Here is a 144,179-nt window from a genome sequence, read left to right as displayed (position 1 = left end):
TGTAGCTACTCCTCAATAAAACTCTAAATCAATCTTTAAGTAAACACACATCATGTAGCTGTAAATCCATTACAAGATCCTGTTGCTGCACAACAATTTCTCGGCTGAGGCAGCCACACTTGCCGAGGCCTTGAGAAAAGATTTCCAGAGTCAAGGCCCAGCCAGGGTGTTTTGTAGTGCAGCGCTTTTGATTCTGCAGCCCTCCCATGGGTGCCAGCGGTACGTCAGTGACCTGACGGCTGTAAATAAAGCTAGAGAGTTTTGGGTAACTCCCTCGAGGCTCCCTCTTTTCCTGTGCCACCCGCTTCAGAAGGGCAATATTATTCTGTCCCCAGGTCTGAAGAATGATTCCATTGTACTAGAGGTAGAATGCGGCCTTCCTCCGAGCCCACTTTACTGCCGCCGTTCTTTATTTAAACAGCACCACCTTTATCTGCCCTCCACGGTACGTGCTCATGCTGTCACTCGCCGGGGCTCAGCCGGCGTTGGTAGATAGGCCCCGATAAGGGTGGCGCTCTATGCAAACAGAAATGGGACTGGGTGACCAGCAGGAAGCTCCAACAAAGAACAGGGTATTAAAAGCTCTCGACAAGTTTGATTGTTTCCCATCATGATAATCGTAATTGTACGGTGCTGTAAAATGGCTGATATCTTGTACGTGCCTTTCATTGTTGCATTGTTTGTTGTTTAAGACCACCAGGGAACAACTTATTAATAATAATTAAGAATTATGCATCCATTCTGGATAAACACGGAGTAAATAGAGCAATAGTGTTTAAGTTATTTGAACGCTACGTTGCAGTTTGTCAGCCACGGACAGCGCACAACAACAATGTGTTCCTGAATACCGATGCAATTGTGCCTTGGGGTTGCATTAGGATCTTTTGTTCAGCGTTGGATAGTTTCCTGTATATTACCACACCTGTGTGTGCCCAGAAATCAGCGGAGGGGTCAGACAGCCTGCCTATACATGTTAGCATTTTTCTCTCAATCAGGCCACAGCTTTGGTAATCCTGGAAAAAAAAAAAGACTTTGTAAAGAAGGGATCGGCTTAAATCATAATACACTCCTGTTTTTGGTTTCTATGGAGCATGTGTGACTACTTAAAAGCTCAGATCCTGATAATTTGATTTAAATAACAACACATAAGAACAAAGTGTTTCACATCACCAAGGACATTTGGCCAGTTGCTATGGCCAACTGACACAAAACTGCCAGTGTGTTGAGATACTCACAGCTGTCCTTAAAGGAATAGTTCTCTCCAAAATGAAAAATGTCACCATTTACTCACCCTCATGCTTTTCCAAACATGTATGACCTTATTTTCATCTGCAGAACATAAAATAAGATATTTTTAAGAATGTTTCAGCTGTTTTTGTCCATACAATGAAAACGCTCAAGCTAATTCCACGCTACATTTACACTACCCCAAAAATGCGGGATTTTGTTGTTGTTGTTTTGTTTTCTTTTTTTAAAAGAAATGAATACTTAACATAATATTAAATAATACTGAATTAATAATTCAGGAAGAATGCATTAAATTGAACAAATGCGAAAGTAAAGACAATGTCACAAAAGGTTTCTATTTCAAATAAATGCTCTTCTTAAAGCTGCAGTCTGTGAGTTTTGAGTTAAAACTACTCCTTTAAGAAACTAATGCCAGGCCCATATATTGTACCAGTCGAAACCGGCATTTGAAGTGGAGTCGGCTTCCTCTCAGGGGAGCTTTGATTCCACCTATTCTGCTGACTGATATTGAAGTGGTATATACTGTATACCATAGTTCAATTCACCTATTTATTTTCTCCTTTCTTTATGTTTAATTGCCTCCCCTGATGACAACAATCTCTTATATCGCTGCATTGTACTTTAGGAAGATAGTGTTACAGCAGAGATCATATTCCTGCTCAGCCTAAGCTCAATTATAATGTCCTCCTACTCTCTCCAGGATCTATTGGCTTTACTGGAAATGGTGTTTGGCTTAAGTCTCAGTTCCTCCAACCATGACAGTCTGAGAGAAGGTGTATGATAAGCAGGACTTAAGCTGTCATATGACAGAACTTGTTTAGGCTTTGCCCGAGCAGTCCGGAGGAAGCCTAGCTATATTGAATAATGATTATGCAGAGAATGGAGAAGTGTGCGGCTGGTGTTTGGAGGCTACAGAACATATGAATAGAGAAGAATTTGCCTTCTGAGTGCCATTGTTTGGGGGTGCACTGGAGGTGGTGTGCAGCTGGTTTATCCATGAGGAGAAGAGCGAGCGTAGGCGGCTAATGGGATGTGTTTCCTCATGTCAGTCCTGCTGCAAGAGAGAAGGAGGGAGGGCGGCAGGCGCACAGTTTGCTGTAGAGCGGAACTCTTTTTCAGGAGGGATTATCTTAAGGGCGCAAACAGGCCTATATAGGCTACCGTGGCACGTTCCGAGAACTATTATTATTAGCTCATGGAAGTACAGCAATAGAAACATGGAATAATCATTTTAACAAACCCATGTGTCAATCACAACAATGCATCGAGGTGGAAAATAGGTGGAAAGCTACTGGGGAAGGTTATTTGAAGTGCCTTATGAAAATCCCACTTATATGGCAATGGTTTTCAAAATTTGTGTTGCCAAGGAAGGACCCCCACATAAAACGATCCCCTTACAAAAAAACAAACGGCCTAAATTATTAAGGCAGCTAATATATTTGGGGGAAAATAGAGTTTTAAAGGTGGCACACATACATACATAAAGTATTGTATGATTCTAAATATTTACAATTAACATTTACCTGACCAGTTATTAGAAAGGTCTGAACAGGTAAATCAAATGTCCTAAAACGTTTTCTGAACTCTAGTTCAACAAAACAGGGCTGTATGGGCTCTAAAAAATACATCATATATCAAATACAAGTATTTAACATGGGGGGGGGGGGGGGGGGGGGGGGGGGGGGGCGGACTAAATGATAAGATTAACCTGATATATATGGCTTTTGTGTGTTGGGGCATTCATTTTACTGATTATATAGAGGAAGATGGGGTGATATGACCTCATATATTTGCTTATGCTTTGATGTGAGTTTAGATGAAGCTACTACCTCTGCTATAGGGCAAAAATCCTGTCAGTTTTAAGGTTCACAGTAATAACCACAAATGATTTACAGTTTATGTGCTGTAACACCTGCACAGATGACAGGTTCAGAATTTACACAAAATCACTGAGACAACTTAGAATAAAGCATAGAAAAAAAACATTTTATAAAATAAAGAGAATATATGTCTATATATATGTAAACATAAAATAATTTAGTGTGTAGGCTACCTTAAAAAATAATTATCAACGATTGTCAGTAACATAGACCAGTAAACCGTTAAACTCGCAGCTTTAGTGAAGATTGAGCTCTTGAGTCTGTGTTTTGAAAGCTCATATATTTGAATATACACAGAGAGAATCCAAGGAAAACGCTTGCTCTGCTTCATTTGTTAAAGCTGAAAATGTAAGGAAAGCTTTTATTTGGCAACAGCGCCATCTGGCTGTTCATGTCACTCTCATGTTGTAATTTAATCATTTACTCCCATGTTAGTCTTTATTAGGTTTTATTAATGCCTGGAATGGAACAGCACATTTTGTTAGCCAGCATGTAAAGTTTTCACAATATTCTACCATCTAGATCATAACAATAAGGATTTTTTTCTGCTGGGTTATATTTACATAATTTTTATATTTATATATTTATTTATTTATTACTTAATTATATTTGCATTTGTTATTTAATTACCTAAACTTACAATTTATTTAAAAATATATATAATTATCTATTGTTTATGTATAACTTTAAAGATTAATTTTATTTCTATCAAATGATATGTTTGAAAAGGAATTTTGCAATAGTGGCTAATCCTCATTGTTGAGCCCTGCGCACAGTGGGTACAATGGAAAAAGAAGAAAAAAGCAACAACAATACACACATTAAAATTAGCCAGAAATTCACATCAACGGATTTGATCTGCCATTAAAGAAAAACGTTTTCAAGTCATTCTGGTTCAAACCTAATATCAGACATGGCCAAATAATACAGGTCTGTGATGACACAAAATGCCCTTATATTGGTTTCCCATATCCTTCTACAGGAAGTCACATTAGTATGTATGAGGGCGACTTTCTGTAATGCAGTGCATGAGACTGACCTATCAAATTCCATTAAGTGCATATTTAAACACCCAGTCATAAAACACAAAAACCTCATAGATTTTTACATTTGAAGAATAGTGAGCAGTGCTTGGCCATGCAAACTCGCCATCACAATGTCACAGTATTGTGGGTTCCTGCCTAAGCCTTGCTATGTATTTGCTAAGAGGTTCTGAGTTATTTTAGTGGGTTTAGTGCGTTTCTTGGTGATTTATAGAGCCCAGATCGAAAAATATACAGATTCAGTTTCTTAATGATACAAATAAAATAAAATACGTAACATGACTTGCATGATAAAGTCAGATGCCTGATAGGGTGGTTGTTGGGTTGTTGCTGACTTCAAGCATATCAATGGTATTACTTGGCTGAGCTGAAGCATTCACTCATGTTCACAGGCTGTGTTAAAGAGACATTAATGGACGCCTGATGCTCTCACGCTTCTTTCATGACATCAATAAGAATCAGAGGCCATCTACTGAGCAGCAACTCTTGAATGCAGTAGATGCCTGAGGCTCTTCTATATACCAAGCAGAATAAATGGAATCATGGGAACCCAGTCACACACATCTCCATCATTTTACCAGCATCCCCTTGAGAGTGCACAAAGAAGTGTGCAGATGATTCATAAATATTGTGATATTGGAAGTTGCATTATTATGAATGCAACTTCCAAAAAGAAGTATCATTATTATTAAATTATTAAAATGGTATTTTAAAGAAAGTTAGAATCTACACATTTGAATGCTTAAATTCTTTTCTGTACAATTGCTTGCAACTTTTGCCTGGTTTAAAAAGATACGTAGTATATAGATTAGGCCTATATCCACTGAAATGATTTCTTTCACTGAATAACCAAAATTAAAGTTTTTATTATTCAAAAATGTATTTTTGGGTTATTTACTAATGAATTAATTAACCACATTTATTTATAATCAACACTCCAATAAAAACAAACATTAGGCAGTTTATCAACTTTTTAATTATGTAAAGATGTCTCTCACAATATAAACATTTCAGTGGTGGCTGTAATAAAAACTTACATTAATGAATAAAGACAAACATTTAATAATAAAGAATCACTAACAGGTTAAGAATATTAAAAATATATTGAATATGTAATATTAGTAAATGTGGCTACAGCTGTCATGCCACATTAAAGAGTGAAAAAACATTACTTTTATTGTTTTGATTTTTTACATTTTTATTGTTTTAGACTGTTTTATATCAAAAGTAACAATTGGATGGCAGGCACGCTACAAGTAATGTTTAGTTTTGTTCATGCATCAACAGAAAACAGTATAGACTAAGATCGAGCTTAGAAATTAGGAATCGATATCATGTCAAAAAAACGAAGATTGATTCAAATGAAGAAATCAATATTGTTAGCATTCACACAGCTGACACCTATTGTACTTTTTCCATGTCCCTAAAACGGACACTGACACAATCAAAAAACGTCACCAGAGAAGAGTTAAAAGATGTCCCTGTTTCTGCTAAAATGTAGGGTTTTTTATACACTTTGGTGTAATCTGCCCCGACTGGCCCTGAATGTTATTTCTATACTGTATATTTTGCACTGTTTTTTTAGTGAAAACGTTCCAATTCTGTGGAAATCTGCAGAGCTTTCTTTGGAGCTCAGCAGATGTAGATGTGGGCCTAAAGGATACACCTGGCAGGTTTTTCATGACTGGATGCTACCTGGTCACACGTCTGGAACATGGAAGAACAAGATGTTTTTTTTTGGTTTGACAACATCTTCCAGAGCTGTGTCTCCACAGGAGCACTATAACCCTGAGCTTGTGCACTACCACTGTGACATGGCTCAGACAGGCATGTATTTGATTGACAAAGCCTTTTTTTTTAGAGAGACAGAGAATGTCAGGACCAGCAGGCTCATTGTTATACATCTTATCCACATATCAGTCACAGACCTGAGAAAAAAGGGACACCCACACTTTGTTGTAATTTTACCCAACCACCATCTGCATTCATTTGAAGTGTCACGAGTGAAATAATACACCAGCCTCAACTTCTTTCTGATCCACTGACTCTTTCTTTCTCTCACACTCTTTTTGTGTAGACACTTACAAAGAACTGAAAGGGCAAAAGACTATCTTTCTTAGTGATGCATTTTGCTACTTTGAGAGGGAGGGTATTGCTGTGATTGCAGAGATAACAGACAGAAGTGTAGCTGGATACTACACTTAAGCATTCACGTCTTTAAAAATGAATGCAAACAAGTAATCAGAAAAGCACGGAACACAGCAGGATAGAGTTCTCTTGACAAAAGTGTTCTCTTGTTCACGGTCTATCCTGCAATGCATTGGTCTATGGAAGGGACTCAGGGTTCAAAATGTGCTTTATAGTCAGAAGAAACCAAATCTTCTGAACAGCTTCTGCAAGATAAGTGTGATAAACTAAAAAAAATTACTCCCATTGTTGCTCTAGTGACTTTCAGTGTCTTTTTTAACCCACTATTCACCATTTTCTCAAGCTAGTTTATCTACTTTCACACACAAACCTGATTTCATTGTTATTTATTAACGTGCCCGCTTATAATGGATCTGATCATAACTGGCTACAGAGAAACCATTAAAATGATGAATAGCAGAAGAAAAGTCCTGACTACAGTCATTAACCTAAACCCTACATCTACCAAATGTCATTTCTCCTCATTATCACAAGCACTCCAAAATCCTTATTTTGAACAATTTCTAATTTTGTGCTTGTAATTACACCGCATTAGAAAGGAATAGTTCACTAAAGCAGTGGTTCTCAACCCTTTTGACTCCAAGGCTTCCTGTTGTCCACAACAACATCCTGACTTTTGTATTTTTTGTTCCTAATTTACCAGATAAGAATAATTAGGATAAGTATATTTTAAAATATTTTTTACTCATTTTATTCCTGTCTGATAATATTTTAAAGCTTGGCATAGAAAACTGCACATATTTACATTTAGCAGACACTTTTATCCAAAGCGACTTACATTGCATTCAAGTTACAGTTTTTACATTTTATCAGCTCTTGCTTTCTCTGGGAATCGAACCCATGACCCTGGCGTTGCTAGCACCATGCTCTACTATTTGAGCTACAGGAAAGTATTTAAAATGTTTTTAGTTTTTAAATAAATTTTTATGGCTTTTCCAAATCTAGAATTCACATTTTTAGAATTATTCACAGACAAGTGTTTAGGGAGTAAATTAAAATAATAAATGTCTTATTTTAACATATTTTAATGCTTGTTTAGTTTTAAATCGTTTTAAGTCATTTTGAGGCCCCCTTAGACATTTTTAAAGCCCCCTACTGGCCCCTGACCCCTGGTTTAGAACCACTGCACTAAAGGGGTATTAAAGTGATAGTACACCCTAAAAAAATCAATTGTGTCATCATTTGCTCACCCTCATGTAATTCCAAACCTGTATGCAGAACACAAAGTATCTCGATGAACATGCATTTTTCAAAATATTTTCTTATTCTCAACGTGAGGGTAAAATTATCTTTTATTTTTGGGTTAAATATTTCAAGTCTCCTTCAAGTCTTAAGTCTGCTCAGCAAACACAAATGTGTTACACTTACTCATAAAACCTCTAGGCAGAACTGGATCTTCTGTGTACATGACTTTACAGATGAGGTTAGCTGAATGAAAACATCTAAACGAAGGAGACAAATCTGTGAATTCTGTTGTGCTCACTGACATTTCCTGCATCCCGCCTCTGCATTGGCACCCCAGTGGGGTGTAGTAAAAATAAATGCATTAACCCTTCATCATGCCTGCCCCCTGCCAAACACACACATCTACACTTTGAGGGGCATAATTGATTGCTCGTTAACATGCTGCTCCTTTTCAATCAGCATGATAACGGTCTCCAGCCAAGAGTAAGCAACCTTGAACACTTCGTTAATTAAGGACTTAGCCTTGATTGTATTATTTTGCTCAATTAGGGCCTCTCCAGCACATTCAGATCTGCCTGAAGGACACATGGGCTTATTTTAATGTTTCAGTCTTGCTGATGACCTGAAAAATGAAACTCTTTGAAGTTACTTCTATAAAATATGACTGCTCATGAAGACACGTTCAGTAAATAGCTCTTCGACCTGTTTTACATTTCCTTCTCACAGATGAATCACGTGTTTATATTAATAAGCAGCAGAAGAGCTTGGCTTTCAGCAGTGCTTTGGGCTTTTGAAGGCTTCAGGGTTCAGAGTCTGTTAACGGCAAAAAACGGCCACCTTTACTGTACTTTCTTCTTGTTTTCTTCAATAATATCCTGCAGGTGACTCACAGCTTTATCCCCAATTAAAATCACCACAACTTTCTCTACTAGAACATATTTTTGTGCACTTAAAGGTGCGTTCAGCAATTTACTGTAGCCATATTTGCATACTTCCATGCAGTAGGAATATGGCATAATTTTAATGTTACGATAATGCACTCTTGACATTTGTCATTAAAATAACACCATGAGTAACATCAGTGGCATAAATTTAATATATAACAAAAATTAAATCTATACAATCTACTCCAGTAGTTCTTATCCAGGGGGCTGGGGCCCACTAGCAAATTTTCACATTTCTAAGGGGCCACATGACTTCAACGTATCTGAATTAATAATATATCAAAATAATCTAACTCTAATTAGATTAAAATGCTAAAAAAAAAAAAAAAAAAACCACACACATAAATCATAGCCCTCCCCCCATCCCTCACAAAATAAATAATGGTTCATTACAACAGTTTTTTTTTTAAATTAGGCTACTGATAAGACTGGTGTCTTTAAACCAGAGGTGCCCAAGCTTTTTAATATGAAGGGCCAAAAATCAAACTTGTTTGAGGGCCGTGGCCAAAAGTATATTTTGCATTATATTCAATTCTATTCTATTAAAATACATTCAATATTTTAAACCAAAAATTAAATATATTTTTATTTTTATAAAACCAATTTATTGCTTTTTGATGCAGAAATAAAACAAAAAAATATTAAAACAAAATTAAATTAACTAAATTATAATTGAAGATATGCTTCAATGGCATGTTTCCCCCCCTCTTCTTGTGTTATGGCATGGCATGCAGGCCAAATAGAAGTCTATCATGAGACAGCCTTGGTTTGGGCATCTTGGCTTTAAGAGTACTGTTAATTTCATGTTTACAACTTTTTAAATGAGGAAATAATATTGAGTGCAGCTTTGTAATGTGCACATCATAATATTTTTTCCTGTGTGGATTTTGGAAGGTGTGTGTTTTGTAACTGCAAAGATCCTCAGGGAAGCATGAGTGTAACAGGAAGATTTACCTCAATCAATCCTCGGGGCATAATTATCCTCCAGACCAGCAGAAGATGCTGCAAAACAGCAACAATAAAAACAGATGGACAGTGGTGTAGAAAGAAATACTGTATGATTGATCACACATGCAAAGACACCAGTCCCTCAGTTTAACAAATCATTGTTTGTCACATATAAAACAATGTTTCTGACAAAGTTATGATGTCCCCAGTATTAAATTACAGTACATAAACACTTCACTGTTTAAGAGGAACAAATTCATTGTGACCACAAAGTGGTGCTGTGTCTCTACAGCAAAACGTCGCAGGGGCTAATTTTGTTATATGTACACACTTCCTCAGATGTCAAAAATAAGAGCTTATCTAGGTCAGCAGCTATGAAACCGCAAAAATTATTTGCTTCTGCCATTTTACGGTTTAATTTTCTCATGTCATAAAGCAGTAAGACAATCCCTCAATGGCCATGTCTGAATCCTGAAATGTTAGTATTTTCATAGTGTCAGGTCTGTACGGTACCCCAGAGAAAACGGCTTCTGAGCATTTTAGTGAGAACACTGCAGACTGGACTAACTATATTACTAATCTGTTATTTAACTGACATGACATTTCAATCAAAACAATTTACAGGACAGTTATTATAGCAACAATCCACCAGGAGAAACCCGAGGTGAAGTACCTTGCTCAAGGGCATAATGATAATAGATCATGGATCACCCACACTTTCTGTAAGGCAAATGTGAAAGTTAACAAATCCAACAAATCTGATTTTACCAACTGCCATTATGCTGTTCATGTCAAGCTTTTGCTTCTTTTGATTAAAAAAAGATAAAATGTCAGTATGTGTGGGTGGAATGAATCTACAAAATTATAAAGCTTACATCTGTTCACACACTGTGACATTCTCTAAGTTAGGCTGTTAAAGTGGAGACTGACAGGCCTCTTTAGTGAATGTTTCCTGGCGAGGCAGCCTCACAGTGGGCCGCTGCTGCCTGCCTCTTAGGCCTCCTCCAGCGCTGCGCAGTGGGAGATGGCTCCAGCTGAGAAACAGAGAGCCAGTGCTGCCTTTACAGTTACAGTGCCATTCCTCCCCTCTGCTGTCTGCAAATCACACTGGGATCAGAGATGTCCTATATACAGAGGCAAGGGCCTGTGCTTGCTGCACACGATACTGTACACAGCCGCACTATGACAACACTGACACTATCAGTTGTGCTTCAAGTGCACACTTTCATACTGGAAAACTGCCTGGAATGTTTCTGTTCTCACCACACTGTCATTTCCAACACATCTCAAATCATTTCTTGTGTTTAACGGTATTGGAAATGAAGGAGGTGGAAATTACATTTTAAACATTTTTGGAATAACATTACTTTTTCTTAGTCTTGTTAAGATTAAATACACTCAATTAAATAAACTCAATTAAACATATATTATATATGTATATATATATATATATATATATTAATTTGACAAATTTACAGCATGATTGGCACATACATTTTTATGTTCACAAAAGAGATATACCTTTGTTTTTTCTTCATACGTCTTACATTTCAAGCACCTGTGTGTCCTTGGTAATCAAGTACGTACTACTTTTGATAAAACTTGGTTATTAATTTGGGGATTTTATGATTCATTTAATGGGTAATTAATAGTGTGGGTCTCAAATATGGTTAAAACATCTAAACATTTGAAAAGATGCCCAAAAATCAATAATAAATGTATGATAAAAAGTAAACAACAATAATAACTATTATTATTATGCCACAATCTAATTATGAATTAATAATAATAATAATAACTATTATTATAATTATTATGAAATGACTTAATTTATTATTATTATTATTAAATTCCCCTTAAATATTCAAAAAATGTGGTTAGTACGTTCCTTGTAATTCCACATTTAAAAAACATGATTATTTACTTCAATCATTTATTTATTTATTGCACCTCTAAAACTGCCCTAAAAATCCATGGCGAAGATTTCAGGCAGGCTTTTTAAACAATCATTTTAAAGTGGCAAAATAAAAAAATAAAAGTATAAATTTATATTATATTATTATATTATATAATATATAAAAATATAGACCAATAAAATAAAATAAAATGCCAAAAGTAAATAAAAATGCAGTTGTATATGAGAAAAGAATTAGCATTTGTTCAGTGGAGGGGGAAAGGCAGGCACACACGCATTGGTCAGAGCCTGATCATTTCAGCAAATGGCAATAATTAGAGTCACAGTGTGAGCAAACGGCTCTATACATCGGAGGTCCATGTCTATTCTGGGAAAACACCCTCACACACCACTAAAAGGGGACATGCTTTTTCACCATGGCAGCTTGACAACATAATGACAACACAGTCAACTCGTCAATAGTCAAAGCAAGCTAGACTTACAAAGTGCCATTAAAGTTTGTTCTGTTGGCGTTATTTTTTTTCGATGGGCTGTAATCATGATCTAATCAAAGCAACAACAACGAGCCGCTCTAAAGCATGCAGCCATTCTGGACCTCCACCTTCCATTAAAAGTAAAACTGAAGTCCGAAGATTAAATCTTGTGCTTGATTAAACAATGGAATTAATTAAACTGAAATGCCAGACAAGAGGCTATTGGCATCCGTCAATCATCCTAATTGCACTTGATGCGGTTCTGGTTATTAGCCACTGGAGAACAAGGTGCTTGCAAAATATGTGTGTATGTTTGTGTGAGTGTGTGAGGAATAATGCTTGTGGTTGGTGAGTTTGGTCCGTGACCGCAATTTATTTTGCTCAAGAACTCTTCACAGGAAGTGACATACCATTTTGTTGTTGTTGTTGGAAGATGAATCAGGACATTCTGAAGGACGTGTCATTTTTAAAGTCTTCTTTAAAAAAAGATTAAAATGTTTTCTCTTGGTCTTCTTTTTCCAGACATGCTCCCTCCATCCTATAAAACAAGCACACTCATAAGAGTCTAACAGGCCAGGCCCCCCAGAGAGAAACGCATGGGATTTATTTAGAATTTACTACAGGACTTGTTTGCCGGTAATTGTCACCTTAAACTGGCACAACGACTATAACAAAAATTATAATTGTCCATAATTTCCCCTGACACTCATTTCTAAAATATATTCAAAAAAATACTTGTGGGGGGGGGGGGGGGGGGGGGGGGGGGGGCACTGTGTGGCATATTGTTTACATAACCTTCACACACCAGACAAGTCTCTGAGTGACTTTTCATTAAATTTAAGTTTTAAAATCAACTGAACTAACTTTATTGTTGTATTATCAGTAAAACAACTGAATGATTCAAATTGGTTTAAGGAGGAAAATTATGAAAATTAACATATGTAATTAATTACAGTATCAGAAATAAATGTGCAAAAATGGTACCTTTAAGGGTATATTACATTAGTGCCTTCAAGTAGAATCATGTATCCTTGGGTAGCAATATGTACTCTTATGGTACTATTATGAAACCTTTAGAGGAGAAGAAGGTTAAAAGGTACATTCTGATGAATCTGAACGTAGTGTTTCATGAATGCTTATCTGATCGAACGTTCATTTGGATCAAACTCAGTTGAATCAATTAAGGTGTTTACATGAAGGGTTTTCATTCTGATTGAGCCTTCAATCCGATTATTTAGTTGCATGTAAACGTAGAGAGCGCTGCCACAGTGACAAGCTGTTGTACCCCTAAAGGTACAATTTTTGCACAATATTTCGAGTGTATGATTTTTTTCCCCCAAAAAATGAAAAGAAAAATCACTAAATAATATCACTATATATTCCAAAGTCTTGGCTGCTTAGTTATAATCATTATCATCATCATAGCCAATTCTAATTATTGAAGTGTAAACAGTTTGACTTCTCATAATTAGTTGTGAATTGTGGCGACCACTAATTCATATTACTCCACCTCCTCAATGACCCAGCTATCTGTTTATAGGAGCTGCCAAAACAACTACATCAATTAGAGATGAGTCAACCACTGTCACATGACCATCACTCCTCTCCTGCCGCCAAAGGCTCCTGCTAAGAGACCGATGAAAAATTAATCTCCCACACATTCATAATTCAGCAGCAAAGGCAAACAGCCATAACCAGCCTGCAGATTCAGGCAGTTGACCCTCCTGTCCCAATACCCCCAACATAAAGTATAAAGCAAACTGTATTCCCAGCAGGATTTTAGTATACATGCTCTCGAAAGCCTCTAAAGTACTCTAAAGTGTATGTGTGTGTGTGACTTTATGCTTGCCAATGCTGCTTTTTATCAATAATACAGTAAAAACAGAATTATCTTGAAATATAGCTACAATAAAATAAAAGATTTCTATTTGAACATATTTTAAAATGTAATTTATTTGTGTGAAGGTGAATATTCAGCTTCATTACTCTAGTCTTCAGTGTCACATGATCCTTCAGAAATCATTCTAATATGCTGATTTGCTGCTCAAGAAACATCTCTGATTATTATCTGGTAACACTTTAGTATAGGGACAAATTCTCACTATTACAGTAGTTGCTTATTAGCATGCCTCTTATTAACATATTGGCTGTTTATTAGTACTTATAAAGCACATATTCTGCATGACCGTATTCTACATCCCTGCTCCTACCCAATACCTAAACTTAACAATTACCTTACAATTAATAAGCAAATTAGGAGTTTATTGAGGCAAAAGTCGTAGTCAATGGTTTGTTAATGGCAAGAATTGGACCTTAACATAAAGTGTGACCTTATTGGTATAACAGTTGCACTGCTAAATATTTTTGTGGAATCTGTGATTTTTTTTTTTTTAGGATTTTTTTGATGTAAAGAAAAGTTCAAAAGAATAGCATTTTTTGAAACTTTTTCACTTACCTCTAGACTTAATTTGAGTTGTTTTCACTACTAACCACGTGTGATTGAATCACTCAAAACATACGTTAATATCAGGTGTAAAGACAACTGAACTTGACGTCAGATCACCATAAGCTCCCCAGTAACTCACAACAATAGTTCTATGGTTGATAATGACCTTTCTGTTTTGCATCTGTGCAAATTTATGGCATTTATTAATGTGGGTGTAATAATTAGCTGGAGATCGTTTGTGCTCTGTCTGTGTGCGCTGTATGTACGTACGTCTCCAGGAAGACAACTGTGAATGTTTGGTGCATACATCTTGGGATAATTAGCATTGTTGACATTATTCTCGCCTGCCGTGATAATCTGTCTATGAGGGGCTTATTAGAATGAGTGTTTACAGAGTGTGCCTGCAGACCGGGCCTCTGCTAGCTTGCGTCTATTCCTCCCCTCTCTCCTATTGTCCAGCCTGACGCCTGGCCACAAAGCCAGTCCTCATGTCCTTATTGTTCAAGAACAACCAGCCAAGACAGCCATCAGCAGGCACCGGGCAGATGGCCCTATTCAGGAGCTCTCACAATGGCAATATTGCGGGCCAACAGCACTGTGTCTGCGTCCCGACTGGCCCCCTATACGTCCACAACCACGCACTGATTCACTGAAAACACCAGAAGACATTAATTGCTGCCATGTATCAAGCATGTGCATTTATAAGAATGACTGATGAGTCTCCACTGGGGAGTGGTTAAAATGGCAGACTTTAAAACCAACTAATGGAATGTGACTTTTTTTTTTAGGTCTTTAAATAATGATTTTAAAGTGGCTGGTGGCTCAATGATTTTAAAGTAGGCTACTACTACCAAAACCAAAATAATCGTAAAATTACTTTCTTTTTTTCTTATTATTTACACTGGTTTCCCGGTCTCTGGGACTCTGGGCTATTTTTTTTCCACAGTTCTTGTGCTTATATGTACCTATTTAAATGAGAAAAAAATGATAGTAAGTAGACAAAGTATTTACTATTGTACTACTACATACTAATGAAGTCATAAAATTAACCCTAATAATAATAATAATAATAATAATCTTGCTGTTGGTAGAAATAATGAATAAATAAAATCATCATAAATAAATAAAAACACAATATATTTTTAAAAAATCACTGATTTAATATTACTAAAATAATTAATCATCATAATTATTATAATAATAATTATTACAATCAGATATTATGAATTAATAATAAATAACACATTTTATTTTCCTTTTTTTAAATAATAATAATAATAATAATACATTATTATTAGTAAAATACAGTATTTACTATGTATTGCTGTTTACATTTTACTACATATTTAATAATAATAGTAATGATGATAATAATAATAATAATAATAATAAGTAGTAACAGTAATGCATTACTATTTATGATTTCATTGCTATATACTAGTAAAAAAGTAATACAATTAATCCTAATAAAAATAATAGTAATAATAATAACCTTGCTGTTATAAATAATTAATAAATAAAAACACAATATATTAAATAAAGAAATAAAAACAATGAAAATAAATAAACAACACAATACAATAAAATATTTACAGATTTAGTATTACTAAAGTCATCATTATTATAATTTTTATAATTATATAGTATTAATTGATAGGAAATAACATTTTTCAGTTTAAAATAATAATAATAAATTAGTAGTAGTAGTAAATTATTTACTATTTATTAGTGTTTACATTTTTTTTTGTAAAGTACTAATACATTAATATAATTAATCCTAATAACAACATAACAATAACGGTGTTGTTGTCGTTACTATAAACAATTACTATTAACAATAAAACACAATATATTACAAATATTTACTTATTTATTATTAATAATAATAATAATAATAATACACATATATTGAAGGATAAGTGCAGTTCTGATCACTTGTCATGAATAAAATGTGTAGCCTTTGTTTACAAAAAGAAAAATAGGAAAGAAAATGACAAATAAAACACATATTTTTCATTTGTGTTGTTTGTTTGTTTGTCTATGTAACACTGTTGTAAGCTTTCTGGTAAACTTTTGATGGAGAAATGCCTTCATTATTTCAGTGAGGCACCTGCTCTGATTAAACACACTCAGTGGAGCAAAAGGCCCATCAAATTGAATTAGATATGCTAAATATGTTTTGTTTGGAGGCGACACAGTCAGTTGACCATCAAAGGACGTAATATGTCTATCAGTCTAGACTCTAATCTAATTGTATTTGAACTCACTCATGCAAAATCAAATAAACAATGCAGTGAGTGGGATGTGAAAGAGTTGCTCAGGCTTTTATGTGTGTAGTCAAGCCGTGAAACTATATGAAAGCTGATCAATAACAGCTGACATGACTTAGTCATGGGTGGGGATTCATGAGAGTTAAATATGTATTTATGTGTGTTTAATGTGCTGTGGAATGGTTGTCTTCCAGACTTTTTTCAAACTATTTTCCTAATGTACTTCTTGAACAGCCATTTCTTCACACTTGCAGTTCTTTATGTTCATAAAACAGAAAATAAATGATAAAATAAATAAATAATATAAAAATATATATTTTTACTCTTTATTATAATTTTGGCCTCAGACAAAAAAATATATATCCTGAGCTTTAAAATTGCAAATCAGCTTTTTATATTTTTTACTGATATGCAAATAGGATAAATTCTATTAACATAAAAAGACCATCTTGCCATGGCAGTACTTAGTACTTATTGTTTCTTGGCTGATTATTTCATTATTTACTTCTGTAAATACAGGATAATTGAATGGTGAGTACTGGAAGCTGGTGCGTCTGATGAGAGTTGGTGTGGAATGTGATTGCGTGTCTCTGGTATTCAGAGGAGAGGTAACGGCGATGATAGTTGTTCACAACCTTAAATGAGGCTGATATGATTTCTGAGTCAATTCTGTATAAACGCAGGAAGGTCTTAACAAAAAAGCTTAAAGGTGGTTGTGATAAGGAATGATCAACAGAGATTGTTAGTGAGATCATGCAGTGGGGTCATGAGAGGAAAGAGACAGCTGCTCTTTTAAGTGACGGAATCTGCAAAGAGAGGGGCCAGGGGTGAGGAGAAGCACCTGCCATCTCTCCAATTGCATGCCTCTGGACCCCCTCTTTCTCCTACATTCACAGGACCTGAGTGAAATAAACTCCAGCTCTGTGGGGGCAGCAGCAGGGAGCCAGACAGTATTGCTTCTGGAGTGTGTGTGATGTTTGTGCTGATTGAAATATAAAGGATGCAAATTTTATAACTCATGCTGAATGCAATTTTCACATTCAGGCTTTTTTAAAATGTATTTATTTTTTATTTTTTGCAAAAGCCAAAAAGTTGCGTCATGTCTCAGAAGAAAAAGAAGAATATCAGTATTAGGCCTGTCAATTATGTGAATTTATTTATTCATTTATTTAAAGGGACAGTAAAGACTTTTATATTGGTACAAAAAGATTTCCGTTTCATTCCTGTTCCTGTCCTATTGCCATGTCCCGGCGCAACGACACAAAAACAATAAAACCCATTATAAACGAGGCATTTGTTGCATCCAGTGGGGACATAATTACTGATATTAATGACTTATACTGTCTTTCTTTTTACGCAGCGCGAAACCGTTTTTTATAAAGAATGTCTCTTTGGTTTTGAGACTTTAGTCTTTGCAACTTCAGGGATCTTATCTATGCACAAACAGCTTGTAACACTCTAAAGAGAAAGGAAAACTTGAAATCGCATCATATGACCCCTTTAAAATTGTTTTTAAATAAATTAAATGGCACTTGGCTTCCAAAATAGTTTAATATTTTAAATAATAAATTTTCTTTATGATTATATATTAAAATATAATTTATTGTGAAGCATTTAATTAATCAGCATTTCATTTAAAATATTCATTATGTAAATAATATTTAAATAAATACTATATTAAAGGGGGGGGGGGGGGGGGGGGGCGTTCAATGCTGTTTCATGCATTCAGAGTTGTTTACACTGTTAAAGAGTTGAATTCTCATGCTAAGCATGGACAAAGTTTCAAAAAACATTTTGGACGTATAACAGAGTATTTCTGTGCCAAAAATCTTACTTCCGGATTCGGTTTTATCGTGGCTCTTGATGACGTAAACAAGGGTGGAACTCCTTATATGGGCATTTCTCCCGGAAGACCCCACCTGTGCACACATCGACCATAGCGAGAGCGCGCCCATCAACACGCTTCATCCGGCAGCACTGCACGGGACTCGCTCGGGAAGAATGTCTCTAATGAAGTGTGTTTTTGGTTGTGAGGGAAAGATAACCTTGTTCAGCTTCCCGAAGAACCCAGCGTTACATAAACAGCTTGTTTTTTCAGGGCAGCAACGAAGTTTCTCAAGTGTGTTTGTTGAAAAGCGTTTTATAAACAAGGCCCAGTTCGACGCTGGATTTGGACATCGTTTGATACTGAAAGATCCCAGCTATAAAAGATCCCGGTCGAAACGGCATCAAATGTCTGTGTTTTGTTGGCAATAGGCGCTCAAGTGCTCGTCACTCTTTAGCTCTGCACATGGTGCTTTTTTGGGAAGCTGTATCTTTCTTTTATAAATATGATAAAACTAAAGACTTTTTGCAGATATGATTGAGTACTACTCTAGGTACTCAAAATTAACATGAGATGAGGGTGAAACTGTGTGTGTTATACCCCCTTTAACTTCGGTTTTTCTTTCTTTTATTTTGTGTGTGTGCATCAATTCACCCTTCTCAGAGAATTTGATTGACAGGCGATCTGACCAATCATAATGCAGAATCTGCCATTTTGTTGATTAACGTCAGTTGTCAGTTTCCTCTTTGCTCCGAGATGTATTTTTCACTGCATGAGAACATGACATGAGGCGTGAGAGCACCATGGCTTGTCAGACATAGCAGCAAAAATGAAGGGTTGATTTTTGCGAAGGGTCAATTGTTACCTAGTTTGCATAAACTAGTTGCATAAACTTGACCTATAAACTACAAACTTGAGTAAAAAAGTTGCAAGTTTCTCTTTACTTTACTTTCTATCAAATACTAACCAGAAAACTCTCTCCTTCAAAAGTGTGGTTGTGTCATTTGTGTTCAGTAAGCAGGCATAATTCCTCAGCAGCAGATGAGAAGCTCTGAGTCTGTAATAAGACACCACTCAAAGCAAATAACAGTCACACAGACCTGCTCAGCCACTTCAAAGAGGCCACATTTACTCAGCTCACCAGAGTGAGAGGATACAATCGGACCAGAGCGAGTAAACATTTGTCATGGGCTACTGTGGTCTGTAGTTTAGCATGTCACAACGTCACAACCCAAAGTCTAATTTAAACCTGATGGATTCTCCTATGCTGCAGTGACATTAATTATGCTATTTGATTCCCTTGTTAGTATTCAAAACTGCCTTAATCAGTTTACAATGTAAGCAAGATTGTCCCACACCATCTCACTACTGTCTGATCGTCCATAAGTCTAGTCTTCTCTATAACCAAGTCACATGCGAACCAGACAGAACTACTGGCCTGCTGCAAGGTGAATCCCATGAGAACACAGATAATGTTTTATTCAGTAAGGACACAAATGTGAAAAAGTAGCATGGGAATTGAAGAAAAAAATGCATGTAAGTGACTATTTTATTTTATAGTCCAAATATCTCCATTTATTTCCAGCGATGTTCAAGTTTGTGCCAGTAATGCAGGAGAACCTTTTATGAATTCTATTCTATTCTATTCTATTCTATCCAAGACTCATAGACTGTGAACACTATTGACATGTACTGTAGCAGATATTAGAATGATTAGAGACCCAGTGATAAAGTGAGAGATAAATAAAGTAAAGCTGGAATAATATTGAATTTAGCAGGTGCAAGAAAAGCTATTAAATGTGCCATGAAATTACAACTCTGAAATGTACTGTTAAACACACTAGTTAACTTGGCAACTATAGCAATAGTTTGTTGGCACTTCCTAGCGAAGAAATGCAGCATTTTCCATGCAGACTGTTGCCGGGTGTCTGTGGAACTTTATCACGGTAAACTAGAAATATGAGAATGGTGTAGTAACAAATCAAATTTAACTCCATTTAGAAACACTCAGAGTTGGCCAATGAAAAGTGGCACAATTCAGTTTCACTCTAAATGAACTCATCCTTCAAAGGACGCAGTAAGAAGGCCATAAGGAAACATGGAAACTATGCATTTAAATAAAACTGTAATGTGATAACTCTCAGATCTGAATGTCTGTAAGGTATACTCTGCATAAAAATGTATTTTCAGTTTAATCACGTACTGACAAGTATTTTTGACTTTTTATTTACCTCTAAACAAGATAAATAAAATAATATTTCATTTGTTTTCAGCAAATATGTAAGAATATTATGCCTATGTACTATAAACTTTTTGCACTCGGGGTCGATTTTTTATTGATTGATTTGATTTGATTTTTTTTAGCATAAGCATGCAATTATTTTATAAGTATTCTGTTTTAATAAATATTAAAATTATTCCCGTGATGGCAAAGCTGCTATTACTCCAGTCTTCAGTGTCACATGAAATCATTCTAGTATTTGGTGCTCAAGAAACATTTCTTATTATCAGTGTTGAAAGCAGCTGTGCAGCTTATTTTTGTGAAAACCATGAAACATGTTTTTTCTTCAGTATTTCAGGAAAGAACAGCATTAATTTGAAATAGAAATCTTCTGTAACATTATAAATATCCTTACTGTCACTTTTGATCAGCTTAATGCAACCCTTACTGAAATGAATATTTCTTTCTTTCAATACAAATAAATAAATCTTACTGACACCAAACTTTCAATCATTAGTGTTTACTATAAACTGTATACTATAACTGACAGATAAGTCTGAATAGGACTGTTTGGATTTTATATTTAATAGAGTTGGCACTGAAATTGCCAATAGCCATACAGTGAAAGCTGCATTATAGGCTGCATAGTAGCTCCTTTACACAGATAAAGATGCTGAGTGTTATATCTCTGCATTCAGTCATGCAGTCGGTGTGTGAAGCACAGATATGAGTGTGTTTCTTGGGCAGCTCTCAGGCTACAACAGAGGTTAATGTAGGTGTCCTGGAGTTTATCTGTGACAAAAGAACAGTCTTATCGACCGGTTGCTGCATCTGCAGCCTGTGTTGAGCTCCTGCTTCGGTTCTCATGGTGGTAAATTACCTGCACTGTGTTTCCTGTCTAGCTTCTGTGCCAGCACCACATGCTAATGCAATTAGAGCTGACCATGGGAAATAAACTGAAAGCACTCGAAAGGTGTTTCAGAATAGATGTCAAATGTCCCCATTAAAATATAGAGCAATGCCACAGAACCATTCTGGGTTCCCCAAAGAACCAGTGAACAATTCTTATATTTGCACCAGCAAAACAGTATCCAAAACCCAACATACGCAGGTCTTTTCAACAAGCATAAGTAAGTTTATGAGAAAGAGACAGAGAAGAATGGGATATGAGGATGGAGGAAACTAAAGCAATGAACTCTGACAATTTCCATTAAATCAAAGTTAGATAGGACACCTTCTGAATGCATCATTGCTTTACTAGACTCTGAAAGCAATGAAGGCAGAAAGGCTTTCTATTCCTCGTTTATTGCAATAAGTAATTCAGGGCACATAAACTTCCCTCTCTCTTCCCCATCTTCCCCTTCTCTCTTCACCGTTGACAGATGAGAGCTTTCTCAAAGCACGATGTGTTCCCGAACAGGCCCACTCTCCCTCAGCCTGCTGTCATGCGGCTTCACTTGTTCACTTCCCTCTCACTTCCCTTGTTTTTGATATTCCTCTGCCATCACAACAGTCATCTAAATGCTCCAAATCCTGTGTTCTTCAAAGAGAGACCCTCCTTTCCTGAGCCTCGCTAAACGTGTGCTCCGCAGATCTCAACTCACTCCAGTGTGCCTCTGACAAAGACAGACTGATGAGCCGCCACACACAGAAACAGAGTATCCTGCCACTACAATAACATTCATTGAGAATTAACACTTTCTGGCTGATATTCAATTTCAATGCATCGTACTCATGCAAAAATGCTAATAACCACATGGCCTAATCAGTGCCATAATTATTGCGATAATAAACACAATTCCTTTTCATAATGTTAACTAATTGTCTATTTTTAGAGTGATTGGTCTCTCAGAAGTAACAAAATTATTTCCTGTATATTGTGCTTTCTGCACGTAGTGACTCACAGTGCTCAAAGACTCCATATGGGCTGCCCACGGATGCACAAAAACTGCAATTACCCCTGATTGGGCCGACTACGCACCCATCAATGTCAAAGCCTCCCGCTCTGCTATATTGACAGCACCACACAGGAGAAACAACAGCAGCCAATCATCAGACCCAGGGGAGGCCCTACAACACTCAACAGCCTACAGACCACGAGTATGGCCCATTACACAAGGAATCCTCTCAAACACACCAAGAGGCTTTCACCTGACTACCATTTTGCTCTTTCTGTTTCCTATAGCATCGGCTATGTTTACATGCAAAAGTGTAATGCATTTAGGTTGGAGCTCACATAAACTGTTTAAACTACCAGTAATTTGTGAAGTAATTGTCAGTAATAGTAACAAGGTGGAAGATTTCATGTAAATATCCTTATCCATTAATTCCTTGCCCTGATTATTCCAATAATCAAACTATTGGTGTACATTGTAAACAAAGACACGTTTGAAAAAGGACAAAATGTGCAATGCTGGTAGTCTTCCAAGACCGGGATTAAGAAACACTTCCTTAAAACATCCTTTCTAAAAATATATCACACACAAAAAACATTATGATGTAACTTGGTCATATCAAGTAGGATGAACATGCAGTGAAGATCTTTGTTGTATAAAAAGGAAACTGTTTGTATAGTGTACATTGATACGACCCCCTCCAGAGTAAATGGCATTGTGTACCTACAAGCGCACACAGACAGTGACTCACTCATTCCACATGACTTCATCAGCGGTGGCCTCCCAGGGATGCTGGGAAAAGGCGGATAAAGGGAGTAGGTGGGCGCAGGGAAACAGGCCGCTAGCTGCCCACTGTTACTAAACAGGAAAATGGAAGGACTGATGCCATCCTGCTGAAAACAGGTGCATGTGTTTTGATGTTCCCTGCAGGCATGGAAATAATTGGAGTGCATCATCCCCAGCACCTCTGAACTTGACCTGTTGAGGTCAAAAGCCACTGAATGGATCTATTCATGGAGATTCCTCATGGATCTATTATAACTGTGCAGCAATGGGATATTTATGTGCATATATCACTGAGCTTGTGGCTTTTGGTTCATTTCAATGCAGCATATGTGAACGTGCACTGATTGGCTGCTTATACATTGACTTAACAAGTGGCTTGTTGGCAAGCAGTTCGGTGTGTGGAGGTTGATATTTATGGGCCCATCTGTGCGGGTGGTCACGGGTACCTAAAAGTCTCTCAATGGAACTTCTTTCATGAACTGAATCCGCTGGTGTGTTAACTGTAGAAACATCACCCTTCCCCCACTCCTACAAGACATTTACACAAACATTTCTGTTGGAATATCAGAATATCATACTTAAGAAGCCTGAGTATTTTTTTTTATATTAAAAAAATGAAAAGAATTTGCTTCAATATTTGCTTTTTAAAACAATCCTTTACACAAAAAATAAATACATAACTAAAAAATACAGTGAAAATATAGTATCAGATTGTAATAACTCGGACATTCAAATGCTGGACAATGCTATATATCTACTATAATGACAAAATTATACATATTCTACATATACATATTCATATTCATAAAAAATAAACAGATGAATGAATGAATGAATGAATGAATGAATGAATGGGTGAATGAATGGGTGAATGAATGGGTAAATGAATGACAGAATGAATGAATGACAGAATGAATGAATGACAGAATGAATGAATGACAGAATGAATGAATGAATGAATGAATGAATGAATGAATGAATGAATGAATGAATGAATGAATTAGAATCCCACATTTTGGTACTAGTCTATTTTGATAGTGGTGTAGTGTATAAAACAGGAATGCGCCTATATTTAAAAAATGTTATATTGTGCTACAATAACCGCAAAATTAACTAACTAAAAAACTAAATATGGTACTGTTTTGATAGCGCCATATTATAATAGGGAGCCACCTATATTTAAAATCTACCCAATATTGATAAAATCTATAAAAATAAACAAAAATGAATGAAAACAAAGAAACAAATAAATGTAAGAATTTCACATTTTGATACAATTTTTTTGATACGAGTATATAATATGGAAGCACCTATGTTCAATATCTAGCCAGTATTGATAAAATAAATAAAAATGAACTAATTTGATACAATTTTTTTGATATACAAGTATATAATATGGAAACGTTGATAAAAATAAATAAAAATGAAAACAAACAAATAAATGTAAGAATCTCACATTTTGATCATTTTTTTTATTCTACTATATAATTTGGAAGGCACCTATAGGCCTATTCAAAATCTAGCCAATGCTCATTAATGGCCAAGTTTTATAAATCCATTCTACTATAAAGTAAACTAAAATATACTAAACTAACTAACTAAATAAATAAATACATAAAATCTCACATTTTGGTACTATTTTGTTAGTAGTAATAGAGAAGTACCTATATTGAAAATCTAGCCAATACTGATACTGATGTCAATACAAATCTACACTATTAAAATAAAATGAAATAAATAAATAAATTCTAATATAATTTAAATAAATAATTCTAATAATTGTTGTACTATTTTGTTATGCCTCTAACAGAGGACTAAAGAAAGCATGTGCTGCAAAAATACAAACTGTTATTGTATGTGTTTTTGTGTGTATGAAACAGAAGCGTCTATGTTGTAGCATCTGCTGCAGATGGAGTACAGCACTAGAGTGTGCTTCTGTGATCCCCTGCATCAGCTCAAGAAGCCCAGACCTCAGTAACAGCCCTCCACACACAAACACTGTCCTGCAGATGTGGCTGCACACAACAAAGAGGACCGAGGCTGTGAATGTAATTAAGTAGGGATACTACAAGGCCTTCAAGCTTCTGAGACATCACACAGAAGATCAATGTACCAGTTCAATGCACATCACACACATTAACATCAACTGCGATCTTGTCTTAGTGTCTCTCTTGTTTACTAGCCTCTCTGTATCAAATCAACCGCATATACACAAGGACAGTTGAATTCCTCGAGCAAGTCAGGTTACGCACTTCTCATGAAGACGAACAGCAACACAGTTTCTCATTCCCAGTCCTGTCATCTCCATCTCCCGCTTTCCCTCGTCTCAGTGACTCAGGTATCGTGACTGTGGCTGTTGCTCCAGGGGGGCGGCAGTGTCTTGTGATGGATTGTATAGACACTGGAGTAATGCTGTGCTAGTGACTCACCCGTTCCCAAAACCTCTGTTGCACTATAGCGCTGCGACGGGCTACACACCTCCCACTAAACCACATTGGTAGGGTATAAAGACTCCCAGGAGAGCCATCTATAAAGGCCTACAGCACACAGCCACATGCACATCCAGTTATCCAGGCAGACACACAAACACACACACATACTTGGGAGGTTTAATCCATGGGGTATATTTAACACACGGAAGCTCAGGCAAAACAAAGAGAGCAGGAGAGGGAAAACAAACAGGAGGGGGAAAAGAGGCAAGATAAAACGGCCACGAATCAGCGGGAGATGAGACAAACAAAATGATGGCGCATGGAGATGCTATAAAAATATCTGATTGGAAAAGTAAATAAAAGTCATTCCTACCATAATTTTTTATATGCATGCTATGAACACGCTTTGATTCAATAACCTGCTGAAAACAGCAGTAAACATTAAGCGGTAAACATTAGATATCATAAACTGCAATATAAAACAATCCAATAAACTAAACAGTTGTTTTTTTTTTTTTTTGGTTTTCAAATAAAATATAAACAAATATAATTGTCTTATAAAAGGAATACCAGTGTCACATATTAAGGCTAGTCACAGTGTTTTACCATAAACTGTTTTACCATCTACAGTTTCTGTTTGTTGTTGCACTGTGGGACGAGGAACTAAGGAAAAACTTTTCACTGTATTACATCACATGTATGTAATATGTATGTAACAAATAAAGAAACTTCAACCCTTGATATGTAATATACATTTTCTCTGTAAATTTGAAAGAAATTCAGTAAATACAATAACATTAAATGATTTTATATATACCCAAAAATGAAAATTCTGTCATTATTTACTCACTCTCATCATTTTAAACCCGTAAGACTTTTATTCATCTTAAGAACACAAATTATGATATTTTTGATGGAATCCAAAAGCTTTCTGTCCCTACACAGACAGCAATGCAATAGTGCATGTGACATCAGTGGTTCAACCGTGATGTTATGAAGCTATGAGAATACTTTTTGTGTGCAAAGAAAACAAAAATAATGACTTTATTCAGAAGTGTACCACGACGCATGCGTATGCATTCCTCTGCTTGTGAACAAGTCACAGTGTATGCATGTTCTACGTTAGAATGCTGGCTTCTGCGTCAGCAGCACCACATGTATGCGTCGTGGTACTCTTGTGAATGGCAAAGGACTGCACGGAAAAGAAGAAATCATTTATCATTTAATAAAGTCATTATTTTTGTTTTCTTTGCAGACAAAAAGTATTCTCGTAGTTTCATAAAATTAAGATTGAACCACTGATGTCACATGGACTATTTTAACAATGTCTTTACTACCTTTCTGGGCCTTGAATGTGGTAGTTGAGTTGCTGTTAATGCAGTGTCTGAAAGCTCTCGGATTTCCTCAAAAATATCTTATTTTGTGTTCTAAAGATGAATGAAGGTCTTACGGGTTTGGAACGACATGAGGGTGAGTAATTAATGACAGAATTTTCATTTTTGGGTGAACTATTCCTTCAAGGCCTCAATTTGTGGAAAGACTTTTTAAGACCCACAGAAACCCTGAATAATGTCCATGAGAGAGACCAGACTGAAGATTAAGACTGGTATGAGAAACAGGCCTTTCCCTTTAAACATGGCGTAGACCCGACAGCCCGTGTTGGTTTAGAGACGGGCTGTAGACAGGCTGTAGAGGTGCTCAGATGTCTGCACTTCAGGCCACTTCAACAAATCTTCCTCTTAAATTACAGACCTACTCTTATAAGCCATGTTTGATCAGCTGGTTCAAAGCAAGCCTTAGTCTATTGCGCTCCACCCATTTTATGAGAGAGTAAGAATGTGGTACAGTAGTGAGTGGGATTGAGAGATCCCTATATCCTGGGACATTTGTAATCACATGCCAAAACGCAAATGAGTTTTAAGTCCTAATTTCACATACCACATTGCTGCACTGATGGGGCTTCATTAAAATGGAGGTCCATTAAAATGACTCCCTAATAGCTACTGCATAATTCATCATTTGATTTCAGACACAAGAAAGGTTAATCTCACAGCCCTTAAGGACAATATCTCCTGCATTAGCTTCTATATTAGCATCCTTGTGATGTGGCACCTCTGCAAGCAATCTTAATATTCCCTGGGATCTCAGTGTGCCCGCATTGTGATGCCAGACACCAAAGAGCGCTGCTCTGCTTGCCGAATTCTTTGCCTCTGGGTGGCATATCAAAGAGGTGTCTTTATAAGAGGAGGTTAACTCAGAAATGGACTTCTTACTAGCTAGCGCTTAACCCCAGTAATGAGGCCCCCTCCTTACTGTAGGCACAGGTGGAGTCAGGCCTGTGTACCATCTTCCACAGTGGGATCTGGACTCTGATTTGCCCAGAGGAGCCTGGGGGGACTCTTTGATGACAGTACCTGTTACCTCCTTTTCATTCTCTCTGGCTTTCTCTCTCTTTTTGTCTTTGATTTATTCTAAAGGCCTAGTGTGACTCCAGGTGATAGCTGCAGATGGAGTGCGATTTGATAATGAGAGCGTGACACTATGGATTCTCTCTGGATATCATGGCACAGGTGAATAGCCTGAAGCATCTATTAGGGCACAGAATTACCTTCCTCTACAAACCCTCTGTTCAGAATGAGATACAGATACAATTATAACACTATGTTATAATTAACACTGAGCTGGTATTTCAGTAAATCCAGTATTTATTTATTTATTTGTGAAACTTAAAACAAGATCAATTTACTTGAGAAGTCAAATTTATATTTTTCCTTTCCTAAATTATCACAAGCTAAATATATAATAATTGAACAATACATTACAAGATTATTATTATTATTATTATTATCAAAATGTATCTTACCTTGACAATACCAAGACAAAAGAGGTTAAGAAAAAGACTTTTGTAAAGCAGTGTTGGATCCACCAAAATAAGAGAAAATACGAAAGAATAAGAAAAATCAAGCTGACAGAAAATATTAAAACACTGTACATAATAATTTTTTTAAGCTTTTGAAAAAAAAAGAAAATAAGGCTACATTTATTTAATAAAAATACAGCCAAAACTGTAATATTGTGAAATATTATTAAAAAATATTATAAAATGTAATTAATTCCTGTGATGAAAAGCTGAATTTTCAGTAGCTGTTACTCCAGTCTTCAGTGCATGATTCTTCAGAAATCATTCTAATAGTAATATGCTGATTTGCTGCTTAAGAAACATCTATGAAAAAGTTGTGCTGCTTAATATTTTTGTGAAAACTGTGACTTTTTTCAGGATTCTTTGATGAATAGAAAGTTGAAAAGAACATATAATAGAAGTATTTATAAATGTCTTTACTGTCACTTTTTATCAAATTAAAGCATCCAAATCTTTTGGGCAGTGGTGTATATGGTATAGCAGCTCATACTCAAACTTTCAAAATGAACATGAATGTACAGTATGTCCTATTTTCTGCATATAGCATGCTCTGTTCTTGTCCTTCTGGATCAGCCAGGCCTGTGACTTCATAGCACATTTAACTTTGCTTTCAGGGAAAACACCATCTTTTGTTTCCTCACACATACCCTGAGAAGATAACGTAACCGTAGGCTGGAGATGTTTCTTGGACAGCCCAGATGTCTTTGTAGATAAGTCCTGTGATCTCATTTACCCTTTGTTATATGATCTAGAAAAGTTACTCATGGCTTCAGATCCCTGTCAAGCAGGGGCGTAGAATTGGGGGGGGGGGGGGGGGGGGGTGCTAGGGACGTGTCCCTACCAATACCCAGCCACTACCAAACTGTCCCTAGCAATAATTTTGATCAAACAATTAAATATATGTTTTTGTCATTTCAGATGCATCTGAAATGTCATATCATTGATATTACCAAACAAGTTAAAGTAAATGCGTTAGAAAACTGCACGCTTTCAAGGACGTGCATTTAACGCTGGGGGGTTGTGTCTCCACCAGTGTCGAAAAGCAAACCTACACCCTTGCAGCCTCTCAACTCTGAAGACTGAATGAAATTGTCACTGACAAAGACGAATCCAGACATCTGATGCCATCACAAACTCTTCATATGGTTTTGTTTGACTATGATGGATGGATCATTGGTTGGGATGTGAACATTAACCTTTCTATGAATGACAGTGTTTCACTTACTGAGCTTCAATGATTGTTAAAATCTACCATAAAAATAAAGCAATTGGATTTACGTTTGGAAAATCTCCAATCTAGCTATAATATCAAGATTGATTTTCAGTGGCTGCATGAAAACGTGTACAGAAAAACAACAGCAAGAAACATATTTCTAGTTGTCCTCATGGGCTGCAGAAAAAAAAAACATACTGTACAGCGCAACTAGTGTTTTCTGATTCATTAACAAATGATTCATATGAGCCTGTTCTTTTTAAGCAATCAAAAATGCACAGCACAACCAGTGTACAGTAGTCCAGTTCACACAGTTTTATGAGCAAGTTCTTTTCACCAATAGTTGTACTCACCCTCAGGCAATCCAATATGTAGACAAGTTTTATTTATTTTTTTAATCGGAACGGATTTGTGGAAATTTCTCTATTCAATGAAAGAGTTGTTTCATCTGAATCAAGAGAGAAATATGCACAGATAAACCACTGTTTCTAAGCGAAGACAGTCCAAAACAATTCTAGCCAACTATGTGGTGGATTTTGATGTGAGAGGACAACAATTGAAGGACATTTTTACTGGAGGAAGCATTATTATAGATTACAGACTTATTTTTTGGCCTGAAGCAATGGTTTAAAGTTAAAACTCATTAATCATGGATTTGTTTCTTCACTTTTCAAGATATTAATTGATGGACTGGAGCCATGTGCATTACTTATGGATTACTGTAATGTTTTATCATTAAATTTGGACTCTCATTCTGACGGCACCATTCACTGCAGAGGATCCATTGGTGAGTAAGTGATATAATGCTAGATTTCTCCAAATCTGTTCTTTTTTTGGGTTAATTATTTTTTTTTCAGTAGCTTTAAACATATGTACTTAATTGCATGTGTTACCATTTTGACAAGCGTGGTGTGGTTTTATGGTGTAGATGAACTTACACATTAAAAAAGCATGACCAAATAGTATGTTGCATAGTTGTTAAACTCACAGGCACCTGTATTCCTACGGTTTACTTTATACAATAACACATTAAAACAAAGTATCCACCTTTACTTCTGTCCACCATAGATTTTCACAAATCATGCAAACTGACTCAGGAAAACAGCATTTTTGGTGTAGGTGTCTGCAAAAGCACCCTGATCACATATCAGTGGATGCAGGCGGTAGGAAGACAGAGCTGCGGTGAGGGAGGGAACGCTGAAGGAAACTCATAATCCCTCTCAGTGTGGTGACAGCGAAAGGTGGTATGAAGGTTTCTGCTCAGAAAACAAATTGAGTTTGCTGCCGTCTCCCTGAGCCCGTATTTATGAGTCTGTCAAAGACGGCCGCGCTGCACTGGGCTGTCTGTCTATCTGCGATGATGTGTGGGCAAAACAGAGATGAGACACCCACACGAACGCAAACATTCACTACAGTGTGTGCTGGCATGCGCAGCACACACATAAAATACAACGTAGACACACTCGGCCCGCTGGGTAAGCGGTCTTCTACACTACATGCTCTCGTAAATAGTCTGGACTGAAAAATACACCATGACAAGAATGAGATATTAAATGCATACATCACAGTTGGGTTGCAGCTATTTATCCGTACCTTTGTGATATACACAACCTATGACACAAAAATTTCTGCATCGTGTCGAACCAGGGCATTTGTCTGGATTTGATTGATCCACTCTGCCGAGCTTTCCATTCGGTTTAACCTGCTGAACAGACATTGGTGGACAAACCCTCATAACAGAATGTCACATAACCAGCCTGACATTCAAAGGGCCATACAGGAGTATTTGCCCAAGACAAGCACTGTAATTAGGTAAGAGTTGCTTGGCAGCTCTGAAAAACCCCAGTGGTCAATCTTTCCTTCATAAGCAATGGCTTATGAAGTCAATAAAGATCCAACATAGTTGCCACACAAATGACCTTCTCATGTGATGTTCACATTACAAATTTAATTAGCTATTGAAATTACTTGAATTGTTCATTTTATAGCATTTAAGTGTCTGAACACTTTAGAGTACTATAGAATATATAAAGGACATAATTCACACTATAATATGTAAAATTCATACACTTTTGAGCTTGCAGCACACTTAAAAAGACTAACATTCAGACATTCATACATTTCAGGCACTATAAACATCAGGATACACTTTTAATATGCATTTAAATGATACATTTTCAAAGTGAGGTTCAGGGCTAAAGTAAAAAAAAAAAAAACATTAATAAAAAAAAAAATACTAAAGCTTACTAAAGTAAATTAAAGCTTATTTTATTCAATTGACAACCATTGCTTTTATCAGGAAATGCAATCTGTATACAATTTAAAAAATAAAATAAAATACAACATTATTTTAATATTAAAAACAATAAATAATACATATTTTCCAGTTAATCCACTTCTTTGGATCTTTGTGAAAAGGCAAATTAACAGACAGTTCACAGATGCTATGTTGTCTGAACACAATTAATTATTTTTACTTTATTCACACAGTATAAATATAAAAATATTTTGAGATACGTATTTTTCTATTGCAAAGCAATCATATTCTTGTTTGTACTCAACTCATTGTATTTATTGAAACTGTACTCATTGTAAAAAAATAGAGATATTGTGTTTCTGTATAATGTCAGCTTAGGGCATTTACATTACAGATCTCTCATACAGACCTCACCATAACCATCTCTAAAGCCTAAAAAATCCTGACACAAGCAGCACAAGTCTCAAATATGCAAAGACACCTCAGCACAAGCACATACACACACACACACACACAAGGCAGCTCCAGCATTCTGCTGTCAAAGCAGTCATGTGTATCATTGATCACCTCTCTTCTAAGCATTTGCAATAAGAGGCAATGCATGTGTGAACGCTTCGTGCGTGATTTACCTCTCCTCCGGGCATGTCGCAGCTCTGTTGTTACATAACCTTAGCCAAACAGATTTGGGAGTGCCTGACTGAATGCACACGTTTTTTCACCTACAAAACCTATTTGAAATTCAGACGAGACAGAGTGCAGTCGATAGAAGAGAAGAAAGGCTAAGCTGTGCTTGAATGCGTCACATCACGCTGGGGTAAGCGTATCCTTATAAGCCTGCAATTTCAGCATTTATTTGGAAAATTCCCTAGTGAGGGAAAACCAACTTGAGGTGTAGGAATCACTAGGCTTGGTCAGACACCTGAAGTGTGACCCCTCCTCATCCTGAGTCCATAAACTCAATCCAAACATCCTTTATACTGGAAAATTCAATCCATTCATCCATTTTCCATACTTCTTTATCCTCTACAGGATCATGGGGGGCTGAAGCCTTTTCCAGAGTTTCAGGAAAGGATAAATGAAAAGCCAGTTACTAGAAAAATATAATTTAATTTATGTTCACTACTTACTCTCAGAAAGACACAATAATAATCATTTTAAAAAAGAAAAGAAATGAAGGTAACAAACATGCATTACTAATTCTTATTTACTAAAAAATAAAACACCATAAAAAAAATCTTAAAAGCCAAATCTGGCATCACAACATTATCAAGTCCAGTATATATATATTTATATATATATATATTAATTTTGAGATTTGCTAAAGATTACATTTACCATGTTATTAAATTATTAGTATTTTAGTAATTATTCAGATTTAATAAGTGTTAGATGATGGCAAATGTAACCTAAATGTAGCCAAAAATAGAAGAAATTAGCATAAACAATTACATACCCAATATCTGCAGATAACACTGAAAATTTGATAATCAGTATGGTACTGAAAGATCATGCACCCCTAATAATCCTATTCATATAATAGAATAATAATACATTTAATGTGCAATATGTCCAAATGTCTGACATTTAGCATATATATGGATTTAAAATTAGAATTTTCAAAACTAATCATTGTTTGATTAACAAATTTTGATTAGGATAACCTATAAGACTTTAGACAACTGACTTAAGGTATTCAAGCATTAAATGTATAATACTGTATTTCAAGGACAGCACTGGCAAATGCTCCGACTCCTTTCACACACACTGATACAATGATGATACACTCACAATTGAGATTGATATAATGTGATGTTGATTAATTTGGAAATATATTCAAGCGTACCTACTGTAATTCAGAAAGAGCTTCTTTTTCGCTGAAGATCTACATTTACTTAAACAGTTAGTTAACATGCACATTTATATTTGCTGGCTCCTGTCTACAATAATTAAATTTTGAACATGTCAGACTGACATTTCCATTTTCTTTCCATTTTATCTTAATTCCAGGCTCAATTTGCTGTGTCATAAATTGAAATACAGCCCTCCGAGGGCTGGTATTGAATCATATTTTATAATATTTCACACCATCCAGAACCCAACGGCTTCATTTACAGATAAAATTGCTTTCTGGTCTTTCTGAATGATAGATAACATTTAGGAAAAATGTCATTATGGAGTTAATATACCTTTCTAAATGTGTGCATATGCAGTGTGTGAAAATGTGACATTGCACAAATGTGACTTTGTGGTTATGTGTGTGGGCACATCTGTGGACGACCGTGACCGTGCCAAACCAAACAGCATGCACACCTAGGTCACGGAGAGGATGCTGAAAAGCTGTTCTCAGCAAAATAGTCTTATCCATCCTATCCGTCTATTACATGACAAATCTGTGATGCAGGGTGAGTGAGTGAACCCCTCCTCCCCGCTTTTGACTTCGCATCTGATTTGCTAGAAGTGCTGCTGGAATGTTTTAGTGTAACACGTGACTGACGTGTGTCAGATAGTCAAAAAACCCAAGGATCATTTGTGAAACCAGTAATAAAATTGGTTATAGTAACATGATTTTTTTTCAACTATTTCTATCTTTTCTTGTTGAATTATTATCAGAAATGTTATTTATACAGAAACTGATATAAAAAATGTTGCTCACAATAAAACAGTACTATACAGTGAAAAAATTAAGCATAGAAACTGCAAGTAAATTGCACAGTTACAAAGCAGCAACAAGTAAAACATTGGATTAAACATGAAAGACTGAAATAGTATTTTTGTATAAATGTACTCCTGTCATCTTTGTTTTATTTACAATTTACAAAATCGTTTTTTATTTACAAAATCATGTTTTCTTTTTTGAGAGTGCAGAAGAAACTGGTCATAATTTACCCTTCGCCACACATCATGTTCTTACGCAGTGAAAAATACATTGCAGACAATGCGCCGATGGACAAGACAGAGCAGGTCACTTTAGGAATGAAACAAAGTCTCAGCTTTCAAATGTTGTAATTTTTTTAGACATCAAAACAATAAATTCCATTTTGTAGCTCTTTAAAGTCGTGACAGATCGCTGTAGAGCCTCAGTTCAAGCTCCATATGATCTCTCTTCTTCTTTACCATCACACGAAATAAACATGAATGAACATCAGAAGGTATCTTCTTTCAATTGCAGAAAGACGTCAATATACACCAGTTTTCAAATTCTAGTCTCTCTACGTTAATCTGCTCTCTTGCCTGCTTTGTTTGTCGGATAAAATGGCAGATTTGGCGTTATGATTGGTCAGATCACCTGTCAATCAAACTCCCAGCAAAGGGTCAATTGTGGGCACAACAAAGGCCAGAATCAAACCTGCGTTAGCCACTAGTAGGCCATAGCTCCAATCCATTCATTCTAACCTCTAAAGTCAACAAGAAAAAAAAAATGTTTTGCTATAAAAATGATAACCATGTTATAGCTGTAGTACGGGAAAAAAAATATGGATATGGCTTGATATTGTTGATGACTAGGGTGAAGGAGTTGCATTGAACACCACTGATACAGAGTCAACAGCACTGATTGATGAGGCGGTGTTGCAAGACAGAGAACCAGCTTTGTTAATCTCACACGAGTTGAGCCAAACATCGCTGACAAAACTAATGACGCACCGCGTGGGCTTGGGCTGGACCTCAATCAATCAGCCATTACTGCTGGATAACAGCTCCAAGCCCGCTCGCATGCATCCCTCATTGATCTCAGTTATGGCTACTGTTCAGCTTCAATTTACAGTGTCATTAAGCTTTCCATTGCTCCACCTCAAAAGGGCTCACAGTGAAACTCTAGCAGGGGATGCAGGACATAGTGCATACGAGCCAAACTGTATCCATTACTAGGAAATGTTTGAATGAGCTTATATATGCTCATATTTGAAGGATGTAAAAGTGTTATGGAGAGTTATGGGGAAAGGAAAGGAAAGGAAAGGAAAGGAAAGGAAAGGAAAGGAAAGGAAAGGAAAGGAAAGGAAAGGAAAGGAAAGGAAAGGAAAGGAAAGGAAAGGAAAGGAAAGGAAAGGACAAGGAAAGGACAAGGAAAGGACAAGGAAATGTACTAAATTGCAACTTATGGAGCTTAACACGCTCAAAACGGTGGAGATGATCGTGGACTTCAGGAGAAACCCCCCTGCTCTCCCCCCACTCACCATCATGAACAGCACCGTGACTGCAGTGGAGTCATTCAGATTCCTGGGCACCACCATCTCTCAGGACCTGAAGTGGGATATTCACATTGACTCCATTGTCAGGAAGGCCCAGCAGAGGTTGTACTTTCTTCGCCAGCTGAGGAAGTTCAACCTGCCACAGGACTTACTGAAACAGTTCTACTCTGCCATCATTGAATCCATCCTCTGCACCTCAATAACTGTCTGGTTCAGCTCAGCTACCAAGTCTGACCTCAGAAGACTACGGAGGGTAGTCCGGACTGCTGAGCGAATCATTGGTACAACCCTCCCCACTCTCCAAGAACTGTACTTATCCAGAGTGAGCAAAAAGGCTGGTAAAATCACTCTGGACCCCTCACACCCAGCACGCTCCCTCTTTGAACTTTTACCATCTGGTCGACGCTACAGAGCTCTGAGCACCAGAACGACCAGACACAGGAACAGTTTCTTCCCTCAGTCAATACATCTCATAAACACTCAATAAATAAACGTAGAACACACAACTAATACATTATCCATTCACCACACTCACTTATTTTATTTTCTCATTTCTAATTTGCACATACTTGACCTGTACATACATAGTCGCCTATATTATATATTATATATTATATATTGTGTATTTTTAATTTTTTTTTGCTGCTTTGTACATTGGTCATTGGCTATTTCCTGTTATTTTGTTTCATTACCTGTGTCCTGTCCTGTTACTGTCCTTCTGTTGCACTGTGGAGCTTCTGTCACTATAACAAATTCCTTGTATGTGTAAACATACTTGGCCAATAAAGCTCATTCTGATTCTGATTCTGATTCTTATTAATGACAAATATATTTAAATACATGACATAAAAGTTTCAGAAGAAATTACATTAGCCTATAGTTTCCCATAAATGCTTGGCATTTAGTATTATACTTTAAACATATTTCAAAGACAGTAATTATAACATTACATTTAAAGAAGTACTTAGCACAAATTCAGATTGGTTTTGTGAACAGAATCAACTGATTTATTCAAAAAGAACCTGTCCTTTTGCATTCTCTTTGAAGGATTCAGTCCCTGTTCATTTTAAATGCATGGAAAAAAGCAACCAGCACAGTCTTCCGAATTTCTCCTTCAGCATTCCACAGAAGAAAGAAAGTCACAGAGGTTTTGAACGACATGAGGGTGAGTAAATAATGACATGTATTTTAGGAAACTATCCCTTTAACATCCAGATTTGCACATTAGAACACACATATAGCTTTTCAAGTTGACAGAGCTGATATTCAAATGGCCTGCATGCAGAGGATTTAGAGAGTGATGGAAATGAATTTTGATTCATAATCCTTATGGTTCTCAAGGGACCCAGGTTGACACTGCGCAGCTCCCTAAAAGCAAGCTCCCTAATTGAGGTGGCATGCACGACCAGCTTGATTGGTTCCTAAAGCCCTCAGAGGAGAGGTGGGGGGAGGATATTAGCACTGTTACGGGAATCTCTGCTCGTCAAGCCATAGCTCTGGTTTGGAGGAAAAGTGAGGAAAACTCAGTGCTGATTAGGAGGAAGTGAGCAGAAGTATTTAATTAAAGATGCACATAGCTTATGTCCAGAGAGACACCATTTCCCGTCAGAAGAAGAGTCTGAGTGACAGGAGCACAAGCTAGAGAAAGAGAAAAGAGCAGAACCAGGGTTATACTCAAATCTAGGGTTGGGAAACAGGAATACTGTTTCAAACAGATTCAACTTTTAAAAACCTTTCCTGTGCCACTAATCAAATCAATAATTATGTTATTTAAAACATCAAATAAAATATGTTTTAGCTGAGTGGGTAGATTTGCGTTCAGAAAATAAACAAAGGTCTTTACAGTTTTGGAACAACATGAGGGTGAGTTATTAATGACAGAATTTTCATTTTTGGGTCAACTCTCCCTTTAACATTCACATTTCTACTTAAGAATCCTCCCATGTATGAATGAAAACAGAATAGCCTTTAATAGCTAAAGTAGATCCATTCAGCAACAATTTAATGAGCTTTTAATCAAAGTAACCATGAAATTGCCAATGCATGGGAGAACATGCCGGCCAAATTTTAGATTTCCATAACCTGAAACAACAGAGGACCGCTGCAAAAATCGAAATCTCCAAAGAACTCCAGAAAATACTCCAGAAATCTTCCTCTTTTGCAGGCAATGAAAAGAACAAGGGCACTCTCAAGTGTGCTTGAGTATCACCATCAAACGTGTCTATTGTGTTTCTGTCTCCTAATGAGAGCCATTTGGAAAGGCGTATTCATCTAATATCATCCATAACAAGGGTACTGTTTAATTGCACATCTAATGTATCGTTTATTGCTCATGACTATGACAGCAGAAGCTGGCAGTGTGTGTTTTGGTGGCTCTGTTGTCCCTGCGAGAGAAATCTGTGCTCATTCAAAACCTCTGCCAGGATAAGCCTCCTAAACCCCAGCAAAATGATCTCCCTCCTCCTCCCAAGGGGGAAAGCGAGACAGCTGTATCTCAACAGTGAACAAAGACAGCAGAGGAACACTGAGGCATCTTGAAAGCTCATGAGGAATAATTTGAAATTGCTATCAACCGTTAAATTTTCCTTTAGCATGTTACACCACACATTTGAGGAAAAACAAAAATACCAAGACATTTTACTCTGTAAACCACATTAAGTCTGGTTTACTGTTATTTGCAGAGCAAAATGTGATTTCTTTAGGAAACAACAGTTGCAAAAAATAAATAAGGAAAACAAATAAGAAGGTAAAAACACTGAAATTATCATTTACATTTAAGAGGATGATACATGTACATGTAAAAGTATAAATTAGCATCATTTACCTCAAAACTTCACGTTCAGTATTTTGATAGTAAATATTGATAAATTGTTACATTAGCAATGTGTGTCATGTGACTTGTGTTGTGCGCTGTCCATACATGCTCACTAGCTATTTTTCATGGAAAGACCAAATGAACTTTAACATTATAGCTTGATGAAACATATGGTTATGAATTGCAAACATACACAGGCAGCAAAATACCATCCCAGAAATCTTGAAACGATTTTACAGTCCATTTCTGGCCGCCACAACTGCTTTTTTTTATACCATACATTTAATAGGATTTTGTTTTACAGTGTGGGCCATTTTAGCTGAAGGCTAGTTGAAGGGGGATCAGAGGCAGACGGGATGGACATGTTCACAGATGGGATTACTGGTGCTACAGCAGGGCCAGTGTTGCCAGTGCCAAGTTTTAGTCAGCAAGACCTCTCTCTAATATTCTCATTTACTACCAGGCCATGACAAGAGCCAGCCTGTACCTCTGATACACCTGATTATCAAAGAGCCACATCTAAAAACTAATAGCAAAATGCCTGCCCAGATGCACAAAACAATATGATGTCTGATTTAGAAACACAAACATTTTATTTATACCCAACAACATTTAAAAGCCAGTCATTATACAGGTTGTAAGTTAATTGTGCAGTTGTACTCAGGGTTAAATTAGTAAGGCATGTTAGTAATACATGATTATTGATTCATTTGAATTACAACATATATTCATTCATTTGACATGCATTACCGTTCAAAAGTTTGGGGTTGGTAAGATTTTTAAAATATTTTTTAATGAAGTATCTTATGCTCACCAAAGCTGCATTTATTAAGGCCCCAAACTTTTGAACTGTAATATATAATGATCATTATAATGTTAGCTAATAATAATAATAATAATAATAATATAGGGCCAAAACACTCTTTGAATTTCTCATAAAAACAGTTGATAAAAGTAGTTATATAAATACTTTTCACACAATAAATATTAAAATTGTTTATGATTATTTCACTCTTTGTTTAAATCATCATAGTTTAAAATATACATAATTAATATTTTTATTATACATTTTCTGGATCTGATAAATCAATAAAATCTGTAGGCTACATGAAAGGACTTTGACAAATAATAATAATAATAAATGAAATGAAAGCATGAAAAAACATTTCCTTTACAGTTTTAATGTAATGACATTACAATAATAAAAACATTTTTTAATTATTATATTATATTATATTACATTATATTATTAATGCAAGTTAACCCCAGAAAAGTAAAAGTGCCTACGTTTAAGTGATGCATGTACTGTACCAGGCCTACTATAAGGTATCTACAGTGTTGATGATTCATGGTCTATCCATGATTTAAAGTTGTTTACACTTTCAGATGAATCTGCTGTACAAATAAAAGCGATGATATATGTAATTCACACTCCCATTTCCATGCTATATGTGTCACAGGTTTTGGGGTGTTGAGACTGTTTTTGAACTCAACAGATCCTCACATTGACATCCTCAGATGACATCAGCATCTCTGTCTCATTATTCAGTGTTCCTGCCTCCACTCTGAGCTCACTGTCGCTGCCACAGGTCAGCAACACATGACGAGAGGATTGTGAAGCATGCACATCTCTCCCAAGGGGGGAATAAGATGGCCCACAGTGTTGACGGACGATTGAATATTTCATGCTTTCTCTTGAATGAGCGGCAAAAACCGAAAGGAGCACGTACAGCACACCTGCTATCCATCAAAAGACACGTATAATACACAAATACACACAAAGACTTGATCATTACGATTTCAGCCAATTAAAAAGAAACCCAATAGGGCTGGAACCATTGTCAGGTGTTTGCTCACCTCTAACACGCACATTAACAGCTGTGTGAAGCTGTGCCTCTGAGCCAGGTGTCAGCTTTCACATGGATAAATCAGGGTGTAATGGAGAGAACTTGTCCCATGTAGCACGTAGAGCGAAAAAAGGATGAGGGCCATGCCCAGGGCAGAAGCCATCCGCAACCATAGATCAAAAGCCTGACTCGAACATGTGCCCTCCATCTTTCACAGAGACCATGAACACAGCCACAAGAGTGCAGAACAAAGCACTGCAGATAGGTTTTTGAACATTTTACCTGACTTGAACCTTAATTATTGGCACAATACGCGCACATGATGTCCCTGCAGTATACTGTGCAAATGTTCAATTATACGTGTAAAAAATACCAAAGACCACATTTACACCTGGTATTAAAGGGATAGTTCATCCAAAAATGAAAATTCTGTCATTGATTACTCAACCTCACGACATTCCAAACCCGCAAGACCTACGTTCATCTTCTAACCACAAATTAAGGTATTTTTTAATGAAATCCGTGAGCTCTCCGGGACTCTGCATAGACAGCAACGCAACTTCAACGTTCAAGGCTCAGAAAGGTAAGGACATCGTTAAAACAGCCATGTTATGAGCTACAAGAATACTTTTTGTGCACAAAGAAAACAAAAATAACAAATTTATTCAACAATTTCCTCTCTTGCATGTCAGTCTTCGACACGCGGTCACAACAGTACTACAATGCGTGCGTATGTGTCTTCTTCTGCATGTATTCAAGCCGCAGCACATCCGGGTTCTACGTCAGCACGGCGGCTCCTGTGTCAGCAGCACCACCTGGATGCGTCGTGGTACTGACGTGAATGGACAACAAAGACTGATACAGACAAGACTGACTATTGACAAGAAATTGTTCAATAGTTGTTGAATTGTTGAAGCCGTTATTTTGCTGTTTGAAACCTTTTAAAAGTTTCGTTTTTGTTTGTGTTTTATTTTGTTTCTTGTTATTTTGTTCTTTTTTTCCCTCTAAAAATCTATTCACAAGTGGTCGCGAACCCCCCTCCACCCCACTGAACATGATTTTGAGGGGCCCCATAGCAAATTCAGTGCATAGGGCCCAGAATTCCTAGCGACGGCCCTGGGGATGCGTATCAATACAGATTTCCTTATATGATTCAATTTACGGGGCAGTTGTGGTCTAATGTTTACAGAGTTGGATTTGTAGTCCAAAGGTTGTGGGTTTGATTCCATACCAGCAGGAAATGTAGGTGGTGGAGTGAATGTACACCGCTCTCTTCCACCCTCATTACCCATGACTGAGGTGCCCTTGAGCAAGGCACCAAACCCCCAATTGCTCCCCAGGCACCGCATCAAAAGTGGCTGCCCACTGCTCACTGTATCCACGGTGTGTGTGTGTGTGTGTATTCGTTCATTACTCTCTGCTGTGTGCGCGCACTTGGGTTAATTGCAGAGCACAAATTCCGAGTATGAGTTACCAAACTTGTAATGTTTGGCTGTCATATCACTTTTTTTTTATTAAATTTTTTTGACTTCTTTCAATTTCAATTTACAAGCTCTTGATTCAGTTCCGATTAATTTAGGTATATTTCACTAATAACATTCATTGAGCTCACACATAAAAAGTATGTTCTCTCTAGGTTTATGCAGTAAAATATACAGAGCAGTGATTCAGACTGATTCAGATTGACAAAAAATAAATATTTTCTGCAGCTTGAAACCTTTTGAAAATGTATTTTGTGCTTTTTTTTGGAGTTTATCAACATTCACCCTCCACTAAAAAAATCATCACAAGTGGTCACAGAAAATGCAATTGAGACACACATTAATTAGTTAGTTATAATTTACTATAATATAATATAATACACTACAATATAATATAATATAAATTATAATATTTTAAAAAGGACATGAAGTTAAAGAAACACCCACATCAGGCCTACTGTAAGGTATCTACAATATGTACACAATATAACTTACTTATTTCCAATATATAACTTATGTGTCAAAATGTGTCAAATAATAATATAATATGTCATAAAGTGTAGTGTATTGATGCAGCTTTCATGATTCAATTAAATTCCATGTCACAAACTCATCATTTTATTTATACTGTTTAATTTAGGTATAATTCAGTTATAATGTCCATTTTACTGATATATATATATATATACATATACATATACATATACATATATATATATATATATATATATATATATATATATATATATATATATATATATATATATATATTCTCTCTCTGATAATGCTGTAAATCATACCGGTCGGTGATTCAGACTGATTAAATCTGGTAACTCATTTTTCTTTTTCACATGGAAACCCTATTATAATTCCGATTTTTAAAGTTTAAACAAGCAAATAAAAAAAAAAATACACTGGATGTAATGAGTCATGAGGAGAATTTCAGCATATCTGAGAGTATTTCCAAAATAATTCATTTTCTCACAGCCAGAAGATGCTACTCTATCATTCACACACCACAAACATTTCCCTCCTAATCGACAGAGTAACAAACCATTTGAAGGCTGAATTAATTTGCCTCCTTCACAAAAGAAACATAATAACCACTTCAGTGGACTTTAAATGTGTTTGACACTCTTCGCCTAAAAAGTCAAGATGTTTCTGCTGGCTTTCATTGATCTCAAAATGAGTTCATGCCACAGTCAGTGCACTGGAACCATAGTGTTTCTGTCAGTTTACCAGATATCACTTGGATCAGAAAGCCTTGGTATCCAATATAAATCCAACTAGGCTTGTTCTTGTACAGCCAAATTGAAGGTCAGTCTTGCTTAGCAAAATGACCACTATTCTATAAGTCATCCAGAGATGCCTGGTAAAGGAGTGGCTGCCTATTATTGAAGATTAATATCTCTTCTCAGAGACTGAGATTCAGACTCCATCTGAAGCAGTTAGTCTGGGAGAGACTTCCTGACAATCCTTCCATTTGGCATATTACCACGATCAATGGACAATCTGTCAGGCCTTGTATTTTAAACACACAAGGAAGCTGTTTGAATGATTTATTAAAGATGATGTCTGGAGATTAGTATGTAGAGTATGTCACAGCATTCTTTGCAAAATCTTTTATGGATGACAGCTAAACTTACATTACTCCCTCGTTCAATCTCTTCAACATTCAATACTTTCATTACCATAACAACAATCACAGACATCTCACCGCTGCAACCCGGAAAATACAATGTATTTCCATATAAAAGGTGACCTTATATATTGCTTGTGTCTTGCCATATTAATTGTATATCTAGTGTAGAGTAAACTAAAACTAATTAGAATGTCAACAGCATGTTCAATATTGTTCCTGGTGGTTAACCTTCTGGTAACCTCTATGAATGAAGTCGGGTTGGCTGATGTTTGTGAACGTGGCGGGACTGCAGTTTTCTCCAGTTTGCTGAGGTGGGCTAATGGTGACAGCTCTGACAAATGGGGGAATGTGGCAAGACCCACTGAGACTAGTGTACAAACACCAAATAAGTTAGCAACAAACAACAGTGCTTGAGATTTCTGTTACAGCAAACATATGGAGAAAGCACAACCTCGTGGGTAAGCATAAACTATATCTAAATGTAGAAATGTAGATCTAAAATAAATTAATTTAGTCTCAAGTGTAGTGTCCTCTTGTGACAAACTCATAATAATTAGTACAAGTTAACCTTATAGTTGACTTATATAGCAATTCGCACAACAACCGATCAATCTGTGCACAAGTTCTTTACAAGTGTGCCCGATTTGAATATAATTGACAAACTACAGAGACTAGAGTTTCCTGTCTATTTAGCAGCCTGACAGCCTCAGTTGCTATTAACTTTGTTCTATGGAAAAGAACAGATGAGAAGATGACAGAATTGTCTTTTGTGATCTAACCTAATAGAACATTTTGTTCCCGCTGCTGTTTACATGCTGTGCAGCACATTTCAAACATGAGCTTGTTCACATTAAAGTAATCTATTGTCTCTTTCGAGAATGAATTTTGAATCTCGACAGATTCAAATGAAATTCATGGTTAGATTTAGAAAGAAAATGGACTGCCGACGGAGGTGCCAGTTATTATTGATTTGAAATTGTTTTGTTCTAGCTATTTGTCTCAATTGGAGTATGAGTCATATGTTTCCAAAAGTTCACTCATAAATATTGGATTTTGTCAACTGGTTAACCTTAAAAAAATTATTCCAAGTTTTTGATGAGACCAGATTGAAATATGCAAATTATGATGGATACGACTTTTATACCATGCTAAAGAAGCAGATTAAACCAACCTAAGGTGGTTAGCTGGTCTCCAAGCCTGGCCAAGACATTCCTTTCTGATGTTTTGGCCACTTGTCAGTATGTCAGTCTGGGAGTAGAGCTGACCAACCAGCCAAACCAAGTAAATACACGCTTAAAGAGATGGTTCACCCAAAATTGAAAATCCGGTTTGTCTGAAAATTCTAAAAATTCATTTACTCACCCTCAAGTTAACCATATGTAGGCCAAAAGTAAAGTTCAGCACATTTCTGCAGAAACTAAACACATCTTGTTCATCCATGTGTGTTTGATTATTAATTATTTTGGCTTATTTGCTTATACTTTATGCTGTCAGTAAGCATGAAGTACTTTCAGCTTCGTTTAACACATTTTACCATGGTTAGCTGGTCTCCAATCCTGGCCAACATGTTCCATTCTTATGTTTTTAAATGGGTTTTGGCCACATGTTTGGCTGGCCAACCAGCCAAAAGCAAATACCAGCTTAAAGGGACAGTTCACCCCAAAATTAAAATTCTGTCATCATTTACTCACCCACAAGTTGTTCCAAACCTGTATGAGTTTCTTTCTTCTGTTGAGCACCAAAGAAGATCTTTTGAAGAATGCTGAGAACCAAACAACATGACAAAAAAACACATTTCTCAAAACATCTTTTTTGATGAGAATAAAGACATACAGGTTTGGAACTACATGAGGGTATATAAAAAATGACGGAATGTTCATTGTTGGGTGAACTTTTCCTTTAAAACAAGTTTGGTAAAGTTTGGGGAATAGTTGGACTATCTTAAACCACCTTAGACCAGGTTGTTCCACCTGATCTGATCTTTTCAGCAGGGCAGTGCTAGCAGCATCTTTTTCATGCCCTTCCGAGGGCCATTGTCTTGAATATTTTAACAGATAGTGTCACCAAAGAATCAACGAATCAATCATTAGGTGACAAAGGAAACTGAATATGTCTTCAGTAGACTTCATCATTTTGAAATAATTCACCAATCCCCTCCTTCCTCAGACTCCCTCCCTCTTTTTCGACCATCTGCAGGTGTCCTCATACTGCTGCTCACAGCTGTCAGCTCTCATGGTCGAAGATGAATGAGGTTTTCACCCGTCCCGCTCTCTCTCTCTATCTATGTCTCATTCCTTCTCCCTCACAAACATTTCGGAGGGGTATGTGTGTGGGTGACTGTCATTGTGCTGCAGTGGGTATGATTCACAGAGCTCTCCCACGTCTCCTGATGCAGTAAAATGATCATAAAAGAGATTTAAAGAAGAGGGCAAAAGACAAACAGTTGCTCTGAAAAGGCACAGCTCCTCACAGTACGTCTAAGAGAGGATCCACAGCCTTCTGGGACACGGTTTATGTCATATATGATTGTGTTTGTTTCTAATTTATGATGTCGCTTCCATATTTCACCCTAACAGTCACATCCTCTGATCTATCTTGAGGTCTCTGTCATGTCACAGTACTTCTTGTCAGGTTTTAACCTCCTCCAAGGAAGCAGACACATACAGTTCAGTAGTAAATTAGTTCAGGACTTTTTGCTGTTTACTTGGAGTAAACAGCAGGACTTTTTCTCCATTTTCTCCTCTGATTTTAATGGAAAAATCTGCCAAATTGATTTAAACATGGTGAAATGTGTCAAACGAAGCTGAAAGTACTACACACTTACTGACAGCTGAAATCATAAGCAAATAAAGCAAAAATATTTAATAAACATACACAACTTTACTTTGAAACTACTTTTGGCCTACAAATGGCTAAATGGTGGCCAGTTGTGGTTATATGTTTAGGATCGTGTTCCTCTCTCTTTGTCATTGTCTACTGTCCTATCTATAAAATAAAACTTTTGCATGTCCTGTATTGTGATTTGCTATAATCCATCAAAAAAAAAAATTCAAAAAAGGGATAGTTCAAAAATTCTGATATCATTTACTGACCCTCATTTCATTCCAAATCTAGGACTTTTTTTCCCCTCTGTGGAACATAAAATAAGATTTTTTGACAATTTATGAAACAATGAAAGTCAGTGCTTACCAATGTCATTTGGTTCCTAACATTGTTAATTACATGCTATTTCCAAGAAAGTAAAACAGGTTTGGATGACAAGATGGTGAGTAAAGGAGTGGCTGCCTATTATTGAAGATTAATATCTCTTCTCAGAGACTGAGATTCAGTCTCTGACAGAAATTCACACATTTTTCCATGAACCATCCCTTTATTCTAAACTCTTGATTTGGATTCAGAAGTCAGCCAGCCATATACAAAACATTTTGAGTTCAGTAAAAAAAAGTTTGAAAGAAATTAATACTTTCATCCAACAAGAATGCATTAAATAGACCAAAAGTGACAGTAAAGACATTTAAAATGTTACAAAGATTCCCATTTCAAATAAACTGTTCTATTCATCAATAAGAATACTGGAAATAATGTATCATACTGTAGTTTCCACAAAAATATTAAGCAGTACACCTGTTTTCAAACGTTTCTGGAGCAGAAAATCAGCATATTAAAATAATTTCTGAAGGATTGAGTGACACTTAAGACTGGAGTAATGCTGAAAATTCAGCTGTACATCTTGAAATATATTTAAATAGAAAACAGTTATTTAATTTGCAATAATATGTCCCAATTTTAAAAAAAAATCTGTATGTTTGATCAAATAAATGCAGCCTTGTTGAGCATAAGAGGCTTCATTCAAACACATTAAAAAAAATCATACTGACTTACCAACTTTTGAATGGTACATATTCACAAACACACTTACAAACAAAAACATCATGAATAGGATCTATATATAACATACGGACGGCCCGCAAGCAGTTTATCAGTGACAGTGCCCATCCCTCCCATTCATCTCCCAAACAGAATGCAGCCGACATGACAGCCAGCAGAGGCTCCATTTGCTGACAGCACTGACCTTCTTCGATTAGACATTTCTATTTTCCTTCCATCCCTCTCTCTCTCTCTTTTTCTCTGGGGGGTCAGTCCCTGGGTATAATACACAGTGTTGACAGTGAAGTATGACAGTTAAGAGTTCGACCTTGGGCTGCCATTTGCAGCCGGAGTCACACACACTGGAAGTGGCCGATGTACTGATGACCTTGCTATCATATTTCAAACCTCCAGCGCTCTGCAGATGAGCATGTGAAAAGATTTCATTTCCAGAGGACAGACTCTATGTTTTAGTGTCAGTGGACACGCATCCCATATGACATGTTTACCGGAACAGACATGTGTGGAACTTCTGGAACCTTTTATCCAACATCAGAACTGTCACAACATGGCTAATGATTTGGGATTTCTGGCAGACTACAAACACTTGAGCTTTATATCCACAGAGAGAACGTGTAAGCAGATGTAAGGGAAAATATAAAGCATTTTATCTTGTACAATTCTGCTAAAAACATTTCAACATAGAAAACAAATGGCCTAACAGCAAGACTAACACTGCTGCAACAATATTACATTCATCTGATGAAACAATTTTTTTCTGGAGAACTTGGTAACCAGCTCTATAGCTACAATGTAACGTCGTCTTTTATAAGTTTTCTCTCATCGCACTGTTTGTTCTTCTAATTAGCAAAGTGACTTTTCTGACATGAATTGATATAAAAAGAGAAGGATATTGGCGCCGATAGCCTTGTGGGCAGCATACTGACATACATAGTGCGCTGCTGGCAGAAACATCACACATTTCTAGAATTAAAAAAATGAACAATATATCTATGAAAATAAATGAGATTAGAATAAATAAGATCAACTAAGTTGTCTGGCACTCCCACAGTGCACTACAAAAACTGAAAAAAGTTACATTTTTATTTATTATTTTTATATACTGAATTAATGATTTGTAGTTAAACTATTAAACATTTATTCTATATAAAACTATTTTAGACGTTTAAAGAGTATAAAAAATAATTTGGGCTTTTTTAAAAAAGTGTGTTGAATTTACACAAAGCATTACTTTATTGGTAAATTAATCATTTAATCTAAAATAATCATTTCGTAATCATTGTAATTGAAAATAGAATTGGATTAATAACCCAGTCCTAGCTATGGCCAATAAACCGATAAATGGCTGATATTAAATTCTATACTGCTTTCTTTTAAAATGTTTTAAATGTTACTTTAGCCATTACAACATTAACATTTACATTATGAAAATATATATTATATTTTCATTTTGAGATTTGCTAAAGATCTAACAATGTTACATTTAACAGGATAATTAAATTATTGTAAGTTTTAAGAACAAAAGTGATAGATGATGCAAAAATTATCTAAAGGTTAAGCAAATGAGCATGAGCAGTAAAATATCCATTATCAGCTGATATATCCAACATAGACTGCTAAAATAACTTTTTTTTTTTACTTGAAATGATAACTAGTTTTCATCTTTAGAATCAAGCTCTCCAGAGTTCAGAATAAAGAATAAATAAATAAAAAAGACATATTCAGCATCAGCAGAAGGTCAAAGTCATATTTCCTTTTTATCTATTTGCTTTGCTTTCACTGTTCATTTCTTTCCCAGAAAGGTGATTGTAGTGAAGGAGAGACAGCCTGTAATTAGACAGTCTGCTCAGTCTTCACGTGAACTGTGAGTGGCCCTCCCATCGGGGGCTGTCGGCCCAAAAAGAACGGAGTGGCTGCAAGAAGACCTTCTGAGTGACAGGCAGGTCAGCCAACCCCAGAAACACATTCTTCTTACAGACCTATTAATGAGACTTTTCCATTCATCACAGGGCCGACAGACGCTTCTCCAGGGGCTGAGAAGTGATGAGACCCTTTATTCATGAGGCCAAGAGAACAGTATTGATTAAACAAACTAACAGAGCTGCTAACATAATGCTAAGGGAATTATTACATCATCCAGGGGTTACAAAGGCCTGTCAGACTATTTATACAGTCACACTGAGAGTTATTCTAGTAAATAAATCATCTTAATATAACTTGGCCAAATATCAGCTCTATATTTCCAATAAATTTCTCTTGGGGTTCTTGAAATGTACACAAAGCAGTTCAAAAGACCTCAGACGTCAGGGATACGCCTCAAATAGGTATACATCCCGCTGTGAGAATGCATCAGCACACATAATCAATTCCCCATCCCTCCCTGCCTCTTTCTCCGTATCGCAGTCTCTCAGAGGCTGGCTCACACACTCAATTAAGAAGATTAACATCAAGCAAGAGAGGAAGTGTGTGTTGAGTCTCTCTGACTGGCTGAGAAAAAAAGGGAGGAAGGAGCCAGGCCAACCACTCCAGAGGAAATCAATGCAGAAACACACCCCGAGCCACAGACAGTGCAGGGCGATACCTATCGGTTGATGTGACGGCCACGCATTACAAGGATGATAATACTAATCTTTCCCAGCAAACTGTTGCAAGTGGAGGCTTTTGGAGAAAAAGACACCCATGTCGGAAAGGAAATAAGTGTGTTTTCCAGAACATTCGTGAAAATAAAATAAAGATGTTATCTAAGATGCATGGCAATTCACAATGCTTTTCCAGAAGGAATACTCTGGTAATCATAAGAACACTGAGCTGAAAAAACACTTTTCTGTGACAGACAAATACTGTATGATAAATATCAGCCAAGCATGTGACATTTCCTCAAATTATCTTTCAAATATTTTTGCCAGGATCAAATCTTATAACAGTAATGCATCTTACACTCTTAAAAATAAAGGTTACAAAAGGGTGTTTTCGCAGTGATGCCATAGAAGAACCATTTTTGGTTCCCAAACCAAACCAGAACCAAGTTCCTAAAAGGACCATTTTGAAAAATCTAAAGAATCATTTTCGACTGTAAAAACCTTTTCTGCATTTGAAATGTTCCATGGATGATCAAGGTTCACTGAACCATTGATGCCAATAAAGAACCATTATTTTTAAGAGTGTATAGTTAAAGTTGACATTTTCCCCTGCCACTACAAAAAATAAAGACTGCTGAAGGTTGCTGAACACTCCCCCATCTGCCATTGGTTGAATAAACAAATAGTCCTACCCCAAACTCTCAACATTTGAGAGCTGAGTCAGAATCGCTGTAATGATTGCATTTCCCACCATTAACTAACCACAGTTTTAAGTTCCATTGAACTCTATTGGTAATGATGGAAATTGCAACAATAGGCCTAGTTGCTTTTGGGAAACTCTGGCCAGTGCAATAAGCCGATAACTATTTTCATGTTATGGCCCATAGCTGATGAATAGTCTCAGCCTCAGACTTGGTTGAATCTCTAATGCATAAAAAATTTAAAACACTTCAGTCATCATCTGATTGGCTGAATTCTACAGTATTTCCAGTAGAAGTGTGTTGTGTTCGTTAAAGTTCTGCCTGAAAACAAAGATGGCGTGATGCCAAACCCTGTCATGGAAGAAGAAAGCCATCATGTTTACAACTGTGACAATGAGCACTTATCAGGATCAACTAAATGCTGGGTTTTCAAAAGTACTTGAAAAATGTAAAGTTTGGCATAGATTCTTTAAAATACAATAAAAGGCAATACAATTCTACACTGTTTTGTCAGATAAATAAAAAATAAAACAGCAAAAACATAAACAATATTTATTAAGCTGGGACAGTAGACAGTTTTTAAATGACAACAGATAAATTCAACTTTTTTTAATTGTAATTCAAATGACTTAAAAATAGAAAGAATTGCACTACAATCCGTTACAATGCATCCAGCAAACCTCATGCATCATTATCAGTGTCTAATCCTATAACAGCAGGAGTGAACATGCTAAATAAAGTTGGTTTGTTTTTGTTTTGATTTCATCTGTGCTCTTCGCTCCTCTCATCCTTGAGGATCAGAAAAGCGTGTGTGAGCTGAGAGCAGAGGCTAATTGCAAATCAATAGGCTGCAGTTGTTTCCTACGATTAGAGAGTGAAAAAAACAAGCTTTGCAGCTTCACCACGTGGTAGCTGGCATGTGAAAGAGCCATAATCATCTCCACCCTTGCTCGTCATGAGCAATTAAGCTTTGGATCATGGAGCGATCCTTATCACCCAAAGACAGACCGGGCCATGAGGCCACGGGCAGCCACACACACACAAACATTTCTATATAGGCTGTCATCACGCTTCTACATTTAAATGGAAAACATAAGATGTGATACTAATGGATAGCTAAAGGGATGATTGGGAAATAAGAGTATTGTAACCCACAATCCATCACACCACATGATCTTCTCTCCTTCTATATATATACAGTATGTGCTGAGAATGTGAAAGGGGCATTTATCACATACAATCTGTCAGTTTTCATCTCTGCTGCATGAAGATTTAGTACCCACTGCAACTAAAGCACAGATCTCATGTTAAACAGATGATGTTAATGTGTAGCTGTCTTCTTATACATGTTGTTTATGGATGCTTTAATAAATTGACACTCACTTAACAACAGATAAAGATGTAAGCTGTAAATTCACTATAGGAGCTCCTATAAAGAACATATCACAGTTTACTTGACTGTGTTTCCCGCCTTCCTGAATGCAAATCAAAGGCTTGTCTGTCATTCACTGCCTCACAACCAATGCATTTACAGTTAATTACAGTTTTTTTACAGGACAGAGTGGACAGGAGCAGTGATCTCTCTAGCTGTTGTGTAAACAGATCCAGTTACACCATGGAGAACAGCATTTGTACAAGAGCTCAAATTTAGTTTTTGGTATTTTGTAGGGATGCTACTAATATATTTTTGGACTATACCAATTAACTTTTTATTATTTTCACATGATGGACAATTTTAAAATGTATACTATTTATATTATTTTGCCTAAATACATACATATATATATATACATACACACACACATATATATATATATATATATATATATATATATAAACAAATTTGGTAACACTTCACAATAAAGTATCATTGCATAAGTTAATATGAACTAACTAAGCAATATTTTATAGCATTTATTACCTTTTTGCTATTTAATGCTTATCAATGCTAGTTAATAAAAATAGAATTGTTCAAATGCTCTAGAATGCGCTGTATTGTTCATTGTTAGTTCATCTTAACTGTAGTAAAGTTAACAAATGAACCCTTATTGTCAAGTGTTACCAAAAATTCTAAGTGAATTCAGACATCACAACATTATGGAGTATGAAAATGGATATACATTTTGAGATTTGCTACATATTAAATTATTAGTGTTTTTAAAAATGATTCTCAGTACTCTATTTTTAAATTAAATCATATATATATATATATATATATATATATATATATTACCCATGTAAATCCCATTCTTATTTATTTTATTTTGTTTCAAATTCCCCTGTTTAAATCCACAAACAATTACAGCTTTTCTCTGGGAAAAATGACTAATTTCCTCTGGAGAATCTATTTAATGATGAAAGTGAAGCAATGCATTACCAAGGGAATATAGTTCCAGACCAAACATCAAATAAAGGCAAATCAGCAATGCCCTGCCGACGGGCTTACAGGATGTCAGATATCTCACAATCTGATTGCTCTGGGAGCAATCTAAGATATTTGATGTTGCAGCAAGATCTGACTTACATTCATAACACTGATATTTCATGTAGCCATGTAGATTGTTTGGCTTATCGAAAAGCAATTCCATTTTTTTTGTTCCATTTTAAGTTTTACAACTAAAGAAACAAAAAGAGCAAAGATGGCAGTATGCATTTCATGTACTTTGAGGGGGATCATGCACCAGCTGACAAACTATAGTAGTTGCTGACGAACAACTTTCTCTGAATATTATTCACCTCTTTAGGAAGGGAAAATACTGCACCTTAAAATAAATCTGTGCATGAACTAGTGTTATTGTAATATTATTTTTATGCTATTATAGTATTTGTTAATCTTTTAAATTACATTTTCAAAGTTTTTTTTGTTAAATTTTCAGTTTTCCTTTAGTTTTAATGTTAATTTTATTTTGTGCTTTTAGAATTTTTATTAGTTTATTTAAGATTTATTATTTATGTTTATTTCAGTTTGAGTAATTTTAGTACTCCAACTTAAACTTATTTTAGTTAGTTGCAAAAAAGCGGCATCATTTCTCATTTTTGTTGAAGTTTTTCATCTAACATTTAACTTTTTACATAGCTTTAGTTAACAATAACAATATTGTTATGAACCTTGTGCCATGTGAGAGCACTGGTGTGTCAGAAAAGAGCACTTGGCTTTTAGTTGTAGTGTTTATCTTCCTTTGTGAAAGAAAGATGTGTTTCCTATCAGATTGCTTTGTCACAAACAGGCCATCTCCGTCTCTCATCCTTGTGATCAATCAATGAATATTTCATATGCCATGTGAAGTAACACATTAATTATTGACAGGGTCTGTTGCATAATCTCTCACCCAAAACACAGCATTTTCTGCACGTTTCTCATGCTACACAACTTAAAGTCTGTAATCAACATGAAAGGTGTCACTGATATAATTTGCAGCATTATATTTAGTCATCAAGCAGATTCCACATCATTGCATTTATCAGATTGGCCTGTTTGATATTATATGGCTTGACACTTCAAGATTAGCCTTACTTTTTGATACAGACAGTGTCCTAATGTGTTTCTGATGGGCTGATATACGATCAGCCAGTAAGACTGATTTTTCATAGAGGATCATACAATTTCATCCTAGTGAGAGACTAGTCTAAGTCTGTTCACACTGGGTTAAATAATAGACTGAGTATGTCCTTGTTATAAGTGCGGTTTAGACACAAACTGACACATGCTAATCCTCTGATACCGTCAGACCAGCCCCAGGGCAGTATGATTTTTCAGCTTTAGTGCGCCCAAAGCCCATCTTGCCTCTTGGTATTTTGCTCCTCTATTACTGTAGCCATCAGTCATGTTCTGAACCACCTGAACCCATTTCTTCACCCAGCACCACTGGCACATACACTCAAAAATATACACCTAAACCTGAAGAAGACAATATCAGGTTAGCATTATAAGTCTCGTTGAAGATGTATCTAACATAACATGTTGTGCACCACTTGTTTTTTCAGAGCAAACCAAATTGTATTCCAATGATCAAATGTTTTAATGTTACAAAAAGCCAAGGATAATTTTTTTTATGCTGATAAGAAAACACGCATATAAACTACAATGGAAACACATTTGCTGAATAAGTTCCTCACTGCACAACAGCAAACATGTAACTTTGCCTCAACAGATCATGTGACTGGACAATTGGACTAACCAGTGCACTAATCTCATTGCACCTGAGGAAAAGTCCATCATAAAAACAAGTTTGTACCTTCCAAAACTGTCTCACAAGATCATGTTATCAAACACCACGCATCCGCCTCCAAATGCAAGACATGGCAGTGTTTATTACTGCATGTGTCGCGTGCGCATTCTAAAAAGCGCAAGTCATTTATTATGTAGGAAAAAGAGCCACAGGCTTCCCTGTTTGCAGCAACTTTAATTTTTATTATTGATACTTTGCACCAGTTTCCCAGCAAGTGACGGTTTTGTTCATGAGATGGAAATGGTGCTTATTCGTAAATGTTTTATGAGATATTCTCATTTCCGACATAAGTTAAATTCGCAAGCTACTGTCAGTGCTCTCATGGTACAGTCCATTTCAAACTACTAAGTGATCAATTGGCATGTACTGTAGGCATTTCAAATCCTCATGAGCAACAGAAGTAATGTCTGACTTATGGGGGCAGCTAATGGAAAAGAAGCAGGATAGAGAGAGAGCCCTATCCTGAGGAAAAATCACAAACAAACAATGTTATTTAGATATCTTCTTTGTCATTTAGAGATTTAATGAATATTACATAACATTTTGGCCATGGAGATTTATGGCAAGCGTCTGCCTGTTTAAATAAGCCTTAATTTATTTTATGCAAAATGAAGTGTTGTTTCACCCATGACAACAAACAATGCAATCGAGCTAGTTAAAAGCAATCTAGATTTTCCACAAATCATACTATTATACTACTCATTTGCATTGTTAAAAGCGCTATACAAATCATATTGACTTGTCTACTAGACAACCCAATTTATTAGGTAATATAAAAAGATCATTTTTATTTTTATAGGAAACTAGAAGAATACTCTGCAGACAGATACCATTAACTCGGTGGCATGCGGTGGTCTTGTGAAATGAGTGGGCCCCTCTCTGCCTTTGGGTGTTGATTTACATGTTTCTTGTGTAGCCTAACTTAACTCCATTTGATGTTTTCACAGTTAATCTGTTAAATGCATTGAATCAGCATTTAGCTTGTTACAAAATCAACAAGAAACTATTATAATATTTTGTGCAGGTATGTTTACATTAACATACTGTCTATTAATTCAAAATCTTATCATGCTTTTTAAGTATTTTAATGCTGCAATAATATCCTTACTTTATAAACTTTTATTTGATACTATTAATTGTATTGATATTACTATCAATTCACCTTGTTGACCTCTTGATCAATCGTTGTTAGGCTATAACGCAAATGTCATAAAGATCACAGGCACGTCGCACCTTTAATCACACAGGTTCATTTCAAATCAGTTACATCTGAGTATAGGCTAATTACTCTGTCCATTTCTACCAATTTGAAGCATTCAGGCCTAATTTTGATGATTATTTTCTCTTTTCGATTCAGATAGGTCAGGGATGTTTGAATTACGCGGTGACGTCTTTACGAGATGAAGTAAATTCAACTGCACTAAATCGTTTTCTCGAATCAGTTCATTAAAATAAACCACTCGAAAGAACCGGCTCGTATGGCAAGCTGTTTTACTAGTAAGAACTGAATTATAGAGCTCTCTAACTGGAACCCTTACTAATAAAAACAGTGTTGTAGAGCTCTCTAATTCAGTTGTTACTAGTAAGAACTGAATAAGAGAGCTCTGCAATTGCATTCTGCTAGTATAGGCTAACAATTGAATTAGAGAGCTCTCTAATCTGAATTGTTACTAGTAAAAATGTAATTGCAGAGCTCTCTAATTCAATTGAGTAAGAATGCAATTGCAGAGCTCTCTTATTGTAATTGTTATTAGTAAAAAATTGAATTAGAGAACTCTATAATTAAATTCTTACTAGTAAAAATGCAATTACGATGAGTAACACTGGGAATAATTTTAGCTCGATTATCAGCCTGTCACTTTAGTCAAAAGAGATGGTATTCTGTAACCGATAGTGTTGCTGTTAGACAATATATTACAATTAGCCTGATCATTTAACATGTTTTTTTTTTCAATTTTAGTTATTAACTGTATATATGATTGTCATCTATTTTTATGAGACCCCTCCAGACTGGATTTGCCACCCTTGAGTATAACAATAAAAAAATGCTAATTCCAGACAGAGATTTATCAATCTAAAGAGAGAGACCCAGGGGTTTATATGTCTTGACCTGTTGCTTTAAACCTCCTTTTTCCTGTATCGATGGAGTGTTTTTGTCCTTCTGTTTTGGACATCCTGTTTGATTCCCACTCCCAAAAGTTTCAGGGTACCTGTGCATTGTATTACAAAGAACTGCACAGTTTAGTATTGAAATAGACAAGGATGAGATGGATTAATCAAAATTGGTTGCCTGTTGCTGCTTAAACTGATTTTGCCAGGGGTCTCATCAGGATACTACGGAGAGCAGGCGTTTATCACAGTAGGGTGCACATGAAGACTCCTTGTGCATGAATATGAGGCAGATGTTTATCAGTAGTCTCCAAAACGACAGAGAACATCAGTTAGTAGTTACTGTGCTGTCATAATGCACTCACTAACACACCTCATGTAGTATGACAGGGTAATAATATGTGTATTGAAAATTAATGCTGCTGCAATATTGAGCTTGCTTAGTTAAGAGACCCTTGCTTTGGAGATGTCTTACATATTGGTCAAAAGTTTAGAATAATTAAAAATGTTTAATTAAAGTCTTAAGCTCACCAATGCAAGGCAGACATAATTTGATTAAAAAACAATATTACTGTTAAAAACAGTAATATTGGGAAATTAAAATTAAAATTTCAAATGTTTTCTATTTGAATACAGTCACTCGTGTCACATGATCCTTCATAAATCATTCTAATCTGATGATTTGGCTCTCAAGAAATATGACCCACTAACAGTTTTGAAAACAGTTATTGCTGCTTAATATTTTTGTGGAAACACTGATACATTATTCATTAAAATGTCTAATCAGCAAAGAATCCTGGAAAAAAATGTATCCACAAAAATACTGAGCAGCTGAAAAAAATTGCTAATAATAAGAACCATTATTAATAAGTGAGCACCAGTAATAACTGATTATACGTGAGCACCAATCAGCATATTAGATCTTTTGACACTGAAGACTGGAGTAATGATGCTAAAAATTCAGTTTTGCCATCACAAGAATAAATTAGATTTTAAATATTACAGTTTTAACTGTATTTTTGATCAAATAAATGCAATTTTGGTGAGCAAAAGTGACTTCTTTCAAAAATATATAAAAAAAATCTTCATGATTAATCCAAACCTTTGAGCAGTAGTGTACATAAGTCAAGTGTGAATCAAAGAAAAAGAAATAAAGACAAATACATAGAGAACATTAATCCCAGAATTAAGTATTTTTATGTTATGCAGTTTTTCTTTTGTGAGGAAAGTTTAGATATGTTTTACTGGAAAACGAAAAAAATACAAAGAATGACAGGCAAATATGCAGAACATTTTTGATAACTAAAGTGTAAAAACCAGCAAGAACATACTTTATAACAAGATCAAAATTTCCATTCGGTCCACTTGGAATTAGATTTTCTATTTCACATTATTTATTAACGCAGTTTCGCATTTTGTGAAATGAGACACCACTCATCAAAACGTCAACACACACATAAGTCTCTGTCTGTCTGTCTGTCTGCAGGATCCGTCTCACACTCTTGTCATCTGTCCTATGCGGCATCCTGGCATACTCTTCTCACTCCATCCTCAGAGCCAGAGGGGGGAACAGCGGACATCTCAGCTCAGGCGTATCATGGTTAATGCCACATGTGGTGCTGCAGCAGCCCTTGCAGATTTTGACAAAGAAGAGTGAGAGAGAGAATGAGACGGAGAGAGGATGAGTGCAGGTTTAGTGGAGTCTGGAGAGCTCTAGCATCCCCAGCATGGGCAAGTCTCCCTGTACCTGACAGCTTGCCTGCACCGTTTCAACATAACCTTAGCAGCTTTACTGAGATTTTCTCTCCACAGGGTTCAGTTCATTCATACGCCCAAGAATCCAACACCCCTCTTATTCTGCTGCGATGACAAGTGGTTGGGACAAAGAATTGGCGTGTGGTGAGAGACTCAGGCTTAGGGTTTTGCCACAAATTCTTAGAGATGTTGTTGTGAGATGAGTCATCCCTCCATCATGCAGACACAAGAGCATTTATTATTGTCCAGTCTACAAGAGCAAGTCAGAGTTCCTATAGGCTCAATGTGTTGACTTTCTCGATCAGAGATGCCCAAACTAGGGCCTGCGGGCCAAAGTTAGCATGCCATCTCAATTTTTGTTTAATTTTCACATTGGAATGTAGATAATATTGGTTTTATCTTTGAAGAACTTCATGAAGTTCTTCAAAGAAGGGTGATCAGGTATTACAGGAATCCCTCTTATTGCCACACTTCATGTCAGAGAGGTCTGAGGTGGCAGAGACTACACTGTATCAATGAAAAATGAAAATCACATTTCTATCAATTAATGCTTTTTTTACACCTAACTCATGAAATTCAGTACTACATAAAAATTTAAATTTTTATGATCAGTGTACGTAATTAATTTGGGTTAAAACAATTTCAGGGATAACAGTGCAGCATGGGACACACATGTGATTACCCAGGTGAGAAATGTTAATAAAAGTTAAGCCTACAAGCAAACTTGTTAGTTGAATTGAACTTTTTTTTGTATTTCCTCCATTTTTAGGGATGTTCACACAGGGCGTGCATTTGAATTCCACTGTGCTACTTTTTCATTGTTTTTCTATGCAATGTCTCATGAATGAAACGTTAAAAGCAGTTCGACTTTTCCAAAAAATAAAATAAAATTCTGTTCCACTGCCTGGCGTGGAACACATTTTTGCATTACACTGTCCTTTCTAGTGTTTTTCTCTGTAAAACATGCATTAGATGATAATATGTCTGATCACTGCACTCCTGTCTTGCACCATTTGCAGCATATTATGCATGACAGAGTGCTCTAAAAGCATAAAGTTTTTAAAGAAGTTTTTAAAACCATTGTCTTTAGACCCTGCATTTTTAATTCCACTGCCCCATCTGTATCATTTCATGGCCAATGCTGAAAATAAGTGAGGAAACTGTGTGATCACAGTTTTGTAGGAAGTTAAATGAGACAGATTTCCTTTCTCTAAACCCGTGCAATTAATCTAAATCCTCCTTAAAAAGAAAGCAAACAAATGGCACAAGCTGAATAAACAATGCGTTGCCATAAGTGATGAAATCTGTTGTTTAACACCTCTAAGGAAGCATGAACAAATTTCTCATTACTTACGAGGTGATCTTGCCCTCTCAGGCAGTTCACCTTTCCTGCAGGCTGTGCACAAGGAGGGCGTAAGAGGAGGAGGCACTGGAGGGCACTGCTGGCATAAGACAGCCAGGCGGATTCAAGTCTTCAGGGCTCAGTGCCCAAATTCTGCCCCATATTGCTGTCTGGCAGTAGAGTGGTGGCAGAAGGCGGCATGTGAAATGCGAGCATGTTTGTCGCCACTCTGCTCCACACAAAGCAGACAGATGTCTTCATTATCGTAAGGAATAATGATGAAGGATCTGGATTATGAGCTGGCAAATAAATGAGAAAATACAGATGGATACGAGCAGGAAACTGAAACACACATGCTCTCACACACATGCTGTTATACCATTGTCCATCTGAAAGGATCTTCACAGTTTTGCACGTTCATGCCTCGCTGGTTGCAACGGTAATCAAACTAAAATAAAATAAATAAATGAAGCTACTGCTGTTTATTTACCTGCAGCACTGAGGCAGTAAAACGTGAAAGCAGAGCACATTTGATATTAAACAGATTCTCAACTTTGTTTACATGCCCACGTAACTCAGCCTTGGAAAAAAGCAACAGACAGAATACAAATCAGAAAGAGAAAATCCTCAAGTACACTTATGATTCATCAAAACATTCAAAATCATTTCTTGTTTACTTCAGATGATTTTTTTTTTCTGCGTCATGGCCGGAGGACTTGGATGGAATTCTTTCAATGGAAATAAAAGACTAAACTGAAATGAAATGTGTGGCCTGTGAAGTGTACTGTAAAAGCATCTAACAGCAGAGTGAGCACCACTTCCTGTGCCAGTACACTAATGGCATCCCTCTTTCTCTTGTGCTTCAGGGTTTTGTGACCCTTGTATCTGGGTGTCTGACAACCTTATCAAACTGATGTCCCTTTTCTGAAACTGTGCCTTGTTTTAGCACACAAAGTGTGATTAGTGTGTTTACACTAAAAAAATACAAAGTGCACTTATATACCCGGATGATGTTTTTAGACGAATAGGGAGCTACGTCTCAGACAGCGTGCTTACACTGAATTGAGTTCTTTTGCGTCTTCTTGCGCTTGAACAAACGAATGTCTGTCATGTCATGTCTGTCTACGCCACAGAATGCCGCGTCTCACAGCCCATGAACATCAAATTGAGTTTTGCATCTTCTTGCGTTTGAATGGACAAATACAAACAAAGTTATGTCAAAATACCCATCTTGGCGAGGATCCTCAAATCAGTTGTCTTAAGTGAACATAAAGAAATCGGAAGTGTGTTTGTATTTTGGATTCAGGCATTGTTTCTTAATGTGACCGCGCCTAGTTTTCTAGCTGCTGTCAGTGTCCTTAATGTTAATCCAAAAAAGAGAGAGAAAATCACTTACTGCTCTTGACTGAATTACTTTTGTAATTTTAACAAGAATTAATATATATTTCATTTATACAGTGAAGGCAATGTTGTTTTACACATGATCATTCAGTGTCTGTACCTGAACACCTACAAACTTGAAAAATGTTTAATTATTATTTAATTTGTATCTCCGTTCCATTTATTTATTTGTGCTATTTACGCAATTTCAAACAGCAAATCTCCACAACTGTTTGTCAGGATTGTTTCAATAGCATACAACAAATCATCAATAAAATCTCAAATGTTGCTTTTTTTAGCTCAAAACAGGCTAATCTAACACATTCTGGAGGATAAAAGGCAGGACTTACAATTTTTCCTCTGTTTTTCTACAAGTGGTCCGTCTTCTCCCTCTCACAGACTCTATGATCTATGCATAGCCATTATTCTAACTGTAGAGAGCATCGGTTTCCAGTCTAATGTGGAAGTGTGTCAGGAGACCCACAGAATGCAGTGTGGGGAGAGGCCATCTGCCGCTCTGCACCCTGTCTCCATCCTCAATTAAACACTCACCAATACAGGCACATTTACAGATACCCAGAGAAATCTGAAACAACCCTGACCTTAGTTGGGATGCCATTCAGTGCAATTAGCAATGTCAATTAGTCCGATTCCACGTGTTTCCCATGAGTCGACTCAGCTAATAATGAGCCATATCATTTGGCAGGAAAGTGACTTATGCTGAATACCAAAAAGACCTCTGTGACCCTGGATATTCATATTCGACACCAATTATGCCACAAGCCACAAGCCGTACCTCTCACACCCAAAAAGTTTCATTAACATCATTTATTCACTATCATGCTGAAAAATGTCTTCGGGTTTTATTTATTTTGTCCATACAAAGAATGTCAGTGGACTTTGGAGTAATTTTCATTGTATGAACAATTATTTTTTTTTTTTGTGTGTGAACTACAGCAGTTTGGAATGACATGAGAGTAAGTCATTTTCAGTTTTGGTGAGCTATCCCTTTAAGGGACGTATACACATAACACTATATGCAGTGTCTATAAATAATTAACTTTCAATGTGAATTGGTGATTGGTGAGTAGAAATGATGACAATATTATAAAAGTACCTCCCCTTTTTTGTGTTTTCAGTCAGAATTCTTTGCCATCAGCAGCTTAGCCTGTTATCTTAGAATAAAATAAAGTATTAAGAAAAGCTCTTTTGATTAGCTGGAACAAGACACTAACAGTGATTTTGATCAGGCAATGAGTTAGGAGGGATGTGATTTGTCAACTCGTGATCAACAGCGATCTGACCGTCTCCAGCAATAAAACCGCTGTCAATGTAAACAGGGCAGTATGTGAGCGAGCGCTTCCCTCTCAAACTTTCATTGCTTCTTTCTCTACATATGCTGTAAACTAAGATCACAGCAGATGGTGGCAGAGAACTAGGCTGACAGCTGGTGCATCTTATCATACTCTTAAATAACAAATATAATCGTGTCTGTACTGAGGAAAATGGAAACCGTAAATACAAAGAACAGAAAGCAGAAAGAATAAAACAAAATGCTTAATCTTGACTCTAATGCAAAGCATTTTTTTCATCCTGTTTTTTGTCATTAAACCTGCAAGTCTTAATTTCTTATATAACAGGTCTTACGGTTCTTAATTATTTTGAGGCGGGGGAACTGACTGGGGATCAAAACACAAAAGAACCCTTCACATAATGAGCTGCCATATATAAGGGGCATAATCAGGAGTTCATTTAAGATTTGGGATGTGAGAAAACCCTAAAATCTGGAGGATAGCATATTAACTGACAAGATATGACATGACCCCTCCCCCACCAACAAAAAACATGGGTTGACATTGTTTTATTTTAATGGGATAAAAAAAAATGAATAAATAAACAAATAAAAAGGAATTTGCTACTTTTTATCTTATAAACTTGCGATTATAAACTCAGATTTCAGATTTTTAACATCATGCAATTATTTTTTTCTGCCTTAATAATAATAAAAAAAGATTATTGCGAGTTTTTATTTGACTGTTTTGACCTTTTCTCGCAATTGCAACTTTTCTTCTAAGAATATCTTGCAGTTCCAACTGTCCAACTCCAACTATCTCGCAATTCAGTTTACACAGAATTGTTTGAATTGAGAGAATTAAAAATGTACACTACTGCACAAACAAGCTTACGTAATATACAATACATATATATAAAAACAGAAAAATTAAATAAAATGAAAGATCAGTCAACTTTGAAACAAATGTTTTTTTCTTTTGACATGCAGTCCTGGGTTTAAGAACCTTTTACAGTAATAAACCAAGCTAAATTTCTACTACGTATAAATAGATATAGAAACAGATTGCATTTGAACTTGAAAGATTGTTTTGAGTGGACAAACTCACTGAATCAAGACAAATTGTGTTTACTGGATCAAACAACCTCTGGACTGGAACATACAGGAAATGGAATGGAATGACACATGCTATAATATTTATGACAATATTTCTTATATATTATGAATATTATTACATATTAGAATATTTTATATTTGTTATACATATGCATAAATACGTTATGCATATATTTGTTGTACATTACATGAATTACACACACACACACATACATATATATATATATATATATATATATATATATATATATATATATATATATATATATATACACACTTTGTGCAGACTTTCTCTAAAAACAACATCTGGCATTTGTGCCACACTATCTGCTCACTCGTTGTAAAAGAAATTACTCAAAGGTGATCTATGCATTTTCATGCTAAGATAATTGGTTAGTGTCTCAATAATTAAAGAGCCATTAAAGGTGCAACAGTCCTTGCTCTCCTCGCAAACTGACAAAGTGAAGTAATGATGTAGGTTTTGAAAACAAATCTGTAATATGGTACCTGGTGCATAATGGTACTCGTAATATGGCACCACTGAAACATCACCTATCATTTCTGAAGCAGTATGTCAAACACAGAGGCACTTTTTCTGCTCCATTGCATGTGCATTCATATTATGTGATACATGCTATTATTTATAAAAGGGAATTACTGTGTTCTGACTGATATGGCTAACAATAGCCCATATGCATGAGTCAGATGGTTGTGAAAAAAAAAATATGAATGGTTATGGAGGGTGCAAATTGTGGTGAGGATTGCATATTAACAGCCTGTCAACTAACATACAAAATGAGCACCAGATTATATGGCCTAGTTATGATTATCATAAACTGTCACTGTAATTATGTGTGATGTGGTTGAATAAGTAGGCCTGCCGCCAGCAACAGTCAGATGCGCCTGTTCGAATTTTCATTTTTTCTTGTACATGAAAAAAAAAAATGTATTACTGTACTTTTTGAATATTTTGCCAATCTAAGGCAACCTAATGCATATAGTTTTTTTTTCCATGGCCCTAATATCTGCATATATAAAAATATAATACACAATAACAGTTTTACTACACAAAACAGTTGTAAACTGTTCACACTGTATTTAGCTCAGCATAGCCTCTCCTGGTACTATATGTTGTAACTACACCATTACGGGGAAAAAAACATCTTTCCCCATCTCAGCTGAAGGCCATTCATAAGCAACCATCTATTCTGACTACACTCATTTTTGAAGGCAATATATCATTCACGTGTATTTCATTATATTGCAGAGGATGTTTTGGAGGGCAGCTGAGCTACTGCCATTGAGATTAATGAATGCTAGGATAGCTTTCTCCGTGTATTTACGCACCCGGTGCCACTCAAGCATTGTAACGCGACACTCAAAGTTCAAACAATTTCAACTTTGACCCCATTTGCTGCTGACCTTTCAAAGCATAGCCAATGATTACTAGACAATACACAAGGCATATGAAACGTCCTTGCAATGTCTGCTCCCATCTTGACTTTCAGAGCAAAAGCAACAGAAAATATTTTAAACCAGTCAAAATTCATACAGAGATTTAGAATTGTTAATAATTTTGTCTTTTTTGTTTGTACACATAGTTGTTTCTCAGTTCATGAACTAATTTAAATTCAAGAGAATCCTGCAATACTTTTGGCTTTATATACAATGTATCAAAAGCCATCAGCAGGAGGTTATTTCTATTTTAAGCTCAAATTCAAGTTTTTTTCTGCTTACTGTGTAGCAACACTTCCTGCTTTCTTGCTATCTAAAAAAATAGTAAGCTGTCTGCTATGTTTTTCATGTGGAAGTCAAAGCAACGCAAGGTAACTCTCATGCACTGATGCAAGTCATTTGAAAGGGCCTTAAAAGTACACAAAGGTAGTGTATGCTAAAAATAAACTGCAAATTGTACACATTGACACTTTGAGAAACCTCAGCATGTTCAGGGCATTTTAATTTTCCCTCACTTCTCTGTAATTCACACCAGTGTGATTGGTTATGTAGTGAGAGCTGCCCTCTGTGATTTTGATTCAAAATAGATTTTAAGAAATAATTTCAGTTCTTCCTCTTTTTAAAAAAGAGATATTAGATATGTACAGTAACCTGTGTTCCCAAAGCAACATCAGACAGCATTTATGTACAGTTCACAGAATTTTTACATAAAACAAACATTTTTTAAAACGTTTTTGAAAGAAGTGATATGAAGTTCAGTATTGATTTGAAACAGAAATCTTTTGCAACGATGACTTACTGTCACTTTTGATCAATGTAATGCTTCCTTGCTGAATAAAAGTATGAATCTCTTAAAAAAAAAAAAAAAACTTTTAACTGTAGTGTATAGTTCCTGTATATAGTATATGGGATGCATTATAATTACTGTAGGTTGCATGAATCTGCTCATTTTTAAAATATGTTTTATTTAATATTTTAATATTTTTTAAATAGTAAAAAATTGTAAAATTAGGTATTTAAATAAATATTTAAATATTTAGAAAATTCTATGCACAACAAAATGAACACCAAATTAAAACCTGTTGCCTTGAGGATTATTGCAACCGCAGATTGGAAGTCATTATGCCGCTCAGTCTCATATATGGTGTCCAGCAGAACCCCTGTGGAGTGTGTCCATCTGTTGCATCTCACCCTCTGCGGTCTCTCTGGTCTGTGCAGTGCTCGCCTCTCCACCTGCACTTCATAAAAACACTCAATCTGACCTCTATTGTTCAATTCATGTCAACACAGGGCTGAAGGTCAAAGTTCACACTAGGTCACTAACCCTGCTCTCAGGAGACATATGAGAGGCCCCACATGGAGTTGCCATGGAGCTAGACTGATCAGAAGTGATCAAAACAGACATGGCGTGTTTATGAGGGTGTATGATTAGAGTTTGGGGTCTGGATCTGAGGATTTACCCCATCCAGGATCTGGTGACCAAAGGGGGCACAGTGAAGTCAGTCACCTCAGGGGGCGTTTCTGCTCTGGGCCTCTTAATCTATTAATGAATTAAATTACAAAAGCCGCAGCATGAGGCACAAAGGGCTGCGGGATGTCTAACCGGCCCAGAACTTTACCACAGAGACTGAGGCATAATCAGGATTCTCTTTCCCTAACAACCAACAGGAAGTACAACGTCCAAGACTCATCAAAGACTGGACAGGTATCATTATGAGGATTAATAAGGAATATGTCAGCGACAGTGTTAAGATTAAAATGGTTACTGTTTTTGATCATTAAAAATAAAGCTGAAATAAAACAATATAAATATTACATGAAAAACTTCACAGAAAATTAGAAATGTATTGGCAAATAAATTAAATAAAGATGAAGTGACTGAAACTAAAACTGACATACTGATGAATTAAAGCTATATAGAAATAAAACAACTACTAAAAAAAACAACTAATAAAAACTACGCAAAGCATTTAAAATTAAAATTAAATACTAAAAATAAAAGCTAATCCAGAATAATAATAAATACTATAAAATAATATTCAAATGGTAAAATAAACTAAACTAAAAATAAACACTCGTGAGTTATAATGTTCATGCACATAAAACAAAGACAAAAAAATAGTGCTTTGTGTGGCAACATCTAATTCACCACCAGTCACCAATAGTTAACTTGTAACGCTAATGCACACTAAATACATGTAGTCACAAAATGCAATTGCAAAGTATAACAACAATAATAAAAATTTGCATGGTTTTATGTGATATGAGCAAAGCGATCATTAGATTTAATCACACAAAGTACTGTAATGCCTTAGAACAAAACTGGCAGACATGTTACTCACTTGTTCAGATGACATTTTCCAGCGAAAAGTCTTATTTGGGTCATACTTCCAAGATGTAGAATCTGTGATTCTGAAGTAAAGTGAATTTCCACACCGGTGCGGTGACCAACTGTCCCACATACACCTCAAAGCATTAGATTCATCGCGCTGAGGAGCTGTGCTGATGCAAGATAATGATAATTCCGCAAAAAACTGCAATTCCAGGTTTCAAACAGAGATGGCAACAAAGAGGCAAAACTTTACTTTTTATTACTTTAAATAAAATAAACGTTAAGTGAAGTAAAATAGTATATATATATATATATATTAGTAAATATTATAATTATTTTATTTCAACTACTTGCCAAGGAAACATCTCATATTCATTAAGTTCAACTTAAAGAAAAAAAACCTTAACTAAAATTTAAATAAAAGATAAAAAAATGAAAAATATAATAAATAATTACTCTGCTACCCAGGGTGTAGTACTATAAAATACTGTTCAGTGTTTTTAGAACCTGGCGAAACTGGATTGCAAAAACGATGCAGGTTTTTGCAATGAAGTACAAAAAGAAGCGTAACTGTTATTGAATTTGCACCTGAATAGTAACAAGCAAACATCACTCAGCTCAGCCTTTTTCAGCTTTAGAGAACATCTTGTTATCTTAAAAAACAGCTGACAAAAAACACATGAACCCCACAGGAAGGGCAATTTTTGCACGAAATCTGCCAACACAGATTTCATTCTCTTGGAAATTATTCTCAGACCTTAGGGTGACGTTGAGAGAAAGGGTAATTTAAAGAGTGACAGTGCAAATGGATGAGAGCTGATCCAGGGAAAGATGGAGGCGCCCTCGTGGCCCAGGAGAGGCGCTGATTTATGAGACCTGAGGGAGGGATCAATGCTAACCTCAACCAAACCTCCCTACTGACACCACAACCACCCTGAGCCTTCATGAGCCCTTACCCTATGGCCCACAAAGGGATGAGGGAAAGTCAAAGTCAACCCTAAGGGAAAGGGATGGAGGAGCCAGTGCTGATCTGGGAGAAATGTCTCTTTCACCTAGTTCTCCTCCCACATCCAAACACCCACACACACAAGCTGGAATGCATTTCCAACATGCACATATGCTATTACAAACATGCTTCATACGCAGTGAATGAAACACTGTCTGATTAGTGTCACCTTTGCCCTCTAGCATAAGTAGTATAAAGAAAGTCATTCAAATCCTGGCTGTTGTTTTATTGGCCCTGCGTAGGATGCAAAACACCAAGTTCATTTTTAAATGGACAACAACAACAGCACTGAAGCTATTTTCTCCCTGTTTATGGAGAGGTGGTGAAAAAGTGCATATTTTTGAGTATATTAGTGGGTTATGTAATGTTAAGTGCATCAATACATGACTAAAATCTACCATTTCGAAAGTTTACAAATCGATTCTTCACAATTGTTTTACCCATATTATAAATAATACAAGGAATTATCTGTAAAATTAACAAATAATTTTGTTTTTCCACAGATTTTTTTCTTAGAGTGACGTGTGCTTTTAGAAAAGAGCAATGTGAACTTTCATCAAAATATCTCCTTTCATGTTTCACAGAAGAAAATAAAACAGGTTTGAAACAAGTAAAAATGACAAAATGGTCATTTTTAGGGGGTGAATTGTACTTTAACTGTGTCCTTCTGTTGCATTCATTCATTTAATTAACACAAGCCATGCAAGAGCACTAACTGCTTTGATATAAAACTCATTTCTGAGGAAAAAGGGATAGGTTTTTATTCACACTTAATGATGCAGATAAATTTGGACAAGAAGAGGATGATAATTACACTTCTTTTTGCTCCTTATGAGTATCGGAGTAGCCCTGCAGGTTAAACAAGACAAGAAGAACCCAAATCAAAAACTGCTATTTTATACTGCATGTCTATTATTTGCACACATCTTCAACAAACCGTGAAAATGGCTCTGGCAATTTCCTGGGATGGAATGAAGCATAACAAGCAGGGTTATTTGTGATCATCACAACATTTTGGGAACAACAGACAGATGACAGTAAAAATGTAGCACTTTTACTGCATGTTAGAGATGTTGCTTTCCACACACAAGATGAAAAAGCCATAGGTGATTTGTTTCTATCTGATTAGACTCTTTAGGGACAGAGGAGACGGCAATAAATAACTATGGCGTAAAACAGCATCAATCATGTTTAACCACATGTACAGATAAAAGCTGCACACTTATGGCTATCATTTAAATCCATTTATCAGCACTTGGAACTTTGTTGCTAGTGTGTGTCAGTGTGGGAGTGTTTCATTGAAAATACTACTAGTTTGGCTGCGTTTATGTGTACATGGACACACCAAGTCTATAATTTGTGTAACGTTAAAATTGGCCTGGTGTAATGATAGTGTGTATTCACATATATAGCCTACTCTCTCTGCACACAGATTTGGTTTTTAAATCTGCTGTTTAAAACAGTCTGCACTGTCATTTTTTAAGTAATATAATCTGAACAGTCTGTTCAGATGGTGTAGTCAATATCCAGTGTACAACATCGGTTGCTATAGTAATGATGTAAACTTCAACACAATGTCAGCAGACTTTCTCACATAACAACTGTGAGCTGTCAGCGTGTGGAACAAGAGGATGGAAAACTAGAAATTTTGCCTCTGCTCGTGTTTGTAATGACATCTGAACTTGCTGAACTCATGAGGTGTGTGAGAATATAAATGAAAGAGGGATTTTATTTTTTACTCAAACTGCTGTTCATTCGCTCATTTACAAAATAATGAACACCAGAGTCGCTACACTCTTAAAAATAAATGCATTATTGGCATCTATGGTTCCATGAAGAACCTTTCCACAGAAGGTTTTGTAGATTATTAGAATGATCTTCACACTAAGAAAACTCTGGTTCTTGAAAGAACTGTTCATTGAATGATTCTTTGAAGAACCCAAAAATGGTTCTTCTGTGGCGTCACTGTGAAAAGCCTCTTTTGGAACCTTAATTTCTAAAAGTGTATAAGGAAAAAAGTTGGCAGCATCAGATGCCTGACTGAAGCCAGTAGGTGTGTGTGTGTGTGTTTGCACCTTTGTGACCAAAGGGTGCTGATGTGTTATGACTGAAGTGACAAATTGCCCTAAAATTGACCCTGATTCTGATTATCACATGGAGCCATGTGCAGCTGAGCTCTTATTAACTGAATTAATGATGTTCTGGGTAGGATGCGTCTCTAACAGTGTTGCTGAGGTATCTAAGGGCCTGTTTATACCTGGTCACTTCATACGTTTTCTCTGATCAAATAGCTGATTTGATCTGATTTGTTAATGGTTCCATTTACACACAAATGTGTCTCCACATCAATTCCGATCTTCAATTCGCACTCTATATGTAGCCTAAATTTGGCGAGTTCATGTCAACGAAAGCAATAGATATGCACTGCATTTTATTCATCATCAGGTAATTTCAAAATGAAAGACTGCAACGAGAGAGTGTGGCATAAGCAAGTTAGTCTCACTACTCTTAATGAATGATTGTGTTTTGAGCGTCTGTGACTTACTTTCAGTAACAACCATCGGGTTGGTGAAGAGAGACTCATCCGTGGCAATGAGTGCTACAGGAGCACTGTCATATCTGATTATAATGTCATATAGCCAATAACACATTTATTATTTTAACGTTTTGGGAGGAGTCAAATTTACATATGTGGTTTCAACAACCAGATGCATTTCCACTTGCCCAGTTTCGTTAGGAATGCATCCCAGACCACCTCATGAAGTGGTTCGAGCGATCGGATTCAAATCCATCTCAAAAGCATTTCAGAGAGCATTTACACTTGGGTCTTTTAATGATCGGATAGCTACCCGGTCAGAAACGCATGAAGAGACCAGTGTAAACAGGCCCAAAAAGAACATGAAGTGGTAAGTATAACACACAAATTAATATCTTGCGAAGAAAAACATACAAAAGATAAACATACAGGTCCAGTATGAAATAGGCCTACTGCAGTTAGTGAACAACCCCTTTAAGAATTTAACCATGGTTCGGGCCAATAGATGTCATTACTGAGACCAAAACCATAGAAACATTCTGAGTTGCTAAATTCTACCATACTATGCTTACCATTTATGCTGTTTCTTTATATATTTATATGGGAGACATAGAGTACAGTGCAGACCATCTTATTTTTAACATAACAGTGGAAACAGACACTTTTAACTTCAATTTGCGAGGCTTCCAGTGTCGGCAGCTTCCAGTTATTTTAGCTGAAAAAAAAGGACAAAAAATAAAAACAGTTCATTATGCTGCTTGATATTGCAAACTGGTATTTCTTATCATATTATTTTAATTTATATTTGTAATCATAAACACACTGGTTTGTAGTGCAAACACTTTAAACGTTTACTGCACTTGTCATTATAGTTATTTACCTATAGCGACTAATGAATTGGAAATCTTGCGTATTTACAGCTTATATCCACATTAAAAATAAGGTGGATTATGAATCAGTCTGTGTTTTAACAGAGAAATACATTTCACTGCTGTTTGTCTTGCGGAAGCCAAGGACCAGTCTGTTTATAATGCATGTCTGTTGTCAAATGTATTTACATTCATGTTCTATTATTTGATTACAATGTTATGAGTCAACAATACACTAGAGTATCCAACCGAGCACCAAGCATGACTGTATATATGAGTGGGTGAGACAATTAAGTCTGATTGGAAGTGCGCTGAACATTTCAAAGTCAGGTTAAATGAAGTGTGCTACACTCAACATTGAATAGCCAGACTGAAACGCATGACTTCCTAAGCCCTCTCAGTACATTTACAATGGTATCAGCCAAACATTTTATAAATTTGTCAGCCTCCTCTGTGGTCCTACTTTCGTGAGGACACTCAAGCATGTCTGGTCAGCTCTGAAATGAAGCGTACCTTTAGGTTTTCTTTAACAAAAACAAATACCTTCATGCAAGTAAAATGTGTTCTCAGTTTAGCGTGTCAGGCATGTATTGTCTTGTCTTGTCATGGTTACCTTGTATTGTTTATTACATTTGAGGTTGTGATGAACATACCGCTGTATCATTTACAGGCTGCAAGAGAAGTGTCTGATGGTGAAGAGACTGCTGGAGGCTTTGATGATCAAAAGCAACATTATGTCATGATATTATAACAGATGAATGGGACTTTCCCAAAATGTTTCCCACACAGATGGTGCTGCTAGAGAGACGACAAGGAAGAGCACTAAGAAGAAGCCAAGGTAGCCAAATTGCCTTGTTAATCACATAAACAGAAACAATATTGCTAAAATGTATACCAACTGCAATTTAGAAAAATGTACAGTATGCATACATTGTGGTGAAACTAAATATAAAAAGTAAAACATTAATATACTCACAAAATTTTTAACATTAATAATTCATAAAAATAAATAATATATTAAATACAAATATTAAAAGCAGCTGAAGATTCCAAAATTACTATTATTATTTAATATGTAATTGTGGGACCCAAAACATAAAAAGAGTCAATTTGGTCTCAACAGAACATGAAGCTTAACCATCGTTCAACAGACTGAAGACTAAAATGAGTTTAGCAGAAAACAAGTCAATCCTTAATAAGCATGAAATGCACATTATGAGAGAAACCAACCAAGACATAATTTGATGCAATAGGTGTAAAAATAGATATGGAAACATCGCTGATTTAATTTACAGTCTTTCATTTACAGACAGCTTTAGCAAATTATTTGCCGATTATTTTGACATTTACATATTTTTGCAGAAGTTTTTCTATTTAATAATGTTAAAATGATGCAACTGTGTATGTGCAATGGCATTGCAGCTAATGTCAAAAGTTGTCCTGTGTTATTGAACTGCCCCTCACCTTTTGCATTACAAATGAGAAAGTAATTAGGCACTCTGGTTAAATAAAGGTTATTAAAAAAAAAAAAAAACTAGAGGAGAATAAATGTCTGGGCTTAACATGCGAGGCAGGAGAATGCACAAGTGGTGGAGCAGCAGATGGCTTGGAGGGGGCTGGGATGGGGCTCGTTATGTTTAAATAGATCACTTGAATGGGGCCCTGGTGAGTTTGTGTCTTCATGGCTACGGTGTGTTATACCTCTTAATGTGCATGTTACATTCTATTGTCCGCACCGTTGGGCTTTTGTGCGTAATTAAAAGGCATGTGGGATATGGGTTTGGGTTTGAAGGTACAGAGGATGGGAGTCTTCCACAGCTAAACTGTTTCCCAGAACAGCTGAGCAGTGAGGGGATGCATGGCTCTCTGCCCCATCACGGCAAGCGCGGTAAATTTAGCAGACAACAGCACAAGACAACTCTGCAGGGAATTAAAGTGCAGAGGATGTTTTCTACATAGTGTACCGTTACAAGACGGTGATCATTTGGAGACGTGACAGCATCTCTGTGTGCCTACGTGGGACAACCTCTGAACGGTTACATAATTGGTGCACTGCAGAAAAAGAGAGATAGGTTGCATATATCTCTAGTTCAGTCTGCAATAACTCAAAGAGTTGCAGAGAGACATGAAGAGTATGACAGAGCAGGGGGAGACGAGAGGAGAAAAGGATAACTTTCAGTAGAGAAATTCAGATATAAGGAGGGCATATTTTGTTACACAGTTTTGCTGTTAGAAATGGAAAACATGACAAAAATACTGATTAATTAGGGGCTGTTCACGCAGAAATGCAGTGAAGAACAGTAAAAAATGTGGAGTATGAGATACGCTACGGCAAAAAAAGTTATATTATGGAAAGACAAGAACAGCAGCTATTTTCACACTTGCTTGAGACGGTTGCCCCGCCCTCGACGACTTCTGATTGGTCCACTGATTTTAAACTGACATTGATTAGCACAAAGTTTTCAAATTGATGATAATAGCACAATACCACAAGAAAACTTCTATTTTTTACAATATAACATACTCAAGTTAAGAAAAAGGTGCCAGTATTTTTTTTTAAATGCCACACTCCACTGATAATGTATTTTTGTAGCCCAAACCCTGAAGTTAGCATTAACCTGTTTCCTTTGACAAAAACCTAATAGGATTTTCCATTGGATTATTACAGAAAATCAGCTCTGTTACCAACGAAAGTTTAAGATTCTTACACGTTTTATTCATCATGACGTTTCTAGACCAATTTAGTTTATGTGGAATTTAGTATCAATAATTGTGTCAGAGTGAGACAGTTTTCTTTTCCTATCCCATCACACACACACAAAACCTCAAGGCACAAATAGCATTTTAAAAATGCAGCACTCATACAAAACGCAATGGTTGAAAAACAATTAAAAAGCAGTGTGTTCTGTGTGAATCTTTTTTTTGAAGTGTATATGCTTAGTTTGGCTTGGCCCGAACAAACATAGTGAAGATCAATGAGGTCGTGTTTACTCTCACCTGAGCCCAATGGAGTGACTACAGTCAGAGGAGACAGATGAGCTATCTGCCAGCGTCGCATTGTATATATCTCACAGCCCTCTACCCTCAACCTCCAGGACACAGCTGGCCTGCGGCTCACAGAAAAATGATTATGCACAATCCACAGGCTTTACTGCAGCTCAAGGCAAAAAGCAGCTCAAAACAGCCTGTGACTAGGAAGGGTGTAAACAGCATGATATGTTGCATTTGCTGTGAAACCTAAAGGGACTGCATTAATCACTTATTCATCACAACCATCATCAATGTCATTGTATCTAATGAGTGTCATAAGATATTATCATCCATTATTTTCCACTTTATGTCTACGAACAGCATCTATGGCATGATGTCGATTGCCAAAGAGGGTAATTTCAATTCATCCCTCAACTGTAATAAAAGAAAAAACAAAGCACATATTTTTGTTTAAACGCACACGAATTCTTAAAGGAATAGTTCAGTTAAAAATGAAACTTCTGTTATCACTTACTCATGTTGTTCCAAAATTACATGACATTGTTTTTAGATATTTTGAAGTATGAAGTATTTTGAAGATATTTTGAAGTATGATGGTAACCAAACAGTTTTGGTTCCCATTGACTTCCATTAAATGAACAAATACAATGCAATGCAATGAAAGTGAATGGGAACCGAAGCTCTTTGGTTATCAACATCTTTGTGTGTGTGTGTGTGTGTGTATTCTGCACAAAAAAGGAAGTTTTATCGGTTTGGAGTGACATGAGGGAGAGTAAATTATGACCGAATTTAAATTTTTGTGTCAAACCTTAAAGGTGCATTTAGTCATTTTATTATTTGCATTCAATTAAGATGAAGACTCCAGCCTCATAAAATATGTAATTTTATTCTCACAGAATACATGAATTGTAACCTAAAATGATTATGAATAGTGTATTTCTGTGTTGGTAACTGAAAACTTTTGCTTGATAATACATATCCACACCACTAGGTATCAGTATAACTGATGTATCATATACCAAAACATAATCAACAGAATGCACCCACAATTAAAAACATGTTGGTTACTTGAAATGACCTAAATTGTCTTTTGAGGTGCAACAAAATGTTTATGTAGACAAACTACGCTATGCATTCATTTTTATGGACCTAGGGAGAAAGTCAAACCTACTAGAAATTTTTATTAGCCCAAGTCAAAATACCATATCTTCAGTTCAACAGATTGCTCGCGTCTCTCCTTCATTGCAAATCTCATTTCTTCATCATCATCGTTCAAGCACAATCTCTAAAAAAAAGTAACAAATAAGGTAATGAGCATAACTCTCCTTAACAAGCTGCATGGAAACATAACTAACTTCAGTTTGGGCTGGTAATTGTGAAACACAGTCCAGCGATACCTTGCGGTTATCTGCAGGATGTTAAAATCCCAATGTTGACCTTGCTCCGAGAGGACCGTGTGATTAATATACCAGCCTGACTGAAACCAGAGTAGGTCTGAACCCAGACAGATTGGGAAGCAATTTGAACACAATGCTTTGAAGAACTGAACCCGATACAGTTGAAGTATAAGGGCACCCTGAGCCTGCATCAGTGGACAAATCAAATCAGATGTGAGTGACAGGCTGCAGTACTGCAGAAGCAGACCATTATGGTGTCTTGTTACCCTTCAGTCTGATCAGCAGAGCGGGTTAAATGGGCTGCAGTTTCTCCATACTCTCGAAAGCAAACACATCTTAAACCTCCAGGTAGCTGCCTACTGCTCTGCCATGTATGAATATGGCCTTTCACACAGAGAGGCTGATGGTTTTTGATGGTAAATGGTTCTTCTGGATCACTTTGGAGGCTTTCGTTCTAATGAGCTATCTGTTGATGAGCTCTGTCAGGGTATATGAGCCACAGGCAAAGCCCATGGTATTCGTCTGACTGCAGACTCTTTCTACAAAATTCTATATCATTAGCCATTACGGTACTCACAAATGAAAACTGGTTTTGTATGTTTCAGCTGTTGTGGTTCTTGAATGCTCGGATCATAGTTGCACAAAGACATTAAGCTCGATTCTTCTAATGAAATTCAGGAAGCACTGATGAATCGAAGTCTTAAAACACCTTGACCATGACTCCTGAATAAATCTGATTTGAGGCATTAGCAATTGTATCACAGACGTGTAGCATGTGGGAAGTGAGTCTGTGTAGATGTGTAGCATGCTGTGGTTTGCTTAACTGGGGTTTGTGAGGGAACTGCAAGTGGTTTTTGAGTTAATCAAAAGCTAATAATAAACTAAGGTATAAAAATTACAATAAATAAAAAATAAAAATAAAGCAATTTAATTCTTTGCCTGCATGTCATGTGACCATTACTCAAAGAACTGAAAAAGTGTTATTTAATTATTAATATAAACTCTCTGGGTACTTCAAGTAAATATTTCAGAGCTGGTAAAAAACATTTAAGAATTTCAGCTGCAAGTTAATACTGTACATTATTTGCTTGACATGAAAAAATATAAAAAGAAACAAGAAAGGAAATGTAGGGGAAACATATAAAGAAATGAACTCTGATTAGTGCAACCAAAAATGTGATATTCTGTTGTCATTTACTCACTGTCATGTCGTTCCAAATCTGTATGACTTTTCTTCTTTCTTCAGTGGAATATAAATGGAGAATTCACAAAAGAAGTCTGTGCTCTCATTCTTTTCCATTTAACTACAATGAACGGGGATGGGGGCTTTTACACTTCAAAATGAATGCAAAAGCACCATAAAATCATCATTAAAACATCCTAAACAGATGTGAATTTATTTACATACACATTAAAATATTCTGCTTTCACTGTGTACTCTGAAATCCACATTTGATGATCTAATGAAAACAGTAAAAAAATGAGGGTCATAACATTGCTGTACAATACATTAATATTTATCATAATCCAACACAGGAACATTTACTTTTTCATGGAATTAGGAAATATAACAGTGCACAAAATACATGTACATGTACATATATACAGACATGTCATAAAATAGCTAAAAATAAAAAGTTAAAGCACTAAAAGTGACATTTTCACAGCTTCCTACTGTGTATGTACAATTAATGTCGTACAACAAATGTAAATGTACAACAAATTGCTATTACATTGTCCCACAATGCATTAAATATTATTAGCAAGCTAAGCAGACATCAATATCCTCACCTTTCAGGAATTACCAGCAGGTTCAAATCCTGCACCTGTAAAACAAATTCTCTGAGATGCTCAGGAAACTACTTCAGAGCTTCCTGTCTCTTGAACTTTTAGTGGAACACCAGCGAAGTGCTAAAATGGTTTTATGTTCTTCAATCTGAAGCTGCCAGCCACCTTCTCCCATTGTAGCTCATTCATCACCCAGATGCTGCAGTTTAACCAGTCATCTAATGCACTGTGAGGGAGAATGACCTTTCTGAAACATGCAGCATATTATAGGTGTCTCAAATGTGCCTTAAATTCTCCTCTCCTTGCTATAGGGAGTAATAGAAGTGGATAGGAGGATGAGAAGAGGTTCAGGGAACAGACGATAGGAGGCCGTCTAAAATACCTCCTCTTCTTCAGCTTCACATCCGTAGTCTGTAAAGAGAAAATGTTTTATTGAATTCTGTAGTTTCTGGATACATGCAGAAAAAACAGATTAGATCAAATTATATTGGTTGACTGGTACTAGGACACTACTGTGATAAGCAACTATTTGTAGATGTATGACTTGCAGAGGAGCAGAGATAGGAGCAGTTTATCAAGATGATAAACACTTCAAATGCAGTCTGCCACGAATGCTAGAGAGTTACAGCCCACTTAGCATTACGCAATTTGTCAAAATGAAGAGCCAGACCTTGGAACTAATCTAGGAAACTCTTGATCATTGAACCTTTGAGCCATGACTTCATTATCCTTGTCAGTGACACGACTACAATCCGCTGTGACATACTGACCATTTCCACCTATCAGCTCCATGGCGCTAATGCAAGACTCCTCTGCCTCTTCCTCATTCTCCTCTTCCTCCTCAGCGGGTCCCTCATATGTCACAGGCCCACTTTCCAACACGAGGGGAGGGGTGGGGGCCGGAGGGGGCTCTGGGGCTGCAGGAGGCAACATCATGGTAATGCTGGGAGTGACCTGAAATAAATAATGTTTAGAACAATAAGAGACAACAGATTTGTATATAAACAATATAAACATTATTCTACTGTAAGATAGAAATCGTTGTGCTTATGTGGGTGATTACAGTTCGAATCTGGTCTGCAATGTGTCTTCATCTCATTCCCCCTCAATCTGCCTAATTATCTCCATAATGTTCAATACTGAAGTGTAGTGGCTAAGTGTGCATCTAATGAATTGAATTGTGGTGCTCATGTGGGTAATGTAAATTCGAATCTGGCCTGCAACAAGTTCCGAACCTATTTGCCCCAAATTATTTCCATGATAATGTTCATTATACTGATTCTTAGTTAGCATCACAGTGTGGTGGCTAGCAAATGTTCTTCTGACATGTTGAATCATGGTGCTCATGTGGAAAATGCAGGTTTGAATCTGGCCTGCAACAAGTCATGATCCCATTTCCCTACTTTATCCTGAATATTTTCCATATTAATTTAAATGCTATTTTTTAGTCAGCACACAGTGTAGTGACTAGCATTAGTGCATCTACATGTTAAATCATGATGCTCATGTGGGAAATGCAGGTTTGACTCTGGCTTGCAATAAGTTCCAAGCCCATTTCCTGTTCTCCCCAATAATTTCCACAATAATGTTTAAACAAATGATTCTTAGTCCGCACCATAGTGTAGTGGCTAGCATGCATCTGACATGTTGAATCATGGTGCTCATGTGGGAAATTCAGGTTTGAATCTGGCCTGCAACAAATCCTGATCCCTTTTTCACAAATATATTCTATAATAATGCTCAATACTGATTCTTACTCTGCCCCATAGTTTAGTGGCTAGCATTACTGAATCTGACATTTTGAATCATGGTGCTCATGTGGGAAATGCAGGTTTGACTCTGGCCTTCATCTTGCACTGATTCCCCTCCCCTTCTTTTCTACACAATAAGTTCCTGTAATTTTTTACTATCTGTCCAATAAAAAAAAAAAAAAAAAAAAAAAAAAAAACTAAAAATAGTGATTCTACACAGTCGAGGAAAAAAACAAGAACGAGCCCAAGTGAATCAGGGCTACATTTCCCAGCAGGTATCTGTGTAAGGAAGCACAGCTCAGGGGAAGCAGAGGCCTAAATCAATTATCATGTTGTGAAAAACGGAGGAAGAGCATGAAAGTCTCAGTGGTAATTATAGCACAGACTTGCCGCTGTACCGTGAGGCCGATCTTCAGGCAGTGCCAGTTAAGGGGAAACAGCAGCAGCGGGGTTCTTGTAATAGGGGCTGCCAAGCTTGGCAAACGCCTAGAAGACGCCCTGCAGCTCACCTGTGGGTTACACCCAGAGTGAGTAACCCAGGCTGGGATCACAGAGACAAGCAGAGGCATAATGGCTAGAGAATCTGGGCTAGGGCATTAATGATCTCATTAGGAAGAAGAAAATTAAGAAAAAGATAAAAGATAATATTCCAGTACTTTTCTGTTTAATACATTCTACGATTTCTTACGAAATCTGAACTAAGACCTCTAATGCATGTCTCAAGCACTGCATGAATGTTGCTTGTTCTTGTTTTGTGGGGAAAAAAGGGCGAACATCTAATGTTTCTTTGTTAAGAATGACTCTCCTCTGAATCTCTCTGAGAAAGGCACAATACATTATATAAAACTGATTTAGTTCAGAACATTGGCAGCAACCTGGATGAGACAGCGGGGGGCTTCATTGCGAGAGCAAAGTTGACCCATGCAATCATATTGTGCATGATTTTTGCCTCACAAAAGCTATTTTGTCAATTTGTACATGCACTTCAGGCCACACTGCTGCTTATTTAATCCTGACTATTTTGAAGAGAGACACTAAGACCCAGCGACCACAGATGCAATCCATCAAATTCTGTGGCTTGAACATTATCACAAATATTGACTTTCAATTAAATGTATATGACATATTTACCCTGTATTGTGAAATATGCTGGTTAGCTATTTACTGCCATGACATTTAACTATGAAGTATTTGATTATCATGATGGATTTACCACTGAAGTCAAGTAGGGTTAGTCAAGTGAATTTGATTCGACGTCTACTAAGCTGATATTCATGAAATATTGTTCATTAGGTCAACAAGAAAACTGACCACAAACAGTTCTGCACTGGGATGCCATTCAGTAATCACATTAGACCTTGGGTTATGAATTGAGGTGCATAGTTCAAAAACAGGAGAGAAAATTCTTGCTATATATTTTTAATGTCCAGGACTGTAGTTCCAATCAAGTGAAGTGACATACTGCCAAGTATGGTGACCCATACTCGGAATTCGTGCTCTGCATTTAACCCATCCAAAGTGCACACACACAGCAGTGAACACACACACACACCATGAACACACACCCGGAGCAGTGGGCAGCCATTTATGCTGCAGCGCCCGGGGAGCAGTTGGGGGTTCGGTGCCTTGCTCAAGGGCACCTCAGTCATGGTATTGAGGGTGGTTACTTGGTTGCAACAAGATTAACGATGGTTTGTGCTAATGTGTGTTTTGTGTGAATTATTGGCTAAAATCATCAAAATTTGAGATTTATTTTGCATATTGTTGAGCCTACTAACATTTGAAACAATTTTTCAAGCATAAGAATACATTTTAGTAATGTTGGATTACCACTTAAAATAAACGTATTAAAATATTAACATTAACAGTAATAATACAAGGCACTCGTTCAACCTACCGGTGTGGCTACTGTCCTCTTCTTCTTGGGTGCAGATGATATTAAGGGGCGGAGTCTAAAGAAAGAAAAGCAGAAAGAATAAAATAATTATTTAGTGAATCTTCAGTGGCCTCAACCTTCTTCGGAGCAGCTTATACATTGACATAAGAGCTCAAGAGCTCATAACCGGCCTAATTTTCCTTTTAAAAATAGGAAAATATGAAGCATACTTCCTGCCCCCTCTTTACTCCCACCCCACAGCAGATTACTGAGGCATATCTAAAGCAATAGATTCACACTGAGACCTGCACTACTGGGGCTAAAGAAGCCCTGTGGCGCTGATGAAATGCTTAGCTTACACTTCCCAGCGACTGGATTTAAACATCAAACACCAGCACTATTTTGGGCTAATATTAAAGAGACCAGTATAAAACATTAATTAGTTTTATGGGGAAGGCGAGAGAGAAAGAAGGGAACTTCCTGAAATGAGAATGACCTTGATCTGGCTTCATGTTAGTCCAGTGAAAACTGTGAAGACAGACTGCTATTTATGTCACAATTATGATTAACTGGTTTAGAGCTTAAAGTGCTACAATGGCAGCGAAAGGTTTTGTCTATACACATTCTTATACATATAAGACAGAAGAAGAATATATAGATGAGTTATTTAAAGGGATAGTTCATTCAAAAATTTAAATTCTGTCAAATTACTCACCCTCATGCTGTTCCAAACCTGTTAGACCTTCGTTCATCCTCAGAACACAAATTTACAAACACACTTCCAAAAAAAGTTTTCTCATAGCTTCACAAAATCAAGGCTGAACCACTGATGTCACTTGTCTCATTGGAGCTTGTCTCATTTCAACTTGGAAAAGTTTTGGGCATAATGGCTAAAAGCAGTTTTGCCCGATCTCATGCAATACGGTTCACATTACAAAAAACAGTGTGTGGTTTGTTGTGTAAGGTACGGACGTTCTAAGCGGCCATGCATTATTATAATTTTTCTGTCTTGTTTTCTCGTGATCTCGACATAACGAAAGTTGTTTTGTCGTTATCACGACTTAATTTTCTCTGTTTATTCGGCATGAGAAAATGCTATAGAAGCAGCATCATGGATGATCGTATTCGCTTTTACTTTGATCAGGGACTCACTCAAACTGAAATAATAAAAATAAAAATATGGTATAAGTACCATCCCAAATATTGAAGGTGTTGTGTGTGTGACCGACTACATTGATCCATGATAGAATACTTGTCATGCATATTCATACTCGGACATTTTAGCTCTGTGTCTGTCAGTGATTGACGACTTACACATAAGTGTTCGACACTTGAGAAGGAGGCTGTCGGGTCTGCAACTTTATCGTCGAAGACAATATAGCGACCCTGATTTTCTCATGATAGCTACAATTACGTCGTGAGAAAACGGTTTTTAGGTTGAGATCAACAACTTTCGTTATGTCCAGATAACCCGAAACAAATTTCGTTATGTCGAGATCACAAGAAAATTAAGTCATGATAACGACAAAACAACTTTCGTTATGTCGAGATCACGAGAAAATTAAGTCGTGATAACGACAAAACAACTCGTTATGTCGTGATCACGAGAAAATTAAGTCGTGATCACGAGAAAACAAGACAGAAAAATTATAATAATGCATGGCCGCTTAGAACTTCCGTAGTAAGGTGCCTTTGAATGCCCAGAGCTTCACCTGAATGTGCTAGAATGACTGTGCATAAAAACAGCATTATAACTAGGAAAGCATTTACACAGTAATATGCAAAACAGCACTGACTGTCTATAGAAAGTTTCCTCTAAAAGATTTAAGGCACTTTATAATGAATACCACTGAAGATGTAAGCCAAAAATCCACAAATTTTGGAAAGCTGTACCAAAGGACAAATATGAATGGTGTAAACTGTCCATTCTGTTATGTCGCATGTACATTTATTGTGTACTTGCAAAAGTATTGTTGAACACTGCATATGCAAAAGCAGTTTCACATAGTCTCAATATTGTCAAAATACACAGAACAACCCACACGAATACACACTAACACAGGCATATAAACACAAAATAAAGTGCAGAAAAGCTGGGCAGCGACTTTCCCTCCCTGGTGAGATCTCCCCGAGGACTTAGTGAGAGCACTTTCTTGGCCGATAAGGGCAAGTGCTGCTAATTAATCTGCTTAAGAAAGAGAGGAGGAGGACAGAAAGAGTGAGCGAGAGAGAAAGTACATGCTGAGAAAGGGGCTTCCTTTGTGGTAACTCATTAGGAGTGGCGGCCTACATTAGCCATCTGCAGCATGCTGGCCAGACAGAGTCCACTCGAGTCTGTTCTGGCCAGATCTGCTCCATGCACCAGTGTCCTGGCCCTGGCACATATCCTCAACACAACTCCAGCATTAGGATTATCCAACACATTACTGGAAAACACAATCACCCCCGAGCGGCCTCGCAGAGTGAATAGTCTTGGGAAGAGGCACAGATCTACAACCCAAGTGTGACTAATACACTTACAAATCTTCAGCCATGGAAGTGAAATGGCCTCCAGTTAAATCTAGAGCATATTGTGTATCGGATGCCTCTGCTTGTGGGGATTGGGAAACGTAGATAATCTTACAATACTGAATGCACCAGCTCAACTGAAGTGAGCGAGGATGCTGCTAAAAATGAGCCAGGCAGAAGGCCTGAGCAGAAGGTTCAGAAAGGTTGTTTTTCCTCCTTCAAGGGCAAATAAAGGGCCCGAAAAATAATTTTCTTAATCAAAAGTTCTAATTTTCCAGAAAAAAAAATTATTTTCCAGTAAAAAAATCTCTCTCTTTCTTTCCCTATAATATATATATATATATATATATATATATATATATATATATATATATATATATTTTTTTTTTTTTTTTTTTTTTTTTTTTTCATTTAAAGCTGAAGGGCCCTATTTTAACGATCTAAGCGCATGGTCTAAAGCACACGGTGCAGGTGCACTTACGGCGTGTCTGAATCCACTTTTGCTAGTTTCACGACAGGAAAAACAGTCAGTGTGCCCAGCGCATTGTCCAAAGGGGTTGTCCCTATTCTCTTAATGAGTAATGGGTGTGTTTTGGGCATAACGTGCAATAACCCAATCAGATTGTCATCTCCCATTCCCTTTAAGAGCCAGTTGCGCTTGCACCATGGTGGATTCGCTATTTACATGGTGGAATTTGCAAGCACACAGACTGAACACGTCTCCAGAGAGGAAAGTAGCTGCTCATGTGCAAGCAAATAGGTAGCCTTTAGATTGAATTCTTATACATGCAATGAATATCCATTATGGCATGTAGGCATTTTCATATTTATGTAGCCTAAACAATAATAATCTTTTACATTGTAATCTTTAAATTTTTTATATTTGGCATGTTTGTGTGCTGCTGCACGTTCTCTGTGTGTGAAATAAGCAGAGTGTATGTGTGTTGTGGACCCGCCTATCTACCTTTTTCTTGCCGTAAAAATGGGCGCGGCCACTTGTAAATTCTATGAGTACAGGTACATCTCAAAAAATAAGAATATTGTGAAAAACTGTATTTCAAAAAGTGAAACTTTCATATCTATTTTAGATTCATTACATTTAAAGTAAGACATTTCAAAAGTTTTTTTGTTTTAATTTTGATGATTAGAGCTTACAGCTCATGAAAGTCAAAATCCAGTATCTCAAAATATTAGAATATTTCCTAAGATCAATCAAAAAAAGGATTTGCAAAGCAGAAAAGTTCAAGTTCTTTAAAGTATGTTCATTTATGCACTCAATACTTTGTCAGGGCTCCTTTAGCACAGATTCCAGCATCAGTGAGGAATGGCATGGAAGCGATCAGCCTGTGGTTCTGCTGAGGCACTATTGAGCCTCTGCACGGGCCTCAAATTTAGGCCCTAGCCCGGCCCTGGCCCGAGACGCTCAGGCCCTAGCTCGGCCCACGTCCGACAGCTTATCAGAATTACCGGCCCGAGTCCGACCCGAGCCCGTCTTTTTTTCCCTCTTCTCCTAAAACAGTTTATCCTACTGTTTTGGCTATTAAAATAGTTCAGTTTTGGGTGTAATGGCAAAATTATTATATTTCGTTTTGTTTTTTTATTAAGTTAATTTAGAAAAACGTTTGGAGTATTTTTGTTTGTTAAATAGCCTATAAGTTTTAGTTTTTTTTAAAGTAACGACCAAGCGGCCAGCGATCATAGCCTATGTTTGATCAGTTTAGCCTTCTCATATCATCACGACTTGCCTAAAATAAAATCTATAGATATACTAAAACAGTTCAAGCATATAACAATGTTTAAACGTTAAACCTGCTATAATAATAATGTGCGCTAGCCTATATCTAAGTTTGTGCGGAGAGTGCAAGCTAAAGCGCGCTCTGCAGGACATGGAGGCACCAGTTTTGGATTTTTTTCAGTGGAAGCAAATTAAAATAGCCTACGCCGTCATTTTATTTTTTTTTGATAAGAGTAATACATCATTCGGATCTGTAAAGGGTCTACTTGTATTTGTGTGCACTCACAATACCAACAAAAGGTAGTTCTTTTATAAAACAAAGAAAACAAACATGATGCGCTTTCTGCCGTCTTGAACAGGAGCGCTTCACAAAAATGAACCGAAGCTGAGTGAATACATGCCTCACAGACATGATAAATATATCTATAGAAAGCTTTAAATTATCACTTAATGAAAAAAATGTTTAAACAAAAACTCTTTTATTATAATCTTAATCATAATCAATAAAGATGCATTTCTCTCTAAAGGCGCGTATTACAGGCTCTTTAAATAACAAAAAGAATATTGCGCTATTTACTTTAGACCAGGTTTTAGTTGGCCAATGGTGCAGTCTATTTCAGTTGCCTCAAAATAACAACGCGCCAACAATGTGCCTGAACACACCTCGTTTTCAGACCAGCATGCCCATGGGCGCACAAATGGCCGCAAATGGATTTGCTATTTAAACAACGTGGCGCAGGACGTGAAAATGAAACTAGCAAAAAACACTTGCGTCGCGCTTGGCGCCGCATAGCCCCAGCTGTATGATAGGGCCCGAAATGTTAAAAATTAAAAAAAAAAAGCTGTTTATCACAAAGATAAGGAAAATAAACCTAATTCAAGATATATTCTCTGTAAACAACAAGTCTTCCTTTCTTATATAATTTTACTGTGTGGAGTCGACTGAGCTGTAAGTGGGTCCTCAAAACACTACCAGTAAAGAGCATCTGCTATAAAAGTAAAGTAATTACTGTTATTTACCTTGTTTTAAAGGTGCTAAGGGGGATGTTAGCTGCTTCACTAACTTCTGCTACTGAATTAGACCGCCCGTCTCCACAAGTCCTGTCCTCCAAACACAATGTCAGCTAACCTGGCTGCTCAAAATGACTGACAGGTAAAGAACGCCTCAAAGTGCTCAGACTAAAACAGCTGCCTGTGGTCAGATTCAATTTTGCAGTTTACATGGGCTGCCAAGGAGAATATCAGGCAGCTTTCAGTAATTTCTGTCAGACAGTACTATGTGTCCATGTTGCATGGTAGTCCATACAGCAAGATTCACTTTCCTTAACTCCCCATAACAAAGCTGACAACCCGGTAAAATAATGACTCAATTAGGCCAAAATCTAAGACAGCACTAAACATTTTATATATATTTTATTCCATACTAAAAACGTAGACAACAATAGACTATTTCGCTCATTATTTTGTGTGTACTATGAATTTTATTATAGTATTCAGTTAGTTTAGCATTGGACCTTTTTCGCAGACTCTTGATGACATGTTGACATGATAAGCAGTGTTTAATGCATCATTACACTATTGACAATAGAACCACTTTGTCTATAAAATTTCACTGAAGTTTTGCTAATGTGATCATGCTATTAAATGGAAGACATCAGAACACAGTGTTTTTAAAGGAGGCAGCCTATGAAGACAGCAGCTCATCAAGATTTGGATCAGAGCCATTAGCTCTCAATCTGATGCACGTCAGACATTCTCGCTCGAACACAGACATCCACCGGCTCAGGAGTACAGTGAACACTGACCCTCCCATGCCCGCCTCTATAAATCACTGATGCAATTTATGACAGACCGTCTGCTCTTCTCTAAACACATTACAATCAGCTGGCTCGGCTCACGGGCGGCACCGAGGCCCTTTAACCAGGCAGAATGATCAGCCTAAACTCCAGTGTCAGATGGGCAAAACACTGTAAACACATCCAATTATTCTTCAAGAGCTCTTTTATGCATTTAATAGCGGGCATCTGCAGCCCAGAGATGTCAGATCAGTGAGCGGCAGAGAAAGAGAGAGAGAGAAAATGCGAGAATGTAGACAGACAACAGGACCATTCAGATATGTGTATCTTCAGGACAAGCTCTAAATATGACTGTTGAACTCTGGTCTTCTCTGTCTCTGTTTCCACAGCACTGCCCCTTCATGCCCGGCAGGGGCTGACCACATCACAACCCAATCCCCCATAAGCCTCCTGGGTGCCACACTCACATATTACACACATGACTGAGAGTGACACTGAGCTGAATGGCCTCTGGCATGTGACCTGGACCGCTGGGAACCGTGAGCGTCCTGTATGTGTTTGGAGGTTACAGGTCAAAATGTGGGTCCCGTATAAGCACACATTCAGTGTTGTGTGAGTATACTCTGAAAAGCGAAGCGTAAAAGACCGATGATGTCAGTAGGTGTGTGTTTGCTCTGTGAGCTAAGTGTGAATTACAGTGGAGTGAGATGCAGTGGCGTTTGCTAATGCATCTTGCTGGGCAACTGGCCTGCCAAAAACAGGGGTCACATTAAGGCCACAAACCAAATAAGTAAGACATGAGATTGTGAACAAGGTCGGTTGAACTTACACAGTCTTTTTGTTTAAATGATCTTCAGTTTTTGTATGCCGTTTCTCATTAGTATGAATTAGTGCATTGTGAATATAAATTTGGTTACAGAAAAGGGTCTTGATTCTCTGAACTTTTAGACACTGATGGCTTAAACATTAAAATGTCACTGTCACTTATCAGCAACATCACTGTAAATCGCTGTTCAAAGGACTGGGCTTTGTAAGATTTTTTAATGTTTCTTTAGTCTCTAATTCTCACCAAGGCTGCATTTATTTGATCAAAAATACAGTAAAAACAGTAAGTCAAATATTATTAAAAATTAAAATAACAGTTTCTACTTTAATATATCTTAAAATGTTCCAAAACGGAATTTTCAGCATCATTACTCCAGTATTCAGTATCACATGATCCTTCAGAAAATGATATGATGATTTGCTGCTCAAAGAAATTTTGTGATTGTTTTTCATTGTAACTTAGTAAAAAATGTCTTTATTCTTACTATTGATCAATTTAGTGCATTTGTGCTGAACAAAAGCACTTTTTAAAAGAAAGTCTATTTATTTATTTATTCATTTAATCTTACTGACCACAAACTTTTCAACAGTATAAAATAACAAAATGCTTCTGGGACAATTTTTGTTTATCATTTAGCATCACTGTAACAGATAAAGTACAGTGTCATTATGAAATATGCTCTCAGCCTGAACATATGTATTTTGAGAATTGTTTGGAGTGAACATACAGACTGTGCTACATCAACATCTTTTATGTCAGTCTGTGAGATATACATATAGCTAAGACTTTGGTCACGACTGACAGCGTTGACTGGCATTTAAGACTGTTCATTCTGACATATTTACATACAAAATTTAAATGATGACTGTGATACTGTCAGAACTTCATCTGAGACTAAGATATCATAAAGGCGATTAATCAGTTTGCATGTGTAAACCAAAGCTTCCAGATTTGCCCTAAGACTAAAGAAATCTTTATCTCCAACTTAAAAAGAGGATGATCTTTCAGCAGGACCAAAACAGCTGAATCTGAGTTAAATATACTGAGTAATGCATTTCATTAAATTGAGAAAAGTCTGTCAGCCTAGCAAAACCATAGTGGCTAAACACTGAATTATCTTTAGATATACTGTACACAGGAGGTCTGAAGTACATTCACAGTTTGCAACATTAAGTAGCATCTGTGCATTGCTTCCCTCTCACAGGATTTTCACAGGTGCCTGGCACCAGGCGAAAGTGTGAAGTCAAAATCGGTACATCTGCAGAACAGAACTGGAACTGTGACATCTTAACTGAAAGTGCTACATTTTGGGTGTCCCTCTCGTGACCTCTTAGGAGGAGGTAAAAATGGGCCATTCCACAGGTCAGACAGGGTGCCCTCAGGGCTGAATGGGTGAAGCTGGTGAGGACGCCCAGTCCTTACGCCAGGCTTCACACACCCCCCGGCAGCCCACTCCCACCCTGGGCCAGATGGTGAATGAGCTGGCTAATGGAGCGAATTCATGCAAGACAAATTTGCCCACTTAACAATCAATCCCAACACTGCTCTGTCATCAATAATTTCCTAGGATCTCCCAGGACTCTTTCAAAGGCAGAATGAAGCACTGATGTAAACACCATCAGGTCTGTGACAGACAAAGCTTTAAATAAATGAGCGAGCAAACAAAAGCATATAGAGTTGTTCAGTATGCAATCCAAACACGTTTCCATAAGCATATAAACATAACTGAACCTGGTTGGACTTCGATTAATGTATTAGATTAAATAGATTCAATTTCTTTCAAACAAAAATGAATACTATGCTTAATACCCATTACAATATTACAATAATTATAATCATAAATATATGATATAAAAACATATTCATAAATATGAATGCATATCAATGCACTAATGATTAAAATCCACTAAATTCCAAATGGATGAGGTGCAACCACAAATTCAAAACTATATCCATACATTTTATATAAAAATGCTTGCTTGGAAACCATAAACAGCCAACATTGAAGCTAACAAACTATTTTATTTGGTGGAAGATTATATAATACATATGATGATTATTAATAAAAGTATTTACTGAACATTGATGTCTATAATCATACCATAGAATGGCCTACTTAAGATAGAATCAATTTCATGCACAGCCTCTCATGGCTTTTTGATAAAAGCTTTGGTGCTTCTAGTCTAAACTTATACAGTTGTTTCCTCATCTTCCAGCTACATATATGTAATTCTAGCAGCAAAGCATGTATTTGAGAACCAAAGCTAACAGTCTATTCACATATGGATTATATATAACACATTGAATGCTGTAGGACGGAAATCAAACACTTCCACTATTACTGATGTGTTCTTATGGGCTTTGTAGCTAGGCAACACATTTAAATGGCTCTTAGTGTGATCTCATTTTAAAAAAAAGGGGAAAAAAAACTGGCCCAGCCATTTCAGAGGGAGCACTTCTGCTCCGCCGGGCCCATATGCCAGTCTGTCAATAATGCATGTCGATGAAATCTGACAGGGGGAAGTAATAATTCTGTTGAGCCAATATCACACGGCAGCTGGCTTTGTGTAAATAAATCTAAGGGGGGAGAGAAGTGTAATGGGTAGAGGCTCTCCACCAGCTTTGGGTGCCACTACGCAGCTGTAATCCCTGCTCTCCAGCTGGGGGTATAAGCGTTTAAGTTGTAGGGGCAGTTGGAGATCAGATTGAGGGGCAGGTCTAAACATAAAATGCTAATATTCATAAATAATTCAAAATTAATATAGATTACTCCGTCCCTTTTGCACTTATTCATGCTCAAAACAAATATAAACCAAGTCTTTAACCATTTCAAAAATATCTTCAAGCAGAAACATGAGAAATATGTCAAAGAAAAGGTGAAGGATAAAAGGAATGTAAACAAAACCAAAACATCAGGCAATGGTGTTCAAACCAGTGTCTAAACTACTTTACAGCTAGTCTTCAATGACCTATAATAGCCAAACCCACTATTACCTCGTTGGGAGTGGACCTCATTCCATCTCAAAGTGGTTGCACAGCTAGCAAAATATCAATAATAACCATCAAATATCACTGAACTCATTTAAAACAGTGGGGAAGCTTACACAGAGTCTGTCTGCACTGAGAACAGCAGCAACACATAGCAAAAAAGCTTCCCCACTAATACTTACAGAGCATCCTCTTCCTGAAGGACAAAGCCATTATGCATTCAGCTCCTCTCAGATCTAGCATGATGGAGGAGATACAGAGGAAAGACATGCAATCTGAGCCTGGAGGAGGCAACAATTAGGGCCCAGTGGTTTCTACACCTCGTGGTGACAAGGCATCTTATCACACTTCCTGCAGGCCACTGAGGAAGGCCCCCAGGGGTCTGACTCGGGGACAAGGCTTCGAGAGAAATAAAGATCCATGGAGGAGAAGAAAGGTGTGATTATCCTACTTATATCTCACCCTACAGCAATCCAGAGCAACAGATGGGAAGTGGGATTTGTCCCCGATTTCACTGTTGTGACTTGCATATGTTATGGAATCAGAGCTGGGTAGGTTACTTACAAATTGTAATCCATTACTGATTTCAAATTATATGACAAAAAATGTAGTTAGTAATGTAACATATGTAACACCATCTGGATAATATAATCACTACATTTAGATTACTTTTCAGTAGGTGTTTGTCATTTGCATTTTGCATTTGAGTATCTTGTTTATTGCATCGATTTAAATAGGATAAACTTGTACCATATTGACATAAAAATACAAAGATTAAGAAAATATAATCCATTCATTGTTATTAACAACATGAACTCCATTAGGGTTTCCCAAACCTAGGTTTGTGAAGGAACTGCAGGGGGTTAATGAGTTTAATGAAAAGCTAATAATTAATTAAATCATACAAATGTTTAATTAAAATAAGTCATTATAAAATCCATCAAAATAAAACGCTTACTAAAAACATGAAATATTTCACTTGCTACTTTGGTGAGCATAAGAGAATTTTGTACCATAGTGTATACATTTTGAACAGACACCCCAAAATTACATATACAATACATGCACACACAAATGTGCAATACACTAAAAGTATCTTGTAAACTGCCTCCAACACTCATATTATTCACAGTCACCAACCATGGCGCTGTTGAAGCGACTTCTTGATCATTGCCTACCACCAAACAAAACATTGTGTGGGAGTGAGAACGCCCTGAACCGATCACACACGGAGAATTTGACATGCCGCGAAGCCTCCATGGAGCAAGTAGCAATTTTCTTCTCATCAAAGGGACTGCTGCTTAGTAACAGCTTTCGCCCAAAACCTGTAGCGCTTTGTGTTCGACAAACCGATCAAAACTTTGCAGTGGCAAGGAAAGTGCACAGGCGGTTCAATCACCTGCAATCACAATAACATCTGTACATGCATATCTGCCCCATGCCACCAGGAGAGAGAGCAGTTTCCATTAACGGTTTGGAGTCAGTCAGGGAAGATGAGTGGGAGAAGACTCCTGCTGACACAGCTTGAGAAGTGTGCTGTGACTGAGTCAACCTCCCTCTGTGACTCTAGAGCAGATGGAAGGGAAAGGTAAGAGACCTCGCAAGGTTTTCAAGATGGCCTCTCGGCATCACCTGCAGATCTCTGGCCTTGTAACATCTGCTGAAGTGAGTGACAGGTGTAGAGGAGAGTCGGTGGGGAGGTCTACAGAGCGCAACAGGCCAGTTTTGGAAGAAAAAATCTCATTAATTTTCTCCATATTTTAACAGTAACGTACAAACCTTTCAAGACATGGGATATGAGACTGTTATGATAATATATACACTTCCATACAACAGTTTGAGGTCAAATAAGTCATTTCAAATAAATGCTGTTCTTTTGACATTTCTTTTCATCAAAACATCCTGAAAAATAAATGTATCGGTTTTCACAAAAGTATTAAGTAGCACACCTGTTTTCAACATTGATAATAAAAAATGTTTCTTGAGAATCAAATCAGCATAGAATGATTTATGAAGGATCATGTGACACTGAAGACTGAAGTAAGGGTGCTAAAAATTCAGCTTTGCATCACAGGAATAAACTACATTTTAAATATATATTCAAATAGAGAACAGTTATTTTCAATAATATTTCACACTATGGTTTTACTGTATTTTCAGCCCCAAAGTTTGAATGGGAATGTACATCTGTAGAATGCAAGAGTCTATGAAATTTTTATTTTTGTGGATAACACTCAAATTTTCTACCCACAATCCTGAAGCAGTCAATGCCTTGGGTTCACCAATCAGAGAAGTCGATGTTGCCAAAGAACCACACCCATAAATGCATGACATATTCAAATCAGTCTGTCCAACAAACAACTTAGATGTTTATATATACTTATTTATGCAATTAATTTACATTTAAAATATATTAAAGGGCACCTATTATGTATTTATGTTTGGACATAAATGTGTGTTGGCAGTGTGTGAACACAACCACCCTACGATATTAAAAATCCACCCACTCCTCATTTTTTAATCCCATTTAAACCAAGTCAGTCTCACTAGGCCTGCCGTTTTGATTCTCACCGCAGTGTGACGTCACATTTTGGACCCACAGAGGTTGATTGACAGCCCTGCATTGCTATAGTTTCCGCTCTCAGCGGTTACGCTGTCCTTAATTTTCTCTGTGCTCGAGCAGATGTAACGTCAACAATGTCTCGCAAGCAATCCCGGTGCTCTGTGTTTGGATGTAAGCCTGCACATAAGAGTCTTCATTTTCTCCCAACATCTGAGCTGCTGAGGACACTCTGGATTACTTTCATTTTTCAAGGTAATGCGCCTCAAAATCTACCTAAATACGTGTATCACTCCAGACTCCTGTGTGAATTTCAACGTTATAGTGCTTAGCTTTTTAACCATATTTGTGTGTGTACATTAAGTATTTTTAACTGATCAGCGCAGTGCTTGTGAGATTAGTTTGCACCGCTCGTAACGCGAGATTCGTTCGGAAGCACAGTTCGGTTCATTGATGCCGATGACAGGTCAGCGCCGCGCAAGCTCTGTAACATCGGGCTGTTTCGTCCCACTTTCAGTGCATTTGACTTCCCATAAGTACGGCTGACCACGGTTCTCTCACTCTCAGTTACGTTGCTTATACCGGCTGTTTATTGCTGTAGATATGCAATGCAGAGAGACATATACGCGACGCCCTCTTATGGAGACAGGGCGGGAATATGCAGCTCATTTGCATTTAAAGCCATACAGCTCTTTTTTAGACACACCCCCAAAAAATGAAATTTTCCAGCTGCTATAATAAATGATCTGTGGGGTATTTTGGGCTGAAACTTCACAGACACATTCTGGGGACACCCAAGGCCAATAATACATCTTGTAAAAAGGGGCATAATAGGTGCCCTTTAAATTACATATTTTATAATAAATGTTGATAATTCAATAGTAGTTTGTCATTTGCAATGCTTCATGGGCCACAGTGTTAATTAAGTTGTGAAAAACATTAGTGCACTTTCTCTGATTTTCAAGTATTTTTGCTTCAAAAAAGTTGGAGCTGGGCATTTTAGCTCATGTTTTTTTCCCAATTGAGAAAATGAATGGGAAAATACGAATGCTAAAAAAGTGTGGTCTCGTCGATTTTTAGCCAAAATATTTGCACCAAAATGATCAACTACAGCTATTACAAGCAGAAGTTACGCTAATATTTGGGTTGTCTTGTAGATCTATGACCAACTATGGATTTCCTTCCCTTATTGTTATTTCATTTGAGCCACTCTAAAATACAGAGTTATTTCTAGGGACCTCGCTATATTAAATGAAACAATCCAGCTGCTTTACCTCGACTAAACATGATTCCCATCAGCAGGATGTGGCTCCTTTACTCCCACCACCAGACATCCTCTGGACTAACAGATCTCAACCCACTGATAAATGGCATCCTCGAACAATAGAGCCCTCCATGCTGAGAGGCCCGGCCTAAAACCTTTTCACCGAGCTTAGAGGTCGAGAACTAGGCACAAGATGATCCTAAGAATTCCTTCCTACTGCCTTATCTCACTTAGGCCTACGTGTACAACCACAAGAGATTTTCTGTCTCAAAAGTCTTTAGAGAACGACTTTGCTATACAGCCAAGCGGTTCCACGCTGGTCCTGGGTCAATGTGACCATGCTAGAAACAAACAAAATGACTCATTCTGCTGCTCTTGTTGCTAGGAGGTGGTGAAGGGTTTTTGGCGACAAGGAGCTTCATTGAGACAGACCGAATGACACACTCCAGAGTCGGCTGCCTTGGTTTCCTGCCCTCTAGAACGCAAGTCGATGGGGTCTAACAGTATGGACATTGAAAGCCCGCAGAAATAATAAGCGAAAAGCCATACTGCTGGAAGTGGATTAACGTTAGGGTGGAAACAATGACATTTTAGTGTGGGAAACTGAGTCGGATCACACAGAAAGGGAGGTATCTGCGAAACGCATCAGGGAACCCAGGCTCATTGGCCATTTCCGTATGTGCCAGGCAAAATAAATGACAGTATAGGCCTGGTAGAAAGCACATCTCAGGAATAACTCTCATCGTCTGACCTTAAGCTAACATTTACAAATCAATCTCCACTCACATTGTCATGGAGCTAAAAAACCAGACTGGATCTGGTAGAGAGCAGAAATACATATACTTCACTCCCAAGTCCCCAGGGTTGATGCTGCACCTCAAATCGAGAGTCTGATTTCAAAGTGGGAGCTGTTACTGTAAAACGAGGATCAGACACACGATCAGGCAGCACGCTGGAGCTGGGAGGTGAAGCGTTCTGTCGGGCTGTCACTTTTTCTGAGGTATGCCGAGAAGAGAGGCATAGACAGGTCATCCCCGCGCACCGAGATCAGATTTACACTTCAAAAAGCAAATCCCAGCAGTTTTAAGAACAGTAAGCCTTTACTAAAAGACAAGGGTAGAAAAGGAAAAAGGTTTGAAGAGGTGAAAAAGGAGGAAGGAAATTAAAGAAAAGGAACTGGAGGGCAATTATCTTCTTATCCTTTAGGAGTGATTCACCACTGTTGTGCGTTTGGAGGTCGTGCAGAGGTTCAATCTGGCAGCTGGTGTGTGAGGCTGGTAAAGGGGGAGGGATGTTACCAATTCTACCTGGTTAGCAGAGCATCAAGGGGGTCTTGTCAGCTACTCAAGGCAGTGAAGAAGAGTAACAACAGGCCCTAGAAAAATAGATCTATGACAAATAGATCTATTCAGGCCCAAAAATGACTTATGGAACAGCTCATATAAGAAAATATCTTTGAAGAAATATTTGATCAGTTGGAGTGCAAGTTTTCTGACAGAGAGCACTGCATGCATTGTGAACAATGAGCAATTGGGCAATCGTAGACATTTCTGCAGACTTAGTCAATTCAGAAGAGAAAAGTGGCTACTGGCTCTTTTGAACCATTTATCTCTAAAAGTACTGCATGAAATATCTTAGACAGATATTTCGTGGCAACAAAACTAAAGTTCTTTGCCCTCCCATGACAGCTCATTACAAATGTTCCCATGTTTCAACAAGCTCTCTCAACTGGAGCTGGAACTAAATTCAAGTTTATCATCCAATTTGTTCCACAGTGTCATCAGATTATGATAATTTAATATTTTTACACTGGCCTTTGCTTTTCTGCCAGCTGATGGGGCAAACAACAGTTCAAGCAAGGTGACTTACATCACGCCTTGCAAAACTAGAGAATTTTCATGAACAAATATTGGTATTAAATTAACAAATGAAGTAAGTAAATTTGAAAATGGCTTTTAGGACATACAAATATAATTTAACATGGAATTCTGGGATAAAATAGGGAAAATACATATACTACCATTCAAAGGTTTGGGGTCAGTTTTTTTTTTTTTACATTGATATAAAACTATTCGAGTCTATTCTACAGTTTAAAAAAAATTATTGGATTTTTCACAAAAATATTACACAGCACAAATGTTTTTAGAATTGATAATAAGAAATCCGCTTAGAATTATTTCTGAAAGATAATGAAGGTCCTCAAGACTGGAGTAATGATTCTGAAAATTCTGTTTGCCATTACAGGAGTGCATTACACTTTAAAATATATTCAACTTGAAAACAATTGTTTTAAACTGTGAATAAAGTTGAACAAACATTACATTTTTTTTATTGATAAATGCAGAATTGGTGAGCATTAGAGACTTCTCTTTAAAAAACATTTAAAAATCCTACCAACCCCAAAGTTTTGAATGGTAGTGTAGCAAAAATAATAATTAAAAAAATATATTGCATTTCCACCAGGCAAAGAGTGACGACACTAGTCAGCTATGTTTTTATATCTTCAGGATATCCACTATATTTAGATTTTAAAAAACGCAAAGGTAATAAAAGCAATGTGAGAGATGTATAGTTTGTTTCAAACACGTTCATGAATATAAGATTGAAAAGAAAGGGGTCAGTAAATTGCCTTTTCGAAGCTTCAGGATATGAGTCTCCGACAGCGTTCATATGTCTGATTCATCATCATCTCGCCATTCAGTATGAAATTAGTAATTATCATTAACGAAATGGACTGGAGGAAAGACATCACACAATGAGAAATTATCTTTCAACGCCAAAGTGTAGAAGTCGTGATCTTGCGCTCCGTCTGTCGTATATTCATTACTTCTCTCACAGGGACGTTTGGAGCCCTGGAGGACTATTAATTGGAGAAGGGGCAGGCTCCCAGCATGCACTACAGGGTGCCAGGTGATGGCAGACAGACAGTCCTGGCACTGAATTGATGACAAGCTTTCTCCTGGTGGAAATGACTATGAAGGTCAGCCAAAGGAGCAAAGCAAAGACAAAATGTTGGAAGCTGACAAGAAGAAAAATGTAGTCCTCCAAGGGCAAAGGAACAGCCTTTTTGATCATGTCCTTTGTCTGAGGAACAAAAGAGTCTCTTTGCCTCTTGGAGCAGGTCCCTGTTACTACATAAAGACAGACTTAGTGGTTTCAGGGAGTGAAAAAGAAGAAAAAAGTTGCAAAGCGCACCAAGAGCCAACAGTAACCAAGTGAAAAAACTAAAAATAAACAACAGATTCACTCTTCATTAAATCCTCACCTCTTGCCCATGAGGCTTGCAGGTTTAGCGAGGCCAAGATCGCTCTTGTTTGGCTGCTTCTTGCGGCGGGTCAGCTTTTTGCGCCCAGAGCCAACGGCAGGCACATCCTCGGATTGCTGGGTGGCGTTGCTCCCGCTGCTCTTGCTGTTGAGGTCCCGCAAAACATCATAATTGATCTTACTGGAGATCTTTTTCTGCTCCAGCATCTTCTCTATGGCCTCTCCTGCAGTGCTGGCCAGGATGGGCTCTCGCTTCTTGGACGACTTCTTTGGCTAGACAAATTGGAATAGGAGTTGTTTACAGTGAAAAGCAAACATTGGAGTCAGTGCTTACATGGCTCTTATTCATAGAGTCCTTTGGCTTTCTAAAAACATTTCTGAAGGCTAAAAGCATACTGGTAACTTAAGTAAGTGATCATTTATATCTCTTTGGGCATCTGGGTCTCATTTAAACAGTGCATTTTCCCCACTGGGCCTTGATATAATGATGTCAGACTAACAGCTGTCAACAGCAAAGTGACAGAATCCCATTAGTAGTCTGGAAAAGCTATCAAGCCCATCTGATCTAGTCACCGCTGACCATGTTCCTCAATTAGCAAAGTGGAACAAGTCTCTTCACAGTCAGCAAGTGGACTACTGTACCTGAAATTGCTATTAGGCTCAAGGCAACTCATTAGAGGTGCAGAGCAGGGCCGGCTAATCCAACCCCGACTGGGAGTCACGGTGCAGATGTCAGAGCAGACAGGTTAAGGAGAGGCGACACTGAGAGCCTGGGGTGAAACCAGAGGAGCAAGTGAAGTTAAAATGGAAAGTATACAGTCTCCTAGGACCTGCAGCTGCCGAGTGTCTGAATACCCCGACATGTGAGGGAAGCCCAGGCAGACGCACACACTCACAACTTACTCACCTTCTCCTTATAGGTCCCTTGTTCCTTCTCTTTAGCTATTCTCTCCTCTTTTTCTGAAAAAAAATAAAGCAAAATAGAGAGACACAATGGCTTTATCAAATGGAGTGCTTTAGAGTAGACACAAAAATCAATAAAAAAAAATAAAGGGCTTTAAAAACTCAACAAACTCTTATAATGTTGAGCAGATTAATTTTAGGAGGTCAATATTTAAAAAAAAAAAAAAAAAAAAAAATCAAACTTAATCTTACACGGTTCAGTCGTGGGATGAAATAGCAGGAAGCAGTTCACTGTGCCAGTATTTAAAAATAAAATCCTTCCTTTCACTGAATTTTTATCTCTGTGGTTGAGCAGTCCCTTGCCTCTGAAGTCAGCACAGATCGAGTGTATGAGCTTGTGTTAATAAATGCATTAAGCTGTTCTTTTCCTATTCGCTTACCTTTCTGTTCCCTCAAATATTCCTCGTTCTGTTTCATCCACAGCTCTGTCTTGGCCTCCACCTCTATCTCATTCAAAATGTACTGCAGAGAAGATAACAGGCCTATGCTGATAATTAATGCAAAGAGGTGATCATTTATAAATCCAGGATGCAGAACATCAGACAGTTTCTTGAACTTCACATGACCTGCTAAAGTTCAATAAAAGTTTCAAGCTCCATTTTCAGAGAACAACACAGCAAAATCTTTTTTTTTTCACTTAATTAGTATTTTTGTCTTGTTTTTACACATAAGACATAACACATGCTTTCAGCATAAGCATAAATCCAACAACATTTTGTGAGATTTATGTCTTATTACCTAACAGAATTTTGATTTAAGTAAATGTATCTTCTTGTAAAGATGTTTAGATATTTTTTACCAGAAAAAGCAGTGCAAGTCAAGTGAATATAAGAGTTTAACCATAAATCCATTAATGAAACTACATACCTTTCCAATTTCTTCTTCATCAATCCCATCCAGATCCAGTTCCCCATTATATGATTTATCTTCCACTATAGAAAGACAAAGACATAACAATTAATAAAGTGAGAAAAACATGATGACAAAGGAGTCTGATTATGTGATATCTGAGGAAGTAATTCCCATCAGATAGCATGCAGGCTTTTCAGGTGAATTTCTCCATTTCAGAATGAAACTGAAGAAAATCGTCCTGCTTGACTGGAGTCTGCAGCTGTCAGAGATGGTACACTACACAGGAAGTACTTTGGTGGCGTTCTCCCAATAATGCACGCACTGCCAGCTCTTTGTTGTGTAATTGCCATTAATAGGCTTAGCAGTGATATGAAAGGATTTTGTGTGTTCCTCAAATGCTTTCCCAAATTGTCTTAAAATCCACAGTGTCACATTTATTAATCCCTAAATTAAAATCTCATATTGAGGCAAATATGAACAGCAATGTTACTGTATACTAATACAATATCCTGATGTAACCTCAGATTCACTTAAATGTGTGTTATAAACACCACCTGAATACAATTAGCAAGTGTCTGTAAGAATATATAAATATAAATTAGATCAGAGCAAGAAAAGAGAGCTGTAAATAGACATGATGAAAGAAATCAATCACAATAAAGCAGCATCTCTTCCTGTAAATGGGAATCTAATAGCTAGAGAATTATAAACGTGAACATTTGGAATGTAATAATAGTGTTTACTCAAGATGGATCAAGTATAAACTATAAAGATAACACAAAAGAAACACTCTGATTCTGATTACCATTTGTATTCAGTTTTGCGTGATCCTTTAAAAACCTAGCCTAACCAACACAAACAACGACACATGCCAACCTTTCTCTGTAAACGACTATAAAGCTGATTTTCATATGACGAAACGTCTTTCTTCAAATATAAAGAGCAGCAAAATCTGGCCTGGGAAAAGTGTGATTGGATTGGTGGAGCCTCTGTGGATCAAGACCAGATGTTCATTAATTGAACAGAGAGAGATCTGAATGCCGTCTCTACTGTGGCCATCCGACTCACATTCATGCGCTCTGACGTTCTCTCAGCGAGACTGGCCAGGGAGAACAGATTTAAATATCTGAACTGAGACAAAAGAAAATAGGTCACAATCTGTCCCAATCTCAGATTCTTACACTTGCATGTGTGAGGTTTAGGACACATCACACTACTTCAAAGGCTGTAGTGTCCAGTATCATTTGACTGAGTATCATTTGAGATGCAAACATCAGAGGCACCTTCTAAAAAATGGAATCTAACTGGAAAATGGAAAGAAAAACAAGCCACATTATATAACGTGGGGTCCGCACTGGAATGCTTGAGGGTCCAAAGAAAATTTGAGGGGAAAAAAAAGTAATTATTACTTTTTCTTTGTCTTTTATAGACCGGACATCATTAAATTAATCATGATTATTTTATTCTATTGAATCTTTATAATTTTATAAAATAAATAGATTAATTTATATATCTAACATTATTTTAACAAAAGGAGCATAATATTTGCAAGGTCCTGGTTATGAAATAGTTTAAAGACCCCTTAAAAAGTTAAACTGCTGACAAATGTATAACTAGCTTCCTTGACAACAACACATTCAGTGCAATGGCACAGATATTGGAATGTAAATTTGTTCAAGAGATCTGGGTGCTATGTGGGTCAAGCAATTGTGTACAGATGTCTCATATGAAATGTTTGTGGTTGTTCTCACTACCTTCTTCACACCGTCTACTACATCTTCTACTATCTCCAATTGCCTGCTCCTCTAACACCTGGTTTTCAACGGGTAGGTGAATTCTAAATGTTTAGCAGGACTGTAATTGAATCCAGGTATCTTGTCCATAAGACGGAGATAGGATACTTGCTCAGGCATGGACCAACGTGGGCACACTGGTCTATGAGGGAATTGGGCTTGTTTGCAGGCAGCTACGAGTGGCTGTCACATATCAAACCCAGTGGAGCAAATCACAGCGTTTCCCCAGAGCGATTGCACAGCCGGCTTGGATAGAAGGGAGAAAGAAAAACAACATGGCACGATCAGGTTTCTGCTCTTTAGAAGGCTGGCGTGTGGCTGATTGGGGCTGGATAGATGATGGTAGCCTCTCACAAGGAGCTCCAGTTTCGAAGGGGGTTGAAAAATGTGAAAGTAGTCACCCAAAGGTCACACAAGCTATGCAACCAGCAGGGAATGGTATACAGCTTCAAGTCACCAATTTTAGCAACATTTTGAAGACAAAAAAAAGGCAATTGTAAAATAAATTGTCAACAGAATATAATAACACAGATAAATTACACAAAGTCACTTTCAAACTAAGCAGATTTCTGTTGGTCAGTGTGTTGAATTTGCAAGTCCAACTTGAACATGACCTCAATCTGCATGAGAACTTTTTGCCCTCCCACGAAACTCTCGATTCCTATTGGAATGACTAGACTGCACCTTTAGGGCGTGTAGCATAATGCAGCTTTTGTCAAACAATAAACATTAAATTTAACTCAAATTGTCTTCTCATCTTAATTGCAAGAAATAAATAAGAATATATGAATATTTTAAAATTCTCCATTCAATAGCTCTAAACTAGCACAACAGTATAAAGCACCATGTCAAACTCCATAAATAAATAAAGTTTTTAAAAAGTAGTACTTGTGAATTTCAAAGTAGCTATGTGATGAATGAACCAAAATTTAAGTCATTACTGATTCTCAAATCAAACGATGTTTGTTCATGTGCAATCCAATAATTTGATATTATTGACATCCAGCCTGTGGCACCATATTTGATTTGAAATCTGGCTTCAACTTTTGAGATGCCATTTATCATTTTTGATTTTGCAACTTACCCTTTTTTAGGGAGTTTGATTGACAGGTGATCTGACCAATCATTACACCGAATCTGCCATTTTTGTCCGTCGAACAAAACATTCAAATGGTGTGTATTGACAGATTTCCATGGTTGAAAAAAAGATACCTTCTGGTGTTCATTCATGTTTACGTCATGCTAGTGAGGAGGAGAAGATTATCGGTTCATGTGCCGCTTGAACTGAGGCTCTACAGCAATCTGTCACAGCACATTAAAGAGCCACAAAATGGTATTTATTGTTGAATTTCTTAAAAAATGGCAAAATTTGAAAGCTGAGACTTTGTTTCATAACTAAATTATCCTACTCTGTCATGTCTGTAGGTGTGTTTTCACTGTGTGAGAACATGTATAGTGTGAGAGTGGACATAGCATCAGTAACGAAGGGGGCAGTTCTTTGCGAAGGGTCAATGAGTATGCAAAAAAAGCTGTGACAATTCCTCAAAATTCTACTTTTGTGTTCCACAGAGAGAGGAACAGGGTTAGCCACAACATTAAGTTGAGAAAATGATTAAAGTCTACTCATTTTTGGGCCTTTGGGCCTTCGAAAATGTGGCACGTTGTTTGCATGATGATATTAAGAACACAAAACATGATTAAATGCTCAATGTAATATGCTCCAACATATTTCAATGACAAACGAGCCTCTAATATGAGTATGCACTTGACTGAACATAATCCAGATTACATAATGAATCATTATGCAAATAAACAGATCAGCTTGATGCTCCACTGTGAAATGCCACAGAGATGAATGAATATTGGGAGCAACATTTGCATTTTGAGACTGAAAGTATGGATGTTTGTAGAGTATTTTATAAATCATTATATTATAAACTACAACCTGTGATTTGCTGTAAAAAATAATAATACCTTCCATCTGTTTGTTTCCATTGAATCAAATCAATTTATAGATCAACTGGTGTAATCCTTTGAGGATGAATTATTAGATTTCTCATAATGCCAACAAGAGAGACGCCCATGTTATGAAGAGCCACTGAGATTTACTCTAGATGTAAACTAGCTTCTTTTGCTCAAAATTTGAAAAAGAATCAAAAGATCTTGAGGACTAAGAGTTTCATGCTCATACAAAAACGAGGACAAGGTGGAAAAAAAATCTCTTGCAATATGGCACGATAACCTCCGAGGGCCTTTTCCAACCTCACCACCTGCTCACACTGTCTGTGCCATGGGCAAGCAGGCCAAGAAGTGAAGAATAAATGTGTGTATGTGTGTGTATATTCTTGTCTGAGGGTCAGCTACAGTAGGCAGCTACAGTATCTTTTAAATCAGACTCCACATTGACATTCTGCACATGCAGTGTACTACAGATGTGGACGGACTATAAAAGAGCCTTTTGCTCTCCGCTATCCCTCAGCATGTTTTGATCACGTCAAACACATCTGCTTGAAAGGTTAAATTCTGTATTTGCCTGCAGAAGCTGTGCTTTCCCATGCGTCATTCCGTGAATGTCCTACTAGATATCTGTCATCTCCATCTACACGCAGTCTCCCATCACTCTCTCGTTCCCCAAGCCATTGGTCAATTGCTCTGAATCAAGCACAGCTGTCTGACTACATGCAGGCCATTAGATCAATACTTTACACATGCAAGCAGAAGTGGCATTAACAGCAGAGAGAGGGAGGGACAGCACTCAGAGCGCACTGGACCGTGAGGCAGCATCACCACAGCCGAAGCTCAGCGAACAACAGGAAATGCGGTGCAGCAATGCAGTATGGGAGGAGTTGCAAGCAGGTGTAATCAATCAGTGTCCATGCTGCAGGACACTCATGACATGCCCCCTCAATACATACAGACAGGACAATTTCACTTTTTTACCCCTGGAATAGGCACTTAAAACTGTAAGCTTTAGGGGCCGTTTATAAGGTTATCTTGGTGCTGTTTTTTTATTGTTTTTTTCAGGGACTCACAGCATGAGCGCTGCATTTTTTAAATGCTGTGTCTATTAAAAGAAGTTCAAATTTATCACAACATTACAGTATGTACAATGTACAGTATGAAAAAAATATTAGCATTTATACTGTATATTAGTGTTTATAAACATTAACTGAGTGTTAAATGATGGCAAAGCAGTGTTATTTTAGTGTTATCTATTATTACAGTACTTTTTAATACTTTTTGAATAAGCTTTTATTGTTCAATTTTCATTTTAATTTTAGTTGAATTTTTAGTAAATTTGCTTTTGTCATTATCATTAGGTTTAAAATATTTCTATTCAGCTTTAATCTATTTTTATTTCTGCTTTAGTAATTTTAACACTTCAACTTAAGTCAGTTGTAAAGGCAACATTTCCATTTTTCATCTAATATTTATACTTTATTTCAGATTTATTGAGATGAACAAACCTATTTAATAGTCTTAGTTAGTTTTAGTTAACAATAACTAATAGTTTTAGTTAACAAGAACAACACTGCAAGAAAGGCAATCTACATGCACAGATTGTACAATGTACAATTAAATATACAAATATCAACCAATACACAGAAAAAACTCTAATAATGGCTGATAACCACTATGGTATAAATATATTATACTCCCCTAGTAAGAACGGATTGTGTGTGAACATCCTGTTGTTATAAGTCCATGAGGGGATGAGGAAACTCATTAGTATGCTCATTATAAAATCATTAGTGTGCCACATACTAATTGGATTTAAACCTATAGAGTCACATAACTGTCTTCAATAAGATCAATATGCGCCTTTTTTATATTAAGCCTTTTTCCACTTACATAGCAAAGAAAAGGAATGAGGAATGGGATTGGTAAATGTCACAAGCTGGATACAAACTGTTTCGCCTACATGAGCACCATAGGTCACCACACAAAAGCATGTGTGCTAACTGCTTGGTTCCAAAACAGTAACAGTACACACTGATGATTCAGAGTCATTTGGAAAATTTGATGAAAAACACGTCGTCCATGCTGGGGAAATTGAGATTCTTTTTAAAGCCCGAGTGGTCTATGCTCTCGGTAAAGCTGTGATGCCGGTACTGAGATTCTCAATGCTGCAAGCTGCTCATCACACAAGAGCATCACAATATCCTGATACCAAAGAGATTCAGGAAAGGGAGGGTTACAGGATGCTTTGTAAGAACAGGCAGGCCTCTCCTTTGAGGAAAGTTCCTCTCTTCTCTCAGTCGTGGATATGTTGGCTAATGCCTGGCATTTGAAACGGCAAAGTTCAAACAAGGTTCATAAAACCACAGCAAGCCCAAGGGAAAATCCTTCCCGTATTTTTATCTTTACATTCTCTCTCTCTCACGCACACACAGAGTCAATCTGAAATGCATTACCCAGGATCTGGTGGCCAGCTCTGTATGGGGTTGGATATATTGAATAGTGAAAAAGCAAAATTGATAATGGACTCCCAAACCCCTTTATCATCATAAGATAAAATTCATATTTCACTGCACTCGCTGGTCTGGAAAAATATACCTGCATTAAAACAGATGCTATTGATGGAAAGAAGGCTATAGAAGTGGCCAGTCGCTCCCTTCACTGCAGTGAAAGTGAGAGAACGAAAGAGAGAGAGTGAATCTCATGTATCCCAAGAGAACTGAAGAGACAGACAGTCTGAAAGAGTGAGACGCTTCAGTACCGACAGCCTGTCAGAGTGAGAGAGGCATCTGCCAGACCTCACACACACACACACACACACACATTCTTGGTCACTTGCTTTCTACCTCTCTCACTCACTCTCACTTTGTTTCTGTCTGTCTCATGTGTTCCCTATTTAGATAACACAAAATTTATGCAGACCTGCATACTGCAGCAGTTTAAAAATGCAGCTTTTTGCTCTTTCACTGCCTGCATTTCAGGCCCTGCTACACTGAAATATGTCTGATAATACAATTATAAATACTTATAAAGAAATAATAAAGTAAAATAAAATAACACAATAAAAACAGGAACGGACAACTATACAAAGTGTTTCCTTGCCTGAGGTTCCAGCATCCTTGTGACATGACATGACATAAAATAAAATTCTAACATACATTTTCTTCATAGCTGTGGAAAATATTTATTTTAATAAGCCTTTTTTTAATAATTTGTGCTTTGTTGAGAGCCTATTTTAATTCTACATTCTGGTTTGTGCTTAAACAATTCTCATAACTCTCTATATTTCTTGCTCTTTGTACTGTTTTTCTTCATCTTTCAGTGCACACACAAACACATATTCACAACCCAACATTCAGAGTGACCAGTGATGCATCTCTGGCCTTCATAGTCTGCTGTATGTATTGTTGTGAGCAGTGAGAGTCATCCATACTGAGTGGAACCCCATAAAGCCGTCTGTATGAGCGACTCTAAGAGGCTTTCACTCCTGCAGAATCATCACCTTCTCCTGCAAAAGTACAATGATGACGAGGGAAATGTATCAGCAAACTGACATGTAGTCCACGCAAAGCTGCTCAGACAGCAAATCACAGTCTGAACTGCTTTAAAATAAAGCAGCTCGGCTCCGATCTCCAAGACTGGCCTCAGGAGACATATGCTGCGTCCAGATAAACCACTGCTGCTCGTCATTCAGAGCTGCAGGGAACACCTAGGTCGAGGAGTCGTCAAGGGTCAGGGTCAAAGGTTAAAAGGGAATGGCCCGAGTTCAGCTAGCGAGCAGGTGCTGAGGTCAGAGAAGTATTGCTGAGCTGATCTTGTGATATTCTGTTGGGTCCTGTGACATTATATTTTCAGAGTTGTCTTTGATGAATTCCAGTCATCTAAAGCTCTTGGTAAATAAAGTAATCTGTTGCAGACAGCCACATCAATCAATGCATTCTTACCAAAAGATGGTTTGTGGATCAATACTGCTTAACCACGCTAACATTCAAAAGGTTTTTTTTGTTTGTTTGTTTTTTTTAAATAAATTAATACTTTTATTAAGCAAGGAATTAAATTGCTTAAAGTTGACAGTAAAGACTTTTACATAGTCAAATAAATAAACTTTATATTTATCAAAGATCTAACACAGTTTTTCACAAAAATATTAGGCAACACAAGTTGATAATAATAGTGAATGTTTCTTGAGCATAAAATCAGCATATTAGAATGATTTCTGAAGGATCATGAGACACTGAAGACTGAAGTAATGATGCTGAAAATTCAGCTTTGTCAGCACAGGAATAAATGACATTTTAAAATATATTAATATAGAAAACAGTTCTTTTAAATTGTAGTATTTTTGAGCAAATAAAAGCAGCCTTAGTGAGAATAAGAAATATTTGAACAGTAGTCCATTGTTTTTAACTGAACCCACTCATGTTGAACGACAGTCAAATACCAAATACAGTCATCTGTGCAAGTAAAACAGGACAGCATTTAATAACCTCGGAGTAAAGCTCCATACGTTTCCCATCTCTGAAATCATATGTTCTCTATAAACTGAAATGAGATCAGCATAAAAACATTATAATGAGAGTACATCTGTGGCTTTTGCTCTGCTGTACAGGATGAAGCAGACAGATTGGAGCAGCTCTTATTAAATGTCTTAAAAGGATTTCAAAAAGCTCTAAGTGATTATGTCTGACAGACCCTCCATCGGAGCGCTGACTTTCACAATAGCAAAGGGTTAAAGCTTTCCTAAAGATTAAACATTCACCGCACTTCCTACAGTCATACATCTTATAACAAAGAAACCCGGTGGCTCTGAAGAACAAAGTCTGCTTGATATAGTCAGGAAATAAGAGTTAAAAATGGAATAAAATATTATAAATAATATAATATTATTATGAAATAGTTCATTAAGCAATTCAAATCATTCATAAAATAATATAAAGAGTTCAGATGCAAAAGCCTCTAAGTGCCATTTCAAATTTTCTTCTAAAAAAATCATAATATGCACTGACAATAAATTTACAATAAGACAGTAAGTTCTATAAATAAGGAATCAGCAGTTTTACTTTCATGATGAATTTAAATACTGTGGCTAATCTGATTATGCATTCAGCCATACCAATAATCATACATGATTCCTGACCCCTAAAGTTCCAAGACATTTTCAGTCATCTGTCACCAGAATTCATTTGGTCTATTTTCCAGATTTTTCCACGACCTTCTAAAAATGGAATAATTGCTGTAACTTTTCCAAGCCTGGAAATCAAGCCATGGAAATCCCTAATATTTCCAAGTTTTCCAGTACTGTGGGAACCCTGGTACTTTGAGCCCTAATCAACACCTTTTACCACATTTCCCCTTAAAATGCCAACAGAAAATGTGAAAGGTTTGCAGATTCCATCTAGAACAGTGGTTCCAGACTTTTAGAGGCACCCAAATATCATAGAAATTATTTATTAATTAATATAAGTTTTTGAATTAATATATTAATAAAATCTTAATGAATTTAGCTAAAAACACTAAAAATAAAGATTAGAGATAAGATAGAGTTTTTTTTATTAATAAATAAATGATAAATTACATTACTTACTTATTTTATTTCCAGAGAGGTAATACTCATCAGTTTGAATAATATCTTGTCTTGGGAGTCTTTAAATCAAAACAGTTGAGAACCACTGATCTGGAACTACAAATGACTAACTTAACACATTTTATCAGAAAAGGTACCATCACTAGTAAAAAGGGAATGCTGAATGTTGAGTGTCTACAGTACAAGGCCACAATTTATCACATAAAACAGCAAAGAAAGACGCAGTAATGAATGCTTTGTTTGGCCAAAGACAACATCATACTGTACTGAGGAACTGGCACACTTACCGTTTGTTGTGTCCTCCTCTGTGATGCATTCCCGAATGGAGTCTGTTAGACCAAGACTGGCTGCACTGGGCAAAGGGCCGAAGAGCGCTGTCAGAGGCACATGTGTGGCCTGACTGGCGAGCGGTACTGTATCCCTACTCCCCTCCTGATCTTCCATTCCTCCCTGGTCTCCCTGTTCAAGCACCTGACTGATGAACTCCTGGTTGATATGTTGAGCTGCTGCCTCCATTTCCTCATCCTCTGGGTCTTCGTCTCCAGTCACCCCAGAGGCCAAGGACGCACAGTCATCATCTGAAAGAGTGTTACAGCATGAATCAAAAACCAATATCTGCACGTGAATCGGCATAAAACCACACAATAATCTCTATTAAGAACAAATATCATCAGCGGACTGTGCTCAGATGAGCCTAGGGGTACTAAATAAACATGCAGAGCACTTGATTTGATCTACCTTCTCTTGCGTAGGAGGCATAAATCCCTCTCAGTTTGGTTCTGCTGCTCGCTGCCAGCTGTGTCTCAATCTCATCACGGTATGAGTTGATCTCACCTGCAGACAACATACACATAAGCCTGATGTCTCTGATTGACAGTTTGATTTTTCGTCTGAAACATATTCAGCATGCAACATGAATTCCCTGGTAGAGTGTGTTCAGATTACGTATGCTAATGGAACATCAAGTAATAACATATAGTCCTAATATATGGAGACATTTATTGAAACAGCTGCTGTCAGTAAGATGGGCACTTCAAACCATAAGGGAATTTGCCATTCATAATCATTGGAAACATTTTGAAATGCTTAGTGTAGCTGAGATAACGCACCGCAGAGAGCATTCAGATGTCATGTTGAGTCAATAAGAGAGAATCAATATCTTATTCCAGAAGGACAGACTAACCTTGATATTCTTCAAGTTTCTTGGCCAACTCCTGCTCCATCTGAAACAATGACATTTCAATTAAGAGAACCATTTATCCAGAGTCTCATATGGCTGAAAATTATACTCATAGCTTCATATCTGGTCACACACACACACACACACACACTATTGTACACTATTGATTTTGTAATGTTTTTGAAAGAAGTCTCTTATGGAAGGTTGCATTTATTTGATCAAAAATAGAGTAAAAACAGCCATAAGGAATATTATTATCATTTAAAACAACTGTCTTGTTTTTGAATACATTACTCCAGTCTTCAGTGTCACATGACCCTTCAGCATTCATTCTAATGTGCTGCTTTGCTGCTCAAGACAGTTGAACATAGAACATGAAACAGTTGATGCTTAATATTTTTGGGGAAACAGTGATACTGATAATTTTTTTCAGGATTCTTTAAATAGGACAGCATTTATTTGAAATAGAAGGCTTTTGTAAATGTATTTATAATGTCATTTTTGATCAATTTAACGTCTCCTTGGTCTCAATGGTAATGTATCCCCCATATGAGTACCTGCTGCATCTTGAGTTTTTTCTTTCCTGCAACAAAAGATGGAGGATCACATTCTTTCTCAAGGTCCACTCGCATGAACTCATCGATGGTCAGGGCACTGGTGGGGGTATCCTCAAACTCTGTCAGTCTGGATGATACAGTAATTAAATTATATTTAATAATATTGACAAGCTATACCCAATATTGACTGATACTGATATGGTACCGATATATATGTAAATCCCTAGTTTTACTGTGACAATGTAAACGTAGGGTATTTAAGCATTATGTATCAAACATCAAAGTTGGGTCACTACTTTTTTTGATAATAGCAGACAATTTCCCTAAAAATATGTTCAGATCAGCCATGATATTCACCTTTTTCTCAGCGTGGCCTCACACACCTTGACAACAGATATCACCTCCTTCACTGTACGACGGAATTCATGCATACGAGCAGCTACAAGCAGAGCTGGGGGGACATAGGAGAGAAAATGAGGATAAATGTTTTGTCCCAAACCGTATTGTTCTCAATTTGTGTGACATTTCACCGCTGTGCAAATATACAATGTATGTATCATGCAAAAGTGTCGAGAGTGCATTTTCTATAGTAGTGGAGCATCTGTAAACAGAATCTCTGCAGATGCTGAGGTGTGTTGTGTGATACAGTAAATTAGTTAGTAGGCATTATGTAAATTGTGCTGCAGTGTTTAAAAGAACAACAAAACAGCATTTATTTGAAACACAGTATGTACTGTCAATGCCATCAATTTTAATGCATCTTTGCTACTGTAAATAAAAGTAAAAATATATGTATATTCTAAATTGTATCCTAAATTCAGCAAAAATCTGAGTGCAAGCTTACTAATGAATTATTATTTCTGGGTGAAAACATTCCCACAAACATATGCATAGTGAGTGACCCCCATTATCTTTCTTTTTTGTTTTTATCTTGATCTTTGTTTTTGCAGTGTTCTCACCCTGAGCCAGAAGGTGTAGTGTAGTTGTGTTTACTCCCCTCGCTCTAAAACAATCAACCTCAATACAGAAAACTGACATTTACACTTACCATATTCCCCTGAATACTGTGAATGATTAATGATGAATTATTAATTATTCAGATATTGCAGCAGCGGATGTTAGATGGGAAAAGTGAGACAGCAAGAGAAGGCTGAACTAGAGACGCAAGCAGGAAGTCTGCCTTCTATTCCTGAGCGGTTGAAGCATCTTGCTGACGACAGAGTGCAGAGACCAACGTGCTCTGCTTCAGATCAAGGGCACCAAGATCTGTGCGGTGGTAAAGCACTTGCCCTGATCTTGTTTTTATCCTTGTTATGGAACTCGCTGCTCCAGTTCCCATTTCAAACTTTTAGTACATTAAGGGATTTGCTTTATAATCTGACAGATGCGCAGAACTGAAGACTGAGAAAAACACGTAGACTATTTTCATTTCGAGCTGACAAAGGAAGCGCCTAGTGAATCTTTTAACAACTTGGAGGTTCATCCAAAACAAAGAAAGGCCTGAGGCTTAAAGGGATAGTTTATACAAAATTGAAGGTTATGTTATGATTCATAGTACATGTTGTTCCAAACATGTGTGCTTCTTTCTTCTGTGGAATACAAAATAAGATATTTTGAAGAATGTGTCAGCTGTTATGTGCAGTAATATGCATTAATAACCAATGGGGTCCAAAAGACCAGGTGGTTTGATCAAATATCGTTTTTTGTGTTCCCCAGATAGAAAATCATACAGGTTTGCAACGACATTAGGGTGAGTGAACAAAGACAGAATTCTCATTTTTGGGTGAACAAAACCTTCAAGAGATCTTTAGATACCAAGTTGTTAAAAGATTCACTAGGCGCTGTTTATCATTTGAACATTAGACAATCTACCTGCACCACACAAGCCTGATGGTCGCCGTCCCGTATGCATCCAGTCCCTTTTCATCCTCTGCAGCAGTCTGAGAGCAGTCATCGAAACCTCATGAGTCTTTTCACCAAACTCCAACATGTGGGCGAATCGTGGAATATACAGACATGGATCTACAGATAGAAATATACAGATCTGTAATCAGTGTCTGGACACCAACCTGAGAACATAACCTAAATATGTAACTTTGGATTGAAAACTGAGTTTGAGTTTATTACAAATCAAGTCTTCACATCTTTGTGTACCTTATATAACTGATGCCCTTTCAAAAGATTAAAAAAAAGCATAATTTTTTTATTGTTCTCCATGACTCATGTTGTTCTCTCATGTTGAATCTAGAACATGGTCCTCCTATGGGAATCTTTAAAAGAGGCTTGGCTTAGAGTCACTCTGTGGAAGCAAATATCCCTCACCTCCCCCTACTTCTAAGTCCTTGGGTAAACTCATTCTGCTGGCCCAATAAAGCACAAACATCACCGCTGTCCTAATAAGAAGGAAATGAGCTCAGCTAAGAAAGGCACAATCCACGATCCTATCTAGGCTACACTATAGGGACTGCACCTGCACTTACGAGACTATGTTCATTGAAATCTGCCGACTGTGTCTGTCACTGGCCTTTTTATACAGCTTGGTAATTTTATATTAAAATATAATATTAATGCAGTAGAGCAGAGCGGCTGACAGAACAAATATTCAGTACCATCTGTGAAACAGGAAATAGTTGAAGTCCTTTAAGAAAAATTTTATTTTCTCATGTAACATTCTTTGGAATGATCCATACTGCGCTGAAAAATAAAATTGATTTTCAGAATTCTATTTCAGTCATTGCTGTAAAATTATCTGATTTGTGAGACTGTAGCTGTCAGAGTTTGATTAAGGGAAAAGTGATAAATGAATACAGGGAGAAATAATCAAATAGATCTGTGAGAATTGTTGGTGGGGACGGGAAACTTGGCTTTACAGAAAGTGAAAATTCTTTATAAGAAAGCCACATGCTGCATATTCCAACAACAGAGCCCTTCTGAATCAAAAATTATGGATGATCCTTGTAATTTTGGTGCTAAAATGGGTTCTGATCTAGATTGAACAAAGACATGCCTTAAAAGATGCACTGAGGGATCAGACGCCTCAACTCAGTCTCTGACCTTGTCTTTCATTTGTCTGATGTGTCTGTAATTGTTAAAATCATCACTTGCTTGGGGGGAAGCTTGATTTTGACACAGTGGGAGTGCTAAATTGAAAGTGCTAATCAAGACCTTTTGCAATTAGTACATAGCAGAAGTGGTAACTGTATTCTTAATACACTTAATTCTGCAGCCCAACAAAGTGGAAATGTATAAAAATCCGCAATACTAAATAACAACGACTGTCACCTTAAGGAAACTGCAAGTATTATGGTGTTAAACCTCTATAAATAGTTCATATATCATACATTAGAGTTGTGTGGTGTGGGGTAGGGTGTAGTGGTATATGCAGCTGCCTGAAGTGTACATATGTGTAGACTCGTGTCCGAGAGGTTGAAGGTCTACTTCCCTTTTCCACTTGATGGAATGGAACGCACTTCAAAATGGTGGTGAGGATTATGGCATATAGTAAAGGAAAAACAGTATGTGAAATGAGTAGTGACTAATTCACAGTACTCACAAAACAGTAGGCAAAAAGTAGCTGGATGACTTACTACTTACTGTGAGATTTACAGTACTTATTAATAATTTCTGTTGTATCTGCTAACAGTGTCACATTAATGGCTTCTGCTGGTACACAGCTGCCTACTGTATTGCATTTTGACTGATTTGGTTTGCGTATTTGTTTAGATCCAGCATTATATCCACCTTATTTTTAATGTAAGAGTGGGTGCAGCCATTAGTACGTTGAATGTGCAAGACTTCTAGTGTCTGCTTCAGTTATTTTTAGCTATACAAAAACAGCCTTTAATGCTGCTTGATAATGCAAACTGGCATTTCTTAGCATATTATTTTAATCTATTACTGTAATCGTAAACACCGTTATTTGTGCATATAGTTTCACCATTTAATGCACTTTATTATTCTTCTAGTTATTTATCTTTTGCAGTATACACTACCATGCTAATACCAAAATGGCATGCTTCCATGACTGAAGCTTATTATGGTTTGAGCAGTCATCTTATGTGAGTTTGTCATATTAATCATACTTTCTCAAAGGATTATTAACCCCAGTTTCACAGACAAGGTTTAAGCCTAGTCCTAGACTAAAATGTAAATCTGAGCTGGTTTAACTGAAAGAAACTTGCACTGACTGATCTTAAAATATATCTGTTTCTTTGTTTTGTCTCAAGATGCACACCAGTAAGGTTTTTTTATATATATATTTTTTTTTAAGCACATTTATAAAAATCACTTAAATGTCCTAATTGAACTATGGCTTAGTCTAAGCCCTGTCTGTGAAACCGGGCCTAAATGCAGTAAAACATAAAACTTTTTAATTGGCAAAACATTACTCAGTGCACCTTTTAGACGTGACTTACTTAAAGTGCCATTTAGTACATTTCACTCTCTGTGTGCCTTTTTCACACACTCTGGCTGGCAAAAAACATCATTGTCTAAATTGTATGAGATAGATAAGCCGCTTATCGTAGGCGAAGGATCCAGTTTCCAGCGCCGGAGCCCTCTGTTGGAGATCCGGGAAAGCTGTGCAAGCCCAACCCCCTCTCTCTCTCTCTCTCATAGCACACTGTAGATTTAACATGGCTCTTGGCTGCCAGCGAGCCTTCAAACATCAAACCTGAATGTATTTTCCTGGCAGCTGCGCTTCGGTCGGCTCAATAAGGTAAAGAACGACTAATGATGTGCTATTTAAGTTCCTCTGCGGTTATTGCTTTATTGAATCGCGAATTCATATTACTTCGACTGAAGAGTCGGTTTTGGTGGACAAGTCTATGCTGACGGTAGCTCTGTTCTGCTGCTACTTTATCTCTTTTAAACCGGTTCGTAAAGAACGCTCGCGCTATAATCATTGATCGGACATGTTATCGGTGAACGCGGACGATATTTCCACCGACCACATCAAAGATTTGCTTAGTAGGTTGAGCTCTTCGTTGCAGATGTTTATCCCCTTATGAGACATTTAAGGCTGCATCAGCAAATTGACTGATCCTATGAAGTTGAAACACTGAAACTGAGGCTCGATGATGGTTGTAAAGCGTTGAGTTCTGTATTGCGCGTTGATGGAAAAAGTTACTTTATGAAATAAAATAAAATAATAATAAATCCCTTCACATTTTCATATAACGCTGATCAAATCTGGCCTCAGGTGATGATATGAATAACGCTAGTGTAAGATATCATACATTGGGATATTTTTAAATTCCCGTGTTGGTAGAAGTGGTGTCGTGAACATATATTGTCAACAATAGAGATGTATACCTGGACGATTCTGGTTCCGATGCGATTCTTGTTAAAGATTCAGGTTGCTTAACGGTTCCATTATTCTTTTAGTAGCCTACGTTTTGAGGAAGAAATAACATTTAATGCCTACAATATGTAAATGATAACAATGTCAGATTCAACAGAACATAATTAAATGCAGTAGCCTACATTTTTTTCCCAGAAGGCGTGCATACGCAGACTTTTTAATGACTTTTCACAGGCTTTTTACAAGTATTTACATTGGATTCCACTTCAAGTAGTACAATATATGAGGTACCATATTTAATTCATATTTTTTTAATAAAATACCACTGTGTATGTATCTAGCTACACGTTGTCATGTAAACAACTAGTCAGTATACACATATTTAGGTTTAACAAGCATTAAACATAACAGATTAGCAATTCGTGTTTCATTACATGAAATTAATAACTTGCCAGTCAGGTTATTTCAGTAACGCTACGATTGATTCATTAATGTTATGATGCATAAGAGCCGACTCATAAGAATCGTTCCAAATGTAACGTTAGTCGGACTACCCTGGTCACGGATGTTTTTGATTCACTAAAAAGAACCGACTCGTTAGTTTGGCAATCAATAATAATGCTGTTCAGTGTTGCAGAGTATTTTAGTAATGTGTTAAATAAAAGTAATTCGATTCGTTTATTTTTTTTTAACGGAACAGCTCTCGGTTCCCAACCCTAATAAACAAAGCGCAAAGGGTTAATTTGTGCTCGTGAGAGCGGCGAGAGAGAGGCTGGCTGAGGGAGGCGCCTCTGGGCCACTGACGTCCGATTCACTCGTAGTTTGATTTGTCAACAGAGAGCTGGGCGTCCTCTCCCGTCACACAAAACGGGCTTTACAATACAGAGTAGAGGCGCTTGAGAGGGGATACACCACAGATATGTAGAAGGACCAAGTAGCATTTTCCATTTGCTTTTACTTGCCTCTTATTACTTTCACTGCATAAAGTCCGTACTGGCGCGAGATCAAGGATCGCGAGGATGAGATGAGAAAGAGGAAAAAGTCTAAGAGCTGGAATATTTCCGCTGGACGGATACGTTGATGTAGTTTTGTAAATGTGTCCAAAATGGAAAGAAAAAGCAACGGAAGCGCGTGTATTTAGAGTAACGTTAACTGAGGCTTGTAGTTTCTAATTAAATTAAAGGAGCTGTTTTCCCGCTACACCTGCCTTTTAATTAATCTGCAGACTACTGGATAGACTTGCTGATGCCAACAACGCCAGATTGCCTATATGGCAGGATCATGAAGTTTTTGACGTTTTTCCTTTTGCTTCCAGAAACCTTAAAGAGGACTAGAAAGAGTGGGAAACAGCTCAGCAAACTGCCAGTATGCTATGAAATCGTGACTTTGTCCTTGAGGAAGAAGATGGCTGCAGAACTCTATCCTGCCAGCATAAATACCAACCTTACTAACAGTAACAGCACTGCAGTTACAGCTGCCAGCAAAAAGACCATCGTCCAAGTCACTCAAACGGTGACAACGCCGACTACAACTGCCACTCAGCAGAACATCAACAATAATAACGTCGAGACCGCCAGCTGGCAGTCCACTCACCCGACGCTGCGAGAGAGGTAACTTAAGGGCGCAATCGGCTTGCTTTTCGAGTCATATACACTGTTATGGGTACATAAACGAAATATTGTGTTTCATTTTGTTCTCTTCAGGAATGCTTTGATGTTCAATAACGAACTCATGGCAGATGTTCATTTTGTCGTGGGTCCGCCTGGCGCATCCCAAAAAGTTCCAGCGCACAAGGTGAGCGCATCCTCCCGCAAAACGCATCTCAAGTGTCTCTTTCATCAGGCTCTGCTTAACTGCTCTTGTGTGGCATTTGTGCTTCCAGTATGTGCTGGCAGTGGGGAGTTCTGTTTTTGGTGCCATGTTTTACGGAGATCTAGCGGAAGGAGAATCTGAGATTCATATTCCTGACGTGGAGCCTGCTGCTTTTTTAATTCTTTTGAAGTAAGTTCAACACTTAATTTTAATGAATGTGTCAATGACGTGAAACTCAATTTCTTAATGCACATCCATTAATATTTTTACGAATATATAATGTAAACCATGTGTAGAATAAGGAAAATGATATAATTTTTTTACATGGTTACACCACATGATATTTTTTAGAAACCTCACATTGCAAATTTTCTTAAATGTTGCATTCATATGGTTTTGAAAAACATAATATTACAAAGAGTGGATCTCTAAGATGCATTTTAACTAGATTCTTTATTTTTCATCATTTGTTGTTGACCCCTACATTATGTAACTCTAAACTCAATCAGTGCAAAGACTAATGCTTGTATAAGTTCTTTTGGAAAGACATTGTGGATTTCTAACTCCTTTTTATATTCACTTCCAGGTACATGTACAGTGATGAGATTGAACTTGAAGCGGACACAGTGCTGGCCACTCTGTACGCTGCCAAAAAGTATATAGTGCCTGCACTGGCTAAAGCCTGTGTCACCTTTCTGGAGACGAGCCTGGAGGCCAAAAATGCCTGTGTGTTGTTGTCCCAGAGTCGATTGTTCGAGGAGCCTGAGCTGACCCAGCGGTGTTGGGAGGTCATTGATGCTCAGGCCGAGCTGGCGCTTTGCTCTGAGGGTTTCTGTGAGATTGATCTTCAAACGCTGGAGATCATACTAAAACGAGAGACTCTAAACACCCGAGAGGCGGTGGTCTTCCAGGCGGCTCTCGATTGGGCTGTGGCTGAATGCAAAAGGCAGGGACTGGGAGCGACCTCTCGTAATAAAAGGGCAGTGCTGGGCAAGGCTCTCTACTTGGTTCGCATCCCAACCATGACCCTGGAGGAGTTCGCCAACGGAGCCGCACAGTCAGATGTTTTAACGCTGGAAGAGACTCATGATGTCTTCCTGTGGTACACGGCAGCCAATAAGCCCAAGCTGGAATTCCCAATGCAGAAAAGAAAGGGTCTGATGCCACAGCGCTGCCATCGTTTCCAGTCCTCGGCTTACCGTAGTAACCAGTGGCGCTACCGCGGACGTTGCGATAGCATCCAGTTTGCAGTGGATAAGAGGATCTTCATTGCAGGGCTCGGCTTGTACGGTTCCAGTGGTGGAAAGGCAGAGTATAGCGTCAAGATTGAACTCAAGCGCCAAGGCGTGACCCTGGCCCAGAACCTAGCTAAATTTGTTTCAGATGGATCCAGCAACACCTTCTCTGTATGGTTTGAACACCCGGTCCAAGTGGAGCAGGACACCTTCTACACAGTCAGTGCCGTATTGGATGGGAATGAACTTAGCTACTTTGGACAGGAGGGTATGACGGAAGTGCAATGTGGAAAAGTGACCTTCCAGTTCCAGTGTTCCTCAGACAGTACCAACGGAACTGGAGTACAGGGGGGTCAGATCCCAGAGCTGGTCTTCTATGCCTAAAATTGTCAGGACGTTCATATTGCAGTGCATTCCGCTCACTGGAATTAAGATGGATTGAATACAGGGTCTTGTGGGGCTCTTGCCTTTATTATGTAGCAGCAGTGAACTTGATGGTAATGGCGCTTCAGAACCACAGTGGACTCAGATGGAAGGAATGTTCTATTTATTGCAAAAATTATATATTTGATTTAATTATTGACGCTGCAGCAAGCAGATCTCTATACAAATATATATATATATATATATATATATATATATATGAAGATAGTTGTACTGCTCTGATAGTGGACGGAAGCCACTAGTGTGTCATGTTTTGTACATAACTTATTTGTTTTCAGCTTGATGCTGACTGACAAATAAAATGTCTTGTATTAGTGATCAGCTTCCATGAACTGCAGATTATAAACGTTTTTGTGACTCAAATCCAAAGTTGTTTTCACTTATTCTTAGGCACTCATGAAATGCATCAAAGAATGATGCTATTCAGCTCAATCCTTATTTTAGAAACGAGAGAGAGGTTGAACTCGATCTATATTTTCGATGCCCTAAAAGTGTATGGTAAATATGGTATGGTAAATTTTCTATGTAATGAAATGCATTATATTCAAACTGAAATCGAAAAAAAAAAAAATTAACCAACACACCACAACAGCAATGGGCTTGTATAAATGAGACAGTGATTGTTAAGTGTGGATGAAATATTCATCTTGAAAGGCCACATAAAGAACCTATTATCCCCTGCGGGCTGCACGAGGAACTGAAAAGGGAGTCTGTTTGAATTGAGCCCATAGAATCTGCTGCTCCACCGTTTGCATTCTAATTGAGGGTTTAGTAAACATGGAGCAGATGCAGCTTGGTAAAACAGCAGATTTCTGACCAAAAAAAAAAAAAAAAAAGCCCACACAAAAACAGATGAATATGGAATTATGACACACAGAGCTGCTAATCAGAATGCATTCTTGGGATTATGCCCAGTACTTTAACATTGGGATGTTCTCTGGTGTATATTTGAAACATTTTGTCTCTGCTTCTAATCTGATGAGTCTGTTTAAAAAACTGCAGGCCTGTTCTGTCCTCACAGTGTGTGCAGAAGGTGAAAAAGGGTTGCGGTGAATATGATGGACCGTAATGGATTTTTTGACATGACGCAGTGCCCCCTAGTTACATCCGGCTAGACTGCAACTCGCTATGAATATAATTTCCAGATGGGTAAAACATTTTCAACCTGTGCCTGCAATAGTTTGAATTACAGACTACTGCAGAAAGTAAAGTAGATGAGAGTACAACAACAGCAAATCTTCTCCCTTTTGATGCAACCAGAAATCCATAGGCCACATCAGACGAACAGATTGAGTATACTTGTATTGATCCAGGTGCGGTGTATTATTGATAACCAATTTAGCAAATGAATTGTTTTGAGAGATGCTGCCTGCTTTATTAATGAGGTTCATTTAAAAGCACTGTTCCGGTCAGCTGAATTACATTAGAGATGTCATAGAGAGGTCATTACAGAGAGACTTACCGACGGCCGGAGCGTTGATACAGAGCTCTCTAGCCAACAGGAGGAAGGTCTTTCCCAGAATGTAAACATTAACCTACAACAATAAGAAAAAAGAACTGAAAGGTCTGAATAATTCAATAGGTTCAACTTTGCATGTTAATGTTTGCATTGGTTTGAGTCGGTTTGCAGCGTCTTATGCTCAAAGGCATAAACAATAATACAGCAATATCTTGCCCCAAAATATACACACACAAAACACACGTACATATATAGACACATGCAACCGTTCAAATATTCTGGGGCAAGATGTTGTGTTTTTATTATATAAATATATACATTTAGTATGTGTGTGTGTGTGTATATATATATATATATATATATATATATATATATATATATATATACACATACAGTGATGGCCAAAATTATTAAAACACTAGTATTTTCATCAGCTATATAATGGTTTTAAGTCAGTTATTTCTATTTTTTGCTGTAGTGTCAGTAGGAAACATTAGTTTACATTTCCAAACATTCATTAATGCCATTAATTGTAATAATCCAGTGCTCCACACAGAGATCTGATCTCACCATCATCATCCAGTCTGTCTGGAATGACATGAAGAAACAGAACAAACTGAGACAGACTAAATCTAGAAGAACTCTAGCAATGTCTCCAATATGCTTCAAGAGACCTACCTGCAAAGCTACAGTACTGGTAAACGTTTTAGGCACTTGTGTAAAAATGCTGTCAAATAATGTTATAAATAGATTTTCTTTATCAATTAACTAAGTTAAATCAACATTTGGTGTGACCATCCTTTGTGTTTAAAACAGCTTTTGCCCTAGGTGCACTTGTGCATAGTTTTTCAGGTAGTAATATGTGAACTTCAGAGACCCCCTAATAATGACGAGGGGTTATGACCTGAGCACCAGGCCCCTAGTTAGCCTGGCATCCAGGCAGGATAAATTGGGATCTTGTTGGATTTGGGTGTGGCTACACTTGCTAAAGATTCATGACATATTTGAGCCTCCGCCCCAATCGTCCAATGTCTCTTCTATAGCAGATACAGCTCAGTGGACAGCTGGAGAGTAAAAATAACATTACACCAGTACTTAAGCACAGAAGTGTCTAACCCTAAAATAGCTACTAAAAAACTGTAGAGTATATATTGTCATAAAGATAGTACTGTGTATTGTTTTACAAACAAAATGTAGCCTCATATCCTATACTTGCTGTTTAATACAGCAAGAAGGCATTAAAAGATGTGTGTTGCAAAGGTTTTATGTTCTTATTGCAAAATCTTGAATGGCTTAGGGTTTATTAAATAATTAATCATAATTAATCTCATATGCAGTCATGTGTGTAAGTATAATAGCTTTGCAAGATTTCAGAGTTACAACATTTTATATGGCATCTACCAGCATTTATATCTGTGCAAATCATTGAAATGTTGACAAGTTTGGCCTATTAAATGAAGAGAAACTATGCTAAAATATTTGATGAACTGAAGCTGGAAATATAACAGAATTTCTGACATTATTACCCAAAACTGGCATCTGCTTACCTGTTATGTCATATGCAATGCCTCATATACTATTACTTTCATATGGTCATATGGAGGGTATAAAAGATTATTTCAAGGTTGAACATCATGCAATTTAGCACAGCCGCTTAGGTTGTGTCATATTTTCAGATCAAGTATTGTGGAAAAAATATGAAAGAAATTGAAATGAAAGAAAGCCAACCTGCAAAAGATCACTCAGGTCCAGGAGCATGTCTGCATATCAGTTAAGGGAATACCAAAACAGCTATCTTATATCATAAAAAAGGGTTGAAAGTGTGATAAAGAGCTAAACATCTTTGTCCAACAACACAGCTAAAAATAAGAAGTCAATCCTGCTCCTAAATTAATCCTGGTCACAGTGATTAATTAAGCATCGGACAGCTCAGTAATTGTCACTGGGGGAGTTTTGACTTTACTGATCATCTCTACATCGACGGGCTTCGGGCAGGATCTCCTTATCTCTGCAAGAGATTATCCCTGACCATCTGTTACTGCTCACCTGAGTGGCACACACACCTGAGGCATGTGTCTCTATGGTGACTAATGCCCCCTTTAGCAAAGAGATTAGCATCACTACAAGACAAGCTAATCCCACTTTATCAGGAGTCCGACGGCCTTAATTACGGCCGGCCGTGAAAGACAGAGAGTATTCATACTTCTGTGACTGACATCAGTGATATTGATAACCGTCTTATCTCTTAAATGCTACAAGACCAGATAAGAACCATTGACAAAACTGCAGATGTACTGCAGGGGGTCAAAATTATATTGACAACAGCATCATTCTAAAAACAGTGAAACAAAAGAGCAAAAAAATAAAAATTGTGTTTAGTATTCTTTAGGTGTTCAGTATTCTGAAAATAATTATGTTAAAAGAAATTAATTATTTTTCCTGAAACACCAAGTGGATACCAACATCTTCAGGTTCTAGGTATCTAACAAACCAGTTTATTGATAAATGTTCATAAGTTCTCAACCTTTTTGACCCCAAGACAATGCCCCCCCATGGTCCACAACAATATTTGAGGGTCCCATGATTTTTCCAGTCATTTACGATTTACTTTTTTTTTTAATTATTATTTAACTTCTAAAATATTTAATATTTTATAACACTAAAATAAAACTTATGAAATAAAACCCTTGGAAAATCCCGGTTTTCCAAGACCAACAATTTCTGACTGGGTAAAGTAAAGTAAAGCAAAATTAAAAAATAAAAATTAAGAAAGAAAGAAAAACATTTAAAAATGTTGCTAAAAACATTCAAAAATGTTGCTAAAAACATTCAAAAATGTTAAAACGCTGCTAAATTGCAAGAATGAACAAAATAGATATATGCTGAGATATTTTAATGAATTCTAAGATAAAAGCAAATACTTTAGTGTGTCCCTGATCGTAGGCAGAGGCCAAACACCTGGATGAACGCCAGAGACAGATCCCCATTGAGGACCCCGCCACTTAGACAGCCATCGGAAAAGACCACTGGAACCAGCTGAGCCCATTCAATCTGACTTGCTGCAGTTTGGAACTGAACTGCTGGTTTGTTTGGCCAGAGGAGAATTGGCCCCCCGACTGAGCCTGGTTTCTCCCGAGGTTTTTTCTCCATTCTGTCACCGATGGAGTTTTGGTTCCTAACCGCTGTCGCCTCTGGCTTGCTTAGTTGGGGACACTTCATTTCCAGCGATATCGCCGACCTTATTGCAAAGACACTATTCAAACTTATTGACACTTTATTTTCCTTTTTTTTTGATATTGTGCAGTGCTTTGACACAATTTGCATTGTAAAAAGCGCTATATAAGTAAAGGTGACTTGACTTGACTTTAGGTGAGAATTACCTTATTTTAAAATACATAAATAGTGGAATCTAAAGATAATACAGTTGTCCAAATAATTCTGTATATCATATCACAATGATGCATGAGATAATTGCATGCATGTTTGATGAGGCAAAGAACGGTACACATTTAAAAATAGGACAATGTTTGGAATGGGTTTGGCAGTCTGTAAAGTGCTGGACGACTTCTCTTTGTGTTTCTGCTCTTTAGCATGAAGTACCATATCTTAGCACCCAACTGAAAGAGCCCCACCCAGAGACAGGTAACAATTCTACTTTGGAAACACTAAATGGCAGACCAGGTACCCAGTCAGGCCTGACGCTTCACAAAAGCAGAGCGGAGATCTGGGTGTGACTCAAGCAGACACAGGATGGTGCTTGTCAATGTGAGTAACTAAGAGTCTGTCTTTTTATGAGACAGAGAGTGAAAGCAGTGGTGTAACACTATCCAGACGTGCTGTGTTGTAACACAGGTGTGGCGAGTCTCAAACGCACATAATCTGGGAACAGAATTATGACAGGTTGGGGGAAAAACTAAAATGTGGAACAGGGGAATGATATTTCCCTCAACTATCACTTCAGAATTCCACTTCAGTCTCTATGACTGAGCTTCAGTATTCACAAGGTATTCAACTTAGGTCAAATAAGTGTCACTTCAGTAGCTTTTGTACACAACCAGGACAGAAATTAAAAAATCTGGGCTGTTTTCCATTATTTACTCCAGGGAACATCCTCTGAGATTCTGAAAGGTGCAGTAAACACTCTTCTTCTTCCTCTCTTGCAGCACTATTGTTTTCACATCCTGACACGTCCCTTCAGACCCTAAACCAGGTTTTCCCTAGGGAATGTATGAACTGATAAAAGAGACAATCACAGACCAGCATGAACTTCTATGATGGTCCAGATTGGTTTATTCTGATTTGGTTCTGGTTGTGATGAAGCTGCTAACCAAAGAAATCTTGCAACAAAAAAAAAAAAGCTAGTTGCTTATAACAGCAACCAAAACATTTTATTACACACAGAACTATATATAAAGTTCACATTTTATATATAGATATGTAGAATCCATGACTACAGGATTCTTGCTGTTAAAAGCCTGAGATTTACTCTTTTTTTAATGTAACCTAATTTTGATTGTGCACACTTTTCTCCATGGATTACCGTTCACAAAGAGTTTAACTTGGGTTTCCCACCCTAGGGATCACTGTGATAAGGATACGTGGCGTTCCCTCTGTCCTGCAGACCAGGTAGAGGCAGGCGGCTATGACGTGTGTCATCTTTCGCCCTCGTGTCAAGTGCTTGCTCACCACCATCTTGAAGAAATTAAAGGCTGTGTCTAGGCAGTGCTGGTTCAGCTGCAGCTGGCTGCCGAGGTTGTGTATCTGTCGTTTCCCTAGAGACAGGACACACATATGCATCAGATTGAACAAACACACACAGATCCACACATACACGCTTGCGCACCAAGGCATGACTTCAGACGCAGGTGTTTGGTTTTCCAGTAGCACTGATGTCATGAGAACGGTGCACAGCCAGGCAGGCTTTTAATGGAGCCTGGAAGTGAAAATGGGCAGAGAAACAGCTGTTTTACGTCCCATATGAGGCATGTCCCTCTTTTCTATTCTTTCACAGATGATCTCAAAACAGGCCAAGTTATAATTCATTGGACACACAGAATAAATCAGTCTGTCCTTAAATCCCACGTTGGGCTAAGATGTGTTTAACATATTCAAATCCACATTCAAAAAAACACTCTGGCAGATTTCTGTTTACTTAACACATTATTTAGCAAAAAACCTTGTTCACCCAGACAGTGAAAGTTTCCCACATTGTAAACAATGAGAATGATTTAGGCTGCTTCACCATGTCATAACATGCAAAGCTTTTTTTGGGGCAGATGTGACGGAGTTGATGAATTTGACATGTTCCAGTCATTTATTATGCCTGAAATTCCACATGTAGACGTGTTTATAAGAAGCAAAAGCTTTCATCAATCTGTCCTCTAAATGTGCAAATATGTGATAATTAGTTCAGCAGATGCATAGAAGCATCAAACTTTTTATTTAGCCCAGGGATTCTGGAAACCGATGATCCCCATGGGGTGGAGATGGGGTCCTTAGAATTTTTTAGGGGGGGAGAATGTTTTATTATTTCTCCCTTGTTCTGCTTTTATAGTTACTGGTTGGACATCATAAAATTAATTGTGATTATTGTTTTATACTGACCGTTTATAAATGAACACAAATGTGCATATAGTTTTATATAGTTTTCCTTTCAGGTTTATGCTTGTTACTACTTCAACAGCGGGTATGAGATACAACGTCAACTTAATATACGACTTTAATATTTTCACATAATATATTAATAATTTGTTTATATTGCCAACAGTATAGATAGAGCCACAGATGTTATTGTTAAAGTGGATGTTTGACTTTTTGTTCCCCAACTGTGGAGCCCAGAAGCTGCAGTGTCAAGTGTCATGTTGGCAGGCCAAGACCAAAAATAACTCTAAAAGCTTTTAAGAGCGTAATCCTTCTATTCTGGAAGCACCGTGTGCCAACCCTCCGATACACGCTCCAGACCTGTCTACTCCCAGAGTATTTTTCACGCTGCACATGCCATTGGATTATCAGACAGGTCTGCGGTGACCTCTCTGAATGACAGCAGAATTACATAACAGCATGCAACACTGCAGGGACACGGGACACCTTTTTATAATGAATAAAAACTTGTGTTTGTGACCACAGGGACACTTTCATAAATCAGAATCTTTTATATAAACTAAAACTACCTGCCAGACATATCATATTCACTAGTATGTGTCACTCATTTAAAAAGGTTTTGATTTGTAGAACTTTCTGTGAGAAACTGAGTAATGAGTTTGAATTACGTGTTTATTCAGTTGGTAACCTTGATTCTGGAAGTATTTTGCTCTCAGTTCTTAAAGCTCTGAAAACGCACCAAGCAATGTATAAATATAATACCACAAAACTCATTGCTCTCACAGCCCCTCTGATTCACACACACAAGTACATATTTACACAATGCCCTGCCTTATATTTGCTAAATCAACACCTGGAACCCAAAGACATTTATCATGGAGCTCTATGAAAAGGATCAACAGTTAATTGCATCTTGTGTGTTTTTCAGAAAAGAGCAGATGCAACTGATGTAAATTTAATTAGCACTTGAGATGTAACTGGGTCAGAAATTAATGCAGATGATTTACTGAAACGTAATATTAAAGGACTATGCATCCACAGGAATACTATACGTGATGCATCTAATGGCACCATATTTTATATGAATTTAAATTACAGTCTATCATATGGCTTTGTTCCAGAAGATAAAAAAATATAATGCAAGAGCCATATGGGCTATTTTATTTAACACTTATGGTCCTTTTTTTATTTTTGGTGATTGATCATCCACTGACTGCACCTACACACCATTGCTAACTAATATAAAGGTGTGCCTACCGTTCTGGAGCGTCTGAGCTCGCGATTCTTTTCCCAGACTTGTGTGGAACCCACTGCCCAGAACAGGAGCTTTGGAAGTACCTGAAAATAACACAAAAAAATACAATCATTAATGTTAAAGATAAAGGCAAAGCTGAAAACAGACAATTACAACAAATAGGAATAGTTTTGGTTTATAATATATAAACAGGTGAACAAATAAAATCCTATAATTTACCAGAGGCATTTAAGGCTTTGAATAAAGCTCCAGTGGTTGTGTGTGTAAAAACAGCATTATTATTGTATCGGTACTACAGTGACACCTACCGAGTGCCGATGTCGCTACACAAGTAGCAACCTAAAGAGATTGATTGAAACACCTGAGACTGATAACCAAGTCAAGTAACTTCGGAGGAGAGTGACAGGACAATACCAATGAACACTATTTGGATTGCCTTTCAGTAGCATATTGCTCAATTATATATAGGTTTTTTTTTTTTTTTTTTTTTTTTTTGTCGAATCATGTATGATAGCTTCTACTTTGGGTAGGTTTGAAGTTGAAAATGGAGTGCATATTATTAGAGAGGATCACGCATCCATGTGTGGCTACACAGTGAGGAACTTGAATGGACGGGCATTTCTGAGGGCTTCCTTTTTCTCCTGCCACACCGAAAACCAGGCAAGAGTTTTATTAAGTCCAAATATAAAACTGCACTGATAAGTTCTAGAACGATCAGATGTATGAGTCTTGATTATGGCTTTTATTGACAGTGGAGAGAGATACACCCTGTATGTCCGATAAACGCACCAATAAAGAAGCATGATCTCTTCTCAGAGATCTGCCATCTCTGAGTGGCAGATAATGTTCCTGAATCAGGACTGTTTGGATGTGATGTCTATCTCTGAAGCCAGGCGAATGGGATACATGGTGGATTCCACTCCAAACAGGGTGGTCTTTCGCTCTGCCTACAATCAGCCACATTCAACAATCACAGAGGCAGGTGAAACTAAAATTAAAGGGATAGTTCACACCAAAAAAGAAGTCAGTGGAACACAAAAGAGATTTTGAAAAATGTCTCTGTGTATTTTGTGTACATATACTACCATTCAAAAGTTTGTAAGATTTTTAAAATGTTCACCTTTTTGTGAACTATCCCTTTAAATGTTAATTGTGCAGGTTCTACTATGATAGTATTTCAGGATTTTTAACATGAAGGCTGAAACCTGCCTGTTGTTTCCTCAGATTGATGGCATTGCTGTAGAAGTGATTCATGCAAGTGTTTTTCAGGCAGAAATGGGCGGTAGTGATGCTTGACTCGTCTGCAGCATGTACGATAGGTATCTCATTGGCCAAGTTCAATTTCTGATACATTATAGAACTGATTGTTATTGAACTAAATGCACATATAATACCTCTATTGTAAACCATCAATTCAAGCTGTCATAGGCCGTACTTCTCTCTGTGGTGCATATTTATCAGCCCCTAGCTCATTTGATGGAGTGATTTTGCACTGGAGAACTCCTAAAGTCATGACCCCTCTGGTGCTGGACCTCTCTGGGTTTGTAAGCAGGAGTATTGAGCTAGGTGTGGATGCTCAGCTCATGGACGAGACCACCAGGACAGCCATGGGTTACATGCTGGGAGAAGATGGGCAGGTGGTGCACATCTCAGTGCCTTTTGGTGCACCAGGAGGTTACAGAATGGTATGTGCTAGACCAGTGGTTTTCAAACCAGTCCTGCGAGCACCCCCAACACTACACATTTTGTAGGTCTCTCATATCTGACACACCCATTTCAGGTCTTGCTGTCTCTACTAATGAGCTGATGAATTGAATCAGGTGTGACAGATGAGGGAGACACAGAAAATGTGCAGTGTTGGGGGTGCTCACAGGACCGGTTTGAAAACCACTGTGCTAGACAAACCAGCAACCAATGTTGTGTATTTTTGCAAAAGAGAAAGAAAGAAAATAAATATTTTGTGCTGTTTGTTGCAGAGCGTAGTCGAAAATAATGTCTATAAAGAAAATTACATGACTTTCCTGTGCTATGAGCACATCTATTCGCATGTGTTTACGGATGATACTGAAATAGAGTCCAGACATCGCCAGCTACGAGTTATGGAGACGCCACTAGTTTCTCGGATTCCTTTCGCTATAGATGGAGAGATTATTACCATACCATTATACAATAGACTGACATTGTTTTTTTGACTGATGCAGGTTATTTTTCTGATAACCAATATGCAAAACCAATTTTTAAAAAGTATTTTTCAGCTTTTTGACAATTATATTTATAAAATACTAAATGTGATGTGTGGGGGATTATTAATATTAATTTATATTATTATTATTAACAATAATAACAATAATACATTTCTTTGATCTAGATGATAGCAAATTTATTTTAGTCATTTGATATTGAGCTTTTACTCTCCTGTAACAGAAACTTTGCCAAATGAAGAGGTGTTCACCGTATATCTTGGTAGTTTTGCTTCAGATGTGGAGCTCACTGCAGTCAAGTTGAATGAGAACTATCTATCGTAACAGATGCCATTCAACAGCATTACTTCATTACAAAAATTCCTCACATCAATGGGACCCACGGCTTCATCATCAAGGTTCCTTTTGAAGATAAATCTGGTGAGGGGTTTTATTTATTTGTCATTCCCCCAGTATTATATACATCTTATATTATTAAAAATAAAATCTATTTTTCTAAATGACAGTATTTAGGTGAAGGACTTCTCCAGTACTCTGTGGAAATGAACTACACCCTAAATATCATCAGGCAAAACGACACATTTTTCCACCACATCTCTGTTGTGGCACACGTTAATGATGCTTGTAAATCTTAATGACCTTAAATTACATAACATGCAAGTGACTAAGAGTCTTATTTGTTTCTCTCTCATTCAGTCCCACCAGATGTCACTGCTTTCTGTACAGCACAGAGCATAATATTCAGAATGAATCATGCGAGGCAAGCTGGACTTTGGGAGGTCTGTGTGGGGCATCAAGCTCTCACATCTGACTTATAAATATATATATGAAATATACATTAGCATTACTATAAAATGCTAACAGGGTTTATAAGCTTTAAAATGTTACCTCCCCACTAATAACCAATAATTTCTATTGTTTTAGTGTGTTCCACAGATGGAATAATGACTGTGGTGGCAACCACTACAAAAACCTGGCCAACAGTGCCACCTAGCAGCATAAACCTCCTAGATGGAAGATGTAGACCCAAGGCAACTGATGAGACAAGGGTCATGTTTTCTTTTGGTGTGGATACATGTGGGACAAGATTAATGGTAAATGCATTCATTGACCTAATTCATATATATACACACCACACAAACGTCAGGGCTCAATAAGGCTTTTTAAATATGTTTTTAAAAGAAGTGTACTTTGATCAAGGCGGCTGAATTTATTTGATCAAAAATTGTGAAAAAAAATTGTGAAATATTATAAATTTAAAAATAGCTTAATACTGTATGATTATACTAACCATGTTTTTGCAGAAACATTTTTTTTTTCAAAAATACTTCATTCAAAAGGACATTGTTTTGCAGTTATAAATGTCTTTACTGTCCTTGCTTAATAAAAGTATTTAAAAAAATAAAATAAAAATTACTGACCTAAAAGTTTTAAACAGTATATCTATTATATTTTTAAACTGTATACCTATTTACTGATTGATATGTAATCTGCATCCTTGTGTAGCTGGGTGATGGCTACATTGTGTATGAAAACGAGGTCATTTCTGATGAAGGTGCCATAATTGACCAGGAATCAGCCATTAAATGAATCAAAATGTAGGTATTTGTCATTATATGAAACTCGTAAATATGTGAACATTGAATTAAACATGATAGAATCTTGTAGAAAAAGATCAGCTCTCTTTTTTTCCTCTGAATATTTCAGGCTCACTGTGAGATGCTTCTATCCACTTGACTCTAAGAAGGTTTTTATATCCAGATTGTTTAAAGGACCTGAATTTGGTACAGTCAAATTTACAGACACTACAGATGTAATAGGTTAATACTAACACTTTCTATTACAGGAAAATCCATCAAAATAATTGCTATAATTAATTTTTTCTTTGTATATCTGCACAACCTACAAGGACTACAAGGAAATCTTATCAGCTCTCAGGCCGCCTGTTTTTGACCCTAAACCATGGCCAAATAAACTTCCTCATGAGACACAGTTTGTGCAAAGAGGACTTCCACACTCTGCGTAGCCCTCATCAAATCTGGGCAGGAAGACATCTGAAGACAGTTACCACACCAGCAATATTCCCTATCCACACAGACGTACCCAACCCTTCAAGGAATCTGGTGTGAAATTTATAAATATAGAAATTAGCGTTTTTGCATACACACCAGCAAAAAGAAGTTGAAGATGGGCATTTTCTTTCTGATCATAAGCTTTTAGCAGTAAACCATCATATGACAAATTGAGAGGGACACTGTTCTTCCCTGGTAGCAGAAGCCGTTACGGTTCCAGCATTCATAAAGGAATAATAAGAGGTATTTTCCATTGCTAAATTATGTACAATACATTTAAGTAACATGCATAATGATACAACTGTAAATTTAAGCAATTTATTTTTTAACATTTTTCAAATGTTCAAGCTAACATATTCTAATACTGAAACCACACACTCTTTTCTAGGATGACCATGGAGGCTGTAAAACATAAATAAATAAAATAAAATAGGATTTCACTGTTAAATGGGGAGTCCAAATTATGAACTTTGTCATGTTGAGGAAAGTGTAATGAGATTTGGCAAATAACATGACAGCCCCAGGTGGAAAAATCAAGTCCATTCAAACTGAGGGTGTACTGTATAACATACTGCTTTTGCAAATAAAATGCATTGTGATCACTGTCAAGTTAAGTTGCAATTTTTCTTGGTTAACAAAACAAAACATCTGATTAAGTCCAAATGCATGCTAAACCAAAATGCTATTTCATCTCACATTTATATGAAGAACTACAAATAAATATTTATGCAAATAATTTACTACCCTGGAGTGTGCTAACCTGGTGCTAACATGGAATCCAATACATGAAAAAGTGATATTTTATAATGTATTATAAACGATATCTTCTGTCGATATTTTTGTGGTAATTCTGATTTTGGATTAATTTGTCCATTAAAGAAAAAAAATATTTCAGAAATTCTTAGGAGTGAAATTTATGAGTGTTCATTGTATTAAAAGGATGTGGTACTGCCCTCTGCTTATTATGATTAATGTGAAAAAGAACATTATGTATTAAATCTGATTCTGGTGCCAAATTCCTCATTCACAGATCCAAAGACTTCAATTCTAGACAGCTCTTGTTTTGTTTTACGAAAGAAGGAATACCTTACATCAGTTAAATTTCCAAGAACTAAAAAAGTTTTGAAAACGTTACCATTGCCACTGGTGCCCCTCAAAACATGAATGATACTGGACCCAACTGTGTTTAGGTTCAAGTGAACAGCTCTTACCATCAGCAGACACGAACTGGCCGACAGCTGAAGACACCCCTCCACTGTTTTCCACAAACTGAACCTCAGATACGATGATATTATCCTCCAGAACCGAGCCACAGGCTGTGCAGACCGCACTCCCCCGGGCTGGGTCTGTGTCGATGTCTGCTCCACCACAGTTCTTACACAGACGACTCATACTGACCTGAGGAAGACAACATGAACACCATTCCTGAACCAGACACATCTGACTAAACACATTATCCACTAGGCAGCGTCCGTTTACTGTTATTTGGACATTACAACAAAATACTAACATTTTTACAGAAACTTAGAAACCCAGTTGAGCCTCCTTCATTGTCGTTCACGAATCATATTTTATGTTTTTTTTTTTCCTATTTGGATTACCTTTATATTATAATTATTTCTAATGTAACTTATATCTCTTGTGTCTATAAACCTTGCTAAGCTAACGTTAATCTTTTGATACGTGCACATATGCTACCAAATAAAGAGCTAATGTTAGCTTCCATACGACCTATGTAACGTTAAACATAATACAAACAGCGCATTTGTTATCGTTTCATTCTTTATTTCATATAATAACGTCTCACATAAATATAAGACATAAAAGCTAACCACTCACCAGTCAAAGGAAGAAAAGACTTATGATCACTTTAAAGCAATCTCCAGTATCCTCCTCTCCTATTTATTATTAGGTTTTATAAACTAATTAAACTGCACTCATTGATGTTTAAAAGGACTAAATTCATTTTTTTATATAGTAAAATATTTCATTTGATTCATAACACCATTACTATTGTTGTGACTTTCTACCCAACTGCGATACAACACTGAGGGCTGTTCTAAAAACTGAATACAGAGGGGAGGCCGCTATGCCGCAATTCTTCTTTAAGTTATCTTGCTTAGTTTACTTAGCTAATATGTGTTGTTTAGGGAAAAATACAATTTAGCAAATATTAATGATAAATATATATTTATTATAATCGTAGTTATTCTACTTAGTTAAAGACTTATATTCATGAAACCCCCATTTTGATAATGGACTTGGCCGGTGGCGGACGCTGGTCTTAAGCGCGATAATATGAAGGGAGTGTGTCCCATACGCTTTCACACTCTTTCTCGTATTGATTTGATAAAATAAAGTATTGTTCGTTATATTTGTAGTCGCTTGTCTGTCCTTGAAATATAATTACACAGCTAGGTTAAAAATATTAAAATCGGCAATCTATTGAATTTAAGACTTTGATTTTGACAGAGTTTATGACATGCTGACCGGGAAGTAAATGTTGTGCAATTCAAACTGTGTGTAGATAGTTTTAGTGAGTTAAAATAAGAACTAAACGTTATTTTATTAACCTTATACTGTTTAAATGGAGATTCACGAGAGCTGATGGAGTGGGAACAGCTTGATCTGAATCCAAGGATTATTGCTGCTGTTAAAAAAGGTTGGCGAGAAAATCCACATTGAGCACACTTAGATTTAAGCTGAATTGTTTAATGTTACTTTATTTTATTGTTCAGCCAATTTTAGATCAGCCAAGGAGATCCTCTGTGTCTCTGGTCCGGATTTGCAGAGACTGACACGCTTGTCAAAGACTGATATTCAGAGGTTGCATTGTGCTTTAGCGGCTGCTGTCCGCAGGTCCAAGCCGGTCACAGGTGGGCTTCGTTGTACTACTACTTTTCATTTTAAATAAATGCAATAATCGTGTGAGAATCAGGTCTTTCTGAAGCTTAACTATTGTTTTAATATATTCTCAGCTTTACAGCTGATACGGGGAGAATGTCCTGTTTTGGAGGCCGGACACAGGCTCTCTTTTGCCTGCCCCGTTCTGGACGGTCTGATGCGCGGTGGTCTCCCGTTACGAGGAATAACGGAGCTGGCAGGCGAGAGTGCTGCTGGGAAAACTCAGTTCTGTTTGCAGCTTTGTCTGTCTGTCCAGTATCCGCAGGAAAACGGAGGGCTTAATTCTGGTAAGGGGACATGAACCCCCCTGAATTTCCCCCGACTAATGAAATTTAAACATATAACCATTATAAAGCAGTAGCTCTCAACTTGAGTCCAAGTTGTTTATGATTTACTGGATGTGTATTTTAGGCAGTTTCTATCCGAAAAAATAAAAACTGTATTAATTTCCATGATGTCAAGAAAGCTCACACACACACACACACACACACAAATTCAGTAGAATTCACACTTTTAGAATGCCCTGAATTATCCAGGTTTTCCAAGATATTTGGAATCCTGGTTCTTAAATTAAAAAATAATTATTGAGGGAAAATAATGAATATCTTGATTTTTTTTTTTAATTGTTTTAGATTATTTTAAAGCTTGTTTTATTTTAAATCATTTTAAGTCATCTTGAGGCCGCCTTGGAAGTAGGGTTGGAAATCGAAAATCAATTCCAATTCCAGAATCGGATACTTAAGGTCAGGAATCAGACACTTGTTGTGAAATTAAAATTTCACTTCCACCTGTGTGCACATCTTTTTTTTTTTAGGTGGTGAAAAGGGGCTGTTAAAAATGTATTTGTCTTTGAATCATTCATTCAAGAGATTCATTCAAAAACACGGATCCATCCGGTAATGAAACAAGTAAATCTTGAGTGAGTCATTGAATCATTCCATTCATAAATTCCATGAGATTTTGTTTAGTTGTCTAATATTTTTTTCTTCAGAATTGTGAGAGAACTACAGCCTCCATTAAAAAAAGTCTCAATTTATCCAGAATCACACAGCTCTATTTTGCACACAAACTGCTCTTAATCGAGTCCAGTTTTTATGTAGCCTGCTGATTTTTGTTCATGGTATTCAGCAGAAATTAAATGTTTTGCAAAAAGAGACACAGAATAAATATGTTTGATATCTAAATGTTTGACTTTATTTCTTTTTAACCACATTGGAATCGAAACTGGGATTCGATAAGAATCGGAATAGGAATCGATGAAATTCAAACAATACCCAACCCTACTTGGAAGTTTTCTGAGGTCCCCCAATGGGCCTCGGTCCCCTGATTGAGGACCATAGATTTCTGAAATTTCAACTATCAGAAAAGTGTCGAGTATAGTTTGAGATCTCTTCTGAAATTGACATATTGAGATTACTGGGGTAGAAGGAGAGCTGAGAAGAAAGTAATCATTTTAACAAATGTCTGCTTAACTGCTGTATTAAATCACATTTTATATGGTCATTTAACAGGAGCTGTTTATATTTGCACTGAGGATTCTTTCCCTATCAAACGACTACGGCAACTCATTACCCAGCAGCCCCAGCTCAGACCAGATCTGCCACCAGCTCTGATCCGCAGTCAGCGTTTTAGCGACAAAATTTACATCGAGCATGCAGCTGACCTGGTAAGAATGGCAAATATTGTTCTTATTACAGATAATAACCATCAGAAAGCACTTAATGCTGGTTGATATGTGAGCAGGAGGATCTGCAGGCGTGCCTGTCTCAGCGTGTGCCCATGCTGCTGAAGCGAGGGCTGGTCAGACTGCTGGTGGTGGACTCTGTGGCGGCTCCGTTTCGCAGTGAGTTCCAGGCTGATGAGGCTGTGCAGAGGTCACGCCACCTGCTGGCTTTTTCCAATACACTTCACCACCTGAGTCATGAATATGGTGCACCTGTAGTCTGCGTCAACCAGGTTAAACCAGCATCTCATTTCTAACACCTAATCAGAAAGACTATACAATATACTCTGAGAACAATATAGATCTTATCATTTGAATTGAAATAACATATAAATTGTTCTTATGCTATTTCTCTGCTCCAGGTTACAGATGTTGTGGACGGACCAAACCCAGGAAGGTGTGACTATGGGTGAGTGTGTTTGTGTCAGTTTAGCCAGCAGCAAAACGGCCCATATACAGGTGCATCTCAATAAATTAGAATGTCGTGGAAAAGTTCATTTATTTCAGTAATTCAACTCAAATTGTGAAACTTGTGTATTAAATAAATTCAATGCACACAGACTGAAGTAGTTTAAGACTTTGGTTCTTTTAATTGTGATGATTTAGGCTCACATTTAACAAAAACCCACCAAAATCTCAACAAATTAGAATACTTCATAAGACCAATAAAAAACATTTTTAGTGAATTGTTGGCCTTCTGGAAAGTATGTTCATTTACTGTATATGTACTCAATACTCGGTAGGGGCTCTTTTTGCTTTAATTACTGCCTCAATTCGGCGTAGTATGGAGTTGATCAGTTTGTGGCACTGCTGAGGTGCGGAAGCCCAGGTTGCTTTGATAGCGGCCTTCAGGTCATCTGCATTGTTGGGTCTGGTGTCTCTCATCTTCCTCTTGACAATACCCCATAGATTCTCTATGGGGTTCAGGTCAGGCGAGTTTGCTGGCCAATCAAGCACAGTAACACCATGGTCACTGAACCAGCTTTTGGTACCTTTGGCAGTGTGGGCAGGTGCCAAGTCCTGCTGGAAAATGAAATCAGCATCTCCATAAAGCTTGTCAGCAGAAGGAAGCATGAAGTGCTCTAAAATTTCCTGGTAGATGGCTGCGTTGACTGTGGACTTCAGAAAACACAGTGGACCAACACCAGCAGATGACATGGCAGCCCAAATCATCACTGACTGTGGAAACTTCACATTGGACTTCAAGCTAAATCGATTCTGTGCCTCTCCACTCTTCCTCCAGAATCTGTGGCCTTGATTTCCAAATGAAATACTAAATTTACTTTCATCTGAAAAGAGGACTTTGGACCACTGAGCAACAGTCCTGTTCTTTTTCTCCACAGCCCAGGTAAGACGCTTCTGACGTTGTCTCTGGTTCAGAAGTGGTTTGGTAGCCCTTTTCCTGAAGACGTCTGAGCGTGGTGACTCTTGATGCACTGACTCCAGCTTCAATCCACTCCTTGTGAAGCTCTCCCAAGTGTTTGAATCAGCTTTGCTTGACAGTATTCTCAAGCTTGCGGTCATCCCTGTTGCTTGTGCACCTTTTCCTACCCAAATTCTTCCTTCCAGTCAACTTTGCATTTAATATGCTTTGATACAGCACTCTGTGAACAGCCACACATTTCAATAATGACCCACTGTGACTTACCCTCTTTGTGGAGGGTGTCAATGTTCATCTTCTAGATCAAAGTCAGCAGTCTTCCCCGTTATTGTGGTTCCAAAGAACAAGAGATACCTGGAATTTATACTGTAGGGATGGTCATTTATTGAAACTCAAATGTAAATATTCTAATATTTTGAGATACTGATTTTTGACTTTCATGAGCTGTAAGCTCTAATCATCAAGATTAAAACAAAAAAACATTTTAAATGTTTCACTTTATATGTAATGAAACTAAAATGTATGAAAGTTTCACTTTTTGAAATGTTACAAGAAAAAAATTAACTTTTCCACGACATTCTAGTTTATTGAGATGCACCTATACAGTGGCAAGAAAAAAATATGTGAACCTACTGGAATTGGTTGGTTTTCTGCATTATTATTAAGTTATTCTTGCATTATCATCTGATCTTCATTAAATTCCAAAGTATAGAAAAACACAATGTGCTGAAGCTATTGACACATGAACTACAACTAAACTATAATCTTTCATGTCTTTTATTGAACAAATCCCAGAAAATATTCACAGTGCCCTTAGCATATTGTGCATTTTATATACTTGAGAATTTGATAAAGATTAAATCACATTTAATTATGCAGAATACTAACCAATTCCAAAAGCTCAGCTCATTTCAGAAGGTTTGGTGTAATTACAAAACTTCTGTTGCACTATTTTAAGTTGTTTTTAACTTATCATACACAGGCTGGTGGGCAGTAAAGTGCTTCCTGCATTGGGCATCGCTTGGGCCAACCAGGTGATGGTGAGACTCATGCTCAGGAGACTGGCGGGGCAAGTACAATCAGACAGCCGAAGCACTGCTCCCCGAAAATTAGAAGTGGTTTTCGCCCCACACCTCCCTCGAGCGAGCTGCCTGTGTGGGGTTTGGGAAGAAGGAGTGAGAGGGATCCCTGATGACCGTTCAGACCTGCAGCCACAGGGCCCTTCATGATGAATTATCTGCAAAAGGAGCAGATGGACAGGACTACTTAAAACACAACATGGCAGTTAACAGCTGCTAATGGACATAAATCTTTATAAAGGACATTTGAATCTTTTGTGAGGAATGGCTAAATTTAAACCAATTGAAATTAATGCACATTATTTTTAATACACAATTCTTACAGGTATTATGTGCAAATAATTTTGTCAAATCTAATCCTAGTTTTATAATATTTTTTTTTATTATTATTATTTTGAATTTGATACAGAATAAATGTTTTCCTTAGATATACGTTGTCACAGTTTTCAGACATAAATATAGTTCCAAGCAGCAATAAGTAAGGTGAATAAAGCCTAATTGTTACCTCACACCTGCCCTTGAAGAGAACGGGTTATTCTGTTATCTCATATAAGAAAACAAAGCAAATTCAATTTGCTCTAGAACTGTTTAGAGTCCAATCACTCTTTGATCGATCTACCGACCTACAACACTCAAAATAAGGACAGATAGCATTAGTTGAGTCTAGGCTATGGTATTTCAAACAGAAAGGCAAATACAGACAATTTTCAGAAAATTTTCAGAAAAGCTGTTGTTTTCTACAATGCTTTCATGCCATGGTGTGCCCCAGCGGTAAACCCTAACTGTTGCAAAAATGATCATGTGACAATGTAAAATTCTAATTTATTTAATGGTGCACATGATTCTTCTTACCATGAAATCAGTGTTTTCTGTTTGGGGGAAGGTCAAACATTAGAATGTATATAGACAGAGTTAAAGAGCAAAAGAGAAAGATAAATATTTAGTGATTTTTCAAAACACTAAATGGAAAGAGGGAAAACAGCACCACCCGTTTTCAGATTACCTGCTTTATGGTAATTATCATTCTACCTCTATCTTTTTGGGACCTGTTATGAGTCTCTATTTGACTATTTATGATGTGTTGAAAGCCATTAGCTCCAGCAGAGGGAGCTGAGATCCAACAAAACTCATCGTGTACATGCCACATGGGATTGCCCTAATAGATGGAACTCATTGACAGTCTGGCTTGCCACTGGAGTGAAGGGACAATGATATCAATGACTGATCCACAGCAAACCAGATAAAGCTTTCTAATATATATATAACAGATGGCAAACAGTGCACAGGGAGCTGTTTAACCTTAACTGTCACCGTCCCGTATACGGGACGCCTAACTTTACTTCACTATATTACAATTAAATCCTAAAGTAATCATGACAAACTATATATCATTGAAAAGGTCTAAGTCTCCTAAATAGATATTTTACCATTTTCTGTTGTTACAAATTATGTAGGAACAGTAATAGCTTCATTTACGACAAGAGTGCATCAAGAGCCTATGATAAATCTACATCACAACAGGAGTTCTGACCTTTGTCACAAAAAGTCTTTATTTCCTTGCCTTTTTCCCTATCACATGTTTGGCTACTTTCATACCCTAACATTTGCCTCCGTTTTTGGAACCGAAAGCTGAGTTTATCCACTTAAATATACCTGGGTATGTCACATACCCTGCTCTCTGGAACACCCATACAGATTGTTTATGGAGCTCCTAGTTTTTCCTCTCTACTGCCTTTCACATCACATCAATTGATTTATGAGACACGCTGGGTCTTATGAGAGTACTGGCCTAACACTGCGGCCCAAACCATATTGCAGATCTGTGAAAAACCCCTGAGTCATCCAACTCTATACACACTGTATTTCACAGTACATTTAAAACAGGATTTTGCAGCGTATACATCCACTTCAGTTCCACATTTCAAGATGTCTCTCCAAACGAAAGTGCAAACAAGCAAAAATGATTGGCTGTGATTAAAGTCCAGCTACCCAGAAAGGGGTTTTTGAATAGGCTTATAATCCTGTGAAGCTACTTAACACACACACACACACACACTGAGCAAATCTCTTTATCAACATCAAAATATAACAACTGCTAGTGCACATAAACAAACACACTCATATGCAACTAAGTACTGTGAGCAACTACACTCGCCTTTGAACTCGTATTGTCACCATGGTGATGATCACATGGGCTGTCTGTCCCAGATTGTTTGATCACCCCCACCCTCGGCAAGACAAGCACCCTCTCCATCCATCGCACTGCAACCTAAACTCAACCCCCCTCCACCCCCTTCTGTAAACACACACACACACTTTCCTCCTTCCACTCAGCTGTTTACTGCCACCCTGATGAAAACCTTGTTATGTAACTCCACCAGTCTTAACAGGCTACACACAGACGGGCTTTCAGAATACATGCATAACCGCCCACATCTGCCACAGTCTTCAAAATGACTGCCGGGCTTTGAGAGCTCCTCACACATCGAGCAGTCTTAACCCGGACTCTAGTTAGTTAGTCAGACAGGCATCTGTTAGTATGCATCCCACGTCTACTCGTCTCAGCCAGAGCATCGGAGAGACGGATGCAGTGACTGTAGGCTGCAACGCTCTCTCTCTCATTTAAACATGCATATACGGCCATCTTGGGAAACAGGAGAAGACAATCTATCCATCTATCCATCCATCCCTTTTTTTTGTAAATTTTTATTTATTTAATTTAATTAAATTAAATTTTACTTATTGTTCAAAAAATGTCTCATGGAATTTTTCATAGATAAAAAATAAAAATCCACTGTTTTAAGGAGTTGATTGTGCACCGTCACATTCATATAAATGTATATATAAATGTTGACACTAACAGAGCATTTCTGAGGGGTTTGGGAAAATCTGAGTTATTCCTATTGCAGAATATTATCACGTTCCAGCTCCTATCAAATGAGTGACAGCTGCACTCAGATTACCTCTCCAAAACACCAGATGTGCAAGAATGAGGGCATAAAGTACATCATGTGTGATGAATATGAAAAGACTGTGATTAGTACAAAAGTCAAAAGAAAAATGAGAGTCTGAATGGCTTTTATGGCGGGAGACAGGCAGCAGCTCTATCAGCAGATCAGGATTAGTCCTGCACCATTGGCCCTCAGCTGTGCCGCATACTCTTTCTCCAGGTCTAAACTCCATCCCACCTGGATTACAACACATCTGGTTTAAATCATCATTTATATCCTAGTATTTTTGTCAAAATAAACATGTTTCATGTGATAGTGCACACTATACCTAAAGCCAGCTTGTTAACACTATTGATCTACAGAAACAGAGCGCAGATAACACAATGTCTGGCATGAGAGGAGAGAAAAAGTGATTGTCGGTTTAACATGTCAATCATTTATGACACTGTAACAGGAAAA

The 144,179-nt window shown here is 37.2% G+C and overlaps 3 protein-coding genes across 5 annotated transcripts; 2 read left to right on the top strand and 1 right to left on the bottom strand.

Annotated features, from left to right (window-relative positions):
* Window positions 1-78,421: 78,421 nt before the first annotated feature.
* On the bottom strand, window positions 78,422-135,738 carry LOC306843723 (transcription factor IIIB 90 kDa subunit-like). 2 transcript variants are annotated; one of them, XM_079375363.1, is made up of 20 exons: window positions 135,522-135,720; window positions 134,894-135,080; window positions 129,412-129,492; window positions 127,152-127,325; window positions 124,282-124,313; window positions 123,124-123,141; window positions 122,557-122,629; window positions 114,174-114,323; window positions 112,659-112,752; window positions 112,302-112,428; window positions 111,748-111,787; window positions 111,303-111,398; window positions 110,852-111,142; window positions 101,244-101,308; window positions 100,757-100,838; window positions 100,321-100,373; window positions 99,415-99,686; window positions 82,494-82,548; window positions 79,616-79,799; window positions 78,422-79,256 (listed from the first exon to the last, which is right to left on the bottom strand). In XM_079375363.1, exons 2-20 carry the CDS (start codon window positions 135,072-135,074, stop codon window positions 79,219-79,221), a joined length of 2,106 nt encoding a protein of 701 aa, XP_079231489.1. In that variant the 5' UTR covers window positions 135,075-135,080; window positions 135,522-135,720; the 3' UTR covers window positions 78,422-79,218. The 2 variants fall into 2 exon arrangements, with proteins under 2 accessions (XP_079231489.1, XP_079231490.1); XM_079375364.1 differs by lacking the exon at window positions 123,124-123,141 and having other exon boundaries at window positions 135,522-135,738.
* Window positions 116,787-121,454, top strand: LOC306843691 (BTB/POZ domain-containing protein 6-B-like). 2 transcript variants are annotated; one of them, XM_079375313.1, is made up of 5 exons: window positions 116,787-117,018; window positions 118,919-119,213; window positions 119,307-119,397; window positions 119,486-119,604; window positions 120,002-121,454. In XM_079375313.1, the coding sequence occupies exons 2-5, from the start codon at window positions 119,008-119,010 to the stop codon at window positions 121,032-121,034; spliced, it is 1,449 nt and encodes a 482-aa protein (XP_079231439.1). In that variant the 5' UTR covers window positions 116,787-117,018; window positions 118,919-119,007; the 3' UTR covers window positions 121,035-121,454. The 2 variants fall into 2 exon arrangements, with proteins under 2 accessions (XP_079231439.1, XP_079231438.1); XM_079375312.1 differs by lacking the exon at window positions 116,787-117,018 and having other exon boundaries at window positions 118,466-119,213.
* A 230-nt stretch (window positions 135,739-135,968) lies between the features above and the next one.
* On the top strand, window positions 135,969-141,286 carry xrcc3 (X-ray repair complementing defective repair in Chinese hamster cells 3). The gene is made up of 7 exons (XM_079375853.1): window positions 135,969-136,344; window positions 136,421-136,558; window positions 136,661-136,873; window positions 138,098-138,252; window positions 138,330-138,542; window positions 138,672-138,718; window positions 140,673-141,286. Exons 1-7 carry the CDS (start codon window positions 136,290-136,292, stop codon window positions 140,917-140,919), a joined length of 1,068 nt encoding a protein of 355 aa, XP_079231979.1. The 5' UTR covers window positions 135,969-136,289; the 3' UTR covers window positions 140,920-141,286.
* Window positions 141,287-144,179: the final 2,893 nt, after the last annotated feature.

This window comes from Barbus barbus, assembly GCF_936440315.1.
Source record: "Barbus barbus genome assembly, chromosome: 24".
Taxonomy (NCBI): Eukaryota; Metazoa; Chordata; class Actinopteri; order Cypriniformes; family Cyprinidae; genus Barbus; species Barbus barbus.
The sequence above is the reverse complement of the archived record's forward strand: the minus strand, read 5'-3'. Positions and strand labels throughout refer to the sequence as shown.

Coding starts and splice junctions, on each gene's coding strand:
- LOC306843691 (XM_079375312.1), top strand. CDS start 118,849: ATGCCAACAACGCCAGATTGCCTATATGGCAGGATCATGAAGTTTTTG. Junction 119,214..119,306: donor CACCCGACGCTGCGAGAGAG/GTAACTTAAGGG, acceptor TGTTCTCTTCAG/GAATGCTTTGATGTTCAATA. Junction 119,605..120,001: donor GCTTTTTTAATTCTTTTGAA/GTAAGTTCAACA, acceptor ATTCACTTCCAG/GTACATGTACAGTGATGAGA.
- LOC306843723 (XM_079375363.1), bottom strand. CDS start 135,074: ATGAGTCGTCTGTGTAAGAACTGTGGTGGAGCAGACATCGACACAGAC. Junction 111,143..111,302: donor TGCCTCCTACGCAAGAGAAG/GTAGATCAAATC, acceptor ACACTCTTTCAG/ATGATGACTGTGCGTCCTTG. Junction 79,800..82,493: donor AGAGGACAGTAGCCACACCG/GTAGGTTGAACG, acceptor TATTTATTTCAG/GTCACTCCCAGCATTACCAT.
- xrcc3 (XM_079375853.1), top strand. CDS start 136,290: ATGGAGTGGGAACAGCTTGATCTGAATCCAAGGATTATTGCTGCTGTT. Junction 136,345..136,420: donor TATTGCTGCTGTTAAAAAAG/GTTGGCGAGAAA, acceptor TTTATTGTTCAG/CCAATTTTAGATCAGCCAAG. Junction 138,719..140,672: donor CCAGGAAGGTGTGACTATGG/GTGAGTGTGTTT, acceptor TATCATACACAG/GCTGGTGGGCAGTAAAGTGC.